The 125,040-nt window shown below is 43.0% G+C and overlaps 7 protein-coding genes across 12 annotated transcripts; 2 read left to right on the top strand and 5 right to left on the bottom strand.

The window, feature by feature from the left end:
* Positions 1–9,574: 9,574 nt before the first annotated feature.
* LOC129857161 (F-box/LRR-repeat protein 12-like) lies at positions 9,575–13,049 on the bottom strand. 4 transcript variants are annotated; one of them, XM_055925134.1, is made up of 4 exons: positions 12,802–13,049; positions 12,538–12,565; positions 12,350–12,425; positions 9,575–11,458 (listed from the first exon to the last, which is right to left on the bottom strand). In XM_055925134.1, the coding sequence occupies exons 1-4, from the start codon at positions 12,869–12,871 to the stop codon at positions 10,427–10,429; spliced, it is 1,206 nt and encodes a 401-aa protein (XP_055781109.1). In that variant the 5' UTR covers positions 12,872–13,049; the 3' UTR covers positions 9,575–10,426. The 4 variants fall into 4 exon arrangements, with proteins under 4 accessions (XP_055781109.1, XP_055781111.1, XP_055781110.1 ...); XM_055925136.1 differs by lacking the exon at positions 12,802–13,049 and adding an exon at positions 12,690–12,774; XM_055925135.1 differs by lacking the exon at positions 12,538–12,565 and having other exon boundaries at positions 12,802–13,046.
* A 127-nt stretch (positions 13,050–13,176) lies between these two features.
* On the top strand, positions 13,177–22,840 carry LOC129857162 (COP9 signalosome complex subunit 6-like). Of its 2 annotated transcripts, none has more exons than XM_055925139.1 (10): positions 13,177–13,342; positions 14,516–14,641; positions 14,971–15,102; positions 15,454–15,542; positions 15,750–15,812; positions 19,600–19,647; positions 21,380–21,494; positions 21,586–21,678; positions 21,935–22,035; positions 22,305–22,840. In XM_055925139.1, exons 2-10 carry the CDS (start codon positions 14,530–14,532, stop codon positions 22,443–22,445), a joined length of 894 nt encoding a protein of 297 aa, XP_055781114.1. In that variant the 5' UTR covers positions 13,177–13,342; positions 14,516–14,529; the 3' UTR covers positions 22,446–22,840. The 2 variants fall into 2 exon arrangements, with proteins under 2 accessions (XP_055781114.1, XP_055781113.1); XM_055925138.1 differs by lacking the exon at positions 13,177–13,342 and adding an exon at positions 13,557–13,701.
* A 2,595-nt stretch (positions 22,841–25,435) lies between these two features.
* Positions 25,436–29,990, bottom strand: LOC129857163 (uncharacterized). The gene is made up of 5 exons (XM_055925140.1): positions 27,949–29,990; positions 27,301–27,364; positions 27,122–27,166; positions 26,763–26,923; positions 25,436–26,560 (listed from the first exon to the last, which is right to left on the bottom strand). The coding sequence occupies exons 2-5, from the start codon at positions 27,353–27,355 to the stop codon at positions 25,847–25,849; spliced, it is 975 nt and encodes a 324-aa protein (XP_055781115.1). The 5' UTR covers positions 27,356–27,364; positions 27,949–29,990; the 3' UTR covers positions 25,436–25,846.
* A 100-nt stretch (positions 29,991–30,090) lies between these two features.
* On the bottom strand, positions 30,091–46,435 carry mcm7 (minichromosome maintenance complex component 7). The gene is made up of 15 exons (XM_055925132.1): positions 46,235–46,435; positions 44,185–44,264; positions 43,559–43,723; positions 43,260–43,384; positions 41,386–41,566; positions 39,240–39,377; positions 38,931–39,080; positions 38,322–38,436; positions 37,968–38,099; positions 37,758–37,841; positions 37,284–37,495; positions 33,322–33,587; positions 33,016–33,184; positions 31,563–31,672; positions 30,091–30,988 (listed from the first exon to the last, which is right to left on the bottom strand). Exons 1-15 carry the CDS (start codon positions 46,263–46,265, stop codon positions 30,763–30,765), a joined length of 2,184 nt encoding a protein of 727 aa, XP_055781107.1. The 5' UTR covers positions 46,266–46,435; the 3' UTR covers positions 30,091–30,762.
* Positions 46,436–47,251: 816 nt separating this feature from the next.
* LOC129857159 (cohesin subunit SA-2) lies at positions 47,252–92,314 on the bottom strand. Its single transcript, XM_055925131.1, has 33 exons — positions 92,209–92,314; positions 91,823–91,931; positions 91,558–91,660; positions 85,844–86,062; positions 83,110–83,206; positions 82,504–82,580; positions 82,037–82,241; positions 81,678–81,829; positions 81,272–81,469; positions 77,452–77,550; positions 65,335–65,414; positions 65,041–65,148; positions 64,808–64,907; positions 61,173–61,287; positions 60,585–60,688; positions 60,390–60,482; positions 58,991–59,083; positions 58,529–58,729; positions 58,382–58,449; positions 58,128–58,215; positions 57,926–58,006; positions 57,314–57,406; positions 56,846–57,014; positions 56,564–56,703; positions 53,313–53,414; positions 53,095–53,231; positions 51,884–52,003; positions 51,532–51,707; positions 50,820–51,024; positions 49,946–50,107; positions 48,092–48,190; positions 47,752–47,857; positions 47,252–47,634 (listed from the first exon to the last, which is right to left on the bottom strand). The coding sequence occupies exons 2-33, from the start codon at positions 91,858–91,860 to the stop codon at positions 47,587–47,589; spliced, it is 3,876 nt and encodes a 1,291-aa protein (XP_055781106.1). The 5' UTR covers positions 91,861–91,931; positions 92,209–92,314; the 3' UTR covers positions 47,252–47,586.
* A 3,429-nt stretch (positions 92,315–95,743) lies between these two features.
* On the top strand, positions 95,744–107,084 carry gpc2 (glypican 2). The gene is made up of 11 exons (XM_055925130.1): positions 95,744–96,351; positions 100,160–100,318; positions 100,708–100,842; positions 101,139–101,314; positions 101,736–101,816; positions 101,943–102,108; positions 102,430–102,560; positions 103,000–103,146; positions 103,507–103,643; positions 103,851–104,023; positions 104,181–107,084. Exons 1-11 carry the CDS (start codon positions 96,180–96,182, stop codon positions 104,450–104,452), a joined length of 1,749 nt encoding a protein of 582 aa, XP_055781105.1. The 5' UTR covers positions 95,744–96,179; the 3' UTR covers positions 104,453–107,084.
* Positions 106,900–124,812, bottom strand: LOC129857157 (integrin alpha-6-like). 2 transcript variants are annotated; one of them, XM_055925128.1, is made up of 25 exons: positions 124,489–124,812; positions 123,859–123,980; positions 123,639–123,718; positions 123,122–123,389; positions 122,590–122,709; positions 121,914–122,127; positions 115,685–115,881; positions 115,471–115,559; positions 115,215–115,342; positions 114,941–115,030; positions 114,790–114,854; positions 114,502–114,647; positions 114,121–114,264; positions 113,794–113,915; positions 113,319–113,475; positions 112,873–112,956; positions 112,693–112,772; positions 112,479–112,553; positions 112,118–112,220; positions 111,787–111,963; positions 111,471–111,575; positions 108,824–108,934; positions 108,591–108,698; positions 107,831–107,911; positions 106,900–107,532 (listed from the first exon to the last, which is right to left on the bottom strand). In XM_055925128.1, exons 1-25 carry the CDS (start codon positions 124,674–124,676, stop codon positions 107,431–107,433), a joined length of 3,156 nt encoding a protein of 1,051 aa, XP_055781103.1. In that variant the 5' UTR covers positions 124,677–124,812; the 3' UTR covers positions 106,900–107,430. The 2 variants fall into 2 exon arrangements, with proteins under 2 accessions (XP_055781103.1, XP_055781102.1); XM_055925127.1 differs by having other exon boundaries at positions 107,786–107,911; positions 124,489–124,811.
* Positions 124,813–125,040: the final 228 nt, after the last annotated feature.

Here is a 125,040-nt window from a genome sequence, read left to right as displayed (position 1 = left end):
CTTGCTCGGTCTGAGCGCAGCGACAGTGACAAGAAGATGACCCTTGACCTACATTTCAAGTCTTTTGCTTTTGGGAGACAGAGAGAGAACTGTTAAGGTTTAGAAGCACAATTTGACCTCAGGAACGTTCCTAAGGTCTCTGTGCAAGCCTAACATTGACCGTGTGGCATTAACCCTTAACAGTTAAAAGAAGGTGTTTACATCAAACAGTTTACAATGACATCTCACCCCATAGGAACACATTGCCTGCACCCCTAAATTCATCCTGAAGCCTATGTGGGTTATGAATGTCTTATGAACCTGTCTTCAATGACAATCCATCAAGCCACTATGAGGTCTACCTGTGTTGATTCTAAGCTTCCTGGAGCAACCGGAAGTGATAAAATCACCCTAAAAGTGTTTTGCCATACCCAACCAGCAATTTGTGATATATAGTGCATTCAACCCTGTGTAAATCAGTCAGTTCTTAACGTATAGACTTAAAACTCAGGATTCTGTAAAAGCATACCCCGATCAGGATATGTATTTACTTATAGCTTCCTGTGCCAACCGGAAGGGCCTTAAAATGGGGTCATAGGTGCTGTTTCGAAGGTTTAAAAAAGTCAGATCTTTCCAAAACTTTAAATGTGTGAATCGGTCAACCCTCATGAACTGTAAATCAGTAATTTCGCTAAACAGATGTCAAAGAAAAGCTCTCTCTCACACACACACACACACCACACACACACACACACACACACACACACACACACACACACACACACACACACACACACACACACACACACACACACACACACACACACACACACACACACACACACACAGCAAGGATGGAGTGAAAAAGTATGGTGCTTAAAGACACACAGAGCATTAAATGCTTTTAGGGGGGATCCAGACTTCCATACCCGCTCTGGGAGCGCTATACTACCGCCCCAAATCAATGGGTGCTGGCCTGAGTGATTTATGGAGGTTTTCAAAAAATATTCTGTTTTTTCTTCTGGAAAATATTTTATGTTTTTTCTTCTCGAGTCAATGGCCTGAGTGATTTAGGGAGGTTTTCAAAAAATATTCTAATTCCAAACTTTTCATGCACCTGGTATTTTTTTGGGGTTACCAGGTGTCATTTTTCAAAACGGTTGAAATTGATTTTAGGGGGCATCCAGAGTGTCACATGACCGGATGAGGTAACTATTCTTGTTCTTCTTGTAACTTTCCGGTAGGCTAGAAGCTTTCCGGTGTTTTGCTGCTCGACACAGGTCGACGCAGGTATTGCACTTGATTTATCGTTATCGTAACCGTAGGTGCAGCCAAGTGGAAATACGAAAGCTTTCTAGCTATTTCGCACTGACGGTAATTTGAACACAAGAACGTTTCTAGTGAAAAGGTGCTTACACTCAGAGCCATGTATTTACACTCAGCCACCCTAGCCTTATTACGGGTTAACGTTTTGGTAATTTTGGTTGGCCAACAAAATGTAAGACTACAATGACTGCATACGTTTCCCCAAATGTTATACGAAAAAAAAAAGTTTTGTTATTGATGGACAATGGCAAGGCTGCCATTTTATTTTCAGTTACATTCTGTTCAATAAAAATGGTTTACACGTTTATTTTTTAAGAAATACATGGAACTACAACCGAATAAAACACCATTAACCATCATGCATTGCTTACATTCATTCTATCCTGAAAAGTCTGTTCAGGAAAAAATCGAAAACAGTACATATAGGCATAAAACCACAATGTTTTAATAGGGATTAAATAAAGACAATATATATATAACCTCTTGTGGTTAAATGGTTAAAAAAAGACAAAATATCTATATATTCATAACGTAAAATAAATAAATACAGGCGATCGCGTCTATGGTTGTTGCAACGGCTTGTGTGTCGCCTACTGGTTAAATTCGTGTCTTTTCGCACGAATTAAGTAGCACAGAAATGTGTGTATTTTCAAACGAATTGAACCACCCCAAAAATGCACAAAAACGCACGAAATCTGCTGAAATACATTTTGTACATATATGCGCGAATTGAATGTGAGGCTGGGCTGGGTGACCATATAGGCCTATGTCGGACCAAAGTGATAAGCATGGTGATTGAAAATAAATTGAAACGTTAGCTCGGCGGCTATTTTCGTGGTTGACTGACTGATGTGCTCTGTACAGCTCTGATATCATTACAGATTTCAACGCTCTTGATCGATTACAATTGTAATACCTTCAGAATACATTTTTTATTGTTGTCAATCTTTAGAAAGTTTCTCCTATATCTGCAGTTTCCATTAGACGTCATTAATGTAACGACTTTCCTCTTCTTCTGATGAGGAGTAAAAGATATCGGACCAATGTGCAGCGTGGTAAGTGTCCATTTTAATATAAAAACTGAACACTACAGAAATACAAAATAACAAAGTGAATGAACAAACGAAAATCAAAACAGTCCCGTATGGTACAGACACAGGAAACAACCACCCACAAAACACAATGAAAAACAGGCTACCTAAATATGGCTCCCAATCAGAGACAACGACTGACACCTGCCTCTGATTGGGAACCATACTAGGCCAAACACATAGAAATATAACCATAGAACAAAACATAGACAAACAACATAGAATGCCCACCCCAACTCACGCCCTGACCAAACTAAGCTAAAAACATAAAAAAGGAACTAAGATCAGAACGTGACAGTACCCCCCCCCCCCAAAGGTGAGGACTCCGGCGGCAAAACCTGAACCTATAGGGGAGGGCCTGGGTGGGCATTTACCGCGGTAGCGGCTCTGGAGCGGAACGAGGACCCCAGTCCACCATAGTCTCGGCCCACTTCTGTGATACCTTAGGAGCGGCGACCCTCGTCACCGACCCTGGATTTGAGACCCTAGTAAAGGGCACCACTCGACTGAGGGGCGCCTCTGGACAGACGGGCGGCTCAGGACAGACGGGTGGCTCAGGCGGCTCAGGACAGACGGGCGGCTCAGGACTGACGGGCGGCTCAGGCGGCTCAGGACAGACGGGCGGCTCAGGCGGCTCAGGACAGACGGGCGGCTCAGGCGTCTCAGGACAGACGGGCGGCTCAGGCGGCTCAGGACAGACGGGCGGCCCAGGACAGACGGGCGGCTCAGGACAGACGGGCGGCCCAGGACAGACGGGCGGCTCAGGCGGCTCAGGACAGACGGGCGGCTCAGGCGGCTCAGGACAGACGGGCAGCCCAGGACAGACGGGCGGCCCAGGCGGCTCAGGACAGACGGGCGGCTCAGGACAGACGGGCGGCTCAGGACAGCCTGGTGCGTGGGGATGCCACAGGACCCACCAGGCTGGGGAGACCTACAGGAGGCCTGGTGCTTGGAGGAGGCACAGGAAGGACCGGGCTGTGGGAGAGCAATGGAGCTCTGGTGCGCAGCCTTGGCACCACTCCCCCAGGCTGGATGACTACTCTAGCCCGGACCCTCCAGAGTGCAGGCACAGGTTGAACCAGGCTGTGGGTGAGCACTGGAGATCTAGTGCATACTACGCGCACCTCTTCCTTAGGCTCAATGCCCACATTCGCCCGGCACGAGCGGAGCGCAGGGATAGGACGCACTGCACCCTCCCAGCGCCCCGGAGACACAGCACGCAGAGCCGGCGCAGGATACCCTGGGCCGAAACTGCGTACCAGAGACCAGACACGCTGAGCTGGCACAACACGCCCTGGCTGGATGCCCACTCTCGCATGGCACTTGCGGGGGGCTGGCCTATAGCGCACCGGGCTATGGGCGCGTACTGGCAACACCGTGCGCTTAACCGCATAACACGGTGCCTGACCAGTACAACGCTGCTTACAATAAGCACGAGGAGTGGGCTCAGGTCTCCAACCTGACTCCGCCACACTCCCCGTGTGCCCCCCCCCCCAATACATTTTTGGGGCTGCCTCTCGTCCCAGCCACGCTGCCGTGCTGCCTCCTCATACCAACGCTGCTCAGCTTTCGCTGCCTCCAGCTCTGCCTTGGGGCGACGATATTCCCCAGCCTGTGCCCAGGGTCCCTTTCCGTCCAGAATCTCCTCCCATGTCCATGAGTCCAGAACTCGCTGCTGCCGTTTACCACGCTGCTTGGTCCTTGGTTGGTGGGTGTATCTGTAATGACTTTCCTCTTCTTCTGATGAGGAGTAAGAGATATCGGACCAATGTGCAGCGTGGTAAGTGTCCATTTTAATATATAAAACTGAACACTACAAAAATACAAAATAACAAAGTGAATGAACAAACGAAAATCGAAACAGTCCCGTATGGTACAAACACAGGAAACAACCACCCACCAAAACCAATGAAAAACAGGCTACCTAAATATGGCTCCCAATCAGAGACAACGACTGACACCTGCCTTAGATTGGGAACCATACTAGGCCAAACACATAGAAATATAACCATAGAACAAAACATAGAAAAACAACATAGAATGCCCACCCCAACTCACGCCCTGACCAAACTAAAATAAAGACATAAAAAAAAAACTAAGGTCAGAACGGGACACATAATGATTTTTTAAGCGACATTTTTTCCCCCTCCATTTTGCGACAATGGAAACATGTCTAATGTAGGCTATATTCACTAACGTAGGCTTACTGGTTTCTATAATTCCATGTAAAATTAGGCTATGGGGTATTTTGATAATTGATTCATCTGGGTGGCTAATAATAAGCAGAAACTGTTACAATACCTTCTCCAATGGATAAGCGGAGTGTAAATAATCAAACTAACCTTAGGAAAACGCTCCAGATAATACGTTAAATGTTACCCTTTTTCATTAAGTCTAGTAGCCTAACCTACAAAACGGATGTGAAATCATATTCTCCATACACTCTCCAGTCTCATTTACTCACCAGGTATTATTTTGGAAAGATATTGTAATTTCTGATGTAAAGGACATAATCTAAACAGGCGCTACTCCAAAAACATTGCCCCTTTTTTATTGTACTACTGATATTGATTATTTGATTTGATTGAATTTGCAGTGAGCTCAACATCATTTGTCTGCCCCCTAACAAAAATCAAGGTGCCTAGCATTGGGAATTTGAAACCAAAACTACTGATTATTTCTTAAACTGTAGTGGTAAAAAAACAAATTATTCATCATTGTTTATGTATCATGCTTTTTATAGGTTTTATTATCTATTTTATATATTGTCACAAGCCGGCTCATAGCCTGTGACAAAAATGAGGGGACACGAACAACAGGTATAGGCCAATTTAAAAGTTTTCTTTATTATAAACAAACTATTAACTTAAACTAAGAAAAAGGAATGAGGTGTGGAAGTATCATGATGTAAGGTGTATGTAAAGTGCATGGATGCGTGAATATGTGTGTGTGAACATGACTGAGTGAAAACTATGCAAAACTACAAAGGAACAAACAAATCATGAGCATACCTGGAGGAGCAGAGAGAGAGAGAGAGAGAGAGGTGATTAGTGAAACAGTTTATAAATACCCTGAGCCCAGGTGACTCCAATCACTAACGACCCTCTGCCTGCAGGAGGAACCGCCCCTGCACTGCAGAGGAGGAGCCGTGACAATATATATATATACATAACTTTTCATTGTACTGTGAAACTGATTGAGGTGTTAAAATCCTGTTTTAATCAATGACGCCTTTGTGTTTATGTTCTTTGATAACATTTGATCTCTTTTATTGACTACTTCTTTTTCAATTTATTGTTTTAAGTGGGTTGCTATTTTAAATGCATTTCATTTTTTGTACGTTAAAATAACATCAAATTGGTCAGAAATACAGTGTAGACACTGTTAATTTTGTAAATGACTATTGTAGCTGGAAACAGTTTTTTTTATCAGCAACCATCACTACTGTGTTCCAATGGCACGTTGTGTTAGCTAGTCGAAGTTTATCATTTTAAAAGAAAACACTTTTGCAATTATGTTAGCACAGCTGAAAATGGTTTTGACTGGTGTTTTGCGGGTACTATTTAATGAAACTGCCAGGTGAGGACTTGTGAGGCATCCGCTTCTCAATCTAGACACTCTAATGTACTTGTCCTCTTGCTCAGTTGTGCACCGGGGCCTCCCACTCCTGTTTCTATTCTGGTTAGAGCCAGTTTGCGCTGTTCTGTGAAGGGAGTAGTACACAGCATTGTTCAAGATCTTCAGTGTTTTGGCAATTTGTGGCATGGAATAGCCTTCATTTCTCAGAACAAGAATAGACTGACAAGTTTCAGAAGAAAGTTTTTTGTTTCTGGCCATTATGAGCCTGTAATCGATCCCACAAATGCTGATGCTCCAGATACCCAACTAGTCTAAAGAAGGCCAGTTGTATTGCTTCTTTAATCAGGACAACAGTTTTCAGCTGTGCTAACATAATTGCAAAAGGGTTTTCTAACGATCAATTATCCTTTTAAAATTATGAACTTGGATTAGCTAACACAACGTGCCATTGGAACACAGGAGTGATGGTTGCTGATAATGGGCCTCTGAACGCATATGTAGATATTCCATAAAAAAAAATCTGCCGTTTCCAGCTACAGTAGTCATTAACAACATTAACAATGTCTACACTGTATTTCTGATAATTTTTTTTAAATTTTATAAATTTTATCCCATTTTCTCCCCAATTTTCATGGTATCCAATCGCTAGTAATTACTATCTTGTCTCATCGCTACAACTCCCGTACGGGCTCGGGAGAGACGAAGGTAGAAAGCCATGCGTCCTCCGAAGCACAACCCAACCAAGCCACACTGCTTCTTAACACAGCACGCCTCCAACCCGGAAGCCAGCCACCAATGTGTCGGAGGAAACACTGTGCACCTGGCCCCCTTGGTTAGCGCGCACTGCGCCCGGCCCGCCACAGGAGTCGCTGGAGCGCGATGAGACAAGGATATCCCTACCGGCCAAACCCTCCCTAACCCGGACAACGCTATGCCAATTGTGCGTCGCCCCACGGACCTCCCGGTCGCAGCCGGCTGCGACAGAGCCTGGGCGCGAACCCAGAGACTCTGGTGGCGCAGCTAGCACTGCGATGTGCCCTAGACCACTGCGCCAATTTCTGATCAATTTGATGTTCTTTTAATGGACAAAAAAAGGCAACAAATATTTGCTTTTCTTTCAAAAACATGGACATTTCTAAGTGACCCCAAACTTTTGAACGGTAGTGTATTTATCTTTGATGATTGTATGAAAATAGACTCCATTAACTTTTTTGTCTATCATTCTTAAGACGTTTTAAAAATGTATGAGCTAGGTTGTAGGCCTACTAAATAAATGTTTGGAGTAGATTGCCTGCTGAGCTGAACTGGGGTGTGATATGAAGATAATAGACAAGGTGTTAGGGGCTATTAGAATGTGTAAAGACCCATGATCTTCCAGAGCCCACTAATCAAGACTGGTCAAGCTCAGTTTTTATCATGACTTGTCAATACTGAGCTTCTACTTATCATGAAAGATATTCTGACTTACTGTACATTTACACACGCTGAAACAGGCAATGTTAATCAGTGATAAAGGCAATTGCAGAATGCGCACACATACTGTATCTGAGAACAAATATTATGTGAGGATAGAAGTGATTCCTTGAGGTGCGACCTAGATCCACAAATAGCAGCAAAGTTAACTTAATAAAACCACACTCACTTGTTCCGCCACAACAGTAGAATATCTTCTCTAAACAGTCCTCTACAGTCTTGAGAAGACCTGCTCTTTCCCACCCAAAGTACATCCTGTCTTCCAATCTTGAACTAGTTCAAACTACTGAACATCATGTACTCTTTGCTCCCGAGTGGCGCAGCAGTCTAAAGCACTATCTCAGTGCAAGAGGTGTCACTACAGTCCCTGGTTCGAATCCAGGCTGAATCACATGCGGCCGTGATTGGGAGTACCATAGGGCGGCGCACAATTGGCCCAGCGTCGTGGGTAGGGCGTCATTGTAAATAAGAATTTGTTCTTAACTGACTTGCCTAGTTAAATAAAGGTTAAATCAAATTAAAATAAATAAACACTCTGTAACAGAAACCATGACAAAGTAGCAAATGTCTCTCTGTTCACTGAATGTTGTAGCAGTTTCATACCAACCACTGTCTGTAATGATGCATATTTATGTCAATAAGAATGACTATACAGTCAGCTCCAAAAGTATTGGGAGAGTGAAAGTTGTTTTGTTTTGGCTCTGTACTCCAGCACTTTGGAAATAAAACAATAACTGAGGTTAAAGTACAGACTATCATCTTTACATTTAGGGTATTTTCATCCATATCCTGAATAATGAGTGAGAAAGTTAGACCCACAAATACCATACCCCAACACATGCTAACCTCTCACTTACAATAACAGGAGACTTTGGCATTTTTTTGAGGGGGTAGGATATTTGTGCATCTCACTTTCATACTGATCATTATTCATGATTTATTCAGGAATATCCGTAATCATGGTAGCATCCACATTAATGTAGAAGTGTTCAGAAACATATCCTATTCTTATTTACAATAAAAGAGACTCCAAAACAACAATATTATTTACCCTTTCTATTGGGCACAAAATAATCTAAAACACAACCGAAACAAACATTTGGCTTGACGTAGCCATTGTGTGCTAGGAATATGGGACCAAATACTTAACTTTTTACTACTTTAATACACAAAGTTAATGTGTCCCAATACTTTTGGTCCTTTAAAATGAGGGGACTATGTAACGTGCTGTAACTTATAAACAGTTCACCCGATATGCATGAAAATACTCTCATATTAAAATGGACAGTCTGCACTTTAACTTCAGTCATTGTATCATTTCAAATACAAAGTTCTAGTACCGAGCCAAAACAACCATAACATGTGTCAGTCACAATACTTTTGGAGGCTACTGTAAATTATAAAGTCGTTCTGATTATTCTCAGAACAACAGTGAGCCTTTTAGCCATGCTCTACCACCATGCTATTGGCCACGGCTCATGGCTCTTTCAGCCTGTCACTATCAGCCTTTGCATTTTCACATGTACCCCAAAGCTCTGTATTAAAACTTTTACCAAATCCTGGAATTTAAGTCTCCGCTTTCACCTTCTCAAAGGCAACGTGCTACTGCAAAATTACCACTTACAATGAGAATGGTCCATTAGACACTTATGCTCACGTTCAGTAATGTATTTCACTACCATCCACTATGACTGCAGGCCTAATGATCTGTTATTGGCTGAAATACTCTAGAATGTTTTCAAATCAAATTAAATGTTTTTATATATCCCTTCTTACATCAGCTGATATATCAAAGTGCTGTACAGAAACCCAGCCTAAAACCGCAAGCAATGCAGGTGTAGATGCACGGTTTTCTGTTGCATTATTAGGTTAAGCTATTGTCTTATGGCTGTGTGTCACATTTGAGGATTAAAACTGTTTTAAATGGTCTTCATCTCTTGTGCACATTGAACTACTTGTACAGTTTATTATTTTATCATGAAAGAACATTGACCCCCCCCCCCCCCCCCCCGACATATCATGGTATCCCAATGTCCTTTCCTTTGTTCTGAATTATTTACAAAGCATATAATGGAGTTCAACCCTGAAACATTATTCATAGATGATCATTTCCCACACACATAAAATACATTGTGCCATTTTTATTTACCACAGTTTCTTGATTGAAAAAGGTTAACAGTTTTCATTTCTACTTTCTCATAATTAATACAGATAACATACTGCTTTGGAGAATCACACAACTCAAGTGGGGATAAGTGTATTTTTCCAGTTAGCAAAACATATAGTGGGCTACAGCAAATTTTAACTGAAATGGTTTTGAAATTGCATAATACCCACAACGTACTGATAACTGTCCAAACTGTTATTTAAACACCCCCCCCAACCAAAATCTACTTCCCTCAATATTTCCATTCACAAGATAGAATGAATGTACAGATCAGCTGCCGAGAACGGAATTTCTGCAATTATTGAGCTTGCCATTAGACGCAACGCAAGCAGTAAAGCAGCTTTCAATGATTTCAAAGGAAGAATTCCCTCAATGGCTGATGGCAGTGCTGGACGTCCGATGGCTGTAGCAGGTCCATTACAGTACATGATTGAAGTCATCATTTATTGGTCGCTGCGATGCCTCTCTCGTGTACATTTAAAACAAGCTTTTAAGTTTAACCACTTCCTTACACACATTTAGACTAAAAGAGGAACCACCACTTATCCATTGCGGATGGGAATACAGCAAACAGGTGCTTCCTCTCATAATGGTTTAATGGGAGTCACAGGAAATGTTAACTGTCCCTTTGTTCAAAAGCATAGCTGTAAGCGAGTTTAAAATTGTTGTTGCAGCTTTCATTTTTTTAAATATTTTTTTTAACACATATGTGAATGAAGGTAAAGCATGAGTTTGCAACAGGCTGAATTGAGAGGAATGTTTTACAATAGTAGAATAAGGGACCAGATGTGTAACAGATCCAGTATGTAATCTAGTCTGAGGTTATTGTAACGGTGCAGTTGGTAAATACTAGTGCACATTGTGGCAGCAGAGCAGCAAGTGAGCGGCGCAGACTTGGCACAGGGTCATTCTCTTCCAGTTTATCATCACAACTATCTGTGCCACCCTCCCTCCCCTCCTCCTCACCCTCTCCCTGCCTCTCCACCTCCCCCTCTCTCTCTGGTGTCTTTGGGCAAACCTGGAAGAACACCTCGCAGAACTCCAACCTGCGCAGGTCCCGCAGTGTCCTGCAGCTACGTAGCACCTGCATCTCTCTCAGCTTGCAGCATCTCAGGCGCAGGCGCTTCAGGTCCCTCAGGCGGCTGGCGGACAGCAGGCCTGGTCCCACCTCCTTACCGCCAAGGCTTAGTTCCTCTAGGCCCAGCCAGCCCACTCCGAGCCCCAGGGAGGCCATTTGCAGCTGGGCGCCCGGTCGCCCAAAGTGCCCTATCTCCAGGTACTTGAGCCTGGAGAGCCCATTTAAGCCCGAGTCAGTTTCTTGGGCGGCACTGCGCCTAAGGCCTTCCGCTGTGACACGAAGGACGTTGCGGAGCTCTAGGCGGCTAAGCCTTAACCAAGACGCCAGACTCTGCAGGTGCTGGTCTGTGAAGGAGGGCACGTTGTCAAGGACCATCGTCTCAATGGCAATCCCTGATGTGGAGGCAGGCACTTTCCCAGTTTGAACACGTCCCTGTTGCTGAGTAGCAGCAGTTGATGCCATTCCAGCTTGTTTCTCAGGACTGAGTGGGGTCTGGGTGAAAAAGCCCTGTGGTAGCTCGCAGCCACGCAACTCTAGGACCTGCAGTGTTGTGGGCAGGAGCTGGCAACTGTGCAAGCCTCTCAGGTCTGCGTGCAGCAGGGAAAGACTACGCAGACGGCGGCACCTGGAGGACAAAGCCTTAAGCCAGGACTCTGAGAGAAAGGCCCCACCTCTAGCAGAGAGCAGCAAGCCACGCAGCCGCAGGCATCGGAGCCCAGTGCCCAGATACTGGCGTAGAAGAACCCACAGCATGCGCGATGTCACCTGACCCAAAATGGACACCAAGGGCAGGAAGAGCAGTTGAAGAATGAAAACATCCAATGAGGGAGAGATGGGGAAGAAACAATGCATCAGTGTTTGAGCGATAACTTGAAAGTTCTGTAGAGTTAGCTGGTCAACAGGTAGGAAATAGGCAGTGCTGGGGAGTAGTGAACTACATGTAGTTCAACTAGTAATTTAACTACATGTAGTTCAACTAGTAATTTAACTACATTTTGCAGTAGCTTGGTGGTAGTTGAACTAAATTCAAATCTAGGTAGTCTTTTCAGTAGTTCATTACCATATCGCTAACTACTAGAACGACACTGTTTTTTGCAAAAATTAAGTGCGTTTTAAGTAGGCAATCATTTCCTTTCATTTTCGGGATTCAACCTTCCTAATTCTCATTTGAAACAGTTTGTGTTTAATAGGCTAAATTACGTTAACATATGACCCCCAAAGTCATCGGTCTTGCAATTTGTAGCCTGACACTTAAAATGATACAATTTCACAAAATAGTTTGGATGTAGTGAACTACTTTTTCAAAGTAACTTTAGTTAAGTAAACCATATTTGTCTTAAGGGTAGCTTTAGTGTAGGTTAACTTCTTCTAGTGTTAAGTAATTGGTAGTTTTGTAAATTATACACATTTTCTGGTTGTAAGCCTGCAATGCAAGTATCAACATTGCATTTTGTTGCAGAATGTGAGAGGTCTCAAACAAGTAGCTATCAATAATAAAATCATGTCTGCTGAAATATCATTGAATGTAGAACCTGATAAACATGGCTATATCACAAAATGGCTGACGTCTTTAGACAGACATGGTAGCCTCAGAATCGTTTCAATACAAGTCTTGAAATGGTAAGATCAACATGCAATAATGGACACCATTCTTACCCCTTTCCATGCAGTTAGATCAACAACTCGCCATAGTCTTTGGTCTTTTACAAGGCGTCTCCATCTCTTACACACCCTGCAAATACACCACATGAATGACATGACAAAGAGAAGTGTTCTTCAAGCTAACATTGACGTTATCATGAAAATTGATATTGAGCACATTGACTTCAGCTAACTTGTTCTACCTTCCAGTTCGGATGAGCTCTCGCACACCTAAATATGATAAAATATCAATTAGAATGTTCTCTGGAAAGTAATCGAGGGTAGAAGTTCTGAAGTCTGCCATTTTGTAAACAAAAAGTACCGTCGAGTACACGGACAAAATACACCGACGTACCAAAGTTGCATTCAAGTAATAAACCCCGCAGAAACGGATGCTAAAGCTACAACGTTCCTAAACGTTCTGAAATACTACATGCTCGAAATTAGCAAATTTTATGTGACCGTACCAGATATATATAATGGCGTAAACATTTCAAATAATAAATAAGCATAACACCGGCATAATTTCCAAAGCATGTATCACCAAAACTCCTGTGTAAATGGAGCACACACTGCCCCTTACATGCTGACCACACCGGACACGTTGCGTGCGCGAGCGTCGCAAAATAAATTTAGGATTCCATGTTATTCAATTATTGCACCCAGACTGCTCGCGCGCGCCAACGAGCGTTTGCAATGCCATGGGCTAAAAATAGAAGTACAGTAAATCCTATTTCTGACGCAGATCGCGCTGAAAGTCCTGCCTCTCCCATCTCCTCATTGGTTTATAGAAGCAGGTACCCACATGCCATCTCCTCATTGGTTATATCCACGTGGGTGATTGAAAGACGAAATGTTTTGCCGGTTGTGGTAAAAGTGTAGATGCCAATCACCATATAAATTCAAAGATGAAAAAAGCCTGGAAGGAGGAGAGATGACTAGAAACGACTCAGTTGGTCATTTTATGTGTGGATTAATTGTCGGAGTAGAAGGCCTTGTGCATTTCAGGTAAAATAACAACTCAATGTTTATATCCCAGGACAAATTAGCTAGCAACAGCATGCTAGCTATCTAGTACAAATTAGATAGCAAGTGCAAGCTAAATTGCCATACATGTTTAATACTTTTCGACCTGTCCCCAAATTAATGTCATTGGTTCAGAGTTTTTTTTGTTGATATTTTAACCTGCGTGTCGTGATCACGTTTGGTGTAGGGGGACAAAATAAATGTATGCACGATGGCGCACGTGCGCGTTGGGTCGGTGTTTGCGTTTGAGAAAAAACGCCTCGTTCTACTGGGCTTGCGCAGCTGTAAGTCGGACAAGATGGCGACGAGCAATGGTGGTGGAATGGAGGTGGATGGGGCAGGTAAATCAATTGTGCTTAAAGGGAAATTATTATCTGATTATGATAAGGTTGTATACCCAATTGTGTAGGTTTCAACTATACTCATTTGTCGATGGTGTTAGCGCATTTAGCTTGCCATTATTTCGCTTATGTGTTCTCTAACGTTACTACAGCGAGGCTACCTAACGTTAGTTAATTTAGAAAAGGTGGCTGTCCAGCACTTGTGTGTATATTAACGTTACTGGTATATGCAATTTCCAAACAAGTGCAGTTAATATTTGCTAGTTAACAAACTAATTCAACCGCCGTCACATATTGATTGGTCCGTCCGTATTACCTAACTAAACATCGGCAATGTAAACAACTAGCGTTAGTTTATCGATTGCTAGCTAGGTAACAGTTAACATGTTAAAACGTTAACTATTTTGCATTAACTAGTTTTAATAACAGCGCAGTAACAGGTCCTCTATACCTAGCGACCTATATTTTTCTAAGCTGTTAGTAAGTTTCATGATGACATCTTTTAAAATGTGGATTGGGATAGCATTGTTGAAAAATCATAGCTTTGATGAGTAGAATCAATGTCATTTTTTTTTATTTAACTAGTCATCACTGTAACGTTACTCTTCCTATAAAGTTAGATTACTCATATCCACCCAATTCAACTGCACACGGATATTGTAACAATCGTCTAAAGAAAATAATATTATTAAAGACAAGAACAAAAATGCTTTGTTTGCTCTGAGGCAGGTGTTCGTGTTAAGGCCATATTAGCTACATTTGGCTTTAGAGATGACCAACAATAAAGGAAACCCACCTTCTCTCTGTCCCACAGCCAGCCCCAGTGTTATGGTCTCTGGGGTCACCGGCAGTGTCTCTGTTGCCTTGCATCCTCTCGTCATCCTCAACATCTCAGATCACTGGATTCGCATCCGCTCTCAGGAGGGGCGGCCCATGCAGGGTATGTGAACTGATCAGTTTTCAAGAATACCGATAGTTGTATACAGTCTTAATCTGGCATGGAATAAGGGGATGAGAGATATTTACATTTTTTTCAGTAAATTGCTCTGTAAATGTCTAAACTTCTTTGGAAGTATTTCAACTTTAAGACATTAATTAAAATAGTTAAGACTCTACAAGAGAACCAATACCTCAACAGTGGGGAGGGAATCATACATGGGAGAGGTTAGAGTTAATGACACAATTTCAATGGACTTTGCTATAGCCTACATGTGTATCCATTCCAACCATCTGCCTAATGTTGCATTGCATCCTTTCCTTCTCACCAAGTGATCGGCGCGTTAATCGGGAAGCAGGAGGGTAGAAACATTGAGGTGATGAACTCCTTTGAGCTGCTTCATCAATTGGTAGATGACCGAGCACACATTGACAAGGAGTATTACTACACCAAGGAGGAGCAGTGTGAGTCTAATTTCACTAACCTACCATACAAAGAAAAAGTCAGATATCACTCCCCATTGATTACTGTTGTGATTGAAAATCAAGTTGTGATTGATTGATGTGCCGTGTCATGGTTTCCCACCATCTCTGAAGTGGAAAAATGTCATAGTAGGCTTGTACGTGAAGCCCTTGGTGTTATAAACGGAACTGAACCTCGGTATAAGTGCTGGTCTAGGATCAGTTTTGCCATTTGGGTCACAGTGAATAAGATTACATTAGTGGGGGGACCTACTTGACCTCTGCTTTCTTTCAGTCAAACAGGTCTTCAAAGACATGGAATTCCGACTGCACCTGACCTCTGCTTTCTTTCAGTCAAACAGGTCTTCAAGGACATGGAATTCCTGGGCTGGTATACCACAGGTGGTCCTTGTGACCAATCAGACATCCACATTCACAAGCAGGTAGGTGGAGCAAAGGAGAATACATTTATTTTCCATGTGGTTGGGCATTTTCCATGGGAGAGAAATTAGAGGCATGATAAAAGTAACTGTTACTGTAATTGGTCAGTGAATTGTTGTGATTTGAAAGATTTAAATATCAGTCATTTGAGGTTATTTGGCTAATTGTGTGCTGTTTGCTTATTGGCTTTTCCTCTCTTTTCACTTCAGGTGTGTGAGATAATTGAGAGTCCTCTCTTCCTCAAGCTCAACCCGATGACCAAACACACAGATGTGAGTTTCTCATTTAGATTTTTTTTATACAATGGACGATATACAGTTGAAGTCAGAAGTTTACATACACGTTAGCCAAATACATTTAAACTCAGTTTTTCACAATTTCTGACATTTAATCCTAGTAAAAATTCCCTGTCTTAGGTCAGTTAATATCACCACTTTATTTTAAGAATGTGAAATGTCACAATAGTAGAGAATGATTTATTTCAGTGTTTATTTCTTTCATCACATTCCCAGTGGGTCAGAAGTTTGCATACACTCAATTAGTATTTGGTAGAATTGCATTTAAATTGTTTAACTTGGGTCAAGCGTTTCAGCTACCCTCCCACAAGCTTCCCACAATAAGTTGGGTGAATTTTGGTTCATTTCTCCTGGCACAGCTGGTGTAACTGAGTCTGGTTTGTAGGCCTCCTTGCGCACACACGCTTTTTCAGTTCTGCCCACACATTTTCTATAGGATTGAGGTCAGGGCTTTGTGATGGCCAATACCTTGACTTTGTTGTCCTTAAGGCATTTTGCCACAACTTTGGAAGTATGCTTGGGGTCATTGTCCATTTGGAAGACCCATTTGCGACCAAGCTTTAACTTCCTGACTGATGTCTTGAGATGTTGCTTCAATATATCAACATCATTTTCCTTCTCATGATGCCATCTATTTTGTGAAGTGCACCAGTTCCTCCTGCAAAGCACCCCCACAACATGATGCTGCCACCCCCGTGCTTCACGGTTGGGATGGTGTTCTTCGGCTTGCAAGCCGCCCCCTTTTTCCTCCAAACATAATGATGGTCATTATGGCCAAACAGTTCTATTTTTGTTTCATCAGACCAGAGAACATTTCTCCAAAAAGTACGATCTTTGTCCCCATGTGCAGTTGCAAACCGTAGCCTGGCTTTTTTATGGTGGTTTTGGAGCATGGGCTTCTTCCTTGCTGAGTGGCCTTTCAGGTTATGTCAATATAGGACTAGTTTACTGTGGATATAGATACTTTTGTACCTGTTTCCTCCAGCATCTTCACAAGTACCTTTGCTGTTCTGGGATTGATTTGTACTTTTCGCACCAAAGTATGTTCATCTCTAGGAGACAGAACACGTCTCCCTCCTGAGTGGTAAGACGGGTCTTATGGTGTTTATACTTGCGTACTATTGTTTGTACAGGTGAACGTGGTATCTTCAGGCATTTGGAAACACAACACTTTTTTTTCTGAGGTCTTGGCTGATTTCTTTTGATTTCTCCCATGATGTCAAGCAAAGAGGCACAGCGTTTGAAGGTAGGCCTTGAAATACATCCACACCTCCAATTGACTCAAATGATGTCAATTAGCCTATCAGAAGCTCCTAAAGCCATGACATCATTTTCGGGAATGTTCCAAGGCACAGTCAACTTGGTGTACGTAAACTTCTGACCTACTGGAATTGTGATACAGTGAAATAATTGTTGGGAAAATTACTTGTCGTGCACAAAGTAGATGTCCTAACCGACTTGCCAAAACTATAGTTTGTTCACAAGAATTTTGTGGAGTGGTTGAGAAACGAGTTTTAATGACTCCAACCTCAGTGTATGTAAACTTCCGACTTCAACTGTACAGTACCAGTCAAAGGTTTGGACACACCTACTCATTCCAGGGTTTTTCTATCTTTTTACTATTTTCTAAATTTTAGAATAATAGTGAAGACATCAACTTTCAATTAACACATATGGAATTCATGTAGAAACCAAAAAACTGTTAAACAAATCTAAATATATTTGAGATTCTTCAAAGTAGCCATCCTTTGCCTTGATGACAGCTTTGCACACTCGTGGCATTCTCTCAATCAGCTTCATCTGGTAGTCACCTGGAATGCATTTCAATAAACAGGTGTGACTTCTTCTCAATAGGGGGTGCTGTTTGCACTTTGTAATAATTTAGTTCCCAAATTAAACTGCCTCGTACTCAATTCTTGCTCGTACAATATGCATATTATTCACAAGATGTGTATCTTTCATCTGGTGTCTTGGACTTGTGATTTAATGATATTTAGATGCTAGTATTTATTTGTGACGCTAGGCTATGCTAGTCAGCTTTTTTACTGATGGGGGTGCTCCCGGATCCGGTATTTTGAGGAAGTAGAGGTAAAAAGTTTATTTGTGGAATTTCTTTCCTTAATTCATATGGCTGCAATCCCGGTAACGGGATCGATATGACAACAGCCATTCCAAGTGCAGGGCGCCAAATTCAAACAACAGAAATATCATAATTAAAATTCCTCAAACATACATGTGTCTTATACCATTTTACAGGTAATCTTGTTGTTAATCCCACCAAAGTGTCCGATTTTCAAATATGCTTTTCAGCAAAAGCACCACAAACGATTATGTTAGGTCACCAACAACTCAAAGAAAAATTCTATTATTTTTCCAGCCAAAGAGAGGAGCCACAAATTGCACAAATAATAATAGATAATATTAATCACTAACCTTTGATCTTCATCAGATGACACTCATGTTACACAATACATGCCTGTTTTGTTTGATGAAGTTATATATATATATATATATATATATATATATATATATAAAAAAAAAATGGAGTTTACATTGGCTCGTTACATTCACTAGTTCCAAAAACATCCAGTGATAGTGCATAGCCACATCGTTTCAACAGAAATACTCATCATAAATGTAGATAATAATAGACAATAATCTGAGTACAGAGCTCAGAACAAAAGTCAAAGTAGCTGGTTGGAGTCAACAGAAACCAGAAATTACATGATAAATGTTTCCTTACCTTTGATCTTCATCAGAATGCACTCCCAGGAATCCCAGGTCCACAATAAATGCTTGATTTGTTCGATAATGTCCGTTATTTATGTCCAATTAGCTACTTTGGTTAGTGCGTTTGGTAAACAATTCCAAAGTCACGAAGCGCGTTCACTAAAACGTGACAAAATGTCCAAAAGTTCCGTAGCAGTCAGTAGAAAAATGTCAAACGATGTATTGAATCAATATTTAGAATGTTGTTAACCTACATCTTGAATAACGTTCCAACCGGAGAATTACATCGACTTCAGTTGAGCGATGGAACGGAGCTGCCTCTCACGTGAACGCGTGTGGTCAAAGCATGGTCACCTCATGGCAGTGGTTACTCATTCCTGTCTCCTTCGGCCCCCCTTCACAGTAGAGTCATCAGACAAAGTTCTATTGACTGTTGACATCTAGTGGAAGCCGTAGGAAGTGAAAACCCATCCATATCTCTCTGTATTTTCAATGAGAGCTTGGTTGAAAATCTACCAGCCTCAGAAAAAATCCAAACAGGAAGTGGAACTTCTCAGGTTTTTGCCTGCCATATGAGTTCTGTTATACTCACAGACATATTTCAAGCAGTTTTAGTTACTTTAGAGTGTTTTCTATCCAATACTAATTATAATATGCATATATTAGCAACTATGACTGAGGAGCAGGCCGTTTACTCTGGGCACCTCTGTGCACCTTTCATCCAAGCTACTCAATACTGCCCCTGCAGCCATAAGAAGTTAACATATTTTTGGTTACTACATGATTCCATATGTTATTTCATAGATTTGTTTTCTTCACTATTATTCTACAATGTAGAAAATAGTAAAAATAAATAACCCTTGAATGAGTAGGTGTGTATAAACTTTTGACTGGTACTGTATATATTAATGTGAAACATTATTCTTAAATTACATTTTTAGTTACTTTTATGTCGGACAGTTATATTGCTATGATGCGGTAGAGATAGCTTTTCTACATGTGGTAATTGAAGCTTTTGTCCTGTCTCCCCCAGCTCCCTGTCAGTGTGTATGAGTCTGTCATCGACATCATCAGTGGAGAGGTAACTCAAGCACTCCTACCACACACACACACACCAGGGTTTCCGTTAGGAAAATGTGTCGCTGGACAACGTAACCGGGAAGATTTTAATTTACCGCCCATTTGAGAAATTTCCCGGACCCATATGCTTTGGGTGCGTAACCCATTAAGGTGTCCGACCATGGTGCTCAGAATGACAGAATTCACATTTAGATTATGGTAATTAATCTTAACAAAATATGCAACTCCTGTAATGAAGGAGCCAATAAAACGTAATTTTCAAACATTTGCCAAAATGCAACTTGCGGTTAAAAAAACGCCATTCTGAACACCACCTGATGCCAGTGGCATATGACAGAAATTAAAATCTCTGTTAGAAACTTAGAAAAATGGTGAATCTAATGACGCAACAACTAGGATGGGTTGCTAATATGACTAGGAATGTGCCTTTTGCTTCTGGACAAGGAAAGAAAGTTGATATGAAAACCAATAGAACAGGAGAGAAATGGCATATGAGGAAGTATGTTCTAGAGTGGCAGCTGTCAGTGAAAAGCATCTAAAATATGTGAAGATAATTCGTCTTACTTTTAAATGGTGAGACAAGAAGTGGGTGTGTGGCGAAGATTGCCTATAGCTGCGTCTCTCCAGAAGGCCTGCGCTCTGCCCCCCAGAAGACCCTGCGCTCTGCTCTCAATTTTTGTGCATTCGTTGTTCCATTGTGTGAATTGTTTGCTCTTTGATTTGTTTATTTTGATACATTACATATGTCACCAGTAGTAAATGTACCGTTAATCCCTGTCATTTGGTTACATTAATTTCTGTTAATGCATTTTGTTACTAATTAAGCCTACAATCATTTATGTTCTCATTCTCAGAGTGGAAACATTGTTTCCAGAGTTCACAACCAGCTACACTTGTGAGAAAGAAGTTATGGTTCATTTCATAACCATCATTTTGGAGTTTTGTATATTTTGTCATTGTCTTTAATTTGAAGTGCTCCATGTAAGCAATGAACGTGGGTATGGTTTCTCTGTCTTGAGGGAGAGCGCACGCTTTGAAGTAGCCTACCTGGCTCAAATGTAGGAATGTGCCCTTTTGATTTCTGATTGGCTTAACTCACCACAGCCACCACTAATAAGCTGAGCTTCTCAGTCATTTTTTTTGTTGTCACCTCACACAGGAAGTCCATTGCGCAAGAACAGCTGTCTGACCCGAGCTCACTGGTGTGCAGTAAACTCTGAGGGTCCTGAATAGGCTAGTTAATACAATGGTGCAAGTTCGCTAGAGACAGCTTCAGTTCCATCCAGTTGGTTGATTGATTTGTTACAATGTTGCACTTCACTAGCGATAGCTCAAGTCAGGACAGATGGAAAGGGAGGCAGACCGGTTTAGTAGAGATCAATGTGATTGAATGAACCAGAATTGTTTTATGTATTTTGAGTTAGTTGACAATGGGAGTTATTGGCCATCTGAGTTCCATGTGCTCATTTAACCACCAATGATCACGGTGTATCAATGTGTCCATATGGCAGAGGCTGCTGCTCTCCCATAGGTGGGTGATGCGCTGATAGCCTGCCTACCATTGTTTTTTTTCTTCTCCTGGTCAATTTGGCCAGCAACAATTGTATTTATAGGCTCAGTTTTTCTTTTTTTCTTTTTTAAGGCAATTACTGGCTAGTGGAAACACACCACTGTGATTAGTACTAGTGGCTGATTTGTAAGCTTGTCTGTCCTTCTGACTTGACCAATCCCAGGCGACCATGTTGTTTGCTGAGCTGGGGTACACTCTGGCCACAGAAGAGGCGGAGCGAATTGGAGTGGATCACGTGGCTCGCATGACAGCCACAGGCACGGGGGAGAATTCAACAGGTAACTAGTTATGGTGGACAATGGTTACCTCCCACTGTCTGACAGGCATTTTTTTTAAACACCCTCTCCATTTTGTGTCTCTTCTGTTCAGTGGCCGAACATCTCATAGCACAACACAGTGCAATTAAGATGCTCCACAGCAGGGTGAAAGTCATCTTGGAATATGTCAAAGCAGTGGAAGCAGGTGAGAGAACTGCTTACTCTATCGTGTGATGAGGGATGAAATGATGCATGTTCAAGTGAGTCTGGAAAGAAGATGCTGTTACTAATATAGGTATAATTTCCAGCCCTTGCTTTAAAAAGAAAAAACATGGTCTTTCAACCCTGTCTCTTCTCCTTGGTATATCCCAACTGTATCTTAACTTACCTGTTGTTGTTGTGTGTATATTTTTCCCTCGTGCTCTCTTTTAACTCTCCCCTTCTGATTTGGTACGACCCAGGAGAGGTGCCATTTAACCACGAGATTCTCAGAGAAGCCAATGCTCTGTGCCATAGACTGCCTGTTCTCAGCACCATCAAATTCAAGACTGACTTCTATGATGTGAGTCATCCCCACCTAGGCACTTGGCAAGACTCAGCTCTTGGTGTGAACATGTGTACACCATTGTTTTTAGATTTTTTTCTTGGTAATGTGATAATCTGCCAAATTGGCAGGATAATTAACGTACGTTGTTTTGAATGAACTAAACCTTGACAAAATTCCTTCTTTAAATCACTCAATAAGGGTAATGATTTGAGAATGCTTAGACAGGTTGGATTGGCAGAGTACTGTAAAAGCATATTAATCTCCTTGCTTCTCACTTTTTTCAGCAATGCAATGACGTGGGCCTCATGGCTTACCTAGGTACCATCACTAAGACCTGCAACAGCATGAACCAGTTCATCAACAAGTTCAACGTCTTGTACGATAGACAGGGCATCGGCCGGAGGATGAGAGGACTGTTCTTTTGAGCGACACAGAGAGAAAGAGTGATTGGAGGAAGAGATGGCGAGGTCTCAAGCACCTCTTTTCCATTTGTTTGTCTGTATTTTATGTTAAGTAACACTTGTCACACACACACACACACACTCAGATACCAGTGAATGTTGTTCTCATCAAACCAGTTTGTTTATAAAGGTAGCAAATGCTAGAAGTGTCTCAAAGGCCTCCTGTCTATACCAGAAAATCACACACACAAACAGGAAGAAGGAAACAGTGTACAAAATCACTCACATTTTCACTCGCACTTTGACATTTGTCAGTATGCACATTAATGAATTCATGTACATGAACAGAAAATACAACTTCTGCTTTTTCTTTGTTTTGTTGTTCCATGTTTCTGTAAGTAAATAATCTGAAGATTTTTCTTGGGGCTTTGATTTCTGTTTGTCCACCAATAAAAAGTAAAAATAAGGCCATTTATCAATTTAAGTTATAGCTAACAGATTCATTAACAAATATATAATTAAGCAGTAAGGCCTGAGGAGGTGTGGTATAGTTCCAATTAATTGCAGTTGTGCGCAACGCGGAGTGCCTGGATACAGCCAGTAACTGTGGTATATTGGCCATATACTGCAAACCCCTGCGATGCCTAGTTGCTATTATAAAACTCGTTAACAACGTAAAGAGTAATGTTTTGTCATACCCATGGTATACGGTCTGATGTACCACGGCTCTCAGCCAATCAGCATTCAGGGCTCAAACCACCTGGTTTATAATAACAGTAGTGCTTCCGTCCATCTCTAGTGAACAGACACGAGTAACAACTGGTATCTGACACTATTACTCAAGAGCCTTGTTTATACCTGGTGCTGACGTGTGTCCTGATCTTATTCACATTATGATTGTGCCCACATTGTAGCTATTGCATTAGTAAAATGTGTCTGCATTGTGACCAGATATCCTGGCCCTACATCACCAAAAGTATGTTGACACCCGCTCTTCGAACATCTCATTCCAAAATCATGGGAATGAAAATGGAGTTGGTCCCCCATTTGCTATAACAGCCTCCACTCTTCTGGGAGGGCTTTCCACTTGATGTTGGAACATTGCTGAGGAGACTTGCTTCCATTCAGCCACAAGCGCATTAGTGAGGTAGGGCACTGATGTTAAGCAATTAGGCCTGGCTCGCAGTCAGCGTTCCAATTCATCCCAAATGTGTTCGCTAGAGTTGAGGTCAGGGTTCTGTGCAGGGCAGTCAAGTTCTTCCACACTGATCTCAACAAACCATTTCTGTGTGGAACTGGCTTTGTGCATGGGGGCATTTTCATGCTGAAACAGGAAACCTTATGCTGTAGCATTAAGGTTTCCCTTCACTGAAACTAAGGGGCCTAGCCCTTAACCACGAAAAACAGCCCCAGACTATTATTCCTCTCCCACCAAACTTTACAGTTGGCACTATGCATTGGTGCAGGTAGCGTTCTTGCATATGCCAAACCTAGATTCATCCGTTGGACTGCCTGATGGTGAAGCGTAATTCCTCTCTAGAGAATGTGTTTTCACTGCTCCAGAGTCCAATGGTGGTGAGCTTTACACCACTCCAGCCGACGCTTGGCATTGCGCATGGTGATCTTCGGCTTGTGTGCTGCTGATCGGCCATGGAAACTCATTTCACAAAGCTCCCGATGAACAGTTCTTGTGCTGAAGTTGCTTCCAGAGGCAGTTTGAACTCAGTAGTGAGTGTTGCAACCGAGGACAGATGATTTTTACACGCTTCAGCACTTGGCGGTCCTGTTCTGTGTTTGTGTGGTCTACCATTTCACGGCTGAGCCGTTGTTGCTCCTAGACTTTCCACTTCACATTAACAGTCCTTACAGTTGACCGGGGCAGCTCTAGCAGGGCAGATATTTGACGAACTGACTTGTTGGATAGGTGGCATCCTATGATGACGCCGCCACGTTGAAAGTCACTGAGCTCTTCAGTAAGGCCATTCTACTGCCAATGTTTGTCTATGGAGATTTCATGGCTGTGTGCTCGATTTTATACACCTGTCAGCAACGGGTGTGGCTGAAATAGCCAAATCCACAAATTTGAAGGGGTGTCCTATACTTTTGTATATGTAGTTTATTCTTTCAAAATAATATGTATTTATTTTAAGACACATTGATGCCATAAGTCAATTATGTCACCTGTAAATGATTTTAGAGGGAAGGATAAGGAGGATTTAAATAATTTCACTGTCCAGATCCGTCTAAACTTTTAGATATCCAGACATAATGGGTCCCCCTGACTACCTCCGGAGATGGTAAGGAAGATCTGATCACAATGCGTATTTAAATCATCTACAGTAAACCTGTCTAAAAATGTGGGCACAATCAGGATGTGGACAAGATCAAGGAAATAGACGTATGTTAGAACCAGGTATAAACAGGACTAAGAATTTAGTTATTCTTGCATACATTTTCGAGTTGGTGACCCCAGCTGGAATCGAACCCACGTTCCTGGCTTAAAGGTAGCCTGTACTCAAGTAGGTACACAAACGCAACACAATACAGAGACCCACAGGTTAAAACAAGTGTATAAAGTCAGGTCTGTGGAGTCAGCATGTTTTTTTAGGATTATTGGCCGGAAGTGACAATGTGTTTGCAGTTACCTGTTTTTTTTAATGTAGTCTGTTCCTGCTGTGCATGGCCTTGGGGAGGTACTGTGTGAGGTGCATTAGACAGGAAAGGGGTGGACGAAACAGAGTTAGGACAGTTTCAGGTCAGCATTTATTTGGATATTAAAAGGCAGCAGATGTCAACATAATGACCGCCAGCCTGCACTTTTTCTTTAGGAGCCCAAGTTTACCAGCCATGTGGCAAAGACAGGAGTCAGCTTTCCTCTATCGGATTTTATCATCCTCTCTTTCAAGCTCTCACTTGCCACGTATCTTCATTTTTGCCTTTTAATTACACAAAACCTACAGTAACAAGCAATACTGGCATGTGGTATACAAACAGAGTTCAGTAGAGAGAGAAACCAGAGTTTTTAAAAAGTTTATTTTTCATAATTTGAGTCAATATTTACTTTATCTTTTTTTGCTATGAAAATTGTGTAACTGAATAATGATTTTGGATGCTGAATAGACAACGGAACATTGGACAGTAATAAATCAATCAGTCTTATCGTTGTAATATTTCCAATCATTGTAATATAGCATCACTCTCCTGCAGGTCATTGCTGTACAAATAGGTTTGCTCTCCTGCCCATAACAGCATCACCAGCACATTGATAAGACGGTTACATGCTTAATAGCTCGAAGACCTATAATTATGGTCTCTGCTGCTTCGTCCTTCTAAATCTACATCTGGAGGGGAAAACAACTCTTCTTTCATTATTGACAAAACACTTGAGGCGTAAGTAAAGATACTGCCTTTAGAGCTTTGATGAGCTAGTCACTACCACTATCATCAGGGGAATCAGAAGGTGGGGAGGGGTACTGGAAGCGGACTGGATCATAGAGTTCATGCCCATAGTTATAGTGGTAGCCATAGTAGGGATAGGGATGGGCCACTTTCTTGTTGCTGGCTGCAGGGGGTGGTGCGTCCTCAACTGGTTCCTCCTCAACGGGAGGAGGGGGTGGGCCAGCCTTGCCATGGAAGGGTCTAGGTGGGTGGTCTATCAGGCAGTCTGGGTCCCAGTAGGGATTGCAGTCATACTCCATGCCCTTGTAGGTGTGGATGGGGGCCGGAGGGGGAGATGACTTTTTTGGGGCGGGGGGTGGTAGTTGTGGGGCAGATTTTTTAAGCATTGGTGGTGGAGGAGGGAGCTTGTGGAGGTTGCAGGAGGGGTGGTAGCGGGGGTCGCACAGTACGGGCAATGCCCCGGTGGGGAGGTAGACAATATGGGGCTTGCAGAGGGGGTCCTTGGCATTGCACAGGTACATGACGTCAGCCTGGGAGATGGCAGGAGCAGGAGGGGGTTGAGAGGTGCTTTTTATTGGGGGAGGGGGTAGGGCTTTGCATTTTTTGTCCGTGGCCGGGTCGCACTTCTTGACGGTGGGCACTCCCAATTTGTTCTGGAAGTGTGAGGCGTTGGGGCCATATACATGCTCCAGCTGCCTCATCTGCTGGTACAGCAGCCTGATCCGGTCAATCTCATACAGCTGAGAGGTACAAGACAGATTGAAATAAAGACAAGATACAGATTTTTTTAATCATACAGAGAGAGAGATGGAATAATTTGAGAAAACAAATAATGCCTAATTTATTGTTAGTGGTGGTTAGTGGTTCATTAGTTAGTAGTCAGTGCTTCATTAGTTAATGCATAGCATGAGTGTTATTGATTGTTTTTCTTTCCTCTCTCACCCCCTCTGTGTGTCCAATGCTATTGTAGTAGCGGTAGTAAGCCTGGAAGTCGGGGTTGCCTCTGTACCACCTGGGTTCCACATTGCGCTTTGGTCGTGAGTGAGTCAGGAAGCCATGAGCCTTGTCCGAATCAATACTCACATCACTAACAGGGCTCATCTCTGTGGGGAGAGGTGGATCAGTGGAGAGGGAGAGCAAAGCCACAGAGGGAGAAAGACAGGCCAACTACCATTTATAACTACCATAGATATGTTGCTTTCAGTATCAAACAAAAGTAAAGCATTGGTACTACACATAATTTTATCAAGAAGCTCGAAAGCAAAAACTTTAAATGTTATCCCCCCTAAACATTCAGTTACCTTCCTGCTTGATAGTATTCAGCAGAGACTTTGCTTCCAGCCAAACTGCAGAGGATACACATGCCACAGAATCATCAGTCAGTTATCATCCAATTCCACATTGAATATTTACTTAGGACAATCATTTCAATAACTTTCATTTTACCAAACTCATGTAGCCTAAAATAACGTTATCCCACCTGGTAGCAACGTCAGACAGCATATTGCCCCCACCAGCCACAATGGAGAAATCATCTTGACCACCTGCAAACCAGCCACTGCATTTTATCACTTGCATTGTACATCTTGCTTCAATTGTTTTGTTTTTCAGTGAGTATTGACATACATGATTTAATTAAATCTACTGTACATACTGAGATGCATGTATTTACATGTGACCTGTAACAGTTTCAAACTAAAGCTAAAAATCTAAATGTCACATTGTTTTAATTCCCAAGTGGCAAAGTAGCATTATGACATTTTATATTTTTAGTTTAACTTGGGAACTGTTCAAGATCTGATCTTCACATATAAATACTTTCATCTATGTATGTTCTAAGAATAGCCAATCCCCAAATGTAATTAAACCATGCATACCAAATACCAGATGACAACGCAAATAAATACATTCAAACAGCAGTAGGCTATAACATGTCCTGTGAACGATCAGCATATATTTTGTTATCCTCGGTATTAAACAGCATGAAAATATATAAAAGGAGAGATGAGATGCAATTTCTGTGTAAAATGATGCTTCTTCCTGCAGTTTAGAAAATATCCTGATTATTGTGAATAATATTACTTAAATTTTCAGATCATATGTGCTAAAGAAGATACCCCGTACTGACCTGTGCATGGGCTGCTGTCTTTCCTGTACCGGTGAGGGTAGTTGTGATAAATATAGGTCTCCATGTCAATCAGTCTGACGTGTGAGTGCCTGTCCAATAGAATCACAAAACCATTGAAACAATAATATTGTCTCCTCCTTCCTTTAAAACACTATTTTAATACAGAGCCTCTGGCGCCAATTAAGAATAAAAAGTCCTGGACGTAAGCAGCAAAGTCATAAAAAGTCCTGACTTCAAATGGAAACTCACAGTAAGTCTGGGAGGAAACATTACCTGCTGAGTAGAAATAGCAGGGTATCCCTGGGGAAAATATTGCCATGTTAGGAAAAAACCTTACAGCCTTTTCATCAGCGCAAAACTAGAATTTCTAAAAGTGGACCCAAGCAATCTAGGCCTACAATAGCATGAAGCCAATAATGTGTAGAAAATAACACTAATATATAAATAAATGTGTGGTATGCAACTGAGCATTATATACAAGCCTGTGTGCAGTGTGTTGAAATCAGAGGAACTGTCCCCGACCAAGCCGTTAACAAATTTCCCCCCAAATTATATATTTTTGTAGTTGTCCTGAACCCACTGCACGCAAGTCGTCCTTAAATTCTCATCTATGCTTCAGAACCAAAAAGTTGGTTGTTGACCCGAGCAGTCATCAATTGGCGCGCAAAATGGTCGCTCATATCCAGATTAGTGACCAGAAAGTACTTGTTTCAGTTCCTCCAGTTTTGCCTTGCAAAAACAAGGTAGGTCTACGTTTATCACCCATATACAATACAGTTTAGCAATGTACTACGGACGCATCTTTGCCAGAACAATAAATTACCTGGCGATTGAGAATTGTCCTATTCCAGATATGCCTCGTTTGGGTGTCTACTGGCGATATGTCTAAAGATAAGCAGTTTTAACATCGTACTGTCTTCAATAGTATGGGATGAAGATGTAACATTCTGGCGAATTTATTACGATATTTCCCTTAAGTGATGGTGCGGCGCAGACAAAACATGATTTCCATCCGATCCTGCAACCGCCACTACACTTAAGCCATATGATTTTGCTTGCTCTGGACTCGATGAGTGACATATCCCTAGTTGAAATTGGCTGCTAAAGTGAATTACTTTAAGCTCCAAATGCAGGTGTAAAACGCAGTTTATTTCTGTAGCCTATATTGCGTTTTGAAAATGCATCACCGTTTATGGCTGTAATGACAAGCTACATTTGCGCAGCGATTGTGCGCGCATGATTTTCTAATCACTGCTTTTTTGGGGTTGCGGGCCCAAAAGTTTGAAAACCACAGGATACATCACTGGCAACAAATTGAGTTGGGTTGGTAAGGCTATAGTAATAGTAGGCTACACTATTTCTTAATTTTCTATTTTGATTGGAATCGTGTTGGTCAATGTTCAGTGCAGCATTTATTCCAGTTCCAAATAGTTTAGTCAAGATTGTGCGGCTTTCCCCTCCTTCAACTGCTCAGCGAGTCTGACTGCGCTTTGGGGAAGAAAAATAATTGTGCGTGCCCTTTGTTTTAACACATACCTCCTGCAGCCGAATGTTGTATTTGAATTTGAGGAAATAAGCGCTTTTATGCGACAGGTGTATAATTTCGATTAGATTAATTTGAACGAACACCTGGCTGGGTGGAGAATTTACAGTGAGACGACGCTGTCCTATTGTGGTAAAATAAACAGTGGTCCATACATAAATTCCCCTCGGGTTATGGACCCAAGTCAAGTCTCACCTGGGCTATAAATCAACTCAGGTTTACGGAATAGTTTTACATTTCCCTGCATAGCGGATTTTAATATGCCTATATTGCGTGTTCACACGTCCACAGAAGTATGACAAAAACATGCATGCTTGTATTCAATGTAGTTACAGGCGAGACCGAAAGCATAAATTACTGTCTACACAGCAAGACTGATCCTAAAACAAACCAGATGTCAGGAGCCTTTACAGCTCTTCTTTCCACATGTACATAAACAAAATGATTTTAGTCAGAGGGACAGTGACCCACATACAGTAAGTAGCCTGCTGTATCAAATAACCCTGTGGCACAAGTCATGATGTATTAGGAAATTAAGCTTTTGATAGTTTTGAAAATCAATAGGAATAGTTAAGACAAAATGTGTAACAAGCCACAAATCAAGTTAAGCCATGAATTTATTAACACTGACATCAATAATGTACAAGCATTTGAGAGCGCATTGAAAGTATTGTCCATTAATTCCCCTATAGCGAAGTATATTAAAGTTGTCTAATATTAAAGTTAACACAGAAGCTCAAAATGTCAACTCCAGGCATTGATTTAACTGAAGAGCTAAAGACCTACTCCAATGACCATTGTATATGCAATACAAAAGAGGTTGAGTCAAACAGATTTCATATGAAATAATTGTATTTACAGAGTTTTATTTGAGAGCAGCCATCTAACATTTAAAAAAAGCACTTAATAGCCAAGTAAGCAAAATCCCACAGTTAACATTTAACCATCGCAAAACAAAGCCAAGAACCACCATGCATGTTTGCATTTAATTATTTGTTGTGACGGTGTAGATGGGGACACACTTAGGGGTCCCATCACAGTCAACAGCCCATTAAGCATCTCATCACAGGCAGAGCCCTTGACCGGGTTTGGGCGAAAAAGGCCTGTGGCTGGTGAAGGGAACACAGCATCAGTCCTCGAGTGCCGAAACGCTTCTGGTTTTCATCCTCTCCTCCTAATCAGGGACTAATTCAGACCAGGGACACCAGTTGAGTAAAATTAATACCAGAAAGTGTTCAGGCCCTCTAGGACCGGAATCGAACCGCCCTGCTTTAGACGAAGGTTATGCGGGTACGGGCCTGGTTGACTTGCCACACGTTGAGCTCTTCATACTCCTCTAGGGCCTCCTGGAACTGGGCAGGGGTGAAGCCACGGGAAACACACCGCTGTTCAGCCTCTGCCATGCGCACCAGGCCCCCGGACCCACCCCGGCCCTTCACACCCTCCGTGGCCAGCTCACGCAGCAGGGAGAAGATCACGTCCGCTGGCCGATGGGCTCTGGAAAACAACGGGATCAAAAAAGGTTGAGGGTTCAAAATTGTGGAACTTCCTCAGGGTTGGGGTCAAACCCACAAATTAGGGCCTACCGACGGGTCTGTTTAGAAACGGAATGCCTATTTGACAGGAACAAATCAATGTCCAAATAAACGGACAGAAAATTGCCCCAACCTGTGCTTCAAATGCATTTGGCCATATAGCTCTGCTGCTTCTGAAACATACAGCACAACATACTTACATCAACTCCTTTGAATCCCTCGAGGTAGACGAGCACAGTAGTATGTGACAACACATTTGAATTCAACAGGGACGTGTGGTGAAGCACTTATTTCTATAGGGTTTAAGGTCTTCTCCAGTAAACACACTGTCATGTGAACTAAAGGCAGTAAAAACCCTGGAATTTAACCACCTTCTGGTATAGCTACTGAATACCCATTACATTTGAGGGCTTCCCCCTACTCTGCTATAACCCAATCCTCACCCAAAAGGCATCCACTAAGAGATCTTATTAATGCGTAACAGTGTCATCGGGGACTGCCTTGTTGGCAGTTTCCCACAGAGGAGAGGAGCTGACCTGGTGGTGCTGGACTTGTCAGCCTGCAGGGAGTCCTTGGACATTTCCATGAGCCTCATCGCCTCGTTCACATCCTCTTTCTCCACAACATCCACCAGCCGCAAACGGGCCTGTGAGAGGGGGGGCTCGTGAGACCACAGACCAGGTAGCTATATAGGCTACAGCACAGAACACACACACCAAAAAGAAATGCAATAATCAACTGTTAGTCTTTTAGACATCGTAGGTCGCGCTGTGCCGGCACTGTCAGACCGAGACAAGTGCAATGCCCTCTTGAATGGCTGGCAATTGCCCAAGTCTCCGCCTCTCAACACCAGCTAGTCCCTCCCAATGGATGAGGCTTGACAGTCAATCAACACAATATGATTTGTTAAAACAGTGATGGTGGCTGTACAGGCCATGGTTGTATTGTAGAAGGCTCTCAGGTAACAAGCGACGACTGGTTCTGGTCACAGTCAGTTTTGCTTGGGTTTGCACAGCTGCTCCTACAAACAGGCTAACTGCCCACCCTGCAAAGCTGACTAGAACCAAACAAGAAAACAGACAGATTAACACATTAACTACACCCAGGCTTGACTACAATATTAATTCAGCACAAACTCCATAAAGGGCATAGAAGTAGTTTGACAGAATTTCACCAACTGTTTAAATAAGTTGTGTTAGCGCTTTTTGCCTATGTTGTTGACGTATTTTACAGTAATGGTTTTACATCAATATCGACTGCAGTGGAAAAATGCTTGCCCAGTCTTCCCAATCGTTTTACCCTTTTCTGAATTTTATCACTAAGTGGAGACAGACCAGCGTACCCCTGAAGACCAAGCTGTAGTCTACCACACCTCTCATTAGCACCACCAGTTGAGAGTTCTCCCTAAGTCTTCCCCATGCTCTATATGAACTTGTCCATCCCTTTTGTGCGATTATTCAGATGAAGGCCGAAACAAACCTTTTAACCATGCTTAAATAAAACAATGCATTTCTAATGGTGACCAAAGGTTGCACCTTTTCAATAAGTACAGGGTCACCCAGTGGAGTCGCAGGCTTGCGCTCGTGGTCACCCAGACGTAGCACAGTGCAGTCGGGGTGTCGGGAAGTGCTGGTTTTGCAGTAGGGCAGGTGAGTCAGCTACCTGCACAAACAGCACTTTTGACTCCCAGGAGCTACGAGACCACAGAGTGAGAAGCATCACATTCCTCCAGTCTTAATGGACAGGAAGCAGTCATTCAAAAGAGCAGTCAGTGCAGGCATGAGCGTAGGTAGACACAAAACCTAGTGCCCAGCGTGTGAAAGAAGTGCTCATACTGCAGGTAGGCTGGGCATCACCACTACCTGCACTATAAGCACTTTAGCACAAACTGGGCTGTAGTAGACGGTCCAACCACCCACTCTTACGCTGCTCCACATCCTAAATATGCTCCCAGTCAGGGTAGGAGCCTGTACTCAGGGAAAGTCTCACCAGGGCGGTGGAGAGGCGGAGGATGGACAGGAGTGTACGGGCGGAGGTGAAGGTGCAGTCCTTGCTGACACGCGCCTCCTTCCTCATCTCCACGTAGGCCGCCGTGATGTAATCAGCCAGCGACTCGGGTATGACGGGCTGTCGCCTCTTACACAGGGAGATGTAACGTCTGGAGGGAGCACACAATTAGTCACATAAGCTAAAACATGCATGTGAGGAATTTCTAGTCAATGATTTCTAAATAGTTGGTTATTTTACCTCCAGCCCCACAAAGAGCAATACGTCAACCAGGCTGTTACCACTGACCTCATGAGCTTCATATCGATGGGGGTGAAGTGAGTGGGTGGCTGGCGGCAGTGCTGGTGAACATAGGTGATGTGCTGGGCCAGGCGGAGATCGGCCTCCGCGTCAGGCTTGTCCTGGATGAGCCACAGCAGGTCGAAACGGGAGAGCAGGGCGGCTGGCAGCTGGATGTTCTGCTCTATGGTTTTTCGCGGGTTGTAGCGGCCATAGGCAGGGTTGGCGGCTGCCAGGATGGAGCAGCGGGCGTTGAGGGAGGTCATGATGCCCGCCTGACCAGGGAAGGGAATGAGTCAGTCACCCATATTCTCTTTAGGTTTGAATGGCGGGAACCCGGTTAGAGATTTACAGCACAAAACTACTCCCTTTTACCAGGATAAATAACAGAAACCGGTCAATTATAATAAATTATTTGAACAGCATGGTGTGAAATGGAACTGTTAATAATATGCAATGTCTAAATCTGGCTTCTCTACAGCCTCTGCATGATAAATCAATGCTCAGTATGGAGCGCATATCACCATAGTAAACAGGTAGGCCTACACTTGCTGCAGCATAGCCTATGCTACAGTAATATAAAGACAGATTTAAAGTTTCATTTACCCATCTCCACCTGGCTTTCGGGGTTCACCATTTTTTTTCTTTTTCTAAAGACTACACTTTTGCAGCTGCAATTAAAATATATAAAACCCATCACCATCAATATCGTTGCTTAATAAAAGAAAATTAAGTACAAGCGCAAGTACTCGCAATCTCAAACTCTTCAAATTGCATCCAAAAAGATCTTGTTCTAGATGGCAGAGAAAAATTAACACATCATGAAAGTCAGATGTTACAAAAGGAAACTAGTTAATTGAAATATATTCATTACGCCCTAATCTATGGATAATTGAATCTGTCAAACTGATAGGCTTACCTTTTTAAAATATATATATATATATATATAGGAAGAAAGGCTCCAACAAAGCCCTCGTTGTAGTGAAGTCATTAAAACGAAGACGACTGTTGATATGAATTACAACCGCTCCACAGCTGATGTCTGCCTGCTTGCCTTTTTAGTAGACTTTCTCCCACACTCTCGTTATTAATGCGTTAATGGTTGACAAAGTATGTCTCATAACATTTGGTCTCCAGTCTGTAGGCTACATCATTTATGTTGCATTAATTTGATGGAGCACCACATCTCTCCAACAGCACCCTGGGCATGGACAAGCTAAATATTTTGCGCCCCTACCTGTGGCAGCATCAGCACGCACCTAAATAGCCCCCATGCTACTGGGTGAGTGAAGGTATTTTTTTTAGCCAGAATATTGTGGTGTTGTGTGTGGAGATGCATCTAGGTAGGCTATATGCCTTCCATCTGTTTAAGTCTATTCGCTCATTTTTCATGCCTCTGACATATGGTGATAAGTAATGGTTTAACAGCCTACAGTTCTTTCCCCATTTTGTTTTCATTATTGTGATAGTGCATTTGTTGCAAACATGAGCCTTTCGCCCTGGTTGGGATAGTGGTCGCTGTCAGCAGTGCTGAAATATCAGTGCACTGTTGAATTGGTGCCTTTTCCTAGACCATGTTATAAGTATAATAGTAAAGTTAACCAGCATATTGGTGTTGAGAACAATACGGCGGAGGCAGCAGCGGAGTCAGGAGACAAGAAAACAGTCCTTGCCTTAATTGTTAAAGAAAGGTGAGAGGAAATCTTAATTAGGTCTATAATATATAGACCAACTTCAATGTGCCTGGCTTCATAAGTCATCCATATACAGTGCCTTAAGTATTCAGACCCCTTGACTTTTCACATTTTGTTACAGCCCTATTCTAATATATGCCTCAGCAATCTAAAGGTGTGCCAAGCTTGTACCGTCATACCCAAGAAGACCAAAGGTGCTTCAACAAAGCACAGAGTAAAGGATTTGAATACTTTTGTAAATGTAATTATTATTATTTTTAAATAAAATTTGGAAACATTTCTAAAAACCTGTTTTTACTTTCATTATGGGGTATTGTGTGTAGATCGATGAGGGGGAAAATCACATTTAATACATTTTAGAATACTGTAACGTAAAGGGGTCTGTATACTTTCAGAATGTACTGTAGCTAGCTACAGTTATGAGCTTTTATGTTTGTTGTGCGTAATGTGCAGTAGCCTATATCATATAGCGGGCAGTTGAAGTCGGAAGTTACATACAAATTTCTTGTTAACAAACTATCGTTTTGGCAAGTTGGTTAGGACATCTACGTTGTGCTTGACACAAGTAATTTTTCCAACAATTGTTTACAGAGATTATTTCACTATCACAATTCCAGTGGGTCAGAAGTTTACATAGACTAAGTTGACTGTGCCTTTAAACAGCTTAGAAAATTCCAGAAAATTATGACATGGCTTTAGAAGCTTCCGATAGGCTAATTTACATTTGAGTCAATTGGAGGCGTACCCGTGGATGTATTTCAAGGGCTACCTTCAAACTCAGTGCCTCTTCGCGTGACATCATGGGAAAATCAAAAGAAATCAGCCAAGACCGCAGGGCAAAAACAATTGTAGACCTCCACAAGTCTGGTACATCCTTGGGAGCAACTTCCAAACCCCTGAAGGTACCACGTTCATTTGTATAAACAATAGTACTGAAGTATAAACACCATGGGAGCACGCAGCCATCATACCGCTCAGGAAGGAGATGCGTTCCGTCTCCTACAGATGAAGTAATTTGGTGCAAAAAGTACATATCAGTCCCAGAACAACAGCAAAAGACATTGCTGGAGGAAACAGGTACAAAAGTATCTATATCCATAGTAAAACGTCGACATAACCTGAAAGTCCGCTCAGCAAGGAAGAAGCCACTGATCCAAAACCGCCATATAAAGGCCAGACTACAGTTTGCAACTGCACATGGGGACAAAGATCGTACTTTTCCTCTGAAAATTGTGTTGATATATTGAAGCAACATCTCAAGACATCAGTCAGGAAGTTAAAGCTTGGTTGCAAATGGGTCTTCCAAATGGACAATGACCCCAAGCATACTTCCAAAGTTGTGACAAAATGGCTTATGGACAGCAAAGTCAAGGTATTGGCCATCACAAAGCCCTGACCTCAATCCCACAGAAAATGTGTGGGCAGAACTGAAAAGGTGTGTGTGCGCAAGGAGGCCTACAAACCAGACTCAGTTACACCAGCTCTGTCAGGAGAAATGGGACAAAATTCACCCAACTTATTGTGGGAAGCTACCTGAAACGTTTCACCCAAGTTATCCAATTTAAAGGCAATGCTACCAAATTCTAATTGAGTGTATGTAAACTTCTGACCCACTGGGAATGTGATGAAAGAAATAAACGCTGAAATAAATCATTCTCTCTACTATTATTCTGACATTTCACATTCTTAAAATAAAGTGGTGATCCTAACTGACCTAAGACGGAATTGAATTGGTTCATGCTGATGTAAGTTCTAATCAAATCCAGACATTTATATGCTTTTGAATGACACTTCCGGTTTTGGAGGGAAAGACCGGCGTACTCGAGATGTAACATTTGTAAAATACCGGGATAATAGTCAATCCCAATTCTCATTGAGTAGGGGAAAAGCTCAGTGTTGAGACTGTCATTTTCTATGTTGTCTTCTTGGGGCAGGTTAGTGTTATTCATCATGAATCTTGTTCCGGATGCAACTCTGCAGTGTTCACTAGCTGGTAAAGCTACAAAGTCAAACCTAACCCTAACGCATAACCTTCAATTAGCATTTTTGGTTTTCATGAAATTTTACAATATCGCCAAATTCAACTTCGCAGCTGGCCCATCTAAGGGGAAAATCACTCAGCGTCTCTAGGACAAGCTGGAAGACAAACGCCAACCTGCTGTAGGGGTACAGGTAGAAAATCTTGTCAGTTCTCCTTTGTTAAAACCACCCATGAATATTACACAACTAAAGTGTTAGTTGCCAAACAGATATGGCATTGGTAAGGAGAAAGCTCACCTTGGCAATGGAGATGGTCTGCTGCTCCATCACCTCGTGGATGGCTGTGCGATCGGCATCTGCCATCTTGTCAAACTCGTCGATGCAGCAGACACCCTGGTCGGCCAGCACCAGTGCGCCACCCTCCAGGGTCATCTCCCCGGTGAGGGGGTCACGCATCACCGCTGCCGTCAGCCCAACGCCAGAGGAACCTCGACCCGTTGTATACTGGCCTGGAGGGGGTCAGGGGGAATGGTCATGGCTAGGCCCATGATGTCAGGAGCACAAATACAATCTTTAAATCCTTTATTTACTTGAATACGATTGAGGACCTCCCTTTCCTTACATATTAATCCAACAACTGTGCAAAAGGGTGTAAACCTTTTAGTCAATTTCCAGTAGGCCATTTAGCATGTTGCTTTCACCAGTTGTGTGACCAGTGAAAAATGGAGACATGAAGAAATATTTCAGATAGTTCCAGAAGATTGTACTTACTGCGAGGAGCCAGGCGGTCAATGTATGACAGCAGTTGGGACTTGGCTACTCCTGGGTCTCCCATCAGACAGATGTTTATGTTGCCTGGAAGGAGCCAAACAGGGTCATTAGTAAAACATCCCGAAACTCCAGTTAACTCAAATGAAAGCCAAAGCAGCCATTTTAAATGGACAATGTTACAGGGCAGTGGAAGGGTTTTATTGCACTCACCTCTGATCTTCATTCCCTTGGGGGCCTGCTGCACTCCTCCAACCAGGAGCAGCAGCAGAGCCTTCTTCACATCTTCATGGCCAAAAATCTCAGGAGCAATGGAGCCAGCAAGCTTCTCATAGAAATCTTCCTCTGTAAGTAAGAGAGGAGCGCATGAACCAAACTATTCAGTTACACTCAGTCTATTCACGTCAGAACATCCTCTTGGATAAACAGCATGAGAAAGGTCTGAAAACAACCCACAGTCCCAAAACACTGTTGGCAGATCCAAAAAGACAGGAAACATTTAAGCAACACTGAGAAGCTTCATAATACTGCCAACATTGATCTGTGATCACTGAAAAGATTAAGAACCTGTGATCTGGCGCAGCTCTTCCTCACTCAGCTCTGCTGTGCCCAGCTCATCATCCTCGGTCTTGTTCATTAGAGTGATGCTGTGGGACTCCAGGTACGTCTCTGAAAGCAGACCCTGAGAGGGAGAGAACAAACAAATTACAACTCCAGAGTGGCGCAGCGGTCTAAGGAAATGCAACTCAGTGCAAGAGGAGTCACTACAGTCCCTGGTTCGAATCCAGGCTGTATCATATCCAGCCATGATTGGGAGACCCATAGGGCGGCGCACAATTGGCCCAGCATTGTCCGGGTTTGGCCATCATTGTAAATTATAATTTCTTCTTAACGGACTTAATTAGTTAAATAAAAGGTTTTAAAAAACTACGGCACCTCTAAGCCAGCCAAGTAGCCTGCTGTCCAGGGGACGTAGTTGTACATCTGTAGCCTAAGGGTACAGAAACAACCTCCTGCCCTATGGGCCGTTCTAACTTCAACAAGTCTAACTTTACATCTCAGCCAAGTCACAGGTAGAGTAAATTTCCAGTTTTCCTCCAACTTACAGTATGTAATATTGTTAAACTTTAGGATAATTCTCAAAAAAGGTTTTGTAACGCGTTTGAGTGCACTCACTTGGACAGCCTGTCTGAAGCCAGTGCGCAGCAGAGGGAGGAAGACGCCGGCGATAGCCACGTGGTCTCCGGGCTGGGCCACGCGCGTGTTCTCCCCGCGGGTGTAGATGGTCATGCTCCTGGGGATGTTTCCCACAGGAACCTGGTCACTCTGGAGATGGATGGAGGCACAGGTTAGTTAGGGATTCAAACCAGCACAAAGACTTAGTCTGACTTGTGCTTGTTTATTTGCCTTCAACTTCTCACGCCGGAGAGCTACATGATTTGAATGTGTTGCTGCATTTCAGATTCCTTAGTCAAAGGTCCTTACGTGTTCCTGTATGCGCAGTTCCTGAAACTTGACGAACTTTGAGCCTCGGGTCTGCAGGTAGAGGCGGCCGCCTGACTTGTTGGTGACACACTCTTGACTGGGACACATGATGAGGGGCATGAATGTGGGGGATTGAATCTGATAAGACAGGGAGGGGTCTGGGTTAGCACGAGGAAAGGTACCAAGAGAACTGAAATGTTTCTGTACCAGACAGTGTTTAACTTCATTGGGATAGGGGGCAGCATTGGGAAGTTTGGATTAAAAGCGTGCCCATAGTAAATTGCCTGTTACTCATGCCCAGAAGCTAAGATATGCATATAATGCATACAAAAACCTGAGAGAAATCCAACCAGGAAGTGGGAAATCTGAGGTTTGTAGAAAAAAAAGAAAAAAGCCATTGTCTATCCAATATCCTGTGTCTGTAAGGTCAGATTGCACTTCCTAAGGCTTCCAGTAGATGTCAACCGTCTGTAGAAGTTGTTTCAGGCTTGTATTGTGAAAGGGGATTGAATAAGAGCTGTTTCAACAAGTGGTCAAGCTGAAAGACATTAGTTTAGTCTCGCGCTTGGCCGTGAGCACGACGTTCCCTTCCCTTTCTAATGACAACGGAATTGTACAGTTGGAATATTATTGAAGATTTATGATAACATCCTAAATATTGATTATATACATCATTTGACATGTTTCTACAAACTTTAACTTCTTTGGGACAGGGGGCAGTTTTGAGTAGCTTGGATAAAAAGGTACCCAGAGTAAACTGCCTGCTACTCAGTCCTAAAAGCTAGAATATACATATAATTAGTAGATTTGTATAGAAAACACTCTGAAGTTTCTAAAACTGTTTGAATGATGTCTGTGAGTATAACAGAACTCATATGGCAGGCAAAAACCTGAGAAAATCCAACCAGGAAGTGGGAAATCTGAGGTTTGTAGTTTTTCAACTCTTTGCCTATCCAAGATAGTGTAAATTTGGTCCAATAGCACTTCCTAAGGCTTCCACTAGATGTCAGTCTTTAGAACCTTGTTTGATGCTTCTACTGTGAAGGAATGGGAGCTGATTGAGTCAGGGGTCTTGCATGAGCTGCTCACGTGAGAGTTAGCTGCGCTCCATCGCATGTCTACAGACAAAGGAATTCTCGGTTGAAACATTATTGAAGATTTATTTTAACAACATCCTAAAGATTGATTCTATACTTCGTTTGACATGTTTCTACGAACGGTAATATGACTTTTCATCTGAAATTTCGCCTGGACTTGCCCGCGCCTCGTGAGTTAGGATTGTGTACTAAACGCGAACAAAAAGGAGGTATTTGGACATAAATGATGGACTTTATCGAACAAATCAAACATTTGTGGAACTGGGATTCCTGGAAGTGCATTCTGATGAAGATCAAAGGTAAGTGAATATTTATAATGCTATATCTGACTTCTGTTGACTCCACAACATGGCAGATATCTGTATTGCTTGTTTTGTTGTCTGAGCGCTGTACTCAGATTATTGCATGGTGTGCTTTTTCGGTAAAGCTTTTTTGAAATCTGACACAGCGGTTGCATTAAGGAGAAGTGGATCTAAAATGCTATGCATAACACTTGTATCTTTTAGCAATGTTTATTATGAGTATTTCTGTAAATTGATGTGGCTCTCTGCAAAATCACCGGATGTTTTGGAACTACTGAACATAACGCGCCAATGTAAACAGATTTTTGGATATAAATATGAACTTTATCAAACAAAACATACATGTATTGTGTAACATGAAGTCCTATGAGTGTCATCTGATGAAGATCAAAGGTTAGTGATTAATTCTCTCTATTTCTGCTTTTTGTGACTAGGTACCTACCTAACAATCGTTTGGTGTGCTTTCGTCGTAAAGCCTTTTTGACATCGGACACTGTGGCTGGATTTACAACAAGTTTCTTTAAAATGGTGCATAATACTTGTATGTTTGAGGAATTTTAATTATGAGATTTCTGTTTGAATTTGGTGCCCTGCAATTTCACTGGCTGTAGGCGAGGTGGGAGGCTAACATCCCGAACGATCCCAGAGAGGTTAATGCATTTACCCAGCCATGAGATCAAGTCAATTAATTATATAATTCATCTACTTTCCTTGACAAGTTGGTGCAATAAGACGCCAATTGCTTACCGGCTGGTATGTCTCTGCGCCACACTGGTCACAGGTGTAAGTGGCAACTGCCATCATGGGCTTGACCTCAGTGGCACGGGTCACGATGCCCCTAACTGTCACCAACTGGCCAATGCTGTCTGCACGGACATCACGGACCACTTTGGGTTTGGCAGTGCTGGGCGGTTTGAAGTAGAGCTCACTGAGAGAGAGAGCGAGATCAGAGGGAATGCAATAATTGTTATTCTTTGTTGCCCGAATACGCAAATCAGCCATCATGAGATGAATGGGCATGGCATGTATCTAGTAGAACATGCATCCAGTCAAAATAAGAATACTTTTTGATTTACACAACCAGTCAAAAGTTGACACCTACTCATGCAAGGGTTTCTTTATTTTTACTATTTTCTACATTGTAGAATAGTAAAGACATCAAAACTATGAAATAACACATATGGAATCATGTAGTAACCAAAAAAGTATTTATTTTATATTTGAGATTCTTCAAAGTAGTCACCCTTTGCCTTGATGACAGCTTTGCACTTAGCATTCTCTCAACCAGCTTCACATGGAATGCTTTTCCAACAGTCTTGAAGGAGTTTCCAAATATGCTGAGCACTTGTTGGCTGCTTTTCCTTCATTTTGCGGTCCAACTCATACCAAACCATCGCAATTGGGTTGAGGTCAAGTGATTGTGGAGGCCAGGTCACCTGATGCAGCACTCCATCACTCTCCTTCACGGGTCAAATAGTCCTTACACCGCCTGAAGGTGTATTGGGTCATAGTCCTGTTGAAAAAAAAATGACTCCCACTAAGCGCAAACCAGATGGGATGGCGTGTGTCGCTGCAGAATGCTGTGGTAGCCATGCTGGTTAAGCGTGCCTTGAATTCTAAATAAGTTAGACAGTGTCACCAGCAACGCACCTCCACACTTCACTGTGGGAACCACACATGCAGAGATCATTTGTTCACCTACTCGGGAGTCTCACAAACACACAGCGGTTGGAACCAAAAATCCCACATGGACAAATTTCCACAGGTCTAATGTCCAATTGCTTGTGTTTCTTGGCACAAGCAAGTCTTCTTATTGGTGCCCTTTAGTAATGTTTCTTTGCAGCAATTCGACCATGAAGACCTGATTCATGCAGTCTCCTCTGAAAAGTTGATGTTGAGATTTATCTGTTACTTGAAGTCTGAAGCATTTCTTTGGGCTGCAATTTCTGAGCCTGGTAACTAACGAACGTATCCTCTGTAGCAGAGGTAACAGTGGGTCTTCCTTCCCTGTGGCGGTCCCCATGAGAACCAATTTCATTATAGCGCTTGATGGATTTTGCGACAGCAATTCAATCAACTTTTTGACATTTCTTGACATTCTCCGAATTGATCTTCGCTTATTTGAGCTGTTCTTGCCATAATATGGACTTGGTCCTTTACCAAATAGGGCCATCTTCTATATACCACCCCTACCATGTCACAACACAACTGATTTGTTCAAACGCTTTAAGTAAATTCTACAAATTAACAAGGCACACCTGTTAATTGAAATGCGTCCCAGGTGACTACCTCATGAAGCTGGTTGAGAGAATGCCAAGCGTGTACAAAACTGTCATCAAGGCAACGGGTGGCTACTTTGAAGAATTGCAAATATTTTCATTTGTTTAACACTTTTTTGGATAATACATGATTCCATGTGTTATTTCATAGTTGATGTCTTCATCACTATAATTATAAAAACGCACAAAAATGGCACAAATAAAGAAAAACCCCTGAATGAGTAGGTGTCCAAACTTGACTAGTACTATATACCAGTTTTCACTTTTCTAAGTAATTCATCCAGGTCCATGTCCAGTTCCAACTCGGAGACAACAGCAAACATGCTAGCTAAGTGAACTCACAATCTCCTCATGAGCTCTGCTGGATACTGGTTGCGAGGATCCCTTGTGTCTGCGGTGTCATGACCTCTCTGTTCCATCATCAGCCTATGCTCAATGTACACATCCAGGGAATCCTTGGCCACCACCTGGGTGAAAGAAGAGATGGGTATCGGGGCAGTTAAGTCTCAGACTCAATGTTTTACAGGTTATTTCATCCTTAAAACTAACAATTAGCAACTGCCTGATCAGAATCAATATCCAAGTCAAGCAGGACAGATGTCTTAAATGAGCACGTTTGTATTAATGCAGCTAAAAAATACCTCTCTCTCACGGTACTCTGGCAGCAGCTCGTAGACGGCATCAGCGAACAGGCCCATGTAGCGTTTGGCGTTCTCACAGATGCTCTCCACCAACTCTGGGTCCTCCTCGGCCACATCGTCCAGGTCCACTTGCAAAGCCACCTGCTCCCTGTGGGACAGGGCAACCTACAGAAAACAGGACTGCTATCAGAGACAGTAGAATATTTTGATTTGTGGCCTAGCACAGATGTTGCACAGCCCTTTCTGCAAACAACGACAACAGTTCTTGCCCATCAGTCATTGGTCAAAGGGTCACTGCCACCACCTCTCTTATTTATTGCAGAGTAGAATGAACAAGTTTCAGCTTTCAGGTTCTCTTCTTCAAAATAATGCAATGTATTACTGTGCCTTTTGACTCAACCATTCAGTGGGTTGGCAGGGGAGGAAGATGTTGGCCTTCAGGCTCGCCCCGACACATACTTTGATAATTTGTTTTTCACTTTGAGTACTTTCTCCATAATACTTTACCCACCACATGGTTTAAAACCATTTATCATATTATATCATAGACTTTAATTTACAAATGACAAAGGACTGGCGTGACAAATAACAGAAAAAACAGGATCATGAAAGTCAGTGCCACTCACAAGCTGAGCTCCATATTTGAAGACCTTCTTTCCATTGTCATCCTCACTGTAAAACTCTTGAAGGAACTTCTTGCATTTCTCTGCGGGAAAGAGAGAACAGTGTATTTAACATTGTACATTGAATGCTATGAATATTACAGGTAGAGTATAGCCTGGGTCTGAACTGGGGAACTTGTGTCAAACTGGGTGAACAATCTAATTTAGTTCACCATCCACAATTAATTGTTTTCAGTGTCAATACAATTCAGGTAATGAGATGTATACATTTGTGTGGGGTTTAACGGTAGAAAATAGCCATCATTGGAGTCCAGGGCCTACATACTGCAAGCTGTGTTGTCCACTGATGAGCCACTTTAACAACGCATCCCACATGATGAGTCATTGAAGTACTGTCCCTTTAACTCGGACGTGGGAGTCATATGTTTTCCAAATTTGTGGATGTGTTCAAACCTTTACAACAATGTAACCAATGATTTAACGTTACAGGTTAGGTTAGCAGTGAACTCCAACAACAAAAACGGTGTGTTCGTTTTTGGGAAAATAACCCCCGCCTCAAAATGTGAAACATTCTGTATATTAGACACGTCAAAACAAAACCAATCTCTAGCTACACAATATGCATATTTCACTTACTTTCTTAGTAGAGCCCAAAATTAAACATTCGGAATGTTTTTGTAAACAAAGCAGCACATGGCTTTGAGCCTGGTCACTCAGAGAAATCCTCCGCTATACCATCACTCATAAAATAGTCCCAATTTAACTGATGGTTTGAGTTGGTTATTGCTTCAAAACATAACTTCGTTTCAATACCAGTGTATTGACGCGCTATGGTCGAATTCACCGTTACGTTAGCCTGGACTTTAGACCAGCAGTAGCTAGCAACCGACAAACATCATAACGCCCATACTTGCAGCTGCCTGTAACAAAGAACAGCCCACTCCCGCGGATGAGAAGACACTGTCAAGCCATTCCACTCCACTATCAAATTGCGCAAATGAAATGTACCAAAATTATTAACACTTCTTTGATTGAATCACTTTCGTAGTATTGGTGAGTTATCGTTCACTATGAGTGCAACCCATAGCATTGTCTTTCTACGCCCCTAGACCATGTGCTCCTCCCGCGTAATTCTTTGTCCTCTTGAGTTCCATCCGGGTTACTGAGAATTGAAGCTAGTTAAAAAATATATACGTTTAGTTTGGTAACATGCAAGCCACCCTGTAGCAATCCCTAACCGGCATCATTGTCCAAAATTTTAACTACCTAAACAACTTCACAATTAGCCAGATGGTGTTGTGCACGGGGAGACAGCCAGTGATTACAACCAGTTCTGTACGCGGGAGTTTGGTGAAGAGCCTCGACGCTCAACTTTAAAGTTAACACGCATCTTTTGTTGTAAGGTTTTGGAAGCATAAAAACGTCGACTACCTGTACTAATTAGCAAACCTTTGCTATTTGCGTCCTCGATCACCCGAGTTTAAACGGAAGACGGACGTCACAAACGTGTTGTCACTAAAATACTGTCAACATCGTACATTACGTGTGTATATTGCATTTGTGGAATTGTGATATCAAAGTAGGTGTATTTGTTAATATAACAGCAACGTTACCGCAATTAAGAATCGATTCCCGTTTAAAATGAGTAGGTGTCTATTTTGGCTTCAAGAGCCAGACTTTAAACAGAACATGTAGCGATGGTCCTTAAACGTAACTTTAGGCTCCTTTATTTGGGTAGGGGCGGCCAGGCCTGAACAGTTTACATGTTAGTAAATTGTTAGATATTAACTCAGTTGGCATCTTGGCTGAGCAGACAAAGTCCATAAAGTAACGTTAACCGATTAACGTTAGCTAGTCCACCTCAACTTACCCCAAAAATGTTGGTTGGCAAGTTATTTATCAAGTCATTCTAAAGTCCAATTGCAAGTTCTTACATTAATTGTTGCTCAGACGTAGTTATGAGTGAGCATGCTACTAGCCTCCATTATCAAAATGAACGTGCCTGACGTTAACGCGCTAGCTAACTTCAGCAAGCTTGTTAAAAGAAACATACCTTTCTCAGCCAAGTAATCCTTAGGAGCCATGATTTTCGAATAGTTGAGTAATGTGGTTTGACTTAAACCCAAATATATTAAGTAACTTATCAGTTATTATATATATTTTTTTAACAATGTCTTTTCTTTCTGCACCGGGAGACAACAAATTGGAGGTCCAACTGCAAAAACTGGCGCGAGTCTGTCGTCTGCGTGCTCCAATCAAAACGCGTATTTCTATTACGAAAGGCGTGGCTTCACTGTGGCGCGAAAAGTGCGGCGATGCAGTGGTCACATGATTCAACAAACTAGTATATTACGTCATCGGTGGCGCGAAAAATTTAGATTGCGTTTCATGCTTTCTAGCAATGACCTCAAATTCTGTGCATAAAAAAAGTTAACTGAACAAAAATAAAACGCAACATGCAACAATTTCAAATATTTTACTGAGTTACAGTTCACAGAAGGAAATCAGTCAATTGAAATCAATTCAATGGCCCTAATCTATGGATTTCACATGCCTGTGCAGCCCTTGGTCCCGATCAGAATTACTTTTCCCCACAAAAGGGCTTTATTACAGACAGAAATAATCCTCAGTACACCCCCTCCCTCTCCTCTGACAATCAAACAGACGAAGAAGCCGGATGTGGAGGTCCTGGGATGGCTTGGTTACAGTGGTCTGCGGTTGTGAGGCCGGTTGAATGTACTGCCAAATTCATTCAAACGAAGTCCAGTTCGAGTGTTTTTTGCAGCTTGTTCCAGTCGCTAGCTGCAGCAAACTGAAAAGAGGGGCAACCCAGGGATTTGTGCTTTGGGGACCTTTAACACATTGTGACTGGCAGAACGGGTGGAGGATGAGGGCTGCAGCGGGTATCTCAGATAAGGTGGAGTGAGAGATACGAGTGTTTTATAAATATGCATCAATCAGTGGGTCTTGCGATGGGTATGATGGAACGGAAGTATACTAACATACAATATCCCCATCTTGCATTAAAAGCTCAATTTTCATCTTTTTAAATAAACCACAGAACAATATCCTCAGAAATTGGTTCTTTAATGATACATATTAAATCAGTGCTCATTTAACAGTTGGAAACAACCACAAAGTCATAAACAAGAAAAACACCGTGTCAAACAATTCCTATATGAGCCATGAAGATATTTTTCACATTGCATCTTTGAAACATTCATAATGTTAAGGCACTTGTATTTTATTAATTCAACGTAAAAATGTCTAATAAGAGTTTACAACAAGTGTAACAACATTATGTACTGTTTAACCCTGAAATGCCTGTCTGAGGGATACCAACGTAAGACTATCAGGACTTCTCCTATAAGTGTTGTTCTTGTTACTGTGTTGGGATCCTTTCCCTCACTGAAACAACTCCTCTAAGTAACTGGTGGAGTGACGGGTGGACGGCTGGAGAGAAAAGGAGAAGAAAGAAAGAGAGGTGAGGGAACAAAGGAATAGCAACCATGGTAGACATTATAGGGTCAGTGTACCAACAAGTCAGATCTGAGTGGGCTTGTGTTTTACCAGTGTAAAGGCAGTGTCGTGGTCAGAATCGTCACTCTCGAAGTCCTCAATCTCAGGCTCTTCTTCCTCCACTTCATCATCCTCATCTTCCTCAATCAGACTCAGCCTAATAACACATATTGTATATGGGTATTTCAAACCACAAACTCTTTCAAATGTAACAGAAACCCCCCCATGCAGCCACATCAATTCTCTTTTTATTTTAATATAACTTTGTCAAGTGAAATTGTAAACAAGATTGTATGAACATTACATGATCAGATAAAATCATTTTTGCTTTCTCCCTAAACCCACACACACGCAAACACACTCACGCAAAAACACACAGACACACACTCACATGGTGAGATGTGATTCGAGGTCACAGTGCCCAGAGGGGCTGGCTTGTGCAATAGGCAGCTTGCTCCTTCGCCTGGGTTCCACCTTGCGCTGCAGTGAACTGGACAAGATAAAATGTCAAAACATTTTCAAAAAGGAACCCCTCGCCCCTTCCCTCTTCAGTGATTATAGATCTGAACAAACTGGAACAGGTTTAATAATAAATTAAATTTAATGCACTTTTCATTACATCAATTAATTCAAAGGGGAGACAGGTGGCCTCGAAATTATAGCGTTAGGCCAGTAACCGAGGTCGCTTTTTCGAATACCGGAGCCTACAAGGTGAAAAATCTGTCTCTGTGGCCTTGAGCAAGGAACTTAAGCCTAATTGCTCCAGGGGTGCTGGACAGTGGTGACCCCACTCCCTGCTGGTGTTTCAGGGGGAGTTGGGGTATGCAAGTAACACATTTCCATTACATATGTGTGTGTAACAGGACAAATCTTCCCCCACCCTGCAAATAATTAACTAGTAATTAAAAAAGTGAGATTATATACACTGGTACATACTACTGGTGTTTGGAAATAGGAAGATATTGGATAGGTGTAAGGCATGATGGCTCCACCTTTCCTTCCAGTGGTTTATGGGGAGCTTCCTTCATATTGCCTACACCTATCCAATCTCTTCCCATCTGCAAACACCAGTAGGAACTAAGGTAAGGGTTATGGAGTTTCCCTGCATTTAAAATGGTATTTTGTTACTAGCACTAACTTAGCAGATTGCTGCTACTTTTGGAGAAGGTTTTACTCACAGTGATTGTGATATGTGATTGTTTAGCTACTTTAATTGAATGCACTTATTGTAAGTCACTCTGGATAAGAGCGTCTTTCTAAATGACTCAAATGTAAATGTTTTCAGACAGAGAAAGGGGGCAGGAATTACCAGAAAAGAGAGAAATGAAGGACAAGGTAGGTAAATGAATGTACACTACCGTTCAAATGTTTGGGGTCACAAAAATTTGTCCTTGTTTTTGAAAGAAAAGCTCATTTTTTGTCCATTAAAATAACATAAAATTGATCAGAAATACAGTGTAACAGAGTGCCTCTGTCCAGTGTCCGTGTTCTTTCCTTTATTGGCCAGTCAGAGATATGGCTTTTTCTTTGCAACTCTGCCTAGAAGGCCAGCTTCCCAGAGACACCTCTTCACTGTTGACTTTGAGACTGGTGTTTTGCGGGTACTATTTAATGAAGCTGCCAGTTGTGGACTTGTGAGGCGTCTGTTTCTCAAACTAGACACTAATGTATTTGTCCTCTTGCTCTGTTGTGCACTGGGGCCTCCCACTCCTTTCTATTCTGGTTAGAGCCAGATTGCACTGTTCTGTGAAGGGAGTAGTGCACAGCGTTGTACGAGATCGTCAGTTTCTTGGCAATTTCTCGCATAGAATAGCCTTCATTTCTCAGAACAAAAATAGACTGACGAGTTTCAGAAGAAAGTTATTTGTTTCTGGCCATTTTGAGCCTGTAATCAAACCCACAAATGCTGATGCTCCAGATACTCAACTAGTCTAAAGAAGGCCAGTTTTACTGCTTCTTTAATCAGGACAACAGTTTTCAGCTGTGCTAACATAATTGCAAAAGGGTTTTCTAATGATCAATTAGCCTTTTAAAATTATAAACTTGGAACACAGGAGTGATGGTTGCTGATAATGGGCCTCTGTATGCCTATGTAGATATTCCATAAAAAATCTGCAGTTTCCAGCTCAAAAACAATGACATTTCTAAGTGACCCCAAACTTTTGAACGGTAGTGTATGTAGGTGCATATATAGCTAGGTAAAATATTTTGTTTTCTCTTTTAGGTTAAAAGGTGATAAAGTTACCCCTCTGAAAAGTCGTCATCAGACTCGGGTTCGGATATGATGCTGCCCTTGTCGGAGCCTGTGGTGGAGGCCTGTGTATTATGTGTGACGGGCAGGTGCTTGGACGGCTGTCTCTGCACGGTGGAGGTGAGGCCTGGGGTGGCCAGGTTGCTGTGGATGCCGCTGTGGATGTTGAGTGAGAAAATTAGAGGCATATATATCATACGCCCCCCAAAATGCTAACCTCCCCTGTTATTGTAATGGTGAGAGGTTAGCATGTCTTGGGGTTATGATATTTGTGCGTCTGTAAATTTCTCTCATCATTAATCACAATTCATTCAGGATTATCCGTAATCATGGTAGCATCCACATTAATGTAGAAGTGTTCAGAAACATATTATATTCTTATTTACAATAAAAGTGACTCCAATATGACACAATAGGTTATTTACCATTCATTTCTATTAGGCACAGGCACAAAATAATCGGAAACGCAACCAAAACAGCAAATCCAGCCAACAAATTTGTAGAGTCACAAGCTTGATTTAATCATTGCGTGTTATGAACATGGGACCAAATACTAAACGTTTGACTAAATTTAATAAACTATAAATTAATTTGTCCAAATACTTATGACACCTTCAAATGGGGGGACTAGATACATAAAGTGCATTAATTTCTAAACGGTAAAAAATATATATATGAAAATACCCTCAAATAAAAGGTGACATTCTGTATTGTCACCTCATATAAAACATTTGATCTTAAATCCAAAATGCTGGAGTAGAGAGCAAAATTAAATGTTTTAGCTCCACGAAGCAAATAAATAAGTAGGTGAGTGTAGCTAAGTAAAACATTTTGTTTTCTCGTTTAGGTTAAAAGGTGAGAAAGTTACCCCTCTGAAAAGTCGTCATCAGACTCGGGTTCGGAGATGATGCTGCCCTTGTCAGAGCCTGTGGTGGAGGCCTGTGTATTATGTGTGACTGGCAGGTGCTTGGATGGCAGTCTCTGCACGGTGGAGGTGAGGCCTGGGGTGGCCACGCTGCTATGGATACTGCTGCTGTCCAGCCATGGCCCTCTGCTAGCGCTGGACACTGACCCTGGAGGAGAGGTCAGGGGTCAAACCATAGAATTACATATACAGTACAACTCATGATTTTTAAAGGATTTCTGTGGATCAAAACTCGTAGATCTCTGTTCAGCTCGCAAAACTCCACCTATCCAACCCTTTTCTTTTTAAAGAAAACCATTAACCTTCTCAAATGTTCCAAGCCATTACTCCCCTCTTAACACATTTGATCAATTACATTAGACCATGTGTTGTAAAAAAGTGGGTCACAAAAATCAGGAATTATGGTTCACCAGGGCAATAATGTACTGTAGATTTGTGGTAGTGGTGGAGTAAGGCACGGAGGGCACACAGTGTGTTGTGAAATCTGTGAATGTATGGTCATTTTTTAAAACATTTTATAAACTGCCTCAATTTTGCTGGACCCCAGGGCGTGTAGCTGCTGCCTTGGCAGGAACTAATGGGGATCCATAATAATAATCACTTCTCTATACCTTTATCTCTTTGTTAGTAATATGTGTGTATGTGTGCTGCTGACCCTGGGGGGTAGTCCTCCTGCGTTTGGCTGCAGGGGTGCTGTGGGGCGACAGCGTGGCGCTCCTCTCCCCCTCCTCTCGGGGCTTGGAGGAGCCAGACTGCAGAGAGCGCTGGTACATCCTCAGAGATGGCCAGGAGGGGGCAACAGAGCCACACTCAGCACTCAGGAAAGCAGACCTGGGAGGGAGTGAGAGAGGGAGAAACAGACTCAGGTCAGGACTCTCCTTTAGGCACTTCATGTAGATCTGAAACAAACGGACAGCTCTATTTGTGTTTCTTGTGTGCAAGTGTGAAATGTGAGGAAAAAGGACATGCATATCCTTATGTGTCTAGTTGCTGTGTGTGTGACTCACAGCTGGGCTCGGTCCTGACGTAGGAGTTTGAAACTGAACTCGCTGAGTATCTCAAGGAAGGGCAGGTTGGGGGGTTGCTCCACGTCTGCTGCCTCCCGTAACGCAAACCGGATACCATCCCTGACCAACAGAGAACACTTTGTTCTACATACCAGCAAGACATAACTTTATTTATCAAAAAGTTTGAGTTCAAACAGATTTTTTGTCAAGTGTGCATATGTTTTTGTAAATGGTAAATTACTGGCTGCACAATTAATTTCTCTATTGGGACAATACATACACTACCATTCAAAAGTTTGGGGTCACTTAGAAATTTCCTTGTTTTTGAAAGAAAAGCTAATTTTTGGTCCATTAAAATAACATAAAATTGATCAGAAATACAGTGTAGACATTGTTAATGTTGTAAATGACTATGGAATATCTACATAGGTGTACAGAGGCCCCTTATCAGCAACCATCACTCCTGTGTTCCAATGGCATGTTGCGTTAGCTAATCCAAGTTTATAATTTTAAAAGGCTAATTGATCATTAGAAAACCCTTTTGCAATTATGTTAGCACAGCTGAAAACTGTTGTCCTGATTAAAGAAGCAGTAAAACTGGCCTTCTTTAGACTAGTTGAGTATCTGGAGCATCAGCATTTGTGGGTTCGATTACAGGCTCAAAATGGCCAGAAACAAATAACTGTCTTCTGAAACTGGTCAGTCTATTCTTGTTCTGAGAAATGAAGGCTATTCGATGTGAGAAATTGCCAAGAAACTGAAGACCGAAAAACACCAGTCTCAAAGTCAACAATGAAGAGGCGAGCTGCCAGTTGAGGACTTGTGAGGCATCTGAACCAGTCTAAAGAAGGCCAGTTGTATTGCTTCTTTAATCAGGACAACAGTTTTCAGCTGTGCTGACATAATTGCAAAAGGGTTTTCTTACAATCAATTAGCCTTTTAAAATTATAAACTTGGATTAGCTAACACAATGTGTTATTGGAACACAGGAGTGACGGTTGCTGATAATGGGCCTCTGTACGCCTATGTAGATATCCAGCTACAATAGTCATTTAAAACATTAACCATGTCTACACTGTATTTCTGATCAATTTGATGTTATTTTAAAGGACCAAAAACGAGTTTTCTTTCAAAAACAAGGACATTTCTAAGTGACCCCAAACTTTTGAACGGTAGTGTATATTGACATTTAGTGTGTATATGTGACTGACATATGCAGGGACACCAATGGTTTGCGGACGCGGTGCAGGTCTATGCCGAAGCTCATGGCCAGCCTTTTAGCTAGCTCTCTGATCTCCCCAAACTCCTGGCCTCCATCAACGCACTCTGGAGCCAGTGCTGAGAACAACTGACACACACACAATTAGTAATATATGAATATATAGTACATCTGTAACAAACATATTATTTAATTTACACACGCACACACCTGCTGCAGACTCAGGCAGACAGTCTTGGCGCTCTGCACTGGACTGATCACCTTGGTTTTGCTCAGAGTCTCCTTGATGATGTCACCGTAGTCTTTGTAGAACTAGAGGAAGTAGACAAGACTGTCACCCTCTCTATGGTTCTACCTCTATAAATACAATGATTCATCCAATTTCTATGGTTCTACCTCTAAAATTACAATGATTCATTCTATCTCTGTATTTCTATGGTTCTACCTCCCCATATCTATCTGGTTCTACCTCTCCATCTCTCTGGTTCTACCTCTCCATCTCTCTGGTTCTACCTCTCCATCTCTCTGGTTCTACCTCTCCATCTCTCTGGTTCTCTCTGATTCTACCTCTCCATATCTCTTTGGTTCTACCTGTCCATCTCTGCATATCTACAGCTACATATAGTTCGCCAGCTAGTAGTCCTAAAACCCGGAAATTAGTTTCCTCTGGGTGGTTCAACCATCCCTATGGGGAAAATGAATAGAGAAAGAATAGGGTTTTGGGATAAATGTTGATAATAAGGTCTGACTGAGGTACCAATGGCAACATGCCATTGGAACACAGGAGTGATGGTTGCTGATAATGGGCCTCTGTACACCTATGTAGATATTCCATAGTAGGCTCAAGAGATCTTAAACGCGTTGTTCTATGAGATAATTTCAGTCAGTTAACATGACATTTATGAATTATGAAGCCTTTGTGCTTTTTTTATAACATTCATTCTTAAATTCACAAAAGTGACATTAGCTGATGAAGATGATATCATAGAACAAAATGTATAAGATCTCCTAAGCTTGTGTTTACCACTGATCTATTTTCGGCATTTATCCAAAAACCCTACCAAATTGCCATTTATTTTCCTGAAAGGCTTTGTCCAACAAACCATGGAAGAGTTAAGGCGTCTGCATGCTTCCCAACCCGAATCAGTTTGAAAGAGTTCCTGCATATGTTATGACATTTTGTGATGTTTTTGTTCGTTTTGGACTTCGGTAAGGGTTTTTTCATTTATTTCGGGCACACCATTTTTTCTTAAGGCAAGCCGTCATCAGTGATTGGTCAACAGTAGGGATTCTTCAATAAAGTATTTGTCATTCAACGAGTATTGACTCAGTTTCATGCACATTTTTTCATTTAGAAATACTGCACCAAAACTTAAATGTAAAATTGAGCGACTAAGATCTCCTCGGCAAAAACGTCAACATTTAACTCAAGAAATCTGTCATCTTGGATTAATTCGGACAATTTTGAGTAAGTGTATACTGGCTACAGTGTCTCAAAATGGACAAAGTACTAGTTATGCTTTTTTCAAGCAAAGGTCTTTTAACGCCTTGTCATGTCTTTGGCATCATTAAAAGTGAAGACTGTTATTTTTATCAAATCAATTCTCTGTAATTATTATTACGTGATTAAACTAATCATGTAAATGTAATTAACGACGATGTCGGGGCACCACGGAAAATCTTCAGACTACAAAGTTATAATTTTCAGAATATAACTTTTCAGATATTTTAATATCTGATCAATTACTCTTCTATTAATGAATTATTCTTTACCTCACGTCAGTCTCATTCCAAACGTCGTAAATCGTTGGTTATCTGCACGAACCCAGCCTTTACTATAAATCATCCATACACCAATTGGCTTAATCATTTATTTACAAACTAACTAAATAATCACAGAAATGCATAAACAAACAAACAGTAGATATGTACTAACAAATGATAGGGAAGATTCTCTAGTGGGCTAAGCTGATATGACAGCTTGGTGGACAAAGGGAAGTGTGTGTGGACTAAGAAAGAGCGGGAAAGGAAAAATGGATGCCTACACATAGTTGATAATTATATTAATTGAAATGCTAATCCTTTGCACATCAACGCTCACTCATTCGGGAATAATTGCAATCAATATATATTTACGCCCATGTGTCGTGATATTTTCTGTTGGAGTCAGTTCATCCGTGTCTCTTTCTCTCTCACTGTTTCCCTGAAGATCAAAGTATTTTGTGGTTAGAATGGATACTTCAGAGTACCATTCAGAAATGTTCTCATTGAATAGATGTTTCGGTGGTTGCCGGTATTCGCATTTCTAGCTGCAGACTAGTAATTCATATCTAAGATTTGCTCTTCTTCTGTAGGGATCGATAGTCTCAGTTTAACCACTTCCAGCCGTGTAGCCAATGCTCCACGTGGTATGGTTAGGAATTCAATAACTATTCGCAATCACAGGTCACGCTGTGGGTTTGCTTAGTCTTGGTACTCAAACCTGTACCACCTCAGTTTACATGAGGTATGCGTGGTCTGAAGAGGATTTCCTCAGGAGGGGGCTTTATTTGTAACAGTAGAAAAGGCGGTTCTATGAAGCCTGATCATGTCTGTGCTCACGAGAGCGGGCCAATGACTTAGTTAAACTTTAAAGGGAATACAATTCTCTCACAGTAAAGGTTTAACATCACATTACATCATTTCACAAATAGTTTAATCTTTACTCATTCATTTTACACAAGAATTAGATGCTAACCCCATAATTAAGAAATGTACACATTCAGAGATATAGTTATGTGTGTTTCCTGTTGTCTCTGAGGTCACCAAATGAAACACATTTGTCATACCCGTCCCTTAAGTGTCCACGGACCATTCCCACAAGTGGACATTTTGTTTCATATTTAGGAGTTTGCCATGTGAAATCCTTTGTTCTCTCTGTGTCTCTCCATACTGCATGGCCAGGGGGAGAGTCTCCGCCAGGAATTTACGACCTGAGATAACAGAACCAGGGTGTAGGAGAGAGTGAGAGGGAGGGGGAAGCCACGATCTATACCCAGAAAGGGCCAAGTCGTGACACCCTCCTCCACCTTCTCACCCCTCCACCACCTTCTCACTTATCTCCCTCCACCTTTGCACCACTCCTCCTCCACCTTCTCACCCCTCCTCCTCCACCTTCTCACCCCTCCTCCTTCTCACCCCTCCTCCTCCACCTTTTAACCCCTCCTCCTCCACTTTTTCACCCCTCCTCCTCCACTTTCTCACCCCTCCTCCCTTCCACCATCCTCCTGTCCTCTCACTCACTGCACATTCCCCCCTCTCATGCCCTTCTCTCACTAATCCTATATTTCGCTCTTTTCGTCTTCCATATTTTCTCTCACTCCCTCCCCATTTCTACCCCTTTCTCATTCCTCTTCCATCCTTCTTTCCCTGTTCTCCCACTCTTATTTCTCTCTCTCCCCCCTCCCCTCTGTCTCCTCTACCTTGCTGTAGTATTTGAAGACATCAGTGGCAGTGCTGAGATCCAGGATCCCATAGATAACCAGTTTACAGTAGCCGGCCAGCTGGTTGCGCCGCCGCTGGAGAGTAGCCATCTTCACCTCCTCAACTCCCTCTGCCTCACCTGGAGAAAGAAGTGAGGGAGAGGGAGAGAGATAGCAAGGGGTGAGAAGAGAGAAAGAGATGGCCAGGTCAGAAGTAGTACACTAAATAGGGAGTAGGGTGCCATTTTGGTGTAGGTAGTATAGTTGTGATGGTTGCCCTACCGGACAGTTGGTCGTCGTCAGGCTCAGTGAAGACATAGTCAAGGAGGAAGGCAGCCATGTCGAAGCGGAGGGAGTCGGAGGGGGGGTGGGCCAGGGGCTGCAAGGTGGGCTGAGACCTCACTGAGCTCACCCCAAACAAAAGCAGCATGTCACACAGCAGCTCAAACGCCTACCGAGGGAAAGACGCAACACATCAACACACACTCCAGCACCAGGGTTTGTGCTTAATTCCAATTGATGTCAGTCAAGTCATGAATAATAAAAAAAAGTGTTAAAAACATGCCATAAATCGCTTCTCCTGTTCAGTTTACTCAGAAGTCATTTGAAAATAGATGACCCTTTTCAGTTATTGAATTAGAAATGTGAGTTTACTTCTTGAATTGACTGGCTTCAATTCGAATTGACGTCAACCCTGTTGAACACACACACATATCAATACCCCCCCCCCCCCCCCCCCCCCTCACTAACCTGGTCTCTGATCTCTGGCTGGCCCACAGACAGGCAGCTCTGACAGACGATGCAGAACGAACGCACCTCCTTCTTCAGACGCTTTACCTCTGCCTTGCAGGGGTGTGTGAAAGAATGGTACATGTGAATTTGCAGATATGTGTGTACATGATGTGTGTGTGAGTGAGGGTGAGGGAGAGAAAGGGAGGGTGAGGGAGAGAGAGTGAGAGAGAAGGACAGAGCAACAGATTGAGAACAACGGTGACAGACAGTGACTAAGCAGTACTAAGAAAATTATTTGTCTGTGTTTATGCTGGGGCTCAAGCTTGTGTAAACAACACATGTGAATGCCTAGTCATAACTGTTTGCATGTGTGTGTCTGTGTGTGAGACTGAGCCTGTGAGTGTCGCTGTGGTGCACTCCAACAGATTGCTGTGTTAATTGCCTGCTGTCCACACAGCTGGTGAGCTGGTAAATATGACAGGTTAGCAGTGCCATGTTTGAAGGGGGGCACCTCAGTGGGTACATAAGGTAGGGAAGTAGGGCCATCTTAACAAGGCAGGCAGGCAGGCAGTGCCATGCTCTAACTTAGTGGGTGGAGAAGCCAGACGGGCAGTGCCATGCTATGAGCACCTTGGTTGGTGTAGAGTTGGCCACCCTGACTTTCTCCCAGAGCACGTGGAACGCTGCACACTTCAGAGCAGGAACCATCAGCTGAAACGACATGGGACAACACTGATGGAGTTTGGTTATTTTACATGACACTTCTTCCTGCAATGTTCAATAGGTGTGTGTGTGTCAGTCAGTGTGTGTGTGTGTGTACACGGACACACACCTCTTTGTCGATGTCTCTGGACTCTACTCCACTCTTCAGCAGCTGAAAGCAGGGCTCAAACAGCTTCCATGAAGTCAGGTCCTTGGCACTGAAAACACACACCTCAGTATCAGTCTAACACCAATATGGTGCGCACACACACACACACACACACACACACACACACACACACACACACACACACACACACACACACACACACACACACACACACACACACACACACACACACACACACACACACACACGTGTACCTGCTGAAGGCTGCGATCCTCGTCAGGGCAGTAGCAGCACTGTACACCTCATCTTCATCAGCAGTGCCCTGAGCACGGAGATAGAGGGAGGGATAGAACATCATCAACATGCTTCGAGAGAGAGAGAGTGTGTGTGTGTGTGTGTACCTGCAGCAGCTCGTTGAGGTGGGAGCTGAAGCGGTCGGTCAGACTGTCCAGTAGCTGGCTGACGACCAGGTCGGCACGGCCTGAGAAGGTGTACTTGTCGTGGCAGAGGGCACACGCCACGCGAGCACACGCCTCCAAAACACCAGACTCCGTGTGTTTCTCCACGATGCCACACACCTGGACCAGCAGCAGATCCAGATACTGAAGGGGGAGATGGGGGGGGGGATAAACAGAGAAGTTGCACTTGCATCGAAGTCATGTGACTTGAGTTGACAACCCTTGTGTAATGTTGTATTTTAGCCTACAGGGGGAGCAGCTGTGTAAAGGGTGCTCTCTGCCAGTGATTCTCAACTGGTGGGTCTGTTGGGTCGAGGGAGGTATTGAGTGGGTTGAGTGGGAGAAAGTAGGAGTAGTGTCCGAGTAAAAAAAGATCTCTCTCCTGTCTCTCTCTTTCTCTCTCACCTTCTCCAGTCTACCAGTGCTGCTGTAGGTCTCCAGGTCAAAATGAAGCGGAGCCTTCAGAAGGCAAGTCACTTTCTCCACGTCCGCCGAGTACTGTGTGACCAAATTACAAAACAATTTGAAAAAAGCTTAGAATCAGAAATATGTTAGTAACATCAAATAGCCATGGTGATCAAGTCACACATCCATAAAAAACCCTGAAATAACTCAATCAATGAAAAAATAACTAACCGTTAACCAGTCCTAAAATATAATATATGAACTATACAGGGCCTTCAGAAAGTATTTAGACCCCTTGACCTTTTCCACATTTTATTACGTTACACAGTGCTTAATGCATCATGCTTAAATGGAAGAAGTTAGGAACCACCAAGACTCTTCCTAGAGCTGGCCGCCCGGCCAAACTGAGCAATCGTGGGAGAAGGGTCTTGGTCAGGGAGGTGACCAAGAACCCGATGGTCACTGACAGAGCTCCAGAGATCCTCTGTGGAGATGGGAGAACCTTCCAGAAAGACAACCATTTCTGCAGCACTCCACCAATCAGGCCTTTATGGTAAAGTGACCAGACGGAAGCCACTCCTCAGTAAAAGGCACAAGACAGCCCACTTGGAGTTTGCCAAAAGGCACCTAAAGACTCTCAGACCCTGAGAAACAAGATTTTCTGGTCTGATGAAACCAAGATTGAACTCTTTGGCATGAATGCCAAGCGTCATGTCTGGAGGAACCCTGGCACCCTATGGATAAACATGGTGGTGGCAGCATCATGCTGTTGGGATGTTTTTCAGCTGCAGGGACTGGGAGACTAGTCAAGATCGAGGCAAAGATGAACAGAGCAAAGCACAGAGAGATCCTTGATGAAAACCTGCTCCAGAGTGCTCAGGACCACAGACTAGGGCGAAGGTTCACATTCCAACAGGACAATGACCCTAAATACGCAGCCAAGATAACGCAGGGGTGGCTTCGGGACAAGTCTCTGAATGTCCTTGAGTGGCCCAGCCAGAGCCCGGACTTGAACACTATAGAACATCTCTGGAGAGACCTGAAAAGCATCGAACCTGACTGACCTGCTTGAGAGGATCTGCAGAGAAGAAAGCGAGAAACTCCCCAAATACAGGTGTGTCAAGCTTGTAGCGTCATACCCAATAAGACTCGAGTCTGTAATCGCTGCCAAAGGTGCTTCAACATAGTACTGAGTAAAGGGTCTGAAACCTTATGTAAATATGATTTTACATTTTTATTAATTAAGCAAACTTTTTTTTTAAACTGTTTTTGCTTTGTCATTCTGGGTTATTGTGTGTAGATTGAGAATTTAAAAAAATAAATATTTAAGGCTGTACCCTAAAAAAATGTGGAAAAATGGTTTATCATGCAGCGGTATCAATATGCTCTTTGTCACTACCTTGGCCAGCAGCTGGGGCAGGATAGTGATAAAATGGGTGGTGATGCGTCTCTTGTCCTGGGCTTGGGTCTTCTTATCCTTCATGCTCAGGATCTTAAAAAAAAAAAACACACACACACAAACTCTTGTCAATGCAATTTAGTGACCCGGCAGTCTTTTTCCTGTCTGTTGGTTTAGTGTTGGTGTGGTGGTCACCTTCTTGGCCTGAGCTCTTCCTACAGGCGGGTGTCCTTCAGCTGCCTGTCTGACAGCACACATCATCAACTCTATCAACGCCCCCTCCTCCTCATCCACCAGACCTGACACACAGAGAGACAGAGAAGGGGAGGGATGGGGAGGAAGATGGAAGGAGGGATGGAGAGGGGGGAGAGAATGAGGGAAGGAGAACAAGGTGAGGGATAGAAAGAGGACAGTCAGGGAAGGCGGGAGAGGGAAGAAATAGAGAAGAGAGAGGGAAAAAGATGAGGGCATTCGAAGAAAGAAAAGCAGGAAAGAAGAAGAGGGGGCAATGGTGGAGCGACATTTTTTTTTTACCAGTGGTTTACAACAACAATGTCCATTACCAGTGGTTTACAACAACAATGTCCATTACCAGTGGTTTACAACAACAATGTCCATTACCAGTGGTTTACAACAACAATGTCCATTACCAGTGGTTTACAACAACAATGTCCGCTCACTCTTTGCTAACAATAACTGATCCTTTAAGAGCTATGAGTGATTGAAATGCAACGTTTCGACCGACATGGTCTTTGTCAGGTAAACATTAAACAAACTCTGTACCTTGTCCCTGGTCAGCCTCCTGTACCAGCAGTGATGTCATGGTGTCCCAGTCCCTCAGCTCAGAGCCTGCTACACCCCATAGACTGTCCACCAGGTAGGCCCCGTGCTCATGGAACTGACACACAGAGACATCGAAAGGGAGAAAAGAGGGGGAGGAATGAAAGGGAGAAAAGAGGGGGAGGAATGAAAGGGAGAAAAGAGGGGGAGGAATGAAAGGGAGAAAAGAGGGGGAGGAATGAAAGGGAGAAAAGAGGGGGAGGAATGAAAGGGAGAAAAGAGGGGGAGGAATGAAAGGGAGAAAAGAGGGGGAGGAATGAAAGGGAGAGTATGTTGTGGTGCTGCAGTATATACCAAGGTTGGGATCAATTTGAATTTAGATCAGTAAATTCCGGAACTAAACTGACATTTTCAATGACCTCCTAATAAACTGAAAAGGAAAAGCTATTTATTTCAAGCGTTTTTATTATATTTTTATTAATTAAGCCAGGCAAAAGTGTTTGACCCAGAAACTGTATTGAATGAGAGAAAGCGAAAGAGACCGGAGAGAGAGAGAGAGGAGAGACAGTAGGGAAAGAGAGGAGACAGGAGAGAGAGAGGGCCTACAGCAGCACCTAGATATTCTGCAGATTCTAAACATCAGCGCCACAGGTATCTTCCACAAAGCTGTGAACGAGCTGAGAGACAAGGCAAAAAGGGCCTTCTATGCCATCAAAGGGAACATAAAATTTGACAGACTAATTAGGATCTAGCAAAAAATACTTGAATCAGTTATAGAACCCATTGCCCTGTATAGTTGTGAGGTCTGGAGTCCACTCAACCAAGAATTCACAAAATGGGACAAACACCAAATTGAGAGTCTGCATGCAGAATTCTGCAAAAATATCCTCTGTGTACAACGTAAAACACCAAATAATGCATGCAGAGCAGAATTAGGCCGATACCCGCTAATTATCAAAATCCAGAAAAGAAACTCCCAAACATTACATAACAAAGCCATCACCTACAGAGAGATGAACCTGGAGAAGAGTCCCCTAAGCAAGCTGGTCCTGGGGATCTGCTCACAAACACACCCCACAGAGCCCCAGGACAGCAACACAATTAGAACCAACCAATCATGAGAAAACAAAAAGACAATTACTTGACACATTGGAAAGAATTAACAAAAAAACTGAGCATACTATAATGCTATTTGCCCGTAACAGTGACTGACCCAAACTTGAGAAAAGCCTTGACTATGTACAGACTCAGTGAGCATAGTCTTGCTATTGAGAAAGGTCACTGTAGGCCAACCTGGCTCTCAAGAGAAGACAGGCTATGTGCACACTGCCCACAAAATGAAGTGGAAACTAAGCTGCACTTTCTAACCTCCTGCCAAATGGATGACCATATTAGAGACACATTTCCCTCAGATTATACACATCCACAAAGAATTAGAAAACAAACCCAGTTTTGATAAATTCCCATATCTATTGGGTGAAATACCACAGTGTGCAATCACAGCAGCAAGATTTGTGACCTGTTGCCACAAGAAAAGGGCAACCAGTGAAGAACAAACACCATTGCAAATACAACCCATATTTATGTTTATTTATTTATTTTCCCTTGTACTTTAATTATTGGCACATAATATGACCTTTGACATTTCTTTATTCTTCTGTAATTTTTGTGAGTGTGTTTACTTCTCAATTTTATTGTTTATTTAACTTTTGTTAATTATCTAGTTCACTTGCTTTGGCAATGTTAACATATGTTTCACATGCCAATAAAGCCCTTAAATTGAATTGAGACAGGAGAGAGAGCGCAGCATATTTCTTCAATTCAATTCAATTTGCTTTACTGGCGTGACGTAACAATGTACACTACGGTTCAAAAGTTTGAAGTCACTTAGAAATGTCCTTGTTTTCCATGACAACATACATGAAATGAGTTGCAAAATGAATAGGAAATATAGTCAAGATGTTGACACGGTTATAAATAATGATTTTTAATTGAAAAAATAATTGTGTTGACTGTGCTGGCCACTCCATTACAGACAGAATACCAGCTGACTGCTTCTTCCCTAAATAGTTCTTGCATAGTTTGGAGCTGGTCATTGACCTGTTTTAGGAGTGTAGTATCCTTAAAGGCTTCTTAGAGTTATGCCTCATGAGACTTACGTACGGTTTAGTATTTAATTGTAACTTAGATTTACATTCTCTTATGCACCTGGCTTAAACTACCTGAAGCTTTCTTAATCATAGTTAAATAGGCAGACATAGGAAATAGCTACGGATAGCGGGAAGCAAACCCCCGTCTTGAGTCAATACTGTCATCTATTGGTAAACATAAATATACCAGGTTACTACAAGGAGGAAATTGGATCCAAATAAGCGCTGTCCACAGGGTATTGCATGGCATTGCAAAATGTAGTGATAGCGTTCCTTCTTCAAGATCCCTTTTACCCTGAACAAATCTCCCACTTGACCACCACCAACGCACCCCCAGACCATCACATTGCCTCCACCACACTTGACAGATGGCGTCAAGCACTCCTCCAGCAACTATTCATTTTTCTGTCTCACGAATGTTCTTCTTTGTGATCCGAACACCTCAAACACTTTTTCCAATCTTTCTCTGTCCAGTGTCTGTTCTTCTGCCCATCTTAATCTTACATTTTTATTAGCCAGTCTGAGATATGGCTTTTTCTTTGTAACTCTGCCTAAAAGGCCAGCATCCCGAAGTCGCCTCTTCACTGTTGACGTTGAGACTGGTGTTTTGCGGGTACTATTTAATGAAGCTGCCAGTTGAGGACTTGTGAGGCGTCTGTTTCTCAAACTTGACACTCTAATGTACTTGTCCTCTTGCTTAATTGTGCACCGGGGTCTCCCACTCCTCTTTCTATTCTGGTTGGTGCCAGTTTGCACTGTTCTGTGAAGGGAGTAGTGCACAGCGTTGTACGAGATCGTCAGTTTCTTGGCAATTTCTCGCATAGAATAGCCTTCATTTCTCAGAACAAGAATAGACTGACGAGTTTCAGAAGAAAGTTCTTTGTTTCTGGCCATTTAGAGCCTGTAATTTAACACACACATTCTGATGCTCCAGATACTCAACTACTCTAAAGAAGGCCATTTTTACAGCTTCTTTAATCAGGACAACAGTTTTCAGCTGTGCTAACATAATTGCAAAAGGGTTTTCTAATGATCAATTAGCCTTTTAAAATTATAAACTTGGAACACAGGAGTGATGGTTGCTGATAATGGGCCTCTGTAGATATTCCATAAAAAATCTGCCGTTTCCAGCTACAATAGTCATTTACAACATTAACAATGTCTACACTGTATTTCTGATCAATTTGATGTTATTTTAATGGACATAGAAACAGGCTTTTCTTTAAAAAACAAGGACATTTCTAAGTGACCCCAAACTTTTGAACAGTAGTATACATATTGCCAAAGCTTATTTTGGAGATTTACAATATCAACATAATTAAAATAATAATCATCAATATTATCAACGGGACAACAGTAACAACAATAATTAAGGGTCAAAATACCAATATTTTGAACAATAACAATAACCATAGAGGTGTGCAGCTTCGTTGGTCTGTCAGACTCTGTTCCGCATCTTATGGCAGGCAGCAATGTAGTGCGCTTTACCTCACTCTGGATGTAAAAGGAGACCAGCAGGTTGAAGAAGGCGGCCCGGCGGCCGCCCATGTCTGCCTCCTGTGGCTCGCTGCTCATCGCACTACACAGCCTGACACACACAAGATAGATTGATATTTTTAAGTGATAGTGGTAGGGATGGCTAGAGGATAAAGGGATATCATGTGGGACGGAGAGAGGATAGAGAGAGTTAGAGATGGTTTAAGGATGTAGAGATGACTGACTTGTGGTAGAGGAAGGCACCAGCAGCAGATGCCAGGCCTCTGCGGGAGGCAAACACCAAAGGATACACATGGCTACACTCCTCCTCGGACAAGCCCTCCTCTGTCCTTCTGCACGCACACACACACATTATTTACAGAGTAAATGCCACACACGCATCAATCTACTACTGTGTGAACCAAAAAATAAACACATACAAGAAATTCACATAGCCTCAATACAGTTACACGCATTCACACACACTATAGAATTCCATAACGGCAAACACTTGCTGGCAGACGTTCACACACACTCACTGTTGGAGGAGCAGCAGCAGCTGGACAGCTTCCACTGCCACGTCTGGGTCCTTGTCTAGCACCATGCAGAGCATCCTCTCCTAAACAGAAACACACGCACACACAAAGACAACAGAAAGGATGGAGCTGTCCAATTTCACTAAGCCAAGGAATAAACAGCCACTATCTCATGCAACACATGGGGCTTGATGGGGTTTATGAAGCCATTTGAACTGACATGTTTGAGAATTGACTATTAGCCATCTGTTCTACACACAAACAAAACCTGCAAACTGCAATATGTACAGAGTTAAAATCTCACAAATTAGGGTTGTCACGATACCCGTATTGCGATATTCGGAAGTATCGTGGCAAGGAAACAAAACATGAAGCAGATTTATTTTCTTGAAGAACAGTCCTACTGTTAGAAACAAAGAGCATAGGGGCCTCCCGGGTGGCGCAGTGGTCTAGGGCACTGCATCGCAGTGCTAACTGCGCCACCAGAGTCTCTGGGTTCGAGCCCAGGCTCTGTCGCAGCCGGCCGCGACCGGGAGGTCCGTGGGGCGACGCACAATTGGCATAGCGTCGTCCGGGGTAGGGAGGGTTTGGCCGGTAGGGATACCCTTGTCTCATCGCGCTCCAGCGACTCCTGTGGCGGGCCGGGCGCAGTGCGCGCCAACCAAGGGGGCCAGGTACACGGTGTTTTCTCCGACACATTGGTGCGGCTGGCTTCCGGGTTGGAGGCGCGCTGTGTTAAGAAGCAGTACGGCTGGTTGGGTTGTGCTTCGGAGGACGCATGGCTTTCGACCTTCGTCTCTCCCGAGCCCGTACGGGAGTTGTAGCGAAGAGACAAGGTAGTAATTACTAGCGATTGGATACCACGAAAATTGGGGAGAAAATGGGATAAAAAAAAAAAAAAGAAAAAGAAACAAAGAGCATTATGTTGTCACCTAGAGTCACATTAGTTTAATTGGCAAGCTATAGCACCCACAATTTACATACAGTAGGTTTTAATAGGACCATCGAGTTTAGTCTAATTCCTGTTTTCTTTTTCAAATCAAATTATATTAGTCATATGCGACCAAATAAAACAGGTGTACTAGACCATACAGTGAAATGCTTACTTACGAGCCCCTAACCAACAATGCAGATAAAAATAAAAAAAACAAGTAAGAATAAGAAATAAAAGTAACAAGTAATTAAAGAGCAGCAGTAAAATAGCAATAGCGAGAAAATACACAGGGGGGGGTACTGGTACAGAGTCAATGTGCGGGGGCACCGGTTAGTTGACACAATATGCACATGTAGGTAGTTATTAAAATGACTATGCATAGATGATAACAGAGAGTAGCAGCGGTGTAAAATAAGGGGGGGGGGGGGAGCAGGCAATGCAAATAGTCTGGGTAGTCATTTGATTAGCTGTTCAGGAGTCTTATGGCTTGGGGGTAGAAGCTGTTTAGAAGCTTCTTGGACCTAGACTTGGTGCTCCGGTACCGCATTACGTGCAGGAGCAGAGAGGGCAGTCTATGACTAGGGTGGCTGGAGTCTTTGATCATTTTTAGGGCTCTCCTCTGCCTAGTATATAGATCCTGGATGGCAGGAAGCCTGGCCCCAGTGATGTACTGGGCCGTATAAACTACCCTCTGTAGTGCCTTGCGGTCGGAGGCTGAGCAGTTGCCATACCAGGCAGTGATGCAACCAGTCAGGATACTCTCGATGTTGCAGCTGTAGAACCTTTTGAGGATCTGAGGACCCATGCCAAATCTTTTCAGTCTCCTGAGGAGAATAGGTTTTGTCGTGCCCTCTTCACAACTGTCTTGGTGTGCTTGGACCATGTTAGTTTGTTGGTGATGTGGACACCAAGGAACTTGAAGCTCTCAACCTGCTCCACTACAGCCCCGTTGATGAGAATGGGGGCGTGCTCTGTCCTCTTTTTGCTGTAGTCCACAATCATCTCCTTCGTCTTGATCATGTTGAGGGAGAGGTTGTTGTTCTGGCACCACACGGCCAGGTCTTTCACCTCCTCCCTATAGGCTGTCTCGTCGTTGATTAGGCCTACCACTGTTGTGTCATCAGCAAACTTATTGATGGTGTTGGAGTCGGGCCTGGCCGTGCAGTCATGAGCGAACAGTGAGTACAGGAGAGGACCCAGCACGCACCCCTGAGGGGCACCTGTGTTGAGGATTAGCGTGGCGGATGTGTTGTTACCTACCCTTACCACCTGTGGGCGGCCCGTCAGGAAGTCCAGGATCCAGTTGCAGAGGGAGGTGTTTAGTCCCAGGGTCTTTAGCTTATTGATGAGCTTTGAGGCCACTATGGTTTTGAATGCTGGGCTGTAGTCAATGAATAGCATTCCCACATAGGTGTTCCTTTTGTCCAGGTGGGAAAGGGCAGTGTGGAGTGCAATAGAGATAAAATCATCTGTGGGTCTGTTAGGGCGGTAAGGAAATTGGAGTGGGTCTAGGATTTCTGGGATAATGGTGTTGATGTGAGCCATGACCAGCCTTTCAAAGCACTTCATGGCTACAGGCGTGAGTGCTACGAGTCAGTTGTCATTTAGGCAGGTTACCTTAGTGTTCTTGGGCACAGGGACTATGATGGTCTGCTTAAAACATGTTGGTATTACAAACTCGGACAGGGAGAGGTTGAAAATGTCAGTGAAGAAACTTGCAAATTGATCAGCGTATGCTCGCAGTACTCGTCCTGGTAATCCGTCTTGCCCAGAGGCCTTGTGAATGTTGAACGGTTTAAAGGTCTTACTCACATCGGCTGCGGCGAGCGTGATCACAGTTGGTGCTCTTATGCATGTTTCAGTGTTACTTGCCTCGAAGTGAACATAGAAGTAGTTTAGCTCGTCCGGTGGGCTTGTGTCACTGGGCAGGTCTCAGCTGTGCTTCCCTTTGTAGTCTGTAAGGTTTTGCAAGCCCTGCCACATCCGACGAGCGTCAGAGCCGGTGTAGTACGATTCGATATTAGTCGTGCAATGACAATTTGCCTGTTTGATGGTTCATTGGAGGGCATAGCGGGATTTAGGAGTCCCGCACCTTGAAAGCAGCAGCTCTAGCCTTTAGCTCAGTGCGGATGTTGCCCGTAATCCATGACTTCTGGTTTGGATTACGATCACTGTGGGGGGGCAGCATTGACGCACTTATTGATGAAGCAAATGACTGATGTGGTGTACTCCTCAATGCCATCGGAGAAACAACGGAACATATTCCAGTCTGTGCTTGCAAAACAGACCACTTTTTTATTGATTTGAGTCACTGGTGCTTCCTGCTTTAATTTTTGTTTGTAAGCAGGAATCTGGAGAATAGAATTATGGTCAGATTTGCAAAATGGAGGGCGAGGGAGAGCTTTGTATTTTTTTTTAAATTTCACCTTTATTTAACCAGGTAGGCCAGTTGAGAACAAGTTCTCATTTACAACAGCGACCTGGCCAAGATAAAGCAAAGCAGTGCGACACAAACACAGAGTTACACATGAGATTAACAAACGTACAGTCAATAACACAATATTCTTACTTTCGGCGCCGACCGAGATGGCCGCCTCGCTTCGCGTTCCTAGGAAACTATGCAGTATTTTGTTATTTTATGTGTTATTCCTTACCCCAGGTAATCTTAGGTTTCATTATATACAGTCGGGAGGAACTACTGAATATAAGAGCAACGTCAACTCACCATCGTTACAACCAGGAATATGACTCTCCCGAAGCGGATCTGGTGTTTTGCCTTCCACCCAATACAATGGATCTGATCCCAGCCGGTGACCCTAAACAACGACGCCGAAAAAGGGGCAAACAAGGCGGTCTCCTGGTCAGGCTTCGGAGACGGGCACATCGCGCTCCACTCCCTAGCATACTACTCGCCAATGTCCAGTCTCTTGACAATAAGGTTGATGAAATCCGAGCACGGGTAACATTCCAGAGAGACATCAGGGATTGTAACGTTCTTTGCTTCACCGAAACATGGCTCACTCGAGAGACGCTAACGGAGTCGGTGCAGCCAGCTGGTTTCTTCACGCATCGCACCGACAGAAACAAACATCTTTCTGGTAAGAAGAGGGGCGGGGGTGTATGCCTTATGATCAACGAGACGTGGTGTGATCATAACAACATACAGGAACTCAAGTCATTCTGTTCACCAGATTTAGAATTCCTCACAATCAAATGTCGACCGCATTATCTACCAAGGGAATTCTCTTCGATTATAATCACAGCCGTATATATTCCCCCCAAGCAGACACATCGATGGCCCTGAACGAACTTAATCTGACTCTTTGTAAACTGGAAACCACACACCCTGAGGCTGCATTCATCGTAGCTGGAGATTTTAACAAGGCTAATCTGAAAACAAAACTCCCTAAATTCTATCAACATATCGATTGTGCTACTAGGGCTGGTAAAACCTTGGATCATTGTTATACTAACTTCCGCAACGCATATAAGGCCCTCCCCCGCCCTCCTTTCGGAAAAGCTGACCACGACTCCATTTTGTTGCTTCCAGCCTACAAACAGAAACTAAAACAGCAAGCTCCCGCGCTCAGGTCTGTTCAACGCTGGTCCGACCAATCTGATTCCACGCTTCAAGACTGCTTCGATCACGTGGATTGGGATATGTTCCGCATTGCGTTCAACAACAACATTGACGAATATGCTGATTCGGTGAGCGAGTTCATTAGAAAGTGCATTGACGATGTCGTACCCACAGCAACGATTAAAACATTCCCAAACCAGAAACCGTGGATTGATGGCAGCATTCGCATGAAACTGAAAGCGCGAACCACTGCTTTTAACCAGGGCAAGGTGACCGGAAACATGACCGAATACAAACAGTGTAGCTATTCCCTTCCGCAAGGCAATCAAACAAGCTAAGTCCCAGTATAGAGACAAAGTAGAGTCACAATTCAACAGCTCAGACACAAGAGGTATGTGGCAGGGTCTACAGTCAATCACGGATTACAAAAAGAAAACCAGCCCCGTCGCGGACCAGGATGTCTTGCTCCCAGACAGACTAAATCACTTTTTTGCTCGCTTTGAGGACAATACAGTGCCCGCTACCAAAACCTGCGGGCTCTCCTTCACTGCAGCCGAGGTGAGTAAAACATTTAAACGTGTTAACCCTCGCAAGGCTGCAGGCCCAGACGGCATTCCCAGCCGCGTCCTCAGAGCATGCGCAGACCAGCTGGCTGGTGTGTTTAAGGACATATTCAATCAATCCCTATCCCGGTCTGCTGTTCCCACATGCTTCAAGAGGGCACCATTGTTCCTGTTCCCAAGAAAGCTAAGGTAACTGAGCTAAATGACTACCGCCCCGTAGCACTCACTTCCGTCATCATGAAGTGCTTTGAGAGACTAGTCAAGGACCATATCACCTCCACCCTACCTGACACCCTAGACCCACACCAATTTGCTTACCGACCCAATAGGTCCACAGATGACGCAATCGCAACCACACTGCCCTAACCCATCTGGACTAGAGGAATACCTATGTGAGAATGCTGTTCATCGACTACAGCTCAGCATTTAACGCCATAGTACCCTCCAAACTCGTCATCAAGCTCGAGACCCTAGGTCTCGACCCCGCCCTGTGCAACTGGGTCCTGGACTTCCTGACGGGCCGCCCCCAGGTGGTGAGGGTAGGTAACAACATCTCCACCCCGCTGATCCACAACACTGGGGCCCCACAAGGGTGCGTTCTGAGCCCTCTCCTGTACTCCCTGTTCACCCACGACTGCGTGGCCATGCACGCCTCCAACTCAATCATCAAGTTTGCGGACGACACTACAGTGGTAGGCTTGATTACCAACAACGACGAGACGGCCTACAGAGAGGAGGTGAGGGCCCTCGGAGTGTGGTGTCAGGAAAATAACCTCACACTCAACGTCAACAAAACAAAGGAGATGATTGTGGACTTCAGGAAACAGCAGAGGGAGCACCCCCCTATCCACATCGACGGGACAGTAGTGGAGAAGGTGTAAAGTTTTAAGTTCCTCGGTGTACACATCACGGACAAACTGAATTGGTCCACCCACACAGACAGCGTTGTGAAGGCGCAGCAGCGCCTCTTCAACCTCAGGAGGCTGAAGAAATCCGGCTTGTCACCAAAAGCACTCAAACTTCTACAGATGCACAATCGAGAGCATCCTGTCGGGCTGTATCACCGCCTGGTACGGCAACTGCTCCGCCCACAACCGTAAGTGGGGGGGTAGTGAGGTCTGCACAACGCATCACCGGGGGCAAACTACCTGCCCTCCAGGACACCTACACCACCCGATGTCACAGGAAGGCCATAAAGATCATCAAGGACAACAACCACCCGAGCCACTGCCTGTTCACCCCGCTATCATCCAGAAGGCGAGGTCAGTACAGGTGCATCAAAGCAGGGACCGAGAGACTGAAAAACAGCTTCTATCTCAAGGCCATCAGACTGTTAAACAGCCACCACTAACATTTAGTGGCCGCTGCCAACATACTGACTCAACTCCAGCCACTTTAATAATGGGAATTGATGGAAATTATGTAAAAATATATCACTAGCCACTTTAAACAATGCCACTTAATATAATGATTACATACCCTACATTACTCATCTCATTTGTATATGTATATACTGTACTGTATATCATCCACTGCATCTTGCCATCTTTATGTAATACATGTATCACTAGCCCCTTTAAACTATGCCACTTTATGTTTACATACCCTACATTACTCATCTCATATGTATAGACTGTACACTATACCATCTTGCCTATGCCGTTCTGTACCATCACTCATTCATATATCTTTATGTACACATTCTTTATCCCTTTACACTTTTGTGTATAAGGTAGTAGTTATGGAATTGTTGGGTTAGATTACTTGTTGGTTATTACTGCATTGTCGGAACTAGAAGCACAAGCATTTCGCTACACTCGCATTAACATCTGCTAACCATGTGTATGTGACAAATAACATTTTATATGATTTGACAATAAAAAAAAATCTATATACAGTGTGTGCAAATGTAGTAAGATTAAGGAGGTAAGGCACACGTGCTGAGGGTGTGTGCTGCTATGGTGACCAGTGAGCTGAGATAAGGCGGGGCTTTACCTAGCAAAGACTTTTGGATGACCTGGAGCTAGTGGGTTTGGCGACGAATATGAAGCGAGGGCCAGCCAACGAGAGCATACAGGTCAAAGTGATGGGTAGTATATGGGGTTTTGGTGACAAAACGGATTGCACTGTGAGAGCCTACATCCAATTTGCTGAGTAGAGTGTTGGAGGCTATTTTGTAAATGACATCGCCGAAGTCAAGGTATCGGTAGGATATTCAGTTTTACGAGGGTATGCTTGGCAGCATGAGTGAAGGATGCTTTGTTGCAAAATAGGAAGCCAACTCTAGATTTAATTTTGGATTGGAGATGCTTAATGTGAGTCTGGAAGGAGAGTTTAGTCTAACCAGACACCTAGGTATTTGTAGTTGTCTACATATTCTAAGTCAGAACATCACTCCAGAGTAGTGATGCTGGACGGGCAGGCGGGTGTGGGAAGCGATCGGTTGAAGAACATGCAATTAGTTTTACTTGCATTTAAGAGTAGTTGGAGGCCACGGAAGGAGTGTTGTATGGCATTGAAGCTCATCTGGAGGTTTGTTAACACAGTGTCCAAAGAAGGGCCAGAAGTATACAGAATGGTGTCGTCTGCGTTGAGGTGGATCAGAGAATCACCAGCAGCAAGAGCGACATCATTGATGTGTACTGAGAAAAGAGTCTGCCCAAGAACTGAACCCTGGGGCACCCCTATAGAGACTGCCAGAAGTCCGAACAACAGGCCCTCTGATTTGACACACTGAACTCTATCTGAGAAGTAGTTGGTGAACCAGGCGAGGCAGTCATTTGATAAACCAAGGCTGTTGAGTCTGCCGATAAGAATGCGGTGATTGACAGAGTCGAAAGCCTTATCCAGGTCGATGAAGACGGCTGCACAGTATTGTCTTTTATCGATGGCGGTTATGATATCGTTCAGGACCTTGAGCGTGGCCTGTAACAGTTTGGGTCTAGAGTGTCTCCCCCTTTGAAGAGGGGGATGACCGCCGCAGCTTTCCAATCTTTAGGGATCTCAGACGATACGAAAGAGAGGTTGAACAGGCTAGTAATAGGGGTTGCAACAATTGCAGCGGAAAATTTTAGAAAGAAAGGTCCAGATTGTCTAGCCCAGCTGTAGAAAAATGCTTCTTAAAATTCTCGATTATCGTAGGTTTATCAGTGGTGACAATGTTTCCTAGCCTCAGTGCAGTGGGCAGCTGGGAGGAGGTGCTCTTATTCTCTATGGACCTTACAGTGTCCCAGAACTTTTGGCAGATTGTGCTACAGAACGCAAATTTCTGTTTGAAAAAGCTAGCCTTAGCTTTCCTAACTGCCTGTGTATATTGGTTCCTAACTTCCCTGAAAAGTTGCATATCGCAGGGGCAATTCGATGCTAATGCAGTACGCCACAGGATGTTTTTGTGCTGGTCAAGGGCAGTCAAGTCTGGAATGAACCAAGGGCTATATCTGTTCTTAATTCTACATTTTTTGAATGGGGTATGCTTATTTAAGTTGGTGAGGAAATCACTTTTAAAAGAACAGCCAGGCATCCTCTACTGACGGGATGAGGTCAATATCCTTCCAGGATACCTGGGCCAGGTCGACTAGAAAGGCCTGCTCGCTGAAGTGTTGTAGGGAGCGTTTGACAGTGACAAGGGGTGGTCGTTTGACCGCGGACCCATTACGGACGCAGGCAATGAGGCAGTGATCGCTGAGATCCTGGTTGAAGACAGCAGAGGTGTATTTAGAGGGCAGGTTGGTCAGGATGATATCTATGAGGGTGCCGTGTTTATGGATTTAGGGTTGTACCTGGTAGGTTCCTTGATCATTTGTGTGTGATTGAGGGCATCTAGCTTAGATTGTAGGATGGCTGGGGTGTTAAGTATATCCCAGTTTAGGTCACCTAACAGTACAAATTCTGATAAATGGGGGGGCAATTAATTCACATATGGTGTCCAGGGCACAGCTGGGGGCTGAGGGGGTTCTATAACAAGCGGCAACAGTGAGAGACTTACTGGATTTTTAAAAGTAGAAGCTCAAACTGTATGGGCACAGACCTGGATAGCATGACAGAACTATGCAGGCTAACTCCACCCCCTTTAACAGTTCTATCTTGGCCGGAAATGCTGTAGTTGGGGATGGAAAATTCAGAATTTTTGGTGGCCTTCCTAAGCCAGGATTCAGACATCAGGACATCAGGGTTGGCAGAGTATGCTAAAGCAGTGAACAAAACAAACTTGGGGAGGAGGCTTCTGATGTTAACATGCATGAAACCAAGGCTTTTACAGTTCCAGAAGTCATCAAATGATAGCGCCTGGGGAATAGGAGTGGAACTGGGGGCTACAGGGCCTGGGTTAACCTCTACATCACCAGAGGACCAGAGGAGGAGTAGGATAAAGGTACAGCTAAAGGCCATAAGAACTGGCCATCTAGTGCATTGGGGACAGAGAATAAAAGGAGCAGATTTCTGGGAGTAGTAGAATAGATTCAGGGCATAATGTACAGACAATGGTATGGTAGGATGTGAGTACAGTGGAGGTAAACCAAGGCGTTGATTGACAATGAGAGAGGTTTCGTCTCTGCAGGCACCAGTTAAGCCAGGTGAGATCTCCGCATGTGTGTGGGGTGGGACAACAGAGCCATCAAAGGAATGTTGAGGGGGACTGAGGGCTCTACAGTGAAATAAAACAATACAAACTAGCCAAGACAGCAGTAGACAAGGCATATTGACATTAGAGCGAGGCATAAAGCAATCACAGGCATTGATCAGGAGAGCTAAGACAACAACGGGTAAATGGGCAGAGCGGGTCAGTTAGGTACATACAGGACCTGAGTTCGAGGCTGGGGCCGACAGGTAAACAAAATGAGGTACTGTGTTATTGAAACAGTCCAGGGGGCATCAGCTTTGTAGCAGAGTGATCAAAGGGTCAAAAGAGCAACAATAGGTTAGTCAGGGTGCCATTCAGTAGTCATTACTATGCTAGGCGAGCAGGGGACACAGCTTTCAGAAAAGCTAGCGGGCCGGTGCTAGTAGATGGTTCTTTGGCGACATCGTAACAGAATAACCTGTTGAGACCACATCGGGCGAACACGTCAGCAGTCCAGTCGTGATAGATCGGCAGGGCTCCGTGTCGACAATAAAGGGTCCAGGCAAATTGGCAAAGGAGGTATTGTAGCCCTAGAATTAGCTGGTATATGGGCCTAGCTCGAGGCTAGCTGGTGCTTGCTTTGGGACAGAGGCGTTAGCTAACAGTAGCCACTCGTTTGCAGCTAGTTAGATGCAATGATCCGGTGTTATGATCCAGAGAGGCAGGAATCTGGTGATGTGGTAAAGAGAAGCAGTCCGATATGCTCTGGGTTGATATCGCGCTTTGCAGACTGGCAGGTATTGTCCGAGCTAAGGCTGGCTGGTGACTGAGAAAAAGGTGAAGCCCGCTAGCCGTGGCTAACAAAGACTAGTAGCTAGTTGGTTGGCTAGCCCCTATGGAAGTTCCAGTTATAAGGAATAAAAATAGCAGATCCGTACCACATTGGGTGAGGCGGGTTGCAGGAAAGTATATTTAGTTCATAGATAGAATGTGAGATTAAGATATATACGAAAAAGACTGGCTATTTACACGGGATAAGACACGGTTTAAGACAAAGTGAAACGCACACGTCCTACTGCTACGCCATCTTGGATTCTAATGTATGCGTCTCTATGTGTGGAATAAAGTTGGCCCGTAGTTTTTTCCCTCTGGTTACATATTTAACATGCTGATAGACATTTGGTAAGACAGATTTAAGGTTCCCTGCATTAAAGTCCTCAGTCACTAGGAGCGCTGCATCTGGGTGAGCGTTTTCCAGTTTGCTTATGGTAGAATACAGCTCATTCTGTGCTGTCTTAAGTGCCAGCATCAGTCTGTGGTGGTATGTAGAAAGCTACAAAAAATACAGATGAAAACTCTCTAGGTTGATAGTGTGATCTACAGCTTATCATGAGATACTCTACCTCAGGCGAGCAAAACCTTGAGACCTCCTTAGATATCGTGCACCAGCTGTTATTTTACAAAAATACATAGTTCGCCGCCCCTTGTTTTACTAGACGCCGCTGTTCTGTCCTGCCGATACAGCGTAGAACCAGCCAGCTGTATGTTGATAATGTCGTCGTTCAGCCACGACTCCGTGAAGCATCAGACTTTACAGTTTTGAATGTCCCGTTGGTAGTTTAATCTTCCACGTAGGTCATAGATTTCATTTTCCAAAGATTGCACGTTTGCTAGTAGAATGGAAGGAAGTGGGGGTTTATTAGATCACCTACGGATTCTCAGAAGGCAGCCCGCCCGCCCTCTGGCCCCTTTTTCTCCACCTTCTCTTCACGCAAATGACGGGGATCTGGGTCTGTTCCCGGGGAAGCAGTATATCATTCACGTCGTGCTCGTTAAAAGAAAAAAAGTATTCTGCCAGTCCGTAGTGAGTAGTCCCAGTTCTGATGCCCAGAAGTTATTTTCAGTCATAAGAGACGGTAGCAGCAACATTAAGTACAAAATAAGTAAAAAAATAAGTTACAAACAACGCAAAAAAACAAACACAACAACACAATTGGTTAGGAATACGTAAAACGTCAGCCTTGTTCTCCGGCGCCATCTTTTACTATTTTTTTTGCCATGGGATATCCGGTATCGTAGCATCGTGATACTGGAATCATGACAACCCTACCACAAATGTTTACCACAAAGTGGGACAGAGGGTGAATATACCACCGGAAATGGCTATTGTTTAGAGGTATAGTTGATATGGTGACGTAACCTGCATCCTGTATTGTGAGTGTCCAAAATGCGAGGGTGCACACACACATGCTTAGTGATGGTGGAGAGCTTTTTAACATGGGAGTTGTGCTACATCCTAATTGGTGCCCACCTAAGGACGGACACATTGAAAGATGACACTGAAGGACAGAAAAAACTGTGGGAGACTGACAAAAACAAAGGGAGAGAGAGAGAAAGAACGAGAGAAACAAAGAGCGAGAGAGAAATAGAGAAAGAAATAGAAAGAGATAGAGAAAGCGAGAGCAAGATGCAGAGGGAGACCTACCTTAAACCTGCTGGTGAAAAGCTCTAGGCGTCCAATTAAGTCTTTCTCCTTGTAGAGGCCCTGCAGGGCCCGCACACACTGCAGACGCACTGAGCCTTGCTGTGGGGGAAGAGAAGTCTCACACCACATGCAACACATTCTTGCACTGTTTACTTTCAATCTGGATAAATAGACACCATATCATTGTCATCTTTCAAAGCAAAGTTTTAAGATATTCAACTAGATAGAATGTTTGTGCCTAATTGACTATTTAGACTGGGAAAATATCACCCCTTGTGTGCCTCTGTTGCGTGTAGTGTACCGCGGTATTATTGCTTACCAAAAGTTCATGATACTTATACTAACATTTTAGAATACCATAGTAATATTTCATATGATACTACCAACTTTTTCGGCCCTACTGATCTATAGAACCCGCTGGCGCTTGTTATAAAATGCTTATAAAGTCAATTGTTTATAAGTTCAGCTTAAATTATTGTAAGCAACGAGAAACTAGTCTCTTGTATGCACCTGTCTAATAATGTCCACTTTACTTTCATGCACATCTCACATGCAGCAGCTGTTATCAGCCAGCCGCATCCCCTTCTAGCCATCACTATCACTCACCTGCTTCATCTTCCAGCCATCACTCACCTGCCTCCCCTTCCAGCCATCACTCACCTGCTTCCCCTTCCAGCCATCACTCACCTGCTTTTCTCTGTCTACTCTTCTTGTGCATCTATTCTTTCATCAGTTTTTAAAATATAATTTTAGCCGTGATGGCGATGGGGGATGTAGACCCTGGTCGGTCTTCTGTTGTAACATTTGATATATTGGAGCCCGCAAGCAGAGCTAGCAAAGTTGATACATTGTATATAATTTATTCCCTGGCATAACCAAGAGCACAGGCCAGTCTGATAGGCGTTGCAAGTTCACTATCACGCAGCAGTGCCAGAAAGAAAAAACAGATTTGCGACAGAAATGCTTGCAGCTTGGCACAGGAAGAAATGAGAAGGGTCTGCTACTCATGAGATGTTGAAAGGTAGGATTCATATAGGGCTAACTCTAGTCATATAGGGCCTAACTCTGGTCATATAGGGCCTAACTCTGGTCATATAGGGCCTAACTCTGGTCATATAGGGCCTAACTCTGGTCATATAGGGCCTAACTATGGTCATATAGGGCCTAACTATGGTCATATAGGGCCTAACTATGGTCATATAAGGCCTAACTATGGTCATATAGGGCCTAACTATAGTCATATAGGGCCTACCTATGGTCATATAGGGCCTACCTATGGTCATATAGGGCCTACCTATGGTCATATAGGGCCTACCTATGGTCATATAGGGCCTACCTATGGTCATATAGGGCCTACCTATGGTCATATAGGGCCTACCTATGGTCATATAGGGCCTACCTATGGTCATATAGGGCCTAACCATGGTCATATAGGGCCTAACTATAGTCTTATTGGGCCTAACTATAGTCGTATTGGGCTAACTATAGTCGTATTGGGCTAACTATAGTCGTATTGGGCTAACTATAGTCATATAGGAGCTAACCATATTCATATAGGGACTAACTATATTCATATAGAACTCACTATAGTCAGATAAGGGCTCCCGAGTGGCGCAACGGTCTAAGGCACTGTACCTCGGTGCTTGAGAAGTCACTACGATTCCAGGCTGTATCACAACCGGACGTGATTGGGAGTCCCATAGGGAGGTGCACAATTGGCCCAGCGCCGTCTGGGTTTGGCCGGTGTAGGCCGTCATTGTAAATAAGAATTTGTTCTTAACTGACTTGCCTAGTTAAATAAAGGTTAAACAAATTAATAAAAACAAGGCTAACTATAGTGTCATGACGTTGGCCTGGGGGGTAGGTTTATGACAGTCATAAATACCCCCCCCCCCCCCTTTCCTCTCCCTACTCTACTGATGTGACATTAGAAAGCCCCTTTGGTTAACATAGAGATTCTGGGAACATCAGAAGTTGGGGGGAAATGAACTATATTCTGGTAATCCGACCAAGTGAACATATGCGGTGGTACATTATATAGTATATTATGTCAGTTCGGTTGTCATCTGGCACATTCTCATCAATGATAGAATGACAAACTCTACTGTGGAAAGTCTGCACATCAGAGGTATCGGATTCACATGGAATTGTTGTTTAATTCAAATGTTTGAATATGAAATTATTTGTGAAGAGATGAAATGTAATTTTAGCTTCCAAATGAGAGATTTGGGTTTTCATAAGTTTAGGGCTCTGCTCAACCAGTGGCACGAGCCTGTGAAGAGACATGGGTTATAAACTTTTCAGACACACCCCTCTCCCTCCACTATATAAGCCATTGACGAAAATTTAACCTCCTGTTCCGAGGATGTGAGGACGACGGTCTAATGTCAGAATGGTTCAGATAACATGTCAACTACAGAACTAAGCCAACCTCAGCATGAGCTTTGGTTGCGAATGGTATAAACTTTGAACTCTTATTCACTATAGAAGTGATACCTCCTAGACGTTGTTAGCAACAGCAGCTGCAAACGTAAATTAGGACAGACAGAGTATCCAGTCTACCACTCAGCAGCAGCAGCAGAGACATTCTTCAAAGGACAAAGGACCCGGTTGGGCAACACGGCCTTCCATCTACCAACAACCTACCGAAGCAAAGCTCAGAGTAAATATTTATTGAATTTTCCTTTTCCAAATGGGCGGTAATTTAGAATGCATAAGATATTGTATTTACAATAGCACAGCTTCGCCCTTTGTTCCTCAGTCTTCCCGCTCTTTCACTCAAAGCCAGACCCTTTTCTTTTGTGTAACAAGCTGTCATATCCGTTCCGCCTGCTAGGGACGTTTTCCTTTATGACGTAATTTGTAATCAAGGTATGATTTATTCTGTGTATATGTAATTCTGTGTGATTTAGTTGGGTATTTAGTAAATAAATAATTAAACCCAATTTTGTATTGCTGATTCAACTTGTTAGCCAGGGTTCGTGAAGATAACCAAGAATTTACAACTTTCAGATGAGACTGAAATAAGGTGACGATTAATATTGACTGCTATTGATGTAAAATATTACTAGGTCTTTAAGAGTTTATTCGGAAGATAAGAGCTCTATAAATATTATTTCGTGGTGCCCCTCCTCTCTAGTTAATTACAATTACATGATTAGTTCAATCAGGTAATATTAATTACGGAGAAAGTATTTCATAGAATAGCATGTCATAACACTTAATCCGGCATAGCCAAAGACACGACAATAGTCATATAAGGCGAACTATATCAAAAATATATCTCTTTCTGTTGCTACTTACATTCTATTTGCAGTGTGTATGTTTGTTGGGAGAAAGTGGTGTGTGTGTTAATGAGAGAGGGAGACAGACAGAGTGTGTGAGGGAGGTAGTGTGTTTCATGAGAGTTTTATGAGAGAGGTTTCATGCAATGTTTTCCCCTTACTGACACAATGACATGCAGATCATTCTGCATGTATATTCCTTCCTCCCATTCCTCCAAATCACATCTAGTCCTTTGCAAATATCAGCAAATTAGCGATTCTATGCAGTACTCTATTAGAAACAGAACAGTTTGAAGTTAAATTGAACGTGTTGTATTGAGTAGAAGTGTGATTATCAGTCGCAGGTTTTTGTGTAGCACATGCGCTTAACGTTTCGAAAATGGGAACAAGCGTCTGGGGGACGGGGTGAACAGGGCGCTAGGCCACTTTTTTTTTTTTTTTACTCCTTGGTATCGTGATACTTGGCCTGTTATTGTATCATTAGTAAAATGTTGCTAACGTGACAACAGTAGTTGGGCGTCTGTCTGCCTGCCCACCTTGTCGTGCAGGGTCCAGCCCAGGTACTTGAGATATCCGTCGTTGAGGAAGTCTCCAGGGTTTTCTCGGAGCCACACGCCCATCTCCTCGATACATACGGCCCTGATCTCAGCTACGCGGTCCCGGTAGCGGTGCACAAATACACCCCGAAACGTAGCATTCATCATGGAGGACAGCTCCTCCTGGTGCTCCCGCAGCTACACACACACACACACACACACACACACACACACACACACACACACACACACACACACACACACACACACACACACACACACACACACACACACACACACACACACACACACACACACACACACACACACACACACGAGAGACTGAACAGAATGTGTAGGGATGTGCTGAAGATGAGCCGAATCAGGGTGTGTGTGCGCGCGTTACCTCGCTGATGGTGGCCTGTAGTTCCTCCAGCCTCTCTGAGGCTCTGTGTTCGGCACTCTTGCTCCTCTCCACGTCGTACCGTCTCTGGGTGGTCTTAATCTGGGCAAACACTATCACTGCTACCTCCACTATACCAGTCATCAGCTTCATCGCTAGTGGGAGGGGACACAGTTACATACAGGAATGGACACACAGGGCCAGACATATGCCTCAAAATATGGTCATGCACACAGACAGACATGAACAGACAGACAGACAGAGCACACCTCTCTGGTAAATACATTGAACCAATGAGTGTGTGCTGGGCCTCAACAAAAACACTACTGTGGTCAATATGCGGTGGCTGTCCCGTGTCTCACCGATGAAGGTGCTGGTGTGTCTGAAGGCCCTAACCTGGGAGTCAGACAGGCCGGTGAGCAGGGCCAGCAGGGCAGAGAAGAGATACTCGTCGTACAGAAGGCTGTTCTTGCAGGAGCGCACCAGCACCTGCACAAACTCACACACGCCAGCCCGGAACTTACGCCACTGGGGACCAGGGGAGCACAGGGGGTAGTTCACAGAATCCTGTGTTGGGGAGGAGAACAGGAGATATGTGGGATAAAAAATATCTCCTTAGTTTTGGGCTCAATGTTGTGTAAATTAGCTGTGGGAAATATAATTGAATAACATTGTTCCAACGAAATAATGATATTATCATTCATATAAAGCTTTTCTCAAACCCAGGGCACTTTACATGAGCCGCAAAGAGATAAGTGTAAAACACAATTTTAAAAAAATCTGAAGTTCAACTCTGACTTGGTCCCAAAAGGCGTCCCCGCTCTCTCACCTCATTGAAATCTTTGGTCAGTGTGCTGATGATCTCAGCGTTCTGCATGCCGTCAAACATCTCTCTGCTCACCACACCTAAGGAAGAGGGTTGTGTTCATTAGACAAGAAACGGGCGAAAACGACTACCTGGACTTATCCGTTAAGAAAAGCTCATTTTCATTTTGTGTCGCAAAACATTTTTAAACGTTTTCCATTGCATCCTAATGAACACAACCCCGGTGAGGAGGATCAAAGCTGACATCACCAGGCCCTAGCATACAAGCAGTTCATTTTCTCTAAACATGAAATGCTAACACAAAGTAATATTTGTTAATGAACAAAAAATTGGATGTGAAACACAGTGCTAAATACATTATGTGTTTTAAATCTCCATCCCACATAACTTTCTTTATCAGTCTTTTATCCATCCATAGACCAGTGTAAGTATACACTGAAATGACAGGCCGCTTGACGCTGGTCCTTGCATTGTGAGCCGGCCCAGAAATCAATAGACAGAGAGCTAATCAATGGCTATTTTGGGGGTCAGGTTAAAAGAAAATCCAGTGACCCCTGGCCCCAATCACCCCCTGCCCTCTCCGTCTCAGATACCCTTGCAACCCCTGACCTTTGCAGCCACAGCACTGAACGACGAAGTTGATGAGCTCCAGTAGGCCCGCCTCCCGATCCTGCTTGTAGCTGTCTAGCCACTCGTCCACCACCGCCTGGAGATTGACAGGGAGGCCACAGCCAATGAGGGGAGAGCAGCATACAAAGTCAAAACTGTCATCATTATGTGGCGATTACAGTTACTCCTTTCTTACCAGTTAATGCCCTCCTCCCTTCTTTTTTAATTATCATTCCCTAAACAGAAATGGGTATATACACTGTCATCCCTTTCCCCTTTAACCTCTAACCATATTTTCTGTCTTTCATCTTCTCCCGCCCAGTCTCTCCAACTCCCTAGGACAGCAGAGTATGAGCAGAGTAGGGCTGTAACTGACAAAAAAATGTTTTTAAGTCGACCGGAAGTCGTCTGTTCTTTTAAATGTGTATTTTTCCGCATACAGACACACCGTATGTGTTTTAATCAAATCAACTGTATGCATTGAGCTTAAGGGTTGATGTAATAAGACAAATGCCTCAAGAGGGCGCAAGAGATCTTGATAACCAGAAGAAAAAAACCTTAACCTGACCCAGCTATTCTCCTCTCTCTCCTGCTGGCTTTCACAGATTCTGCCATTACTCTCCTGAAGATGCCGGTAATAGGCTACACGAGGAGTCGGCAACCTTTTTCATGTTGAATGACAATTTATCTGACCAGTTCTACCCATCTGTGTGCCAGTTATGTTTTTCATATGCACATTTGTGACAGTTTCCTTTAACTTATAATAACGTCTTCATATCTCAAAATCACTGTGGTTAATAAAAATTATATCCAAATCTAAATGATACAAACCTAAAAGTAACTTCTATTGCCATTGTCAACTATGTAAAAATTGCCTACATAAAGCCAACAAATAAAATCATTGCAGACACTAATGTACTTGTCCTCTTGCTCAGTTGTGCATCAGGGCCTCACACACCTCTTTCTATTCTGGTTAGTCAGTTTGCGCTGCTCTGTGAAGGGAGCAGTACACCGCGTTGTATGAGATCTTCAGTTTCTTGGCAATTTCTCACATGGAACAGCCTTCATTTCTCAGAACAAGGATAGACTGATGAGTTTCAGAAGAAAGTTCTTTGTTTCTGGCCATTTTGAGCCTGTAATCAAACCCAGAAATGCCGATGCTCCAGATACTCAACTAGTCTAAAGGCCAGTTGTATTGCTTCTTTAATCAGCACAACAGTTTTCACCTGTGCTGACATAATTGCAAAAGGGTTTTCTAATGATCAATTAGCCTTTTAAAATGATAAACTTGGATTAGCTAACACAACGAGCCATTGGAACACAGGTTGCTGATAATGGGCCTCTGTACGCCTATGTAGATATTCCATAAAATATCTGCCGTTTTCAGCTACAATAGTCATTTACAACATTAACAGTGTCTACACTGTATTTCTGACCAATTTGATATTATTTTAATGGACTTTTTTGTTGTTGCTTTCCTTTAAAAAACAAGGACATTACTAAGATACTCCAAACCTTTGAACGGTAGTATATATTTTAATTTTTTATTTATTTATTTAACTAGGCAAGTCCGTTAAGAACAAATTCTTATTTTCAATGACGGCCTAGGAACATAGGAACAGTGGGTTAACTGCCTTGTTCAGGGGCAGAACAACATATTTTGTACCTTGTCAGCTCGAGGATTTGATCTTGCAACCCCTCCGGTTGCTAGTCCAACGCTCTAACCACTAGGCTACCTGCCGCCCCATATATATATATATATATATATATATATATATATATATATATATATATATATATATATATATATATATATATATATATTATATATATATTATATATATATTATATATATATATATATATTATATATATATATATATATATATATATATATATTATATATATATTATATATATATTATATATATATATATATATATATATATATATATATATTATATATATATATATATATATATATATTATATATATATTATATATATATTATATATATATATATTAAATGTATATAGTATGTATTATATATATATTATATATATATTATATATATATATATATATTATATATATATATATATATTATATATATATATATATATATATATATTATATATATATATATGTGTGTGTGTGTGTGTGTGTGTGTGTATATAGCATTCTTCATGGAGGACAGCTCCTCCTGGTGCTCTCGCAGCTACACACCCACACCCACACCCACACACGCTACTGTTCGACTAAAACGGTCTAACGACCAAACAATCGACTAGTCGACTTATTGGGGTCAGCCCTAGAGCAGAGCTACTATTCTACAGTACTACTAGGCTGCCATTTGTACTCATTGAGTTGAGTAAACTTATCCATCTATGTGAGAGTGCTGAAGGCTGAAAACAACCTGTACTGTGCTCCTATATAATAGGGAACTCTTTTCAACACACTTTTACTCCCTAATCCTCAAGAGACTGGGGAACTGGAGTTTCAGAGCCCAACAGTGGGTGGGACAACCATGAGCTGTCAATCATTGACTATGTGACCCAATGGCAGCTCTCCTACCTCTACATCAAAGGGCCTTAGTAGGGTCAGATCTGTCAGCTACTGACAGTGCATGATAATCACCCCCATTGTGGGCTGTAAAGGCTTCATTTCCCTGTCATCCCTCCCACTACCTATTCTCTTTTTTTCTCCCCCCACACCAATACCTCACTCCCTCTCTCACCACCATAGCACTCTTTCCAGACCTCACAGCCTCATACATATCCCCAGCGCTCATGCCCTGGTTCCCCCTCCTCTCTCTCTCTCGCCTGGGGGAGCCGAGCTGCCTAGTTCTCCCCGGGGAAGGCTGCGGTGGCTGAGGGGAATGGGCTGGTGGGGTGGAGGTGGTGCTGGGATTTGGGCTGGCCTGGGATGCAGCTTTACGCCTAGGTCTCTTGGGTGGCTGGGGATAAAAGAGAAAAAACAAAGGGTTCAAAAGGCTATTGTGAGTGAATTAATGTAATTCTATGAATAGTGTAGTTAGTGTTGGTGCTCCCCCCAAAACAGTTTATGTACCTCTATAACATCTAAACAAACAGATGTTACAGTGAGTGGGTTAGCTATGTCTTCGTTGAGAAAAAATGATGGCACCTGCTTAACTTTCATACTGGTGGCTATGTGTGAATCTGTGTGTGTGTCAGTGTAGGCTAATGGCTGGAAAGGAGCGAATGGAATGGAACCCATGTGTTTGATGTATTTTATATAGGGATGGGCATTTGACCTTTTTTGACTGTTCGAGTACACACATGATTTTTTATTTTGTTCCCCAGAGTATGCTACAAAAAGCTACTTTTAATTAACTCCCGATTGGTGCAGCGGTCCAAGGCACTTGAAGCGTCACTACAGACCCGGGTTCGATCCCGGGCTGTGTCGCAGCCGGCCGCGACCGGGAGGCCCATGAGGCGGTGGACAATTGGCCCAGCATTGTTCGTGTTAGGGGAGGGTTTGGCCGGCCGGGATGTCCTTGTCACATCGCACTCTAGCGACTCCTGTGGTGAGCCGGGCGCATGGACGCTGACACGGTCGGCAGTTGTACAGTGTTTCCTCCGACACATTGGTGCAGCTGGCTTCCGGGTTAAGCGAGCAGTGTGTCAAGAAACAGCGCGGCTTGGCAGGGTCGTGTTTCTGAGGATGCATGGCTCTCGACCTTCGCCTATCCTGAGTCCGTACGGGAATTGCAGCAATGGGACAAGACCGTAACTACCAATTGGGGAGAAAAATGGCAAAAAATATATATAATTGGAAAAAATGGATGAACAATTCTAAATTGAACACTGATGAATTATGGCCAAGACAATCTGTTTGGTGAGTAGGCCTAGGCTTAATGATTCTGATGAAAATACGCTCTTTAGGGCCTCCCGGGTGACACAGTGGTCTAGGGCACTGCATCGCAGTGCTAGCTGCGCCACCAGAGTCTCTGGGTTCGCGCCCAGGCTCTGTCGCAGCCGGCCGCGACCGGGAGGTCCGTGGGGCGACGCACAAGTGGCATAGCGTCGTCCGGGTTAGGGAGGGTTTGGCCGTCCGGGTTAGAGAGGGTTTGGCCGGTAGGGATATCCTTGTCTCATCGCGCTCCAGCGACTCCTGTGGCGGGGCGGGCGCAGTGCGCGCTAACCAAGGGGGCCAGGTACACAGTGTTTCCTCCGACACATTGGTGCGGCTGGCTTCCGGGTTGGAGGCGCGCTGTGTTAAGAAGCAGTGCGGCTTGGTTGGGTTGTGCTTCGGAGGACGCATGGCTTTCGACCTTCGTCTCTCCCGAGCCCGTACGGGAGTTGTAGCGATGAGACAAGATAGTAATTACTAGCGATTGGATACCACGAAAATTGGGGAGAAAATGGTTTTTTTTTTTTTTTAAGATTTAAAAATAAAAAATAAAATACGCTCTTTATCTTTATCAAACTAATGTTTTTGCATATTTTCAGTGTGGAAAATGTCTATGTTTAGGGGTAATAGCCTAGGCCAGGGATCATCAACTAGATTCAGCCACGGGACGATTTTTTTAGCAGTTGATCGAGGCGGTAACATAACAACGGAAAATGTGTAGAGTGCAAATTGACTCAAGGAGCCCAAACAGATATAATGTTTGACTAAAACATAATAATTTCAAACCTTGCTAAGATTTCTATACAAACACATCTCTCTATTATGTGTGGGAATACTTGGGAACAGATTTCATAAATTAAAATCACTTGGAGCTGATATCCTGGTGTATTTATAGTCAATATGACGACATGGATATTCAGCTAGCGGGATATACGCTGCACCGGAAAGTTAGAACAGCACACTCCGGTAAGACGAGAGGGGGTGGTCTGTTCATATTTGTAAACAACAGCTGGTGCACGAAATCTAAGGAAGTCTCTAGATTTTGCTTGCCTGAAGTAGAGTATATTGTGATAAATTGCAGGCCACACTACTTCCCTAGAGAGTTTTCAGCTATACTTTTCGTGGCTGTTTATTTACCACCACAGACAGATGCTGGCACTAAGACCACACTCAGTCAGCTGTATAAGGCAATAAGCAAACAGCAAACCACTCACCCAGAGGCGGCGCTCCTTGTGGCCAGAGACTTTAATGCAGGGAAACTTAAATCAGTTCTACCAAATTTCGATCAACATGTTAAATGTGCAACCTGAGGGAAAACAATTCTAGATCACCTGTACTCCACACACAGAGACGTGTACAAAGCTCTCTCTCGCCCTCCATTTGGTAAATCCGACCACAACTCTATCCTCCTGATTAGTGATGAGCTTTGAGGGTACTATGGTGTTGAACGCTGAGCTGTAGTCAATGAATAGCATTCTCACATAAGTGTTCCTTTTGTCCAGGTGGGAAAGGGCAGTGTGGAGTGCAATAAAGATGGCATCATCTATGGATCTGGTTGGGCGGTATGCAAATTGGAGTGGATCTAGGGTTTCTGGGATAATGGTGTTGATGTGAGCCATTACCAACCTTTCAAAGCACTTCATGGCTACGGGTGTGAGTGCTACGGGTCTGTAGTTATTTAGACAGGTTGCCTTTGTGTTCTTGGGCACAGGGACTATGGTGGTCTGCTTGAAACATGTTGGTATTACAGACTCAATCAGGGACATGTTGAAAATGTCATTGAAAACACCTGCCAGTTGGTCAGCACATGCCCGGAGCACACGTCCTGGTAATCCGTCTGGCCCCGCAGCCTTGTGTATGTTGACCTGTTTAAAGGTCTTACTCACGTCAGCTACGAAGAGCGTGATCACACAGTGGTCCGGAACAGCTGATACTCTCATGCATGCCTCAGTGTTGCTTGCCTTGAAGCGAGCATAGAAGTGATTTAGCTCGTCTGGTAGGCTCGTGTCACTGGGCAGCTCGCAGCTTTGCTTCCCTTTGTAGTCTGTAATAGTTTGCAAGCCCTGCCACATAAGACGAGCGTCGGAGCCAGTGTAGTATGATTCAATCTTAGCCCTGTATTGACGTTGCAGGGCATAGCAGGATTTCTTGTAAGCTTCCGGGTTAGAGTCCCGCACCTTGAAAGCGGCAGCTCTACCCTTTAGCTCAGTGCAAATGTTGCCTGTAATCCATGGCTTCTGGTTGGGGTATGGACTAGAGGTCGACCGATTAGTCGGAATGGACGATTAATTAGGGCCCATTTCAAGTTTTCATAACAATCGGTAATCAGCATTTTTTGACACCGATCGTGGCTGATTACATTGCACTCCACGAGGAGACTGCGTGGCAGGCTGACTACCTGTTACGCGAGTGCAGCAAGAAGTCAAGGTAAGTTGCTAGCTAGCATTAAACTTATCTTATAAAAAAACAATCAATCTTAACATATTCACTAGTTAACTACACATGGTTGATGATATTACTAGTTTATCTAGCTTGTCCTGCGTTGCATATAATCGATGCTGTACCTGTTAATTTCTCATCGAATAACAGCCTACTTCGCCAAACGGGTGATGATTTAACAAGCGCATTCGCGAAAAAAGCACTGTCGTTGCACCAATGTGTACCTAACCATAAATATTAATGCCTTTCTTTAAAATCAATACACAAGTATATATTTTTTAAACGTGCATATTTTAGTTAATATTTCCTGCTAACATGAATTTCTTTTAACTAGGGAAATTGTCACTTCTCTTGCATTCCGTGCAAGCAGTCAGGGTATATGCAGCAGTTTGGGGCGCCTGGCTCATTTATTCCTAACAAAGACTGTAATTAATTTGCCTGAATTGTACATAATTATGTCACAACATTGAAGGTTGTGCAAGGTAACAGCAATATTTAGACTTAGGGAAACCACCCGTTAGAACAAATACGGAACGGTTCCGTATTTCACTGAAAGAATAAACGTTTTGTTTTCGAAATTATAGTTTCCGGATTTGACCATATGACCTAAGGCTCGTATTTCTGTTTGTTATTAAGTTATAATTAAGTCTATGATTTGATATTTGATAAAGCAGTCTGACTGAGCGGTGGTAGGCAGCAGCAGGCTCGTAAGCATTCATTCAAACAGCACTTTCGTGCGTTTGCCAGCAGCTCTTCGCTGTGCTTCAAGCTGTTTATGACTTCAAGCCTATCAACTGCCGAGATTAGGCTGGTGTAACCGATGTGAAATGGCGAGCTAGTTAGCGTGGTGCGCGCTAATAGCGTTTCAATCGGTGACGTCACTCGCTCTGAGACCTTGAAGTAGTTGTTCCCCTTGCTCTGCAAGGGCTGCGGCTTTTGTGGAGCGATGGATAACAATGCTTCGAGGGTGGCTGTTGTTGATGTGTTCCTAGTTCGAGCCCAGGTAGGGGCGAGGAGAGGGACGGTAGCTATACTGTTACACTGGCAATACTAAAGTGCCTATAAGAACATCCAATAGTCAAAGGTATATGAAATACAAATGGTATAGAGCGAAATAGTCCTATAATAACTACAACCTAAAACTTCTTACCTGGGAATATTGAAGACTCATGTTAAAAGGAACCACCAGCTTTCATATGTTCTCATGTTCTGAGCAAGGAACTTAAACGTTAGCTTTTTTACATGGCACATATTGCACTTTTACTTTCTTCTCCAACACTTTGTTTTTGCATTATTTAAACCAAATTGAACATGTTTCATTTTTTATTTGAGGCTAAATTGATTTTGTTGATGTATTATATTAAGTAAAAATAAAAGTGTTCATTCAGTATTGTATACAAATAAATAAATCAGCCGATTAATCAGTATCGGCTTTTTTTGGTCCTCCAATAAATCCGTATCGGTGTTGAAAAATCATAATCGGTGGACCTCTAACAGCCAATGTTGACTTTGTGGCTGTGTAGCTAGTGACATCCGGAAAGAACCCTAAACAAAAATTACGCAATTATTCCAAAACTTTGTTGGAACACATATTTCCCTACTTCAGTTAACCAGTCCATTTTGAATTTGTGATAAAACTGAAGTCATTTGGCAAGGAATGTAGCTTGTGTATCCCATCAGTTAGATACATTTTTATGGTCATTTATTTCTGTAGGTGCACTCAGCACTCGTGTGTATAGGGAGCGGTGGAAACGCAATTGAGTGAGTGAGACACGAAGTGGAGAGGACCTTAAGGGAGCAGAATTTTGTGATGCTTGGCTTGGTTTCTTTTTGTTGTGTTCCGCAAATGCACATGTACAAATTGAACACTAGTCAAAGCACATTAACTTTGTCTTGAAGACAACATTTCGACCAAATAGTTTTACAGTATTTGAACAAAATGTGATCTCTGGTTAAAGATCAATTTTTGAAGTCAGTTCCAGAACTTGATTACCCACACCCACCCATCCCTAATTTGATACCATTCCACTCATTCCCCTACAGCCATTACCACAAACCTGTAATTCCCAATTAAGGTGCCACCAACCTCCTGTGGTGTGGTGTGTGCGCATGTGTGAGAAGAAAAAAAACATTACAGACCCGAGGTCCTAGTAGTGCAGTGGTCTGTTTTCTCCGCTTCATGGCCTTCAGCTGGACTTCAAAGTCACTGCCAGAGTCTGAGATGTCCTCGATCTCCTCAAGACTGCAAATAAAAGTAGTAATGAACAAAGCCAACACAAGTCAAAACAATCACACTATCTAGCTAACGCAATAAGTCTGCATAATTATCTAGCTAGCTGGTTCTTTCTATATTTGTGATACCTATGACTGTCATGTTTAGCTACCGGTAGCTAGCCTAACTTACCTGTCATGGCTTGATTCATCAGAGTGTTGCACTTCCATATTTCTGGTCAGGCAGTAATGTTAACGTTATTGTCACAAAGGTAGATGAGGGTTGGATTCAGGAACTTTGGCTAAACAGGTTGGCGATTAGAAGAAACAACAGTTTTAGGATATGATCAAGCATATTGAGTTCGGGATATTACAATTCTGCCTTGGCAAAAGCAAAATCGACAAGAGCTAACATGCTAGCTAACATTACAGCTAGCTAGATAGCTACTGTTACAGTTAACTTAGCTGTTGAACGTTAGCCGTAAAAGTTAGTCAACAGTGCGAAATTCAAACTAGCAAGCTAACATTAACTACAAAAATCATGTGTTAAATAATACAAAATTGTCTCTAGCTACCTACCTGGATAATAGTGTAGTGTTAATCTGAAGTAATGACTTGGTAGCTAGCTAACTATTTTGGATAGAACAGGTTTCCCTCAGATCCGATGACAGACGATCACTGGAAAAAATACACACTACCTGCCGGCGCGAAAATCAGACAATTCTCAGTGGAGTTCAGCGATTGGCTGACAATTTGTTATGTGGTTCATATGATTGGTTGTTAGCACATATTTCTGCACGGTAACGAAAAATTGTGAACGGATTGGCCCTAAAGACAACCGACCTAGGATCAGGCTTTACACCCTTAACAATTGTATTTATAGGAAGATACAGAAGGAATACTGACCACATGTCAGCTCTAATGATATATAAAAGGGACATTCCGTTAAAAAAGTACAACCTAACACTTTTGAAAAGTCGATTTGGAATTATATAGGCATTGATTGTATTACCATAGGACCCCATTAATTCTCAACATAGGCTATGTCTATAACACAAACTCTCACATCCAACTACAAAAGGAAGAATATACTGGTTGTGTTGTGCTATTTTCAACATACTTTTAGAGTCTGCATATATTTTAATAGGGTAAAGAAATTATTGTAATTCTGATAGGATAATCTTTTGATACTGTATATTACAGTCTCATACAGTGGGGAGAAGAAGTATTTGATACACTGCCGATTTTGCAGGTTTTCCTACTTACAAAGCATGTAGAGGTCTGTAATTTTTTATCATAATCCAGAAAATCACATTGTATGATTTTTAAGTAATTCATTTGCATTTTATTGCATGACATAAGTATTTGATACATCAGAAAAGCAGAACTTCATATTTGGTACAGAAACCTTTGTTTGCAATTACAGAGATCATACGTTTCCTGTAGTTCTTGACCAGGTTTGCACACACTGCAGCAGGGATTTTGGCCCACTCCTCCATACAGACCTTCTCCAGATCCTTCAGGTTTCGGGGCTGTCGCTGGGCAATACGGACTTTCAGCTCCCTCCAAATATTTTCTATTGGGCTCAGGTCCGGAGACTGGCTAGGTCACTCCAGGACCTTGAGATGCTTCTTTCGGAGCCACTCCTTAGTTGCCCTGGCTGTGTGTTTCTCAAGACCCAGCCACGACCCATCTTCAATGCTCTTACTGAGGGAAGGAGGTTGTTGGCCAAGATCTCGCGATACATGGCCCCATCCATCCTCCCCTCAATATGGTGCAGTCGTCCTGTCCCCTTTGCAGAAAGGAGCATCCCCAAAGAATGATGTTTTCACCTCCATGCTTCACGGTTGGGATGGTGTTGTACTCATCCTTTTTCTTCCTCCAAACACGGCGAGTGGAGTTTAGACCAAAAAGCTCTATTTTTGTCTCATCAGACCACATGACCTTCTCCCATTCCTCCTCTGGATCATCCAGATGGTCATTGGCAAACTTCAGACGGGCCTGGACATGCGCTGGCTTGAGCAGGGGGACCTTGCGTGCGCTGCAGGATTTTAATCCATGACGGCGTAATGTGTTACTAATGGTTTTCTTTGAGACTGTGGTCCCAGCTCTCTTCAGGTCATTGACCAGGTCCTGCCGTGTAGTTCTGGGCTGATCCCTCACCTTCCTCATGATCATTGATGCCCCACGAGGTGAGATCTTGCATGGAGCCCCAGACCGAGGGTGATTGACCGTCATCTTGAACTTCTTCCATTTTCTAATAATTGCACCAACAGTTGTTGCCTTCTCACCAAGCTGCTTGCCTATTGTCCTGTAGCCCATCCCAGCCAAGTGCAGGTCTACAATTTTATCCCTGATGTCCTTACACAGCTCTCTGGTCTTGGCAATTGTGGAGAGGTTGGAGTCTGTTTGATTGAGTGTGTGGATAGGTGTCCTTTATACAGGTAACGAGTTCAAACAGGTGCAGTTAATACAGGTAATGAGTGGAGAACAGGAGGGCTTCTTAAAGAAAAACTAACAGGTCTGTGAGAGCCGGAATTCTTACTGGTTGGTAGGTGATCAAATACTTATGTCATGCAATAAAATGCAAATTAATTACTTAAAAATCATACAATGTGATTTTCTGGATTTTTGTTTTAGATTCCGTCTCTCACAGTTGAAGTCTACCTATGATAAAAAATTACAGACCTCTACATGCTTTGTAAGTAGGAAAACCTGCAAAATCGACAGTGTGTCAAATACTTGTTCTCCCCACTGTATATTATGCCCTGTGTAGCTCCGTTGGTAGAGCATGGTGCTTGCAACAACAGGGTTGTGAGATTGATTCCAATGGGGGACCAGTACAACAATGTATGCACTCACTACTTGCTCTCAATAAGAGTGTCTGCTAAATGACTTAACATTTTTACTGCTCTAAATTACCCACTGCCTACATCCATATATCCTATTTACCCTCACCAATACTGATCAATAACGGAATAAGGCAAAGAATTTCTGGGGGTGGTTGAAAAGTAACATCTGTTTCACAGGCAGTGCTGGCATGAAAACACACACAAGTGTACCCCGTTTTGCAGGTCTTCACCAGACCTAAAAATATGTTTTCCTCCATTCAAGCAAGTGTACAAAGGCCCAGGCCAACTCAACACTGTGGTAGACAGGATTGTAGGCCTATGATCACTGGCTCATACCAGGACACGTGTTAGCTACTTTGAATATAACATTTCATGTACAACAACGTGAATGCGGGAATGATAATGATGAAGATGGAATAATTTTTGTGTAACCGATGTGAAATGGCTAGCTAGTTAGCGGTGGTGCGCGCTAATAGCATTTCAATCGGTGACGTCACTTGCTCTGAGAACTTGAAGTAGTTGTCCCCCTTGCAGGGGCTTTTGTGGCGCGATGGGTAACGATCCTTCGAGGGTGGCTGTCATCGATGTGTGCATTTATTCTCATTTATTCACGGCACCCAGACCAATTGTCAATTTATTTATTTTTCTTCTCGAAAAATATAGACTAGTTGATCTGGTTCGAGCCCAGGTTGGGGCGAGGAGAGGGACTGAAGCTATACTGTTACTTTTGGGTATTATGTCTTTCTCACAATAGGCTACATCTGGATTCTGGGGGCCTATAGGGCTCAAATTATAGTAATATAGCTCTCAATTGACATTTAATGGGCCAGTGTTAGTACTGGACTGCTGATCACATTTGCATTGGTTTGTTACTGTAATCAAGCAATTAATAATAATTTAAAAAATAACAATTCAATGGAAAAGCCTGTTTGCATTAGCCAATGGATTTTTCTGTAAATAGACCTACTTGCTGGCAATGGAAACGGTTGCATCTTGTATGACATACCCAAATTGCAAAACTGTCTGGTGGCTGGACAACATTATTTTGCATGTGACCTTCAGAAATGCAAATACGGGATTAATTATTCTTCAGGTATGCAAGTCAATAAACTTATAAAAAATTTAGAACAGCGAGATTTTGATTCGAGTCTATTTAAATTGTGTGCCGGCAATAGATTTGTGGGGTTTTTTTAATGTAGAAAAGTGTGATTAATTTTTCGCATGTGGTTGTAGTGGCTCCAAAATAATAGTTCAGACTGGCGGTTGCGAATTTAGGACCTTACGGTGGCTCTCCTATAACAGCCCCCCTATGGCCGCACCTCAACCCTTTCGGCCCTCCTCGTGCTGCACCGCTCATTGTTCTGAAGCAGATAGCTAGACAAGGGATGGAGAAAACACCGGGTGGGACCTGAGCACCCGACAAACCAGGCGCGCATTTATTCACAGCACCCAGACCAATTGTCAATGTATTTATTTTTCTTCTGCAAAAAATAGACTAGTTGATTTTTGGAAGTTATTGGGGTGTTTCTTTTCACAGACAAAATGGGGAACTGGAGATAATTCCATAGATTTTCCGAGGGATTTATTTGCCTTAGTTTGTATCTCGATACTTTTGGCATTTTTGAGCTGCCTGGTCGCCAATCTTTTGTCAACCATTAATTCGCCTATTTACCGTGAGTGACACTGTCAGAGTGGAAGATGGTTTCCCGGCTATATGCTCAGAAGTACCCCCCGGTGTTGCTCTGCACGCTGGCTGCCCTGTCATGGACTTGGGGCCCGGTAACAGCGGGTAGGAGTTGCTCGGAGACACGGCATGTGTACGCAGAGAAGGGCTACAGCACGAACACTGCCCCGCTGACTCAAATCTCCGGTAAGACGGGCTATTCAAAGTAAACTGGTGGTTATTGATTTAAAATAATCATCAAACGTAGGCTATATGTTATTTTACACAACATGAAGGGTTTGAGAGACTGCTTGGTATAGCCTTACTGGATAATATGCCATGTGATAGAAACTGCTGAACAAAGCGAAATTGAGAATTAACAGGTTTGTCTGTCAGGAAGGCTTATTTATGGGATGAGTAAATTGCTAACACCGGTGTGTAACAAAGAGCCTCGCCCCTAATTAGTATGGCTGTTTTAGACTGATCTGGGAATGACTGAAAGAAAATAATCATTGTCAACCTTTTTTAATTTTTTTGAAGACGGCTTTTATTATAATTAGTGTTTTGTGCATGTGACACTTGAGAACTGCTGTTAGTTGTTGCATTATCATGGGACATTGTCAATGGGTGTGTGTGAGAGCTCAAGTGAGAGAACAGACAGACAAAGATAGTGAGCTGTGGATATTTAAAGCGGCAATCGGCATTTTGAAACAATAACAAAACAGCATCCTCGCCTCTGTTTCCGTAAAAAGCTGAGGGAAGGGGCTGGAGAAATGTAATCACTAACAAATTCATAGACAGAGCTATGGATCCAAGGACTGACCATCCATGATATCGAAATTATAGTTTTAACCATGTTTTGAGGCTGTATAGTCTTTGTTTACATTTTATTTGTTTACAAAAGTTGGAGTAAAAGAAGCTTTTATATAAAATTACACACACACAAAAGTATGTGGACACCCCTTCTAATTAGTGGATTCGGCTATTTCAGCCACACCTGTTGCTGACAGGTGTATAAAATTGAGCACACAGCCATGCAATCTCCATAAACAGACATTGGCAGTAGAATGGCCTTCCTGAAGAGCTCAGTGACTATCAACGTGGATATAATTCCAACCAGTAAGTTTGTCAAATTTCTGCCCTGCTAGAGCTGCCCAGGTCATCTGTAAGTGCAGTTATTGTGAAGTAGAAAAGTCTAGGAGCACCATGGCTCAGCTGTGAAGTAGTAGGACACACAAGCTCACAGAACGGGACCGCCGAGTGCTGGATCGTGTAAAAATTGTCAGTCCTTGGTTGCAACACTATCACCACCGAGTTCTAAATTGCCTCTGGAAACAACGTCAGCACAATAACTGTTTGCCAGGAGATTCATGAAATGGGTTTCCATGGCCTAACAGCCTAAGCCTAAGATCACCATGTGCAATGCCAAGCGTCACCTGGAGTGGTGTAAAGCTCGCCGCCATTGGACTCTGAAGCAGTGGAAACGTGTTCTCTGGAGTGATGAGGCACGCTTCACCATCTGGCAGTCCGACTGACAAATCCGGGATGCCAGGAGAACATTACCTGCCTGAATTACTGCCCGAATGCGTAGTGCCAAATGTAAAGTTTGGTGGAGGATGAATAATGGTCTGGGGCTGTTTTTTATCATTCGGGCTAGGCCGCTTAGTTCTAGTGAAGAGAGATCTTAACGCTACAGCATACAATGACATTCGAGACGATTCTGTGCTTCCAACTTTGTGGCAACAGTTTGGGTAAGGCCCTTTGCTGATTCAGCATGACAATGCCCCCATGCACAAAGCGAGGTCCATACAGAAATGGTTTGTTAAGATCAGTGTGGAAGAACTTGACAGGCCTGCACAGAGCCCTGACCTCAACCCCATCGAACACCTTTGGGATGAATTGGAACGCCGACTGCGAGCCAGGCCTAATCGCCCAACATCAGTGCCCGACCTCACTAATGCTCTTGTGGCTGAATGGAAGCAAGTCCCCGCAGCAATGTTCCAAAATCTAGTGGAAAGCCTTCCCAGAAGAGTGGGCTGTTATAGCAGCAAAGGGGGACCAACTCCATATTAATGCCCATGATTTTGGAATGAGATGTTCGACGAGCCGGTGTCCCACATACTTTTGTTCATGTAGTGTATTTTTGGTTCTGATGGGGTATGACAGTTGAACAAAGCTCATGAGGCATTTCTAAGTTATATTCTTCAAGAATCAATGGGTATATATAAATCATTTATAAGTCCAAAAATGTATGTAGCAACTGCTGATTGCCCCTTTTTTAAAGTGTCATTTGGGAGGCAAATGTTGATTTTTTTTTTTTTTTTTTTTTATTTTTTTTTTTTTTTTTTGTACTGCTTTGCACGCCTTCGTATGTATGAGGGTTTGTTTGAGTGGTTTGACTGTAGGCTATATGTGATTGTTGAATGTGGGAACTGCAATATTGATTGTGTGTCTGGTTATCTCTGTCTGGGTCTTGGCTCTTCTTGTCCCGTGGGCCAGGGGAGCAGATGGCCGAGAGAAGGAGGGATTATGAGAGGGAGAGCAGAATTGGAGGAATGAGATAGGGCTGGTAATGAGCAACAGAGGAGAAATCAAAGCTAGAGCCAAAAATAAAAGGTTGGAGTTGGGATCCTCACTCCAAGTTTTTCGGGGGGGAAAATAATCAGGTGTTGGTATCATTGAGTAATATTATGTTTGCCTCCAATAAGATGTTTTTTCCACCCATGTTGAGACATTGGAGATCGCCGACTTGTTACTGGTCGTTAATGTTTGCATATCATTACCGCCGGTAATACCCAGTCCAACCTGGGTATTGGTGAACAAAAACATGGTCTACGTCCCAAACGGCTCCCTATTCCATATCTAGTGCACTACTTTTAACTATTTCCCTATGTGTCCTGGTCGAAAGTAGTACACTATATAGGGAATAGTGAGCCATTTGGAATGCCACCATGGATTGTGTTTTAATAAATCATGTTTATAAATGCCCATTTTCAATTACTACCTTATGTTTAATAAGGCTGTATTAATGACAGACAGATTAAGAAGAAGGATAAGTGCCTGATCAGAAGAACCACTGCCACATTGGTAGAGTTGGTGGGTGTTCTAAACTGATAGACATTCAATGAATGAACACAGTAGGCCTAATTTGTGAGCTATTATATTGAATGAAAGCCTTTGAAAAATCATGGTAGCATGGCACAATGAAGGGTAATTGATATTTTCCAATAAAGGTACAATCAAGGTAGAATCAGGGTAGAATGATCAGTTCTTGATAATGTGGAATTTCTCATATGATACATTGTAGGGCTGGGGGATACTTGTTAGTATCGTGGCAAGGAAACAAAACACAAAGTGGACTTAACTTCTTTAGGAAAAAAGCCCTAATTTTGGAAACAAACATAATTATGTTGTCATCCACATTTATTTACTTTCCAAGATATAGCACAAAATATTTTACATGGAGCAGGTTTTTAAAGGACCAAAGAGTTTGGTCTTCTTCGTGTAAAGAAAAAAAATCCATGTAAAATATTGCGATACTGTTATCATCACCAAAGCCCTAATACATTGCTCATTTATGTGCAGTGGTGGTAAGTCATTTTGTGAAGAAACCTGTTTCTGAGGCTGGTCTAGCAGGTAACGCGGTCGCATCAAGCACATGCATCACCGTCAGTGTGGGTGCGAATCAGCCCTTCTTTCTACGTCTCCCCCTCTCATTTCATACTATCTAAAGGAGGTAAAAATACTGATTTATTTGAGGTAGCCTAAATGTCTCCCCTAAACCATAACCATAAGTTGACTTCACAGTGCTGATGACGTCAAAGCAAGCGCTGCTCTATCCTTTGGTCTTCACCATTAGTGCATCTGCCCACACCTCTTGTCTCTGATTGGCTCGTATCTGATCCCGTCTTGTTTTACCTTTGGTTCAGGTGAACACCTCAATATGCCAACACACCTCTTGTCCAAGTCTGTGATTGGCTCGCATCTGACCCTGTCTGTTTTTCTATTGGTCCAGGCGAGCATCTGCGTCTGTGTCCCCAGGACTACACCTGCTGCTCCAGTCAGATGGAGGAAACTCTGGCCCATCAGAGTGAGACGGACTTCCTGTCGGCCATCGACGACACCAGCCAGTTCCTTCTCACCACTTTCACACAGAGGCACCGCAAGTTTGACGGTGAGCTGGAATGCAAATCCAATCATAATAAGGATGCATAAGGGAACACTGTAAATAGTGTGATGTAAAATGACAACAACATTGAGGAGTGGTATGTAAAATGTTCTCTATTGAGAGGGCTTAAAGTACCTTTATTGCTAGACTAATATCCTATAGTGGTGATCAGCTAGTCATAGCTAGCTTATTCTTGACAATGGTTCTTGAGACCTGAGTAACTGCCAGTGAAACCACTGAATCAAAACAACTTGTGGTTTAGTGGTACTGAATTCTTCTTTGGGATGTGGAGAACTGGTGAGAATGTGGTATTGAATCCCAGTGGTGTCGGACTACGAACTTGTCTACCCCGTATCGTGCTTTTGACCATCTCATTCCTTCCTCTCTTCTCTCAGAGTTCTTCAGGGAGCTCATAGACTTGTCTGAAAAGTCCATGAATCAAATGTTTACTAAGACCTACGGGCGCCTCTTCACCCAGAACGCCAATGTCTTCCAGGAGCTGTTTGTGGAGCTCCGTCGATACTACTCAGGTTAGTGGGGACACCGTTCTCTCTCTCCTCTCTTGTTGGACTTTGCATTTGTGTACTTGTGTCACTATAGTACATGTCCCTCACCATCTCATCAGTTTGACAATGCTACATCTTTGCCTTGTTTGACAAGACGACAACAAAATGTCTGAACAAGTAGAAACAGACTGACCTAACCTAGGGACATTTTCATTAGGCACCAAACTGACTGAAACAGGGAATGAGTACTTGGACTTGTGCAACAAGAAATGCAAATTTTCAATTTATTTTGCTAAATGTTTTCCCTCTTTTGTCTACAGGGGGCAGTGTGAGCCTGACAGAGGTGCTGTCAGAGTTCTGGTCCAGACTGGTAGAGCGGGTCTTCTCTCTGGTCAACCCCCAGTACCAGTTCAGTGACGAGTACCTGGAGTGTGTCAACAAACATGCAGAGCAGCTGCAGCCCTTTGGGGACCTGCCCCGGAAACTAGGCTTACAGGTCAGGCAGACTTGGTTGGTATATCAACTGAAAACTAACATCATTTATATTTAATAATATAATATATATTAATATTTACCAATATGTCATTTTGGAATTTGGGTTAACAAAACCAAAGCATAGACTGGTATTACCTTGTCCATAGACTGCTTACAGGGTAAGAAAACCAATATGTTATTTTGTAATTTGATTGAATTATCTGTCTAAATTGGTCCAATTTGTAATGTTTGTCACCATAATTAACAAAAGAAGCCGGTGTGATAAGTAATTCAAATCACCACTGAAAGTCAACGATAACGTTACAGAAACACATAGGCGATCGTATTAGAGAGAACTATTTGAAAACAATGAACTGAGTGCATTGATATACAGTAGAGTAGATTTGTGTCAGAAGTTATTAGCTGATCTCTCTTTCATTCAGGTGTCCAGGGCATTCATTGCAGCCAGAGCACTGGTTCAAGGCTTGGCCATAGGCCGTGACATTGTCAACAAGGCAGCAAAGGTAGTGTGTGTATGTGGCCGTGCACTTATATTAAGAAGAATACTCTGTCTTCTATTGGTCTGCTTTTAGTGGTTCCGTTGATCTCCCTAACATCCTACAACTTCTGCTCTTCGTCTCCTCCTTCAGTTGAGTGCTGGTGCGGGGTGTGTGCGTGCCCTGATGCGTCAGTGGTACTGCCCATTGTGTCGAGGCATGCCCTCCCTGCGCCCCTGCCACGCCCTCTGCCTCAATGTGATGAAGGGCTGCCTGGCCAATACAGCCGATCTGGACACTGAGTGGAACAATTTCATTGGTGAGTGGAGATTGGAGGCGGGCATTAGCGGGGGTATGGGTGGCTTTTGTTGGGCTGATTCTGTAGAGGGGATGTTAAACCTGATGCATGTAGAAATGTACTGTATAGAACCTACTCGCATTTCTATTCTACAGAATAAATTAGTCATGCCTATTCTATACATTGCATTTCTATCTAACGTTTTGAACATTGCACCCATCATAAAAACAAAATGTAATCTTTCTTATTAGATCTCTTCCCTTTCCTACCTTCATCCTTTTGTTTTCACACTTTTATTCAATGCTCCATCTTTCATCTCTCGCTCTCTCTCTACTCTGTCAGATGCTCTGTATCAAGTATCTGAGAAGCTGGAGGGGCCTTTTAACATGGAGCTGGCTGCAGACTCCATCTCTGTTAAAGTGTCCGAGGCCATCATGCACATGCAGGAGAACAGCATCGCCACCTCCACTAAGGCAGGGATGGAGGGAGGAGGAGGGGATGGAGGGAGGAGGGGATGGAGGGAAATTAAAAGAATGTGCTATACATCCACAGTGCAATAGAATATAGATCATAGAATGGCTGATAAGATGCACATCAGCTGTCATCCTAGGTTGAAACAAGACTTAACGTTTAACAGTTGTATTACTGCCCATGGTAGACCATTTTGGGTCCAAAACCCCTTTGTTTTGCTTGATCAATTGTGGAAGTACCTGTAAAAACGGCATAGTGCAATTTTACTACTTTTCATATTATTCCTCATATTGTTATTAATTTAAGTATCCACTGTCTACCATTATTAACGTACGTGATAATATTGGGATGCTATTTTTTCTTAAATCCATGTTTCACCCTTATTGTTGCAGAGATACATCAATATAGATACATAGCTTTATCTCTGTGGTTTGGCTCTAGGTGTTCCAGGGCTGTGGGAGTCCCAGACTGGCCCCGGGCCGTTCTCGGCGCTCCCCCAAGGAGTCAGGGGGCAACAGGAGACCCTTCCGTACGTTCAGCCCTGAGGAGAAGCCCACCACTGCTGCTGGCACCAACCTGGACCGACTGGTAGGAGGGGAGAGGAGAGGGAAGATCAGGAAAGGAGAGGAGGAAAAAGGAGAGTGAGGTGTGAGAGGAAAGAGGAGAGGGGGGAAGAGAAGGGGGGAGAGGAGATGGAGCGGCAGAGATGAGTTTTTACCTGAAATTAATATTCAAGACAATTATTTTTGTAGTTTATGCCCATGTTAGCTCTCTCTGTCCATATGTTCAACAACAGCCATACCAACAGCCATTTATATACACTACATTCTAGTTTGTTTGATGACGAGGACGTGGCTAAAATGAGCTTCCCACCTCCATATGTTCAACAGCTATATAAGGGTTTACTTTACAGCCTGCATCAACCAGTTTCCATCCGCCCGCCTCCAGGTGTCAGATCTGAAGGAGCGACTGCGGCCCATGCGGGGCTTCTGGGTGTCCCTCCCACACACCATCTGCAACGACAAGAACGTGGCCGCCGACGTCACCAACGAGGACCGCTGCTGGAATGGACAGACCAGGGGGAGGTGGGTGTGGACCAGGGGGTTGTGGGTGTTTGATAAGAGACATGTAAAGGTGGAGGAGGATGTTAGTCCAAGGGGGAGAGAGAAGATGGAGATTTGTGTGTGCGAGCAGGTAACTAAGAATGTATCATACTGATATTTAGTGTTTTGTTATCATATTGATATTAGTTTCAGTGCTGTAGCTATGTCATTTTGATGTGTCTGTATCAGGTACCTCCCTGACGTGACAGGCGATGGGCTGATGAGTCAGATCAATAACCCAGAGGTAGAGGTGGACACTGCCAGGCCAGACGTGAGGACCAGACAGCTCATCATGGAGCTCAGAGTAGCCACCAACAGACTGAAACATGCACAGGCTGGACAGGATACTGATTTCATGGACAGTAAGTCGTCATCCCCCACCACCCAACAGAAATATTATGACGGGTTCGTCATCCCGTTCTAATCCTATTACTACTGTCTCCCCCAACATTTGCACTCTTTAACTGCCCTTTGTCTGCCTGTCGCTCTGTCTGTCTGATGTCATGTCTCTCCCTGAAGGTGAGGTCGATGAGGGCAGTGGATCAGGCGGCGGAGGGGAGAGGTACAGTGATGATTGGCCTGGCTCCAGGCCCTACTCCCCTCCCTACAGTAAACCCCCACTTAACCCCCAGACACCCATCAAGCCCCCGCGGGTCAGAGACCGAACCGGATCAAAGTGGAACAGGAGCAAGGGACGGTCCATCTCAGCGGTCAGCCGGCCAGCCGCCTTCTCGCTGGCGGTTTTGTTTTGGTTATCAGTTATGGTCACTGTCTCCCCCATTTGGAGATAGCCAGTTACTACAGCCTGAAGCTCAGGGTTGTGTTCATTATGGCAAATAATGAAAAAAAAAAATAATTGAAACACAAAATGAAAATGAAAATTTCTTATTGGATAAATCCAGTCAATCCCACCTTGTTTCAGGCAGTTTCTTCTGTTTGGTGCCTATTGAATACGATCCAGCTGAGGTTTGGTTGAGGAGGGATATTTAATCATCAGCACAATGACAGTAGATACGTTTGCTTATTCTACAGGAGAAAGAGAGGAGTTGAATCTAAAATGTGCATGAATCCAGCACAAAATAATCTCCTTGTGGAAAAAGTATTCAAGCACAAGGGAAGTTACATTTCCTATGATTGCCTATCCCAATAGTTCCCAAATTGTGGGGTGCAAGTTGCAGATCAACTAACCCAGGGCTGCCCAACCCTCTTCCTGGAGATCTACTGTCCTGTAGGTTTTCAGTCCAACCCTAATTTTGCATATCTGATTAAGCTAGTTAAGGTCTTGTTGAGCAGCTAATTAGTAGAATCAGGTGTTTTAAATTAGGGTTGGACTGAAAACCCACAGGAGGGTAGATCTCAAGGAAGAGGGTTGGGCAGCCCTGAACTAACCCATGTCAGCTAACGTTTTTTAGCCCATTGAATTTGTTGTAATGTTTGAGTCCCTCAGGTATTACATGAACAAAATGTGTAGATTTGCAGCTAATTAGCTTTAAAACTGCAACATTTTCTCTCCACCCCATGGCAAAAAGTGTGGAATAGCAGGAAATTATCTTTAAAATAGTAAAAATGTTCTTTGCCAACTAGAGAGGTGTGAACAGTTTGTGTCATGGACAGTGCTTGTGCCCATAGAAATAGACACGAGCACTGTCCAATCAGCAATAAAATTACAACTTAATGTTAAAGCCTCCACATACTTTAGTCAGTTGTGGAAGGTTTAACTTGTAGTGAAAGAAAAGATTTAAACGGTAAGGTCAGGGTCTTATTAGGAATGTGCTTAGAGCATGCCACCATTTTGTGGAGCCTGCCCTGAAGTGATTGCTAATTTATTCAGTTTATTTGTATTTTTTTATTTATTGATATAAGTGTTGTTTTATGTCGATGCAGGAATTGATTGGAAGTGTTAGGGGCAGTATTTCCCCCAAATCCTGTTCCTGGAGGTCCCCTATGTCTGCTGGTTTCTATGGAATGTGCATCTCAGATGACAACCTCCTTGTAACATTGACATGTTAAGTTAATATCAATTTCATTGTTCATCAATTGCCACTTCATTGTGGAATCAGTTGCTTATAACAAACTTAGGTCTCCTTCTAAACAGACAAACTGATGTGTAAATAAAGCAAGTCAATGTTTTTTTTATGGGAGCAGTGCATTAAGGAGAGGATTGTGTTGCACTGTCTGTCAGAAAGCTTACAAAACGTGTCCTTGAAAAAGTAGAATAGCATTTTTACTGAATAATTTCTTCTCACCACACCGCTGGACAAGCATTTCATGTGTCTTTGTTTGAAGCCGGGATATTAACCAGGGATATTTGAGAACCACTGGAATAGCCTTCGTCAAAATTTTCCCATGAGATCTCCCGTGGAGAGATTGTACCTGAGACTCATGATAGGTTGGGAGCAGCGTGTGTCTGTGTGGTTTTGTATCGTTTGAGTAAGGCTTAGTAAAGAAAGAAGGAATGGGGTGTTGATGGATGTTACAAAATGGTGCTCTTAGTCTTTAAACTTTTGTATGAACTTTTCTAAAAAGCAACAAAATCCCAATGGCCGCTTGGTTGAATGAGCTCTGAGTGTTAAAGAAATGTGTGATTGATAAAAGTGTATAATGGAGGTGTGGTGAGTGTCTTAACCCTAAAGAAAAGCCACGTTAAATGTACCTCAGACAATTCTTTCCTAAATGTCTCATTTACTAACACAACAGCGAGGGTTGAGAGAAAGTGAGTGTTTGACTTGGAACTTCAATAAAACTGATATGACACAAGACTGGTTAAAGATGAGAAAAAGTAGCCAATGATATTCTAGTCTCCACCAAGCATAGAGCAAACATTTACAGCAAGTATTAAATCATAACTTAATAGAAAAAGCTCTACAAAGTAGAGACAGATCGACTTGATTCAAGAGGTTGAAAAGGTTGAAAAGGTAATGAAAGTGTGTAAAAAGAGAAGTGTAATAGAAAAGTGAAGATGGTTAATTCAATAACAATGTATTGAGAACATTCAAGCACACCTCTTTTTTTTCTTGTTTTAATGAAAAATTGCAGGATCCCTTGTTTGAGGGGATTATATGTTTCCTAAGGTGCTTAACCTTGTACGTTAGGATAGTAAGTCTGTGTGGGAGTGGTTATCTATGCCAGGTCTGAATATGGATTTTCACTGTTTATTAATGAAGCATCATTATTAAATTCAACGATGATAGATGCATTCGACTATCAAAGTGCACAATTCAAATGAATGAGTGGTCACTGGATGGCGATTTGTTTTTATTCAAAAAACGTTTGGTTTCTAGTCTGCTAGTGGAACCACTATGACCTCATATCAACACTCCCATATAAGATACCACATTCCATTAGTGTAAAAGGATAGTACAACTTTAAGATGTAACAATTTTGGGAAATAGATTACTCCGTTTCATTAAACTGTCAAGAAAATGTTGTGCCTGTAAATCAATTTTTACTGTTTTCAGAATTCAAGTCTCTTCTGGTAGCTTTATTATTGCTACCAGTGGATCTAATGTTCAAGCTCACATTTGTATTAATATCCACATGGCAATCATAGACACAGATTCACAGGTACAGTATGACATCAATACAACCATTAAAACAAACACGTAATTTAAAAACAACAACTGAAAACCATGACATTTATGTACGTTTAAGACGTTTTACAAGAGGTGCTAAACTTGTAAACATTTGTGTACATACACAATCTTAAAATGAGATTTTCACTATTCTGTTCAATGAATTATATCATTGAAATGTATAAAATTCTCTGTGCCTATGCAGTTGGACTCAAAGATGAGTCTCCTCTAATGGGGTGACGTTCCTCTGTGTTCTTATGCATGACGTGGTACTTCTTAGCCACAGGGTACTTGATGCACTACAATAGGATCAAATAGACAACTTTATTTGTAGCCGGGGTAAACACACACACACAAAATAAAGATTCTCACAGAAGTTTCAATATCCATATCAATATTTGGATTCCACCAGAGGAGGCTGGTGGGAGGAGCAATAGGAGGGTGGTTTCCATTTTTGAAGCGTTTGCGTTCCATTTAAGCCGTTACAATGAGCCCGTCCCTCTATAGCTCCTCCCACCAACCTTCCACAGTGTGTATTACACATTGTGTTACCTTCCACAGCAGAAAGCCGAGCAGAGACAGAAGTAGCAGTCCTACCATTACTGAGAGGAAGATGACCCACCAGGCGACCTTAGCCCAGATGGCAGCCTTCCTCTCAGGGAACACTGTCAGCCTCACCTGCAAACACACCATCAAACTGAAGGTGCTTTACAGTCTTTAGCTGAGACAGAAAACACTCCATCAAGCCATCAAACGAAGGTACTTTACAGTATTTAGCTGAGACAGCAAACACTCCATCAAGCCATCAACTGAAGGTACTTTACAGTATTTAGCTGAGTCGATGAACACATGACATTCTTGAAAAGAGCCACATAAGTACTGGTGAGAGAGTTTGTATGCTGCACAGTGTGAGAGGGTGTGTGTGGTTAAATGAGCAGTGGTAATTACATCAGCCACATTGATCTGTGATTCCAGATTAGTAGACCAATTTCAACCAAACCAAATAACAACATCAATTTAGATGACAGGATTAGTCACTAAGTATGGAAAGCAATTCCATACAGATATGTATGAAAAAGTATGCTACAAAACAACCAGCAAGTAAATAATAATAGTTGAAAACTATGTCAACCCTAAAGAACAATAATGTAGTCCTCTGAAGATAGATCAGGTATCCTTCAGTGGCAGGGAAAAATAGTCAATGGAAACTTCTTAACTTAAACACATAGGCCATCATTATATTTCTAAGCTGACGTGTGGAATTGTTTTAAGATGGTCATACTATGAATCATTTAGCTATTTGAACACATAGGCCATCATTATATTTCTAAATAAACAATCATAAGCATGTTTGTACCTGGGTTCCAGATTTCTCAGTCTTCCTTAGCCCAATATTCTCTTCAGAGTCTGTCAAGCTGAGAGTGGCATCCAGCACAATGTCCAGGTAGTTTAATGAACTGTAGTCCTATGATGGGATACGCAGAGAACAAAGAAACTGCACTGAAACTGGATGACACAATGTCTATGCAACAGAATTAGGTGTTATGTACATGAAGAACCTGTAGTAACAAACATAAGGGAAATAGGCACCTCAAGGAAAGTACTGTTCCAAAGGCGAGCTTGAAGAAACACCACTGCAGTACTGTCCAAACCCAGCAGAGGGCACCGTATCTCTACACATTTCAACTCTTCTGAACATGTCTGCAAGAAAGTGAGCGGGGTTCAAAAACACAAGTCTCTCCACTCAGCAATGACTTGGCAAAAACAAAACAAAAAATGAATTATTTAGAATCTAAGATGGGGGGGTGATAAGCTGACATATGGTATTGTTTTAAGATGGTCATACTATGGATCATTTTTTTTTTTTTTTTTTTTTTTCACCGTTATTTTACCAGGTAAGTTGACTGAGAACACGTTCTCATTTGCAGCAACGACCTGGGGAATAGTTACAGGGGAGAGGAGGGGGATGAATGAGCCAATTGTAAACTGGGGATTATTAGGTGACCATGATGGTTTGAGGGCCAGATTGGGAATTTAGCCAGGACACCGGGGTTAACACCCCTGCTCTTACGATAAGTGCCATGGGATCTTTAATGACCTCAGAGAGTCAGGACACCCGTTTAACATCCCATCCGAAAGACGGCACCCTACACAGGGCAGTGTCCCCAATCACTGCCCTGGGGCATTGGGATATTTTGGGATATTTTTTAGACCAGAGGAAAGAGTGCCTCCTACTGGCCCTCCAACACCACTTCCAGCAGCATATGGTCTCCCATCCAGGGACTGACCAGGACCAACCCTGCTTAGCTTCAGAAGCAAGCCAGCAGTGGTATGCAGGGTGGTATGCTGCTATTTGATTTGACATTTTAGGACCCCTTTAGGTATCAAGTATTCTGATTTTTTTATTTGATAAAATATTTACTACTAAACACCATAGAAGTGCATTAAAAAACACATTCATAAATGGAAAAAAGGACAGTCAAAAAATAAATCATAAGAAGCAAGGTTTTGAACTGTTTGTCCTAAATCTAGGAAATATTTAAAAAATCTGGAAATATATGTTTTTACACATTCTACACCTTTTTTGGGGTAGGCATGAAGCTACCTCCATACATAGTAGTTTGGGGGTGGGGTTGCTGTGATTTTTCATAATTTTTTTGTTGTTGCCTGCCCTACAAACTTCTATATTGGTCCGGTAATTCTATTGGTCTGCTACTACAGGACTAGTACATGCCCAGTGTACTACTTTTGTGAAAAATTGTAAACTAAATGTATTTGAGTAATGTGAGTCTGATAATTATCTGTACAAAACAGTTAATCTGATAATACTTGTGGAAAATAAAAATACTTGCTTGATACATGTTTTCCAGTTCATTGAAATACTTTGCGAATGCAACTTTTTTCTATGTGGAAACTGAAATGGTCTATTCAATCCTTTTACTAGACACTCTTAGCTAGAGCAACTTACAGTAGTGAGTGCATACATTTTCATGCTGGTCACCCTTGGGATTCAAACCCACAACTCTAGCATTACAAACACAATGCTCTACCACTTGAGCCACATCACATCATCACAAACCACTTGATGTCTCAATGTACTCAATTACTGTATTGTAAATAGTTTTTCTTCATGGGGATGGAAAGTCTACAGGTACAAACCTAGTAGATGACCAACCTACAGTATGTACAACACAGTAATGTACATTAACACTGCACAAAAAGTGGTTGTTTTCCATGTTATTTGATCAATAAAAATATTACATATCATGTGGATGTTTTGGATCTTTTCCCATAACTTTGCATCTTTTGATGTAAATGTTTGAGGATAGGTTTTTGTTCTTTCTGGATTTCATTAGAATGACAATCGCAGAGAAAGGGACAGGGAAACAACTCTTCAATTCCATCTATTTAATCCTGCAAGACACTGTTCTTAGGTATACAACTACCTTTTTTTAACCAAAGTGGAGATGCTACAGAGCTACAGATGTCTATATCGGTCCGTTAATAAAAGACCAGTAAAGGCCCAATGCACTACTTTTGTAAAAAATACAAATAATAATATATATATATACAGTATACAGTATATATATATTTTTCCTCTGATTTGTCAGCACCCCTACTTCCTGTGGCTATGCCTTCATACTTAAATGTGTTTTTTAAACCGGTACCGGTTACCTTCAGACAAGTTCCGTGACACTTGTGTTAGTCGTAGAGCAAAAGGGAGAACTCCGTCGTGTTCATGAGAGCCTCAGCGGTCCATAGGATGATCATATTAGTGTGTAGCCCAAACTGTTAGGCAGCTACAGACAGAAGTTGGTTGATCGGCTGAACCAACTTCAGACGAGTCTCCTGACACTTGTGGGGTGGGGGTCGTAGAGCAAAACGGAGAACACCATCAGGTTCGTGAGATTCTCCCCTTTCCATAATAGTTTGTATGTCAAACCGTTTGGATGCTACATACGTTTTTGTGAGAATACCGATGTTCAGGATTTCTCATGGTCTGACAAACACCGCTCTAGCTTTGCCACTTTTCACCGCAGATGTGTAAGTGTGACACTGGCAGATGCGGTGGATTGAGACGTATCCTATGCAAAAAAAACTGACATCTCTATCTCCTAAATTGTTGGATTTTGATGGGGATTTTCTTTGTTATGCAACTTAGATTGACACACCGGTGTGTCAATCGACTCTAGTGGGTTAAACACATGATAGTTGCTTCAAATGAATTTTCTCTTACCAGAGTTTTATATTTTCTTTTCTTTGACAGGAAGGAGAATCCATCCTCAGATGAGAACGCTTCCTGATGAGCATCTCGTCTTTTTCTTGAAATATCACGAGAGCCCTAGAGTTAAATATCATAATTAGGAAGATGTGCATATACTACATCTTACAAACAGACAATATAGGCAACTTACGCCAATTGTGTGAATGATAATGCATATAAATCATTGGTTACTACAACACTCGCAAAAAAGAGCACTTGTGAAAGAGATTCACTCAAGATCCAGTAACCTATCGATATTACCTCAGAATTGATGCTCAGAGGAATTTACCTTAATATGTTGGACTGGACTGATCTCCTTTAGCGGAGAGCAGGGAACATTCTGTATGCCTTCACTGTGGATCTGCACCAGGTACAGCAGCCATTTCCCCACTGCGTTCTCCTTGGGCCAGTAGATATTCAGCGACGCATTGGCAAAGGATTTCAGTGGCCTGCCCAAATTCCATATCTGTTAAAGTTGACAAATAGATTGACAAATATTTTAGCATATATTTCGGGGGAACATTTTATACGCCCAGTGCAGAGCAGCGTGCAAAGGCATATGGAATTTCGATAATCACCAGGGAACAATAGAATTTTGAACCACAAATCAATGAGCTCACCCTGAATTCATACTCCACAAGAGTTCCAATATCGTCCTCTGATTTCATGGCGCTCTCTCCCTTTACAGCTCCTCCAAAGCTGACCTGGGAGGGCCTGGCCAGTCTGAGAACAAACACATCTCATAAACCTTAATTCCTTCACCACATTAAGGTTGTGTCCCACATGGCACTCTATTCCCTATGTAATGCACTACTTTTGATAAGGTCCCATAGTGCTCTGGTCAAAAATAGTGCACTAAATATTGAATAGGTTGTCATTTGTGACACAAACTATATTTTCATGACAGGAGCTCTTCAAATATGTTAGCTAAAAGGGTGGGTTAGGGCAACAGCAGAACAAATACCATGTCTGTACACCCACCCAAATACTTGTAGGTGCAGCTCAAAAACTACTTTGGCCTTTGCTTCACTTGCTTGTATCTTCTGCACACTTGTCCTGCAACCAAAATACTACTCTGTTAGAATAATCTGTGTGTGACTGGTGTAGAGCATACAAAATAGACAGACTCAAATGTTACATTTATTACCCAGAGCTAATGGGTCCTCTAACAAAAGATGTGCACTGTTATACTTACGTTTCAAGCTGCAAGGTAACATTTACATCAGTTGTGCTCAGAGAGATGCGGGACGTGGACAATATTACATAGAAAGTAACCTAAGGGACACACATGTCTCTTACTTACAATGGACAACTATTCAATTGTGGTATCATAGAAAAAATAAATGTCTTAGACATACACAAAATGACTACTCACTTCAGCATCTCTTTTGAATGGGTTTCCCAGTTCACAGTCTGTCAGTGTACCATTGTCATTGGGGTTGCACTTCACTACTACTTCCTGTAGGGTCAACGTTTACAATGAGGGAGCCAGACTTTTGAGTCATATGATAGCAGCTGATAATTTTATGAAACTATAGGCAGTGATGTAAAAATATACACTACATGACCAAAAGTATGTGGACCCCTGGGGTGTCCACATACTTTTGTATATATAGTGTACCTATTTATTACCCTGGAACAATTACGGTATTGGTGATGTTTAACTTCAGAAATCAAGAAGATGGGTGGTCATGTTTTCATTGATTTTACAGTATCATGAATAGAATCATGGCTAATTAACATTATTTTAACTCCTAAGGCCAGTATACTGTACAATGATTTTTCCCAAAATGTATGGAACGGCGAAGGCCAGTGACTTACTGAAATGTGGTTGAAGTACAATGATGAGAATGAAAGAGAGTCAGGGAGTTTGATGATCAGATGACTCTGATGGGCATCATCACCCTCCCTATTGGTCACATTGACCTCCAAAGCTATGTCCTCACCTCCAGCAGAGATTACTGGAATACCTCTTTCACTAGAAAGACATGAGCCTTATCATTACCAAAGCACTACATTGACAACAGCCATATAGAGCAGAGGAGGCTGGTTGGCAGAGATAGGAGGACATGCTTATTGCAATGACTGGAATGGAAAGGTATCAAACACATGGAAACCATTTGTTTGATATCTTTCCATTTATTCTAACCCAGTCTTTACAATGAGTGTGTCCTCCTAAATCTCCACCCACCAGCCACCACTGCATTACAGGGTTCGTGTAACCGAATACACAATAAGTTGAAGGTAGTCAAGAGGGACTTCTGGGTAAAATTCTAATCACACATTTTGTTTCTACCTGGGCAGTGGGGTGAATACATCTTGACCCAGTAGTTTTGGTCTGGAACAGAACCTGTACCGTAGCTCCAAGTTACTTTGGCAAATGTTATCACTCCCACAACCTTTATTTATGAAGACAACCTGAAAAAGTTAATTTAGTTCTTAAGACTCACAATAACTGTTTCATAACTACTAGGCTTATATCTCCTCTCTCACACATCTCCACACACCTCCACACACACACACACACACACACACACACACACACACACACACACACACACACACACACACACACACACGTAAACACACACACACACACACACACACACACACGTACGTTTACCTCTGAGGTGGCTGTACTCTGCTCATAGAGGCTGAGTATTGGAGTTAGTGCAGGCAGGAGACTCTTGCTCTCTGTCTTACTGTCATTCAGTAAGGACACAGAGACAGAGATGGGGATGCTGTGCAGTCTGTCCTTGATATCACCCTTTGGAGATGTAGAACGTAATGTAAAGGTGATGTTCAAATGTATAGTTGCTGCATCAATATTACCAAACAAAATCAATGTCATTGCCAAATAGTATTTTAATTTGGTATTTTCATGATCGAGGAAATAGTGGCTTTACAAACAAAGTGTGTTGTTGTCTTATGACTTATGATTTCTTCATGAACCACTGAATTAAGACTACAGTTGTGACGAGATGGAAAAATGCAGAGTCACTACCAATAGCTTGAGTTGGGTCTCAGTGCACTTCTCTTTGCCCTGCCCTGCTAGCTCCAGGACTCCCTGGGACTGAAACAGAAACTGCATCCTGGAGGAACGCCTCTGTTTCCTCGCCTCAGCGTCAGCCTCGAAGGCATAGTTGACAGCTATAGGAAGAGAACGCATTACATAAGTTCCTGAAGCAAAGTGTACACAAAGGGTCAAGAGTACGGTGTCCATATTAGGACAGCCTCAATCTCAGCAGTACCACGGCGTGGTCATTTAGGGGGCTGAAGCTGGTGAACTTACTCAGTCTGGGGTTGTAGGATGGCGGCTGTGCTGTGTAGGTAAAGCATGCCCGTGCCTTGAAAGTACTATGCAAATGTTGACAAATATATGTTGGGTTTCATTACGGCAGTGTATTGATATTTGTTTATATGTTGTCTCTTGAAAGTCTTACCATTTGTGTTTGTCACAGTGCTCTGTCGTCATGTTGATTGTACTTGGGGTGATTCGTAAGTCCTCTCTGATATTGACTACTGGCCTTGCCCTGTAAACAAATCCAAGTAAATCAAAATGACCAGTTGACACTACCAAGTTCAAAACTTGACGATGAGTAGTAGAATATACTTGAATCAGGTGTGTTGAAACTAAAGGATATACTATAAATCCTGTGTGTTCTCTCAGGACTAAGATTGAGGAACACTGATATGATGTAATCAAGGCAAAGTTACCTGTAGACAAATATGGAATCTGAGAGTGATCCAACAGCCAAGTCAGGGTAATGATTGTCATCCATGTCTATTTTGCCAGTCAGAGAAAATCCAAATTGTCTTATATTATACGATTCTGCTTTTATAATCTATAATGACAAGAGATACAGTTTGTGACAAAATGTAGTTTGTGTTCAACATTCTTCAAACTTTACTGAGAGATTGGGGTGGTCATCACTCAGATGCAGGTGTTCCAGTTTAATGTAAAGGCTCCCACCTGTGCTGTCTTTTTGTGGATTCCACCTGAGGAGCCATAGTAAAGGTACACTCGACCTACACCATCATAGGGAGCCCCCACAGCAATATCTGTCAAGTAAAAAATGAAGTTAAGGTCTGAATTTATGAGGGAGATGGGTCGCTAAGATGTTCCCAAAGCTAAGAGAAAGGTTTAAGTTAACTCCTCTGAAAGTAATGAAGAAACCTCAGCCAACCTTCATAACCGTCCTGATTGATGTCTCCAATGTTCTCAACTGCGAGACCGAACATGGAGTCTTTGTTCCCATCTAGACGGACAGGCTCAATCTTCTCCCACTGTCTTCCCCTGTTGTTGATGTAGATGTACACTGCCCCTCCGACTACCCCTTCTTTTAAGAAAAATTCGGGTGCCCCCACAGCAAGGTCGTCCCACCTGGAATTCCCAAAATACCCGACCAACAGAATTACATACAATACATACTTCCGCTGGTTCTCCCACATTAAAGGTCCAATGCAGATATTTTTATGTCAATATCAAATCATTTCTGGGTAACAATTACAGTACCTTCAGAAAGTATTCATACCCCTTGACTTATTCCACATGTTGCTGTCTTATTGCTTAAATATTTTTCTCACCCATCTACGCACAATACTCCGTATTTTACATATGTATTCACACCCCTGAGTCAATACTTTGTAGATGCACCTTTGGCAGAAACTACAGCTGTGAGTCTTTCTGGCTAAGTCTCTAAGAGCTTTGTACACCTGAACTGCACAATATTTGAACATCCTTTTTAAAATTCTTCAAGCTCTGCCAAGTTGGTTGATGATCACTGCTAGACATCCATTTTCATGTCTTTCCCTGGATTTTCATGCCGATTTAAGTCAAAACTGTAACTAGGCAACTCAAGAACGTTCAATGTCATCTTGCAATAAAATGCAAATTATTTACTTAAAAATCATACAATGTGATTTTCTGGATTTTTGTTTTAGATTCCGTCTCTCACAGTTGAAGTGTACTTATGATAAAAATTACAGATCTCTGCATGCTTTGTAAGTAGGAAAACCTGCAAAATCGGCAGTGTATCAAATACTTGTTCTCCCCACTGTATATATAGTGGCAGACCAGGGGGTTTGGTCAAGAATTAGCTCGGTTTTAAGGGTGTTTATTTAAATAATAAATTATTAAAAGGAAAAGGATAGGTCTCCCCCATGAGACACTCTCCGGGATTCCGTCTTCTGGGCTCCGGGTCTTGCTGTATCCTGTCGGGCACAAAAACGGAACTCCATCCGTTTAGCTCGGGCACCGTCTCCAACTATACGGAAGTCACCTTTCTTCCCCCCGTCCCTTCCCCTGCCCTTCTGGCAGCTTTATGGGACTCGTACAGCTGGTGAGCAATCAGCCCTTGATTACCCACCAACCACAATCAGCCCCAATTAGTCCTGGCCGGAGAGCCCGTCGAGACCTGGCAGGTTCAGCAGAGGGAGCCATCGCCTCGTGATGTAGACTCCGTCTGCCACCAGGCCTCGACGAGCCTCCCCCTGTTTGCTGACCTGCTGTACGCGCCCCCCCCCCCCCCCCCTTAGCTCTTACAATTACATGAAGTTGATGCAAAGAGTCAATATTTTCAGTGTTGACCCTTCTTTTTAAAGACCTCTGCAATCCGCCCTGGCATGCTGTCAATTGAACAATGCTTGGAGTTTGTCAGAATTTGTGGGTTTTTGTTTGTCCAAACGCCTCTTGAGGATTGACCACAAGTTCTCAATGGGATTAAGGTCTGGGAGGTTTCCTGGCTATGGATCCAAAATATTGATGTTTTGTTCCCGAGCCACTTAGTTATCACTTTTGCCTTGTGACAAGGTGCTCCATCATGCTGGAAAAGGCATTGTTTGTCAACAAACTGTTCCTGGATGGTAGGGAGAAGTTGCTCTCGGAGGATGTGTTGGTACCATTATTTATTCATGGCTGTGTTCTTAGGCAAAATTGTGAGTGAGCCAACTCCCTTGGCTGAGAAGCAACCCCACACATGAATGGTCTCAGGATGCTTTACTGTTGGCATGACACAGGACTGACGGTAGCGCTCACCTTGTCTTCTCCGGACAAGATTTTTTCCGGATGCCCCAAACAATCGGAAAGGGGATTCATCAGAGAAAATGACTTTACCCCAGTCCTCAGCAGTCCAATCCCTGTACCTTTTGCAGAATATCAGTCTGTCCCTGATGTTTTTCCTGGAGAGAAGTGGCTTCTTTGCTGCCCTTCTTGACACCAGGCCATCCTCCAAAAGTCTTCGCCTCACTGTGCGTGCAGGTGCACTCACACCTGCCTGCTGCCATTCCTGAGTAAGCTTTGTACTGGTGGTACCCCGATCCCGCAGCTAAATCAACTTTAGGAGACGGTCCTGGCACTTGCTGGACTTTCTTGGGTGCCCTGAGGGCTTCTTCACAACAATTGAACCACTCTCCTTGAAGTTCTTGATGATCCGATAAATGGTCGATTTATGTGCAGCAATATCCTTGTCTGTGAAGCCCTTTTTGTGCAAAGCAAAAAGGTGCTTCTACACCTGCATTGTTTGCTGTTTGGCGTTTTAGGCTGGGTTTCTGTACAGCACTTTGAGATATCAGCTGATGTACGAAGGGCTATATAAATAAATTTGATTTGATGACGGCACATGTTTCCTTGCAGGTAACCATGGTTGACAGGGGAAGAACAATGATTCCAAGCACCACCCTCCTTTTGAAGCTTCTAGTCTGTTATTCGAACTCAATCAGCAAGACAGAGTGATCTCCACCCTTGTCCTCGTCAACACTCACACCTGTGTTAACGAGAGAATCACTGACATGATGTCAGCTGGTCCTTTTGTGGCAGTGCTGAAATGCAGTGGAAATGTGAAAATGTATATTTGTGTCATTCGCAAAACTTTTGGCCACGACTGTATGTCTCCCTTCTTGATAGGGCATCCGCGTTTCCATGCTTCGCCCCTGACCTGTGCACAACAGAAAAAGAGAAGCATTGAAGGGACAAGAACCACCTGGTGAACCGATCATTTGTGTCCCTTCCCCTGGCCATACAGACCAGGGGAGCATGGTCAGTGACCAAGGTGAAGTGGGTACCTAACAGGTAATACTTGAGTGTGTCTAGCGCCCACTTCACCGCTAGACACTCTTTCTCAACGATCGAGTACTTTTTCTCTCTAGGTATTAGCTTTCGGCTTATGTACATGATGGGGTGCTCCTCCCCATTGTGTATCTGGGACAGAACGGCCCCTAGTCCCGTGTCACATGCATCTGTCTGGACCAACATCGGCACCTGGAAATCGGGCGTTACGAGAATCGGATGGGAGCACAGTGCTTCCTTCAGGCACCTGAACGCCGCTTCTGTCTCGTCCATCCATTTCACTGTTTTCGGGAGGCGGGCCCTGGTTATTGGTGAGGGGGGAAGCTATAGCCGCAAAGTTGGGGATAAACTGGCTATAGTATCCTGCCAGTTACAGAAAGGACTTGACCTGTATCTTGGTGCGTGGAATGGGCCAGTCACATACCGCGTGAACCTTCCACTCCTGGGGCATGATGTTCCCCCGTCAAATCAAATACCCCAGGTACTTCACCTCCTCGAACCCTAGTTTGTATTTCTTGGGTTTTGCTGTCAACCCGGCTTGCCTTGCCTGAGTAATTGATGAGTCCCAGCTTCTCTATCACCTCGTATGGCCCGTGCCATGTTGCCAGGAACTTACTTTCGGCCATGGGGATTAATACCAACACCCTGTCTCCCACCTGGAATTCTTGGGGCTGGGTTCCCCGATTGTAGACCTGGGCTTGGGTGCGTTGGGCCTTCTCCATATGTTCCCTTACCACTGGCCATATGGCTGTCTCCCTCATCGTCTCCACGTGCTTTATCACGCTGCGTAAGGGGGTCGGTTGGGCTTCTCACACTTCCTTGGTGAGGTCCAATAGGCCGCGTGGCCTCCTCCTGTAGAGGAGTTCGAAAGGGGAAAACCCAGTGGAGGACTGGGGTATTTCTCAGATTGAGAACATTAGGTGGTATCTGGTCCCAGTTCTTCCCGTCCTGCTCAATGACCTACCGCAGCATTTGTTTGAGCATTTTATTGAACCGCTCGACGAGCCCATCCGCCTGCAGGTGAAAGACGGAGGTCCGGATCTGCTTGATCTACAGGAGAGCACACAAATCTTTCATTAGGCGGGACATAAACTCAGTACCTTGGTCTGTCAGGAATGCCCATCTGGCTAAAGAGGTGGAACAGCTCCCTGGTGAGTCCCTTGGATACTGCCCGTAGGGGAATGGCCTCGGGATACCGGGTGGCACAATCTACTATCACCAGTATGTACCGGTGTCCTTGTGCTGTTTTTACCAGGGGTCCCACTATGTCCATGGCGATGCGTTCAAAGGGCACCCCGATGATCGGTAGGGGGACCAGTGGGTTTCGGAAGTGTACTTTTGGGGCAGTGAGTTGACACTCTAGGCAGCTGTGACAGGAGTCTTCCACGGCCCTCCTCATCCCGGGCCAGTGGAACCAGGCGGCAATCCATTCCCGGGTCTTCTCCATTCCCAGGTGCGCCCCCAACAGGTGGATGTGGGCCAGTAACAATACCTCTCGAAGTTCCCCCTGTTGGCACACCTGATACAAAAGGTTATTCTTGATTTGGCACACCTTTCTCCCCCCCGTCCCTTCTCTTGTGTGCTGCCCTTCTGGCAGCTTTATGGCACTCATACAGCTGGTGAGCAATCAGCCCTTGATTACCCACCAACCACAATCAGCCCAAATTGTCCTGGCCGGAGAGCCCGTCGAGACCTGGCACGTTCAGCAGAGGGAGCCATTTCCTCATGATGTAGACTCCGTCTGCCACCAGGCCTCGACGAGTCTCCCCCTGTTGGCTGACCTGCTGTACGCCACAATATGGCGTGTGTGGATGAGCAATGGCCGAGCGGCATTGGCAAGATGCAATAGATGGTATAAAATACAGTATATACATATGAGATGAGTAATGCAAGATATGTAAACAAGATTAAAGTAGCATTATTAAAGTGACTAGTGATTCATTTATTAAATTGGCCAATGATTTCCAGTCTGTATGTAGGCAGTAGCCTCACTGTGTTACTGATGTCTGTTTAAAAGTCTGTTGGCCTTGAGATAGTAGGTATTTTTCAGTCTCTTTAACAGCAAACTGGGATAGGGAGAGATTGAGTATGTCCGTAAACACACCAGCCAGCTGGTCTGCGCATGCTTTGAGGACGCGGCTAGGGATGCCGTCTGGGCCGACAGCCTTGCGAGGGTTAACACGTTTAAATGTCTTACTCAGGTCGGCCTTATTATCCTCAAAGCGGGCAAAGAAGGTGTTTAGTTTGTCCGGAAGATTTTTCATTTCAGGCCTTTGTACACAACACTATGGAAAAGTGAAAGGTGGTGAATACTTCCTGAAGGCACTGTAAGTATCTTACTATGATTGTTTTCAATTAAAATGGGTTAAAAGAAACAAAAATTGCTTCTTAGCAAAGAGCACCTTCTCAAGCAAGAATTTTGCTCAGTCTGTCTGGGTGTAGTCTGAGTGGGGAGGGAAATCTGAAAACTAGCTTTTATTGGCAGAATGGTCTATCAACCAATTTACCCCCTGGTGATGTCAGGTGAGGCCAAAACTCCATCCCAAGAAAACAGCCTGAAATTTCAGGCTGTCTTTTCAAACAGCTCTTACACTAAAAGGGCATTATCATCATTTTCACAATATTATTCCTACCTCATGGTGTGGAAAATATTGTATATAAAACACAGAAAAATCTCATTTTTGACTGAACTTGGCATTTAACAAGACCTACTGTATACAAAACATGGATCACAATAATATCGCTTCTCTTCTGAAATGTGCACTTGGTCACTTGCTCCCACAAATCTTAAAGACATGCACCGGAACTTTGGCGACTATTTAGTATTTTTAAAACCTACTGCTTTGGGCTGGATGTGTCCATGTGTAGCTCATGCATGTATAATGTATGTGCAGAATTACTGTCACCTCAATTAACCACAAACTCCCTAGTTTGAAAGAAACTGTTATTCTGGAAGCTGTGCTGCACCATTTTCCCACCATTTTCCCCCACATGGGCCAGCCTCCTAGCAATTGTAGCCATTGAGCTTCAGCCCCTCACCATTTGAGTGACAGCTAGCAAGATGCACAAACAGCAGAGCGAGAGTGAGAGCAATGATGTGGTGCACATCATTGCTGATATGTGACTTAGTAGGCAATTTTCAGGGGACCACTTAGGGACCACTACTTTCAGAACTATGTCCCGGAGAATCTCTTTAAAGCATTGAATTGGTGGAGGCATGGCTAGTGAGAGTTTCCACCATATTTCGTAAACCAGTAATTTCCTTTCAAATCATTGAAAAGAAGTGAAAAATGCCCATTTCGGGAGGAAGGGGAGATAATTGTGACAAAGCTACTGTCTGAAATCTGTACCCATCAGCGTTGAGGTCCACCACGGCTATGTCGTAGCCAAAGGAGGAGGCCAGGCCTGGGCCTTTAAGAATGTTTTCCACAGATAGACTTCTTTCAGCCAATGGGTCTCTCTTCAGAAATGCCACCTCCCCACTGAAACCGCCTCGTGGTGCCCCAGACACTATAGTCAGCTGGCCCTTCTTGGTGAGGGCCATTCCAGAGTCGATTGAGAATCCTGGAAAAAAGACAGCAATTACTCAATGTTAGCAACTGCAGTGCTACCACGATGAACAGGGGGTTTCGTTTTGCTCAGTTGTTAGAGCATGGTGCTTGCAACACCAGGGTTGTGGGTTTGATGCCCACAGGAAAACAGTATGAAAATGGATGCACTCACTACTGTAAGTCGCTCTGGATAAGAGCGTCTCCTAAATTACTCAAATGTAAATTGTGCACAAGGGTCCAAGTCTATGGGAAAGGGAGATGTAATTCACAAAATGTGTAAATAAATAGTATGAATAAATACAAAACATGCCATTCTTTACATTTTTAAGAGAGTAAAGCATCATTACTTACACCAACAGTATAAAAAGAGTATTGATGAAATTTACCACCACGCCAAGCACTTCTGTGTTTTCCTTTCAGTGTGATTGAATGGATTGAATAGAGGATGAAGAAAGCCCTATCCATCTAAACTGACCTAGATAACTGTTGTTAAGGAGAGGGATGAGGTCACGGTCAAGTCTGTCCACATCCCCAGTTTCACGGGGCTCTTCATTTGACACTTCGAGGTTGTCTAGGGACTCCATTCTCACAATTCCTGTGACATGCAGATGGACACGAGAATTATGTGAATAATTGACCCTTGGGAATAAATGAAGTTGTTTTGAATTAATTTTAAATGCTGTGGACACCAGGGTCCTTAAACAGGCTTAAATCCGGGGTAAAAATGAAAAGAAAGAATCTATAATAGAGATTGTCAAAATGTTTCAACCTGTCGGGGCTTTTCAAGACCAAACTAGGTCTGATCTAAGTTGCATTGACATCGACAGCTCATTCCAATATCAGTGCAGTGTGTACTGACTGCAAGTGTGCTTGAATGTCCCAAACATACAGTATATGAATACCATGTCTCATACATATCAGATACATATCATAATTCAGTGCATCATATTTTTCCATTAACAAGATGAAACCCATTCTAAAAGTATCTCCCAATTCAAAACATGTACCTTTCCACTGGTAAGCTCCGGGGCCCCCAAACAGCAGAGATGTGTTGTCCTTGGCGAAGGCGGCAGAATGACCTTGTTGGCAGTATCCGAACCAATCAGGATTCTTAGGCTTATCCTTGATGTGTTTTCTGTCATCACAGATCACCCTCCTCCAGATTCTATGGGCATCACTCTTGTGGAGATCCTCCCCCAGGATATAGCACTGACCGAATACGAGGTTAGGGGTGTCAGGATTGGTGCTCCACTCCTGGTATCGATGTGCGCAGGTCTGTGGTGGGGAGAATGATAGAAATTCTCTCAGACGTAAGGAATTCTAAGTCATAAACAAAGGGGTTTGATTTATAATGAAAATGTGCTCTTTTGCTAACTTCACTGAAACCCTGAAATGTTGTCCTGTCCAAGTCAATTAAATTACTTGAATTAAAAACAAAACAAAAAACAATATACGTTCATTACAAAACAAAACAAACAGAACAAATGGCAATTCAAAGATTAAAGATCACAATATTTACCATACCATCACGCTTTGACCAGGGCCTTGGCTTGTCACTCGTACACCCATCCATTGGTCTTTGACATCACTGCTTTTAACAAACTCTGGGGAACATTCGTTTTCAAACACAAAAGTTAGCGTTCACACACATTAATGTTAAAAACACATTAACAAAATCACACATATTTTCTTAACAGCAATCAAACACACAAAACCTGTTACACGTGAGTGTAAGCAAACAAACCATTGTTGTCGAGCTTGACACGCTCACAGCTCTTAGAATCAGTGGTGAGCTCACACTGGTAGATTCCTCCCGTAACTTCAGCTTTGGTAAATGACTTGGCGAGTGGTGCTCCAACCAGCAATCTAGGAAAAATAAATCAGAGTGTTGTACATTGATGTAAAATTCACATGCAGCTCTACAATAAAATATTCAAACTAAAAACAACTTTGTCACTGCTGGTCTGAGTTGTATCAATCAATCAATCAATGTTATTTTATAAAACGCTTTTTACATCAGCAGTTGTCACAAAATGCTTTACAGTTATCCGGCCTAGACCCCAAAGAGCAAGCAAAGCAGACGTGAAAACAGAGAGGCCAGGAACAACTCCCTAGAAGGACGGAACTGAGGATGAAACCTAGAAAGGAACCAGGCTCAGAGAGGTGGCCCATTCTCTTCTGGCTGTACCGGCTAGAGATTAAGAGTAGCCATTAAGGCTAGATCGTTTCTCAGTTCATAGTGTGTACATATATCAGACTGATGGGTAATCAGACAGGATAGAGGACACACAAATAAGTTAATATATGACCAGCAAGGTCAGATAATAGTATGTATGGGACACTGTTAATTATTTCCTCTAAGAGGTCAACTCACAGTTTCTTATTGACAGGATTCAGTTGTTGGTGCAGTGCCAGGGAGAATCCAAACAGGCTTCCCGGATCACCATTTTTCCTCAGAACATGCTTTGTGTCCGTGTCCAGATTGAAAGCTGAGATGTGAAATGGTAGGCAGGAGAAAAGAAACCACAGGTCCAGTAGTAGGCCCCACCATTGAATTGTCATGTTGGTGTTGGTACAACTCTCAGTTGTAGTTAACCCAATAGCTTCCTCTGTGGTGTCCTCGTTTGTGAAGCAGAATGAGAGGGCAACACTACAGAAATGGGATGTGACTCGGCACTGGCTGCAGTATACAGTGTTTGCTGCAGGAGTTGACAGACAGGGTGTGGTGCAAGGGGAATTTATCTTAAAGAACTCAAGCATTTCACATGTTTATGGTTTGATTGCTTTTGTTAATATTTACCTTGTTCCATTCTAAGGACATGAGGAACTTCACACCCTTGGATCTAAAGTCTGGTGGGTTTGTTCACAGCAGCAAATCAGTGATACTGTACTGTACAGTGTTGATCACTTGATTATACTAAAGGGA

Source organism: Salvelinus fontinalis, chromosome 6 (assembly GCF_029448725.1).
Source record: "Salvelinus fontinalis isolate EN_2023a chromosome 6, ASM2944872v1, whole genome shotgun sequence".
Lineage (NCBI taxonomy): Eukaryota > Metazoa > Chordata > Actinopteri > Salmoniformes > Salmonidae > Salvelinus > Salvelinus fontinalis.
Note: the sequence above shows the minus strand (reverse complement) of the source record. Positions and strands in the feature narration are given on the sequence as shown.

Coding starts and splice junctions, on each gene's coding strand:
- LOC129857161 (XM_055925133.1), bottom strand. CDS start 12,638: ATGGCAGACTTCAGAACTTCTACCCTCGATTACTTTCCAGAGAACATT. Junction 12,426..12,537: donor GAGCTCATCCGAACTGGAAG/GTAGAACAAGTT, acceptor GTGTATTTGCAG/GGTGTGTAAGAGATGGAGAC. Junction 11,459..12,349: donor ATCTAACTGCATGGAAAGGG/GTAAGAATGGTG, acceptor ATTTTGGGTCAG/GTGACATCGCGCATGCTGTG.
- LOC129857162 (XM_055925138.1), top strand. CDS start 13,572: ATGGCGCACGTGCGCGTTGGGTCGGTGTTTGCGTTTGAGAAAAAACGC. Junction 14,642..14,970: donor GGAGGGGCGGCCCATGCAGG/GTATGTGAACTG, acceptor CTTCTCACCAAG/TGATCGGCGCGTTAATCGGG. Junction 15,543..15,749: donor ACATCCACATTCACAAGCAG/GTAGGTGGAGCA, acceptor TTTTCACTTCAG/GTGTGTGAGATAATTGAGAG.
- LOC129857163 (XM_055925140.1), bottom strand. CDS start 27,355: ATGATTTCTCCATTGTGGCTGGTGGGGGCAATATGCTGTCTGACGTTG. Junction 26,924..27,121: donor GAATACTATCAAGCAGGAAG/GTAACTGAATGT, acceptor CTCTCCCCACAG/AGATGAGCCCTGTTAGTGAT. Junction 26,561..26,762: donor GCATTGGACACACAGAGGGG/GTGAGAGAGGAA, acceptor TGTACCTCTCAG/CTGTATGAGATTGACCGGAT.
- mcm7 (XM_055925132.1), bottom strand. CDS start 46,265: ATGGCTCCTAAGGATTACTTGGCTGAGAAAG. Junction 44,265..46,234: donor GGATTACTTGGCTGAGAAAG/GTATGTTTCTTT, acceptor TCTTTCCCGCAG/AGAAATGCAAGAAGTTCCTT. Junction 39,081..39,239: donor AACTGCGCATACAGGAACAC/GTAAGGACCTTT, acceptor ATCCATCTCCAG/AGTGACCAGGTTCCTGTGGG.
- LOC129857159 (XM_055925131.1), bottom strand. CDS start 91,860: ATGGAAGTGCAACACTCTGATGAATCAAGCCATGACAG. Junction 77,551..81,271: donor GCTGGACCCTGCACGACAAG/GTGGGCAGGCAG, acceptor CTTCCCCCACAG/CAAGGCTCAGTGCGTCTGCA. Junction 57,015..57,313: donor AGCCAGAGATCAGAGACCAG/GTTAGTGAGGGG, acceptor TTCCCTCGGTAG/GCGTTTGAGCTGCTGTGTGA.
- gpc2 (XM_055925130.1), top strand. CDS start 96,180: ATGGTTTCCCGGCTATATGCTCAGAAGTACCCCCCGGTGTTGCTCTGC. Junction 100,319..100,707: donor GAGGCACCGCAAGTTTGACG/GTGAGCTGGAAT, acceptor CTCTTCTCTCAG/AGTTCTTCAGGGAGCTCATA. Junction 101,817..101,942: donor TTGTCAACAAGGCAGCAAAG/GTAGTGTGTGTA, acceptor CTCCTCCTTCAG/TTGAGTGCTGGTGCGGGGTG.
- LOC129857157 (XM_055925127.1), bottom strand. CDS start 124,676: ATGACAATTCAATGGTGGGGCCTACTACTGGACCTGTGGTTTCTTTTC. Junction 115,882..121,913: donor GTGGACCTCAACGCTGATGG/GTACAGATTTCA, acceptor TGGGAATTCCAG/GTGGGACGACCTTGCTGTGG. Junction 107,533..107,785: donor TCGGCTTTCTGCTGTGGAAG/GTAACACAATGT, acceptor ATCCTATTGTAG/TGCATCAAGTACCCTGTGGC.